Source organism: Rattus norvegicus, chromosome 9 (assembly GCF_021556685.1).
Source record: "Rattus norvegicus strain SHRSP/BbbUtx chromosome 9, alternate assembly SHRSP_T2T, whole genome shotgun sequence".
NCBI classification, from domain to species: domain Eukaryota; kingdom Metazoa; phylum Chordata; class Mammalia; order Rodentia; family Muridae; genus Rattus; species Rattus norvegicus.
Window position 1 is genome coordinate 112,477,354 of NC_141542.1, and position 112,647 is coordinate 112,590,000.

General features: G+C 38.4%; 2 pseudogenes across 1 annotated transcript; both read right to left on the minus strand.

The window, feature by feature from the left end:
- Window positions 1–3,766: 3,766 nt before the first annotated feature.
- Window positions 3,767–4,310, minus strand: Gapdh-ps40 (Glyceraldehyde-3-phosphate dehydrogenase, pseudogene 40; annotated as a pseudogene).
- Window positions 4,311–18,280: 13,970 nt separating this feature from the next.
- On the minus strand, window positions 18,281–108,196 carry Slco6c1l-ps1 (solute carrier organic anion transporter family member 6c1 like, pseudogene 1; annotated as a pseudogene). Its single transcript, XR_015628964.1, has 9 exons — window positions 108,123–108,196; window positions 104,184–104,302; window positions 100,449–100,558; window positions 88,526–88,670; window positions 82,814–83,008; window positions 78,391–78,550; window positions 69,099–69,183; window positions 64,697–64,791; window positions 18,281–18,370 (listed from the first exon to the last, which is right to left on the minus strand). The product of XR_015628964.1 is annotated as a solute carrier organic anion transporter family member 6c1 like, pseudogene 1, transcript variant X2 (transcript).
- Between the last annotated feature and the right edge of the window lie 4,451 nt (window positions 108,197–112,647).

Consider the following 112,647-nt stretch of genomic DNA (forward strand, 5'->3'; position numbering starts at 1 on the left):
TTCCTGCCTTCTACTCCTCCTGGGTGTATTTGCTTCTTTTTGTTCTAGAGCTTTTAGGTGTGCTGTCAAGCTGCTGACATATGCTCTTTCCTGTTTCTTTCTGCAGGCACTCAGCGCTATGAGTTTTCCTCTTAGCACAGCTTTCATTGTGTCCCATATGTTTGGGTATGTTGTACCTTCATTTTCATTAAATTCTAAAAAGTTTTTAATTTCTTTCTTTATTTCTACCTTGACCAGGTTATCATTGAGTAGAGCATTGTTCAATTTCCACGTATATGTGGGCATTCTTCCCTTATTGTTATTGAAGACCAGTTTTAGGCCGTGGTGGTCTGATAACACGCATGGGATTATTTCTATCTTTCTGTACCTTGAGGCCCGTTTTTTGACCAATTATATGGTCAATTTTGGAGAAAGTATCATGAGGAGCTGAGAAGAAGGTATATCCTTTTGCTTTAGGATAGAATGTTCTATACATATCTGTTAAGTCCATTTGGCTCATGATTTCTCTTAGTCTGTCTACGTCTCTGTTTAATATCTGTTATCATGATCTGTCCATTGATGAGAGTGGAGTGTTGAAATCTCCCACTATTATTGTGTGAGGTGCAATGTGTGTTTTGAGCTTTAGTAAGGTTTCATTTATGTATGTAGGTGCCCTTGTATTTGGGGCATAGATATTTAGGATTGAGAGTTCATCTTGGTGGATTTTTCCTTTGATGAATATGAAGTATCCTTCCTTATATTTTTTGATGAATTTTAGTTGAAAATTGATTTTATTTGATATTAGAATGGCTACTCCAGCTTGCTTCTTCTGACCATTTGCTTGGAAAGTTGTTTTCCAGCCTTTCACTCTGAAGTAGTGTCTGTCTTTGTCTCTGAGGTGTGTTTCGTGTAGGCAGCAGAATGCAGGGTCCTCAATGTGTATCCAGTTTGTTAATCTATGTCTTTTTATTGGGGAGTTGAGGCCATTGATGTTGAGAGATATTAAGGAATAGTGATTATTGCTTCCTGTTATATTCATATTTGGATTTGAGGTTTTGTTTGTGTGCTTTTCTTCTCTTTGTTTTGTTGCCAAGACGATTAGTTTCTTGCTTCTTCTAGGGTATAGCTTGCCTCCTTATGTTGGGCTTTACCATTTATTATCCTTTGTAGTGCTGGATTTGTAGAAAGATATTGTGTAAATTTGGTTTTGTCATGGAATATCTTGGTTTCTCCATCTATGTTAATGGAGAGTTTTGCAGGATACAGTAACCTGGGCTGGCATTTGTGTTCTCTTAGGGTCTGTATGACATCTGTCCAGGATCTTCTTGCTTTCATAGTTTCTGGCAAAAAGTCTGGTGTGATTCTGATAGGTCTACCTTTATATGTTACTTGACCTTTTTCCCTTACTGCTTTTAATATTCTTTATTTTGTGCATTTGGTGTTTTGACTATTATGTGACGGGAGGTGTTTCTTTTCTGGTCCAATCTATTTGGAGTTCTGTAGGCTTCTTGTATGCCTATGGGTATCTCTTTTTTTAGGTTAGGGAAGTTTTCTTCTATGATTTTGTTGAAGATGTTTACTGGTCCTTTGAGCTGGGAGTCTTCACTCTCTTCTATACCTATTATCCTTAGGTTTGATGTTCTCATTGAGTCCTGGATTTCCTGTATGTTTTGGACCAGTAGCTTTTTCCGCTTTACATTATCTTTGACAGTTGAGTCAATGATTTCTATGGAATCTTTTGCTCCTGAGATTCTCTCTTCCATCTCTTGTATTCTGTTGGTGAAGCTTGTATCTACAGCTCCTTGTCTCTTCTTTTGGTTTTCTATATCCAGGGTTGTTTCCATGTGTTCTTTCTTGATTGCTTCTATTTCCATTTTTAATTCCTTCAACTGTTTGATTGTGTTTTCCTGGAATTCTTTCAGGGATTTTTGTGTCTCCTCTCTATGGGCTTCTACTTGTTTATTTATGTTTTCCTGGAATTCTTTCAGGGATTTTTACAATTCTTCTCTGAAGGCTTCTACTTGTTTATTAATGTTTTCCTGTGTTTCTCTAAGGGAGTTCTTCATGTCTTTCTTGAAGTCCTCCAGCATCATGATCAAATATGATTTTGAAACTAGATCTTGCTTTTCTGGTGTGTTTGGATATTCCGTGTTTGGTTTGGTGGGAGAATTGGGCTCCGATGATGCCATGTAGTTTTGGTTTCTGTTACTTGGGTTCCTACGCTTGCCTCTCACCATCAGATTATCTCTAGTGTTACTTTGTTCTGCTATTTCTGACAGTGGCTAGACTGTCCTATAAGTCTGTGTGTCAGGAGTGCTGTAGACCTGTTTTCCTGTTTTCTTTCAGCCAGTTATGGGGACAGAGTGTTCTGCTTTCAGGCATGTAGTTTTTCCTATCTACAGGTCTTCAGCTGTTCCTGTGGGCCTGTGTCTTGAGTTCACCAGGCAGGTCACTTGAAGCAGAAAAGTTGGTCTTACCTGTGGTCCCGAGGCTCAAGTTTGCTCGTGGGGTGCTGCCTATGAGCTCTCGGTGGTGGCCGCTCCATTATTTAATTGAGTGTTTGGGTTGCTGTTGTCTAACTTTTTTACCTCTGTATATATTTTGGATAATAGCCCTCTGTCCAATGTAGGGTTATAGGTTTTGTCTTACTTACAGTATCCTTTGCCTTACAGAAGTGTCTCATTTTTCAAGAATCTTTATTTATCAATTTCTGATCTTAGTGTCTGAGCTATTTTGTCTTCTGGATTTTCAAATATATCTTTTACTGTGGCTTAGTAACTTGCATTCACATCACTGGCCTTATCATGTGTGTACACAATTATGGGAACAGTTAGATTTCAGATTGCTTCTTTCATTGTGTCTTTCGAGGAAAGAGTTGGTTTATTTTGTCAGTGAAGATAGACAAAAAGGCAGATGACATTCTGAATATTGTATATACCTACTCTAGGGTAATTTTAATTCATTTTGAGGAAGTAAGGTTCTTACTTCCTTTACAACCACTTCAATAAAACTGGATCTGTGGATTTGGTATATTTTACTTAATTTCTGTGTATTCCATCTCCAATACATTCAGATCATAAGGGAATTTAGTATCACTAAAGGACAGTGTTTCGGGACATGAGTCTATGGTAAGATAGCAACAAAGTCTGGAAAAATGAAGGAGAAGGCAAATTAAAATTAAGATTTATTCAGCTTCCAAAATTTGGAATTTCAAGCTTAAAACATGTAACACAAAGTATTGTGATAAATACAAGTTCTAACAGAATGACTATATATTTAATGATAAAGTTGATGATCCACAAGTAGAGGGAGTTTCAGAAAACTCAGATCATGACAAGCCTGCATTTTAAGAAAACAGTTTTTTAAATCTCTTTGGAAGACCTAGAGTATATTATGAAGGCAATTGTCTTTATTTGTCATAAACTGAAATAAAAAATTTGCACGGTAACTGAAACGACAAACTGAAAGAGGTGATTGACAATAATGGACTAACTCTCTGTGCCATTAAATGATTCATTGGTGCTTGGCCTGTTATCTTCTGTTTTTCTTTTCATATATCTGCTCTTCTTTCTGTGTCTTTTTTGGGTGGGTGCAGACAACTTTTTGATGGTATTCAAGAGAATTGGGAGCACTCCCCAGCCCCCTCCCATTATTATGGAGATCTAGAATAGAAACTGTGAGAGAGGTGCTCAGTGTTGGGGACCAAGTTGGGACAGGGACTCCTCAGTAACTAAGGGCCTCTCTCTTGTTCTCAGTGTCCTTGCTGGGGTTGGTGGTCCAGGGATTTTTACTCCTTGGACACCATGTAGGTCATGAGGTCCACCATCCTGTTGATGTAACCATATTCATTGTCATACCAGGAAATGAGCCTTTCAAAGCTGTCATTGAGAGCAATGTCAGCCCCGGAATCAAAGATAGAGGAGTGGGAGTTACTGTTGAAATCACAGGACACAACCTGGTCCTCAGTGTAGCCCAGGGTGCCCGTTAGTAGGCCTTCAGCACCTTCCTAACGCCATCATACTTGGCGGTTTCGGCAGACAGCATGTTAGATCCACGATGGATACATTAGCAATAGGAACAGAGAAGGCACTGCCAGTGAGCTTCCTGTTCAGCTCTGGGATGACCTTGCCCATAGCCTCGGCAGCACCAGTAGATGCAGGGATGATGTTCTAGGCAGCTGCAAGATCATCATGCCATAGCTTTCAAGAATGGCCAAGCATAGTCTTCTGTCTGTCAGTAATGGCATGGACCACGGTCATGAGTACTTCAACTACGCCAAAATTGTCATGGAAGACAGTGTGAATCTGGGAAGAAGAAAGAAACCAGGGCATACCTTTTATTTCTCTGTAATTTGAATGCATTTCTAAGAGAATGACATGATGGATTTTTGGGGGGCTACACTGAGAAGATACCAGAATTAATTTAATGGTCTAGAACATTTACAAGTAGGGCCGGAAAACAAATAAATAGGTTATTACATGGAATTACCATTTCAGAGAATTAATATTCTCTTTGTTTTTTATCATAGAGTGAGTTCTTGTAAGAGCATGTCATTACAAGTAGATCAAAACTGGGTCATACTACATTTAGGTCTCCTATTTCAAATGTTGTCTTTCTGTATTGGATGCACTCTCACCATGACACCCTTTACCATATTGTGCCATAGGCAACAGTACCAAAGAGAGCCACTTGTGGGTGAACTATTAACAGTCAAAACTGAGAGTATAAATCTCATTTGTTTTGAGATATTCAGCCTAAAGGATTTTGCACTAACAGTAAAAAAACAGACTAATAAAGCTCCTATTTCTCCCTTTTAAGTTCTTCTGAAACAGCTACACCTTCATCAATAGATTGAAGATCCCTGTCTTCTCTTGTTTTTAATTATCAGGAAGATAGTTTTCTCCCTTTCCTTTCAGAATATATAGAGGGTCAGTTCCCTACCTTGTTAGGTTCCTAAGTTCCTCATTCTTCTTGTTTAATATCTCAGTCTTTCCATCAACTTATTAAGTCAAATCCTGGCATTAGTCAATTTGTTAGTTTTCTCTTAATTTATATCATTCTATTAGAGCCTCATAGTGTATAACATGCATGCACACATATATATGCATGCCCAATTCTGTACTTTATCCTTCATCAAATCTTTTTTAATAAAGCACTCAGAGAAGAACTAAGATTGCCTTAGAATGGACTCATAATAGCAAGAAAACAGTGTGACTTGTACATATTTCTGACTGTGGAATATGAATCCCCCACATATACTCTATTATACTATAGCACCATTTCCAGAATCCCTTCAATAGAGTAGGGACTTGTAGGTGGAGTTGAAAGGTAACAGTCTTTGTGAATTATCAATAAAATTGATGGAGAGACAGACATTCTAATATCAAAGCCTCTGAACTATCTGACATGGCAGAAAAGGAGACAAGTTTTGTATACTAGTTTTGTAATTCCGTAGGTTTTTTTTTTTTATCTGTCACAGACACTGGAATCTATAACCATCATAGCAGAAGTCAGCTACCAAAAATATGTGACAGTAACATTGGAAAGGTTGCTCCTTCCCTAAAATGTTTCCTACACAAGCATGTTGACTTAAGTTCAGATTCCCAACACTCAGAGAATAGGCTGGGCGCAGGTGTTTGTCACCCTCGCACTCACTAGGAAAACAGAGAAAAGCAGATTCCTGGAACTTACTGGCCACGCAGTCCAAATGAATCAGCGAGCTCCAGGTTCACTGAGAAACATGTCTCAAGAAATAAGGTGTAAGATGACAGAAGAAGATACCTGATGTCAAAGAATACACACACATTCACAAGTGCATGTGTACTCACAGGAACACATTCACAAACACTATGTACATGTGAATACAGATATGCAATAATGAAATAAACTGAAAAATAAATCGTTAATGAGAAAGATTAAGCTCCAGTAAAATTTCTAATGTTTTCAGTAGCATTCTGCACTTATTTAAGTCAGGGATTTCCCAATCCATTTCTAATGGAGAAGACATAAATACAAGTAATCACGAAACTCAAAGACTAATTGAAATGGGTAAATGTGCTGTAAATGTAAATCAAAAGGTGCTTTGTAAGTTTGTACACAGAGGTCTTCCCTAGGCAAGAAATGGAAAATAGTCTCTATGAAATTACTTAAGAAGATTTTCATAAGAAGTAATAAATTTTAAGCCAAAGACTAGATGCAAGAAGAAGGAAATATGTACACCAAACTTTTACAATAAGAAAGAATGCAGTATTTTCACAGAATGTGGGGAGGAATGGGAGGCAGTTCAGGTAATACTTCCTAAACACATCTGTTTTTGTAGGTATCAAGGCTGTCATTCTGCCAAACAATGAAAATTTGACTACAAACAATTCAAGCATAGAAAACTTATTCCCGCCTTTTCTTAAAATGCTTAGACAAAATGATAATAATAATAATAATAATAATAATAATAATAATATGATGATGATGATGATGATGTTGAGGAGGAGGAGCAGGAGCAGGAGGAGGAGCAAGAGGAGGAGCAGGAGGAGGAGCAGGAAGAGGAGCAGGAGGTGAGTAAGTGGATTGGCATAGGCCCCAGAAAATATGTGAGAGAATTGATTGCAATCACTAGGACTTCATAACACAGAATATAAAGAAATTATACTATTTACTTAGGGCTCAGATTAGGGACTTCCAAATATCTTCATAATATTTTTATACGTTTTCTTAAAGGTTCTCTCAAAGGCATTTTTCTAGTGTTTCTTATAATCTGTTCTCGTAATTGTGCTAGGTTTAGGCTTTTCGAACATAGAGAAAATTTTATGTTTCTACTGAGAAAAAAATAAAAATAATAAAAGAACAAAATACTAGCTTGTAGTAACATTCTAAAAGTGTTACCAAACCATAGATAAGCTTGTATATTTAACAAGCTTACAGCGTGAAGCATACTGATCTAAAGCTCTTTTTAAGTAATCAGTTCTTCAGACAAGTGTATATGAGTAAATGAGATAAAATTCTGTTATTCAATTTTGTCATGTCAAGATATATTTATTTTCCTCTTTTATTAAAAATGCTCACATCCAACCACTGACCTAGGAATGGGGTCCCCATTGAAGGAGTTAGAGAAAGGATTGAAGGAGCTGAAAAAGTTTGCAACTACATAGGAACAACAATACCAACCAACCAGAGCTCCCAGGAACTAAACCACCATCTAAAGAGAACACACGGACAGACCCATGGCTCCAGCTGCATATATAGCAGAGGATAGTTTTGTTGGGCAGCAATGGGAGGAGAAGTCCTTGGTCCTGCAAAGGCCACCCCCCCATGTCCCCCAGTGCAGAGGAATGTCAGGGCAGGAGGACAGAAGGGGTGGGTGGTTTGGGGAAAACTCTTGTAGAAGGGGGAGGGAGGAATGGGATAGGGGTTTATGGACAGGAAACCAGGAAAGGGGATAACATTTGAAATGTAAATAAAACAATATTTAATAAAAATAGATTATATTCTAAAACAATCTTCTCTCTCTACTTCTCCAATTCCTCGCAACATCCCTTTTTCCAGATCCAGTCCCTTTTGGTCTCTTATTAGAAATGGGTATGCTTATAAGTGTTAACAACAGAATATAACAAAATAAAGCAAAATAAGTTAAAAATGATCAAAATAAGTTAAAAATAAAGAAATTAAGGACATTTTAGAATTTAATGAAAATGAAGACACAACATACCCAAACTTATGGGACACAATGAAAACAGTTCTAAAAGAAAACTCATAGATCTGAGTGCCTCCAAAAAGGAATTGGAGAGAACAGACACTAGCAGCTTGATAGCACACTTAAAAGCTCTAGAACAAAAAGAAGCAAGTACATCCAAGAGGAGTAAATGGCAGGAAACAACAACAACAACAACAACAACAACAACAACAGCAACAACACCTCAGGGCTGGAATCAGCCAAGTAGAAACAAAAAGAATTATACAAAGAATCAGCAAAACAGGAAGTGGTTCTTTGAGAAAATCAACAAGATAGATAAACCCTTAGCCAGACTAACCAAAGGGCACAGAGCATGTATCCAAATTAACAAAATCAGAAATGAAAAGGGAGACATAACAAAAGAATCTGAGGAAATTTAAAAAATCATCAGATACTACTACAAAAGACAATATTCAACAAATTGGAAAATCTGGAAGAAATGGACAATTTTCTAGACAGTTACTAGGTACCAAATTTAAATTAGGATCAGATAAGCCATCTAAACAACCCCATAATTCTTAAAGAAATAGAAATAGTTATTAAAAGTCTCCCAACCAAAATGAGCCCAGGACCAGATGGGTTTAGGGGGGAATTCCATCAGAACTTCAGAGAAGACCTAGTACCAATACTGTCCAAACTATCCCACAAAATAGAAACAGAAGGAACACTACCCAATTCTTGCTATGAAGCCACAATTACGCTTATACCTAAACCACACAAGAACCCAAGAAAGAGAACTTTAGGCCAAATTCTCTTATGAATATCGACACAAAAATACTCAATAAGATTCTCATAAACCGAATCCAAGAACACATCAAAATGATCATTTATCATGACCAAGTAGGCTTCATCCCAGGGATTCAGGGATGGTTCAAAATATCAAAGTAATCCACTAAATAAACAAAGTCAAAGAAAAAATTCACAAGACCATCTCATTAGATGCTGGAAACCTCATTTTAATAGTCTTGGAAAGATAAGGTTTTCAAGGCCCATACTTAAGCATAGTAAAAGCAGTATACAGCAAACCACTATACAACATCAAAATAAATGGAGAGATATTTGAAGCAATCCCACTAAAATCAGGGACTAGACAAGGCTGCCCACCCTCTCCCTACTTATTCAATATAGTACTTGAAGTCCTACCCAGAGCAAGCAGACAACAAAAGGAAATCAAAAGGATACAAATTGAAAAGGAAGATGTCAAAATATCACTATTTGGAGATGATATGATAGTATACTAAGGGACCACAAAAGTTCACCAGAGAACTACTAAGCCTGATAAACAGCTTTAGCAAAGTGACTGGGTATAAAATTAACTCAAACAAATCAGTAACCTTCCTCTACTCAAGGATAAACAGGCTGAGAAAGAAATTGGGGAAATGACACCCTTCACAAAATCACAAATAATATAGAATAACTTAGTGTGACTCTAATCAAGCAAGAGAAAGATCTTTATGACAAGAACTTCAAGTGTCTGAAGAAAGAAATTTAAGAGCTCAGAAGATGGAAAGATCTCCCATGTTCATGGATTGGCAGGATTAATATTGTAAAAATGGACATCTTGCCAAAAGTAATCTACAGATTCAATGCAATCCCCATCAAAAGTCCAACTCAGTTCCTCCTCATAGAGTTAGAAAGACCAATTTGCAAATTTATTTGGAAAAACAAAAAACCCAGGATAGCTAAAACTATCCTTAAAAATAAAAGAACTTCTCTGGGAATCATCATCCCTGACCTCAAGCTGTATTACAGAGCAATAGTGATAAACACTGTTTGGTATTGGTCCAGAGACAGACAGAGAGACCAGTGGAATAGAATTGAACACCCAGAAATGAACCTACACACCTATGGTCACTTGATCTTTGGCAAAGGAGCTAACACCATCCAGTGGAAAAAAGATAGCATTTTCAAGAAATGGTGCTGGTTCAACTGGTGGTCAGCCTGTGGAAGAATGCAAATCCACCCATTCTCATTGCCCTGTACAAAGGCCAAGTCCAAGTGGATCAAGGACCTCCACATAAAACAGATACACTCAACCTTATAGAAGAAATCATAGAGAAGAGCCTCAAACACATGGACACTGGGGAAGATAATCCTGAACAGAACACAAAGACTTAAGGTCTAAGACCAAGAATCAATAAATGGGACCTCATAAAATTGTAAAGCTTCTGAAAGGGAAAGGTCACTTTCATTAGGACAAAACAGCAACCAACTGATTTAGAAAAGATCTTTACCAATCCTACAACCAATAGAGGGCTAATATCTAACATATACAAAAAACTCAAAAAGTCGGGCTCCAGATAATCAAGTAACCATATTAAAAGTGGGGTAAAGAGCTAAATAAAAAATTCTCAACTGAGGAATATAGAATGGTGAGAAGTACCTAAAGAAATGTTCAACATCCTTAGTGATCACAGAAATGTAGATCAAAACAACCCTGAGGTTCCACCTCATACCAGTCAGAATGACTAAGATCAAAAAGTCCGGTGACAGCAGATGCTGGTGAGCATGCAGAGAAAGAGGAACTCTCCTCCATTTTTCGTGGGATTGTACACTGATACAACCACTCTGGAAATCAGTATGGAGATGCCTCAGAAAATTGGACATAGCACTTCCTGAGGGCTTAGCTATACCACTCTTGGGCATAGATCTAAATGATGCTCCAACATATAACAAGGACACATGCTTTACTATGTTCATATCAGTCTCATTTATAATAGCCAGAAGATGGAAAGAACCCAGATGTACTTCAACAGAGGAATGGATACAGAAAATGTAGTACATCTACACAATGGAGTACTATTCTGCTATTAAAAAACAATGACTTCATGAATTCATAGGTAAATGGACCAAACTAAAAAATATCCTGAGTAAGGTAATCTAATCACAAAAAAACCCCCACATATGGTATGCACTCAGTAATAAGTGGATATTAGCCCTAAATGTCGGATTATCCAAGATACAATCCACTGACCACATGAAGCTCAATAAGGACTACCAAAGTCGGGATGCCTCAGTCTTTCTTAGAAGGGGGAACAAAAATATTCATAAGCGGAGATATGGAGACAAAGTTTGGAGCAGACTGAAGGACTGGCCATTCAGAGCTTGCCTAACTGGGGGATCCAGTCTATATACATACAGCCACCAAACCCAGACAATATTGCTGATGTCAAGAAGTCCATGCTGACAAGAGCCTGGTATAGCTGTCTCCTGAGAGGCTCTGCAAGAGCTTGACAAATCCAGGGGTTGAATGCTTGCAGCCAAACATTGAACTGAGAACAGGGTCCGTGTTTAAGGAGTTGGAGAAAGAATTGAAGAAGCTTAAGGGGTTTGCAACCCCATAAGAACAATACCAACCAACCTGAGCTCCTAGGGACTAAACCACCATCCAAAGAGTATACATTGACAGACCTATGGCTCTATGTAGCAGAGGCTGGCCTTGTTGAACACCAAAAGGAGGAGAAGACCTTGGTCTTGCCAAGGCTGGACCCCCAGTGTAGGCAATGTCAGGGTGGGGAGGTGGGAAGGCGTGGGTGGTTGGGTGGGGGAAATGGGATAACATTAGAAATATAAATAAAAAATATCCAATAAAAAATGATCACATTGAAGTTGAATAAGACCATCCAACAGAAGGAAAGGAGTCCCACAGAAAAGTCCAAGAATCAGAGACCCACTTGTTCATACAATCAGGAGTCCCTTAGAATATTAAACTAAAACTCAGAGCATACACATAGAGCATCTGGTGCAGACCCATACAAGCCTCGTGCTTGTCTCTGTTGAGAACATATGAACTTTGTCTCAGTAGATTTGTGGGGGGGACTTATTTTCTTGGTGTCTTTTATCCCCTCTGACTCTTACACTTCTTGGACCTTTCTCTCCATGTTCAATGAATAGTGTGGGTGTTAACTTCAGCAGTGAGTTCTTGCTGCCAGTTGATGGAGAGAAACCTATTATTGTTTTGACTACAGCTGGGGATTTTTGGAGATTTCCCTGGAATTCTCTTGTCCAACAACTCAATTGGAATTAGCCAAGACCCTGTACTAGAAGCTTTATTTGATGACAAGATGGCCAGTTGGGGTTTGTCTCCTCTGTTGTTTGCTGACTTCATTAGGATGGTTAAGGTTTGTATCATTGGCACACTGTTTAAATTTCACTCATCCTCCGCATATAATTCTCTTTGAATTCACTTTTTAATAAAAATAAATTATATTTATTTATATTTAATATAAATTGTGTTCATTTATTTATTTTAGTTACTTATTACATAGTTGAGAAACTAATGTGCATGCACACACATACACATATCGGCAGTATGAAATATTTTTCCACATTAAGGCAGTTGACATGATGGTGATGCTGGTTTAAGAACTGAACAAAGCAGGTTGGGGATTTAGCTCAGTGGTAGAGAGCTTGCCTAGCAAGTGCAAGGCCCTGGGTTCGGTCCCCAGCTCCGAAAAAAAGAAAAAAAATAACTGAATAAAGCAAGGCATCCTGACTAAAATGAAAAATAATAAAAATTATAATCGAAGTCAAAGTCTTTGATTATGACATAATTCTTGCCCCATTAAACTCACAGATTTCAATAGGGCTCAACAGAAATAATTCGGATAAAATCCTTTGGAAATAATGCTGTGTGGCTTGAGAATATAACTCAGTGGCAGAGTGCTTGCCCAGTATTGATGTGGACCAAGATTTAATTTCCAGTAATGCAAAACCAACATAAAGTTGCATGATGTCCTTGTGAGCCTGCTGGTCTATATGGTCGGTAACTTTCAGGCAACAGGCACTTAATGATTACCAGATAATGATAGTAATTATAGGATCCTTGGTCAGTAGCACAAACCATTTCCATTTTCAGATGTTCAAACTGAACCACAGAAACAATAAACAGCTTTTATGAACTCTAAGTATTTGGTGCAAAATAATGCAAGATCAGGTAGTATAGTCACTCTTCACTAAAGTGGTCAGTTGCAATTAAAAATTAAGTCATCTAATTCTAGAGTCATCTTTGCATTTTATCTAACACCCAAACTCATTTTCTCTAGGTTTCACCTCTACTTCACCATGAATATAAAAACCAGTGAAGCCCTCACTTTGATATACTTAGAATTGACAATTTCTTGCTCAAAGTGACAGCTCAGGACATTTCAATTCTGTACTCTGAGAGTCCCATAGGATCTGACTTATCAAACATACAGGGTAGTCAGAAAATAATAACCCTGAATAGCTCTATTAATGGTGAGTAAAACCCAAGGACAAAAGCTTCTTCTTGCCCTTTCTCAGACGTACAGTTCCAAGATGAGACTGGGAACCTCAAAAGACTAGCAACCCATTCCCTGAAACAGTTGCTAACTCTGTAACTTCCCTTGCCATGTCTTCTTCTGCCTCCCATTTGACTTTCTATTGACTGCTGCTACTGCATATTACATGTAGCTGAACCCCCAAAGAGCTGCTCACAGAGCTCTCCTCTTCAGGTCAGCACATTAGAACATCTTGGATTGAGGTTTAGAGTAAGCAGAGAGATGATGTGGGGCTAGGTTTCAAATGCATGAAGAACTGAGTGTTATTCAAGAAGTAATAAAGGGAAAATCATCATTGAGATGGCTAATAGTGGTCACACTTATTCACTTCCCTGGTTCCTAAGCATCTTCATTGTTTCTTTAACTTTCTAAAGGGGTAGCTGTGGGGATGAATAATAATGCAGACATATTTCCATGTTTGGTAGGGTTTTCTTATTCCAGGATCCAAGGTTAAATAGTCTTGTAAGGATCATTAAGGTGAATTCTACTAACCCTATGTGTTGGCTCATTCTATGGCGACTTGACACAAGCTAGAATTATCTGAAGGAGAGAGTATCAATTGTCTTGAGGTTTCTATTGCTATGACCAAAAAGCAAGTTGGAGTAAGGGTTTATTTAGCTTACACTTCCACACTGCTGTTCATCATTGAAGGTAGTGAGGGCAGAAAATCAAAAGAGGCAGGAACCTGGAAACAACAGCTGATGCAGAAGCCAACAAGGAGTGATGCTTACTGACTTTCTCCCCCTGGTTAGCTCAGCCTACCTTTTTATAGATTCTAGGACTACCAGCCCAGGGATGGCATCACCAACAATAGGCTAGACCCTTCTCCCATTGATCACTGATTGATAAAATGATTTACAACTGGATCTAATGGAGAAATTTCCTCAACTGAGGCTCTTTTTTTTGTGATGACTGTAGCTTGTGTCAAACTGACACACAGAAACAGGCAGTACATAGCTGCAAGGCATTTTTATAATTAGTGATTTATGCAGGAAGGTTCGGCCCATGGAAGGTAGTGCCAGTGCTGGGCTGGAAGTCTAGGATTTCATAAGAAAGCAGACAGAGCAGGAAACAGCATACCTCCATGGCCTCTGTATCAGTTCCTGCCTCCAAATACCTGCTTTATTTGAGTTTCATCCTTGGATTCCTTCAATGATAAACATCAACATATAAGTATAAACAAAATAAACCCTTTCCTCACCAACTTGCTCTTGGTCATGATGTTTCATTGCAACAGTAGGAACCCTAATAAAACACTATCACTAAATGTGTCATTGTTATATCGTTAATTAGTACACATGTCTTACTTTCTTGCCATAGAGTTCTCCATTTGGAAAACTGAATGCTAAGATCAACTGAGCACACACATACATACATGTGTACACACACACACACACACACACACACACACACACACACACACACACACCTGAAGTGAGAAATTTATATACAATGCAAAATCTATATAAACTTCATGGACTTTTTTCTAATAGAGTATAGCTTTTCAAAAGTATAATAATATCATCATTTTTATTCAAGAAATACAAAACTTCATTTTTTAACTATACTAATGTGAATTAAAATTATAAAATTATTCTTTTGTTATTCTTACTATGCCAATGTGAATTGAAATTAAATAGTCATAACTAATCCCTTTGTATTTATTCATCAGACATTGTAAAAATCACTTTGAAACTTAAAAATAAATGTGTGTGTGTGTGTGTGTGTGTGTATGTGTGTGTGTGTGTGTGTAATCATTTATACATGTTAATGTCAAAGGACAGTTGGAAGATTTGGTTTACTCTGATGGGTTCCTAGATCAGGGTCACGCCATCAGTATTTTTAGGCGAGTGCCTTTATCCACTAAGACTTCTTGCTGGTTCAGAAGATGACTATCCATTGGGCCTTTACTAATTCTACAGTTTATATGCAGACCAAGGGAGAAAGTTGTCACATAGGCATCTAATTAACTAGGGTCATATAGCCATTTAGAAATCAAACTGTATGTGCCACAATAGTCCTAAGTCTTAGCTACACATATGTATATACTAGAGAATTAATTATGGTCCACATGGACAGTTATCTTCAGAGCCTGGAAACATTTTTTATTGCTGTTGTAATTTCATATAAATATATAAAAATCCAAATAAATAATGTGTTAATGTATCTAATAATATCCATTTTCACTGTTTTTGTGTTAAACCTTTTGTTCACAATCTTCTAAACAAACATCCAGGATATGAGTTTTAGAATATTTTAAGCTTTCTTGCATTAACCAACTCCTCATCAGTGTAATATTCAGTGTTTTGCTGGATTCTTTTCTTCTCCGTGAAGTCCTTGCACCAGGTTAAAATTTATGGTACAATAAAGCAAGAAAGGGAAGGAGAAAAACATGGTCCTCCATTGGTGCAGGGGAGCACCTTGAGCTTCCCGAAGCCTCGTCTGAGGGAAGATGAAAAGTGAATTGGTGACTTGATGCTGATTGAGGATTTCTAGTGAGAACACTCATCCTCCACCAGAGCCTCCTCCCTAGCTAAGTGCTCCCTGCTATACTCATACTAAGCACTGTAGAGCGATCTTATGTGAATTATGTCCCAGAAGGAAGGACAAAGGGCTGAGCAAAACTTCTGATTAACTGCACTGGGCTTGTTGTTCATATCTCCTGGGCCAGAGGAGCAACAGGCCAACAGGGGCTTCCCAACTCCTGCTTTCAAAACAAGATAATTAGAAATGTTTACACAATGGTCACTACATTATCTTAGATTATCGATGCATTGTACACTGAAACAAATTCTTGTCCTCGCTTTGCAAAACGTAGAACTTAAATATCATGTTTTCTCTGAAAAAGTCACAGAGTTTAGCATGCTTCATAGCTTATTTTTTGAAAGTGACAGAGAAAACAAACTCTTTTTATGGAATGACCCTGTTTCTCTTGAGGATAGAGAGGAAAATTAGTTCAGATTTTCCCAAGCTATCTTCGTTTGTTAGGTTATTTTTTTTAGTATTAAAATTTGTGCCCCATTAAAACAAATTTTGAAGAATTTGTTCAAGTCTATAGATTTTGTATTCCTTTTCCAAATTTAAATTCTGTACCACACAGGCCAATATAAGTTCCAGAAAACAGCTGGAAGGCACACAGACGAGAACTCACAGAAGCATACATTTGGCCTGTTTTAATGGGGTAAAAAGACAAAAAGCATTTTCTGGGGGAATACATACTAGAGTTAAGTGAGGAAAAAAAAAAGACAACCCAGAATAGCATTCAGGAAAGGCAAAATAAGAAAACATGCATGCGCGGGCGCGCGCGGGCACACACACACACACACACACACACACACACACACACACACACACACACACACACAGTAGCTCTACACCTCAACTGTCCTCCACAGTGAGGTTGTTGCAAGGAGAGTCTATTCAGACAGGAAGAACAGCAGTTACAAAGACAGGCAAACAGGAAGCTTATCATCTGTGCTTTTTGTAACAGTCTGAAACTGTGAACACTGACATTCAGACAGCTAAAGCTACATTCACAAATAGGGTCTGGGTCAACTAATTTCTTGAAAATAGTCTATGAATACAGTTAGGCAATGAGGAGGATGGGGAAGAAAATTGGGAAGAAAGGAAATAAGAGGAAGGATTGGGAGGAAAGAGGTAGGGGGAAGAGAGTATAGGAGGAGGAGACAGGAAGAAAGAAGAGGGCAGGGAGGAGGGTAGGGAAGATGAAGGGAGGGGAGGGGAGGGGAGGGGAGGGGAGGCATCATGAGTTGAGACAAGAGATACTGACCTGAGATTGCAATAATTTAATATTTGCCTAACTGGCCATTTTGTCAAAAATCCATCAGAGTAGAACTGGATGTATATTGATAAAATATTCAATTTTTTTTTTTTTACTGTAGGGTTTCATTTTCCTAGACAGGGTCTCACTATGTAGCTCTGGTAAATCTGGAACCCACTATGTACCCCAAGTTAGTCTTAAACACGTAAAGATCCACTTGTCTTTGCCTCCTTCAGGCTGGTATTAAAGGTGTGTCCCATAACCCAAGTTCTCAGGACATTGGATTACATTTACCATTACCACATAAACACTTGTAGACCATGATTAAACACTTGCGTTCATCAAGTGCTATCTGGTCAATATCATGATGCTTTCCAAATGTCATGAAGAAAAAAAGCTGGAAGTTATTTTAGGTTCTATAATATACTAGGTGAGTTTTACAGACACAAATGCATACAGTGTATTTGTTTTGTAAAGTACTTACATAGTTAATCTAATGAAATCCTCTTATTCATTATTTCTACCTCTTTATTGAAATCTCACAAATCCTGTTTTGTCTTCCCAGTTTCATTTAGCAATTGTCCTTGAAAGTCAAATGGGAAATGATTTCAGTCTTTTTATGGTCCAGGGTAAGGTCTTTTCTTGCAGCTTTTTTAAATCCCTTCGATATTATTTGACAATATTTATAATTTTTTTTAAAATTCTGTGTAATGAGGTTTGTCGATGCAATTCCCACTGGAGGGCATTTCTCCAGTGCTTTTGGTGGGCATATTGTTTTGATCCTTCATATTGTTTTTGCTTTTGCAAGGGAACTGGGTGTGTAGATTTACGCGTCTGGCATGATATCCTAGCCTATCTGTGTTGAATGAAAGTTTACTTCTATTTTTTGTTAATGTCAAGAGATAGTTCTTTTCAGGTGAGGTAGGAAGAATGAACATGCCAGTCTTTCAGACTGAGAGACTGGGGCAAGACTGGATTGATATAGAGGTCTTAAGGATCACGTGAGGTTCTTTGGATAAAGCCTAAGGTAGTTTCCTAGTGTGGATCCCTCCTGGGTCTAGACTTAGAAAGGCAACACCTAGGCAAGGGACACAACAGAATTTCTAAAAGGCACTCAACTGTGGCTCCTCATTGGGCTTAGGATGCTGTACACTGTATGAAAAATACACTGTATGCAAAATGTGTACAATATCATTTGGTCACTGGAGGGTAGAATAGTAGGAGCTAGTTCAGACTCACCAAGAATTCGCAGATGTCGTTCCTGCCTGGAACTAGCACATGGCCTGGGCTAACAGTTCAAAGGTGAGTGAGAGACCTGGATTAGACTAAGCAAGGGGCTTGGGGATACAATTTCTGATTGGTTCTGGGCCTAAAGAGTAGTAGAGGAATGGTGGTAGCAACAACTTAGGGGCCCAAGATCAAGGCTTAGCTTCAGCAAGAGAGTTCTGAAATGGGGCTCCAGGATAGGGCAGAAACTGGGAGTAGGGAACTGAACTAGATTCCCCAGGAGAGCTTGCAGATGTGGCGCCTGCTTGGGCTGTGTCTTGAAGAGACATTGTGGATGAACGTCAGGAGAGTTTGCACCTACAAAATGTTTTACAAGTAGGAGAAACATGTGATGGCTGCATTCAATGTTTAAACTTTTTGAGCATGTGCACTTTTAAATATGAGGCTCTTAAAAACAATAATGTGTAGTGGGATCTCTTTATTATTTTAAATTTCATAATAATTTATTTTTTTAAAGAAACCTGAATAAAATCACTACTCTTTTTTTCCAATTAATAAGATATAATTGCCCACCTAGATAAGATATAGTTTGCTCCGTACACATCCATCCCTTAAGAATAGTCATAACAACCTGTAAATGTGCAGAGAGAAATCTTAACATCCGCCTCCATGTTTTCTTGGCTGCTCTCTCTCCTCGGTAAAATCACTACTCTTTAATATGTAATTTGCCATTAATCTATAGCCCCCTCTTGCTCAATGAAAATGCCAGTCAATAGTGTCTGAAGAAATGTCCCCTTTGTAGATGCCTGCAGGCTTCATATTTTCATATATATATATATATATATATATATATATATATATATATATATATATATATATATATACTGGGAAACATGGTGCCCTCTGTTGGAACAAAAAGAAAGGCATATGAGGATAAAATCGGATAATTCTTTTCTAAAAAAAATATTCTTTCTTTTACAGATCCCTAGATTAGTGGAACAACCCTCAAAACAGATGTTCAAAGAATTGGCAAACTCTTAATTTTTAAAAATGTGTACAATATCATTTGGTCATATTTTTCCCTCCCCAAACTACTCCAGCTTCTCTCCACCTCCCTACTTCCCTTTATCTTATTAGTAACCAGAAGTCCTACTATTATTTGTACAGGGAAGTCACTTGTAGAGGTGGCAGCTGTGGCTGTTTTTTTTGGGGGGGGGGTATTTTATGTACTTACATTTCATATTATTCCCTTTCCCTCCCTCTCCCATACTCCTTCCCTCTACCCCTGCTCCTATGAGGATGCTGCCACTCCTACCACCTTTTCACTCCAATCTCAACACCCTGGCATTGCCCTATATTTGGGAAATGAGCCTTTACAGAACCAAGGGCAGCTGCTTGCTTTTTTATTTTATTTATTTTATTTTCATTTTTTAACAACCTGTTAACCCTCTTGGTTAGTGCTAAGCAAAGAAGGGAGAGAGTTAGACCTGCAGCCCTGAGGAATTTCTGTTCAGCCACTTAACTCTACCAGGTATCAGTTACTTCCCTATGAACTTCTGGAAAGCAACTTTTGTATTTCATATTGCCAGGATGTTGCAAGGGTGCGGTGATTTTCTTTGTGGGGAGAACTTTGTAACATATAAGTTCATTTTTAAAAACCCTTTGCTTTTAGAAAGAAAAATAGAACCTTGGCTAAGCTACACTCCAAACAGCAGAGAATATGGGTGTAACTACACAGGAAGAATGGGACTACAGTCCACCAGAAGCTGTTCAGTGATTGTAAGTAGCATCGTGCCAGAGATGTGCATATACAAATATTTACTATAGGATAAAGGCTTATGTTTAAAATATCCTGTAATTAGGGTAACCATGCTTCAAATACATAGAGGCCTTCTTACATTAATATAGTACAGAAAACATTTTCTTTTACAAGGTGCAGTTGCATCTTTTTATTTTTAACTATTTTAAAGCTTTAATCAAAGTTAGACTCAATGTTTTATTATGAAAATTGACATAGTATAGAAAAGAAGCAAACTATAAATTAAGAAGAAAGCGAAACATTCGTAATATGCTATGGATACTTCAAACACCATGTGCATAAACTAGACGAGAAACACTTCATCCCTTGAAGAGTCGTGGCCACAGTGGGAATAACATCATGATCTTGGCCGTTACTTGTCTTTAGGGACAGGTGCTGCTAGGAAACAGAAACATAAGGCTTCCCTACCATTTGGGGTGACCATTCTGAACAGAGAGTGAAAACAATTCCCAAGCGGCATCTTGTCTGAAACAAAAAAGTATGAACAGGCGGTCAGTAGTAAGCACACAGCCAGACCCCAAGAATGGCTCCCAGAAACATACACCGGTGATTTTTCTCTTCTGAGTCCAGCATTTATGTGAGAGATGTTCATATCCTGATCATCTTAGCTGTTTAATCGCATTGACAAATCACAAATCTGCCGCCTACTTTAAAACTCTTTTCCACTCTGTAGTTTGCTCAGAATATTTATTTATTTAAGAATATATTCTGGGTCCATACTGTAGAAGAGGTTTTCTTCAAGACCTTACATCTAGTTCTAGAAATTCTCTGCAAATTACAGACGATTTACTCTCAAATTCCACCTACTTTCCTACAGTCGGCACTAGTGGTGCGCATGTTGTGAAAATATGTAGGGACTTCTTGTACTAAGTTACTTGAAGATAATGAATCCTTAAGGTAGTTTTAAAAGCCTGCTGAAGAAAATATAACTCCTTTTCTTAGTTATTGGAGGTTTTCCTGTCTTTCCTCACTTGGAATGAAACATGAATTTCATCTGAAAAATAAGGTTGTATCAGTAATTAACTTAAGGAGTTTGGTAGATGGCACAGGTAATATAGTGCATGCCACACCAAGAAACATGCTTTGGTAAATACAACATAGACCAATCATCAAAGACCCTGTGGTCAGTGTCTGACGCTTATTTATATGCATCCATTCACATGTACTTCCACTGGTACAACCACATGTATGTATGCCCACACATATTGGAATATGCATACATACATACATACACAACACACACACACACACACACACACACACACACACACATCAAATTAACTTTGAGAATTACTTGACCTATAATCATACCACTCTATAGAATAAGATTTTACTGTCTTGTGCTTTTAACCTTTTGTTTTTATTTGTGTATATTCCTGCTGTCAGACACAAAACATAAGTGAACTTCTATAAGACAGGCACTGGAGTGTTTTGATTTTTGTATGTGCATGGCTCAGTTTTGTATCTGGCACATGGCTACATGGTAAAGTTGAGGGACTAAATGAGAATTTGAATAAAATTTCTGTGGTCAGAGAACTACAAATCATTTTCTTCCACATTCATTTTTATGTTGTTCTACTGGCAAAATATCCAAGAAGGACACAACTTTTAAAAAGGGAAATTTATATTGTTGGCTCCTAGTTTCAAAGGTTTCATGTTGGTGCCCTCGCCTCCACGGTACTGAGAACCGGATGTAAGTATGCAAAGTTTAAGAAAAAGACACATACTCGGGTCATTTGTGTTACGAGACCTTTACTGTGGTTCACAGAATATATGCCCCAAGTTCGCCAGGTGGAAAATTCCAGAAAGCACAGTGGAAAAACAGGCTTATGCCCTCAGGAACAAAAAAAAGAGGAAGGGAAAAAAAAAAAACAGGAACGGATTTAAGTGTTACAGGTGCACCATCCAGGTGTACCACCCAGGTGTACCACCCAGGTGTACCGCTCAGGGCAGACAGAAAGGTCAGGGTGTTCCTTTGTTAGGAACAAAAGGCTTCCACATGCCTCAGCAAGGCTCAGCAGGGGTCAAACACTGACAGGGCCTAGGCGGGTCCACAGTTTCAGTCTCTGGTTGGATGGCTCCATTGTTTTTAGGAATGGGCAAGAAGGAAAGTCATTCTGGTAGAACAGTGGGAACACCAGGTAGCTTTTTTCATGGTGAGCAAGAAGCAAAGAGATAGAAGAAAAGTAGGGGATATGATGATCCCTTGTAAATGCATGCCCTCAGTGATCTATGTTGCCTAACAAAGTTTCTACCAGTTCCTGCCATCACCTGGCACCCAAGTCTTTGATATATGTCCCAGAGGTCACATTTAAGATCTAAACCATCCATGGCTCCCAGAATTCCTATTAAAAGGAGAGGAAAGAAAAGAAATAAAACAAAATGAAAGGAAAAAACAAAAGGTAAAATAAGATCCCTTTGAGAATTCAGAGGCAGGGCTGTCCTGGCCGTGATGGAACTGTGGTTTAACTTTCTACTGTCCTTTGTGGAACACAAGTGTTTTTAATGATCAGCATCTGTGACTTCCCCATATTACAAAGTATTTTCTGTCTATTCTACCATCTAATAAAACGATGCCATTTAGAAAGATGCATCTTTCATCTCACTTAACTGTTCCTTTTTTTTCCTACCACAAAGTCATAAACTGCCATTTAGAAAGATTCAAAACTAAATAAAAATGCCTAGACAACTATAAGGTTAAAACTTTTCTGGTTGCATTGTTTAATTCAAATGAGGATTTCTCATTTTTCACACTAGAGGGAGCCATTTACTGAAACAAGTTTTAAGGAAATGGAGAAAGCACTAAACTGTTTTCTAAAATAGCTATATTGCTTTCTAGCTTCAACAGTAGCACAGAAATATTCAGGAGGCTTCATTCACTCCCAGATCGGAGCTTTGCTACCCTTTTCTTTAACTCACCCTAATAACCTGTGCATTACTGTAGATTTTGCACTCTCAAGAGAGAGAGAGAGAGAGAGAGAGAGAGAGGGAGAGGGAGAGGGAGAGGGAGAGGGAGAGAGAGAGAGACAGAGAGAGAGAGAGAGAGAGAGAGAGAGAGAGAGAGAGAGAGACAGAGAGACAGAGAGACAGAGAGACAGAGAGAGACAGAGAGACAGAGAGAAAGGGAGAAAGGCAGGGAGAAAGAGACAGAGAGAGATGAGGATATGTGCCTGTTTAAGTGGGTGAGTGCATTCATACATTCGGGTATACATTCACACATGCGTGTGGAGGTCAAAGGTCAAGGGGAGAATTTTGTTTTCTTTGAAAAACACCAAAACACTATGAGAATATGTTTGCATTTTAATTCCAGGTATGAGATATTGGGCTACATCAGATTGTCCACAGCAACTGTGATTGGTCTTGCGCTCCAGTGGAGGTATGTTTTTTTCAGTGGCAGATAGTTTCTGTAATTGTGTGACTTAGGGAGTTCTAGTTTTTAGACGGAATATAAACGCTAGGTCCCTGAGAGATGGAGTTGCTGCAGTTGGTGGGTTGTGTTTGGATGTTGGTGGATTGATGGTTGGTGATTTTGGTTGTGTATTGTTAAGTAGTCATGCACAAAGAAAGAAGGGGAAGAAGAAGAGGAGGAGGAGGAGGAAGAAGAAGAGGAAGAGGAGGAAGAGGAGAGAAGAAGGAGAAGGAGAAGGAGAAGGAGAAGGAGAAGAAGAAGAAGAAGAAGAAGAAGAAGAAGAAGAAGAAGAAGAAGAGGAGGAGGAGGAGGAGGAGGAGGAGGAGGAGGAGGAGGAGGAGGAGGAGGAGGAGGAGGAGGAGGAGGAGGAGAAACAAGAAGAAGAAGAAATAATTAGATACCCTGATGGAAAGATCAAACTTGCTTCAAAGAATGTGATGCCCTTAATCAGCTGGAAGTAATCTAATAGTAACATTGCCCCCATTCCCTCTATCCTTCTTTCTCTCTTATCTAGTGTTAGGAATTGCCAGGGTTGAAGAAATAAGGTAGAGAAGGATGGAAAATAAACACACACACACACACACACACACACACACACACACACACACACACACACACAGAGTAGCCAAAGTTCTACTACAGATGACTTTCTCCAATCACTTTTCACCTTGAGACAGAGTCTCTCACTAAACAAAATGATAACTAGCTAGCCTTGCTGGCCAATGCACTTGAGGAATATGCATGTCACTGTCTCACTCTCTGAACCCCCAACTCCACAACCACAGGTGCTAATAGAATTATAGGCTTAAGATATAGTTGCCATTTTTTCTTGGATTCTCAAGATACCAACTCAGGTCCCCATGCTCACACAGTATGCAGTTTTCCAAATGAGGCAACTTCCTAGACTTCCATTGTATGATTTCCCTTTCTTTAATAATGATGGCAAATGTATTTTTAATATGCATCTTACCTCATTTTATATTCCGTTTGTCAAACTACCCTTCCAAATATTTTGCTTATTATTTGTTTCTATTTTTATTAATTTAAATTTTTTTACTTATTCACTTTACATCCCATTCATTGACCCTCTCCCAGCCACCTACCTCCCACAATCCTTCCCCTATTCCTGCTCCCCTTCTTCTACTGGTGGGGTAGCAGCCTCCCTGGATATTCCCCTTACCCTATCATTTCAAGTTTCTTCAAGGCTAGGTGCTTCCAGGTCCACTGAGGCTAGACGAGGCAGCCTAGCAAGTAGAATATATTCCACTTACAGGGAACAGCTTTTGGGATGGCCCCTGGTCCAGTTGCTCACGACCCACATGAAGGACAAGCTGTATATATGCTACATATGAACCAGGGGCCTATGTCCTCTCCATGTATGTTCTTTGGTTGTTAGTTCAGGCTCTGGGAGTCCCAAGAATCCACATTAGTTGACTCTGTTGGTCTTCCTATGGACTTCTTCCCCATTTGGGGCCTGTAATTCTTCCTCATATTCTTCCACAAAGTCCCCAAACTTCATCCACTGTTTGCCTGTGGGTGTCTGTATCTGAGTCAGCTGCTATGTGGGGCCTCTCAGAAGACAACATGCTTCTGTCTGCACACATAACAGTATCACTAATAGCGTCATGGATTGGTGCTTGCCAATGGGCTGGGTCTCAAAGTGGGACTGTTACTGGTTGGCCATTCCCCTAGTCTTTTCCTGTGCCTGCCTGCATTTCTTGTTGATAGGAAATGAGTTGGGTTGAAATGTTTGTGGGTAGGTTGGTGCCTCTATCACTTCACTGGGGTTCCTGCCTGGCTACGACAAGTGGCCCCTTCAGGTTCCACATCCCCAGTGTAGTGAGTCACAGGGAAGATCACCCCCATTGGTTTTTGGGCACCTCCCTTATCCCAGGTTTCTGTCTTGTCCTGGAGATGCACACCCTCAACCCCACCAGCCACCTCATCATCCAGATCAGGTGCAGATTTCCATTCCTTTTCCTTGCCATCTAGCCATCTCTCTTGTCCTTTCCCACACTTGATCCTGAACCTCCAGTCCCTTCTCCATTTCTCCTCCAAGTTCCTTCCCTCCTTCTACCTCATATGACTATTTCATTTTCCCTTCTAAGTGAGAGTTAAGCTTCCTTTCTTGGGTCTTCCTGTTTGTTGAGCTTCCTCGGGTCTGTGTTTGTTAATGTCAAGCTATACACGTACGTTCTTTTTATTACTAGAACATACAAAAGTTCCATCTGTTAAACTTACTCAAGTTAAATAAAACATGTATACACAAAGATCAATATCGATATGTTTGTAATAATTTTACTTATATGCATCCAAACTGAGAACATCATGTCACCTGGAGAGCAGATAAACTCTTCTTCATGTGCAGCATGGAACAGGGAACAGCAGTGGAAATGAAAGAACTGCACTAAATGGTCTGAATTTGCAAAGTGCAATGCTGAGTGGGGAGATTAGACACAGAAGACAGCATGCTGTAACATGTTCATGACATTTGTGCAAAATAAAGACTTCGGAAGTTTAAACTTAGGGAGACAAGACTGACTGAAACAGGGCACAAATAAATTTTGGAGGAAGAGTAGAGTATTCTATGGCTAGTTTTTCATAGTTATGTGTGCATATTCTGAATAGATATCTGATAGCACTTCCTGTTATTTGGGAAACAGAAACATCAATTAAGAAAAGGCTTAGTGAAACTGCCTGTGATTAAGTCTGTAGACACTTATCTTCATGATGATTTAGAAGAGCCAAACTGTAAGGAGAGGGGAGTTTCAGCCTGGGCTGGGTGATTCTGGGTGCTGAAACAGGCTAGGAGGACCAAACTAATCTTCCGTGTCCTTTGCTTTAATTCATACCTCCATGACTGGAACCTGTAAGCCAAATAGAGCTCTTCCCTGTGGCTTTTGACTATGGTATTTTATCACATCATCACATAGTAAAATAAGACAGTAGACTTTCTGAGAAGAAATTAACCATATATCTCAAAGGGTAGATTTGGTTCAAGTTCATTGTTGAGTCATAGTTTCTTAAATAACTTCATATTGGATGTTTTAATCTTGAGCCAGTCCAATATACGGAAACTTTTTGTGTATTTCTTACTGTATTTTAAGGCTGTGCACTGACATGATATTCAAATGAAATTATTTGCATATGAAGGGCTCAATCACATGAATGTGTTAGGGATAATGTTTGCTTTCCTAATGAATACTTCAAATTAAGTCTATGAAATTACATAGTGCTTTGTACAAATCAACTATCCATACATCTTGTTATGTCATCATAGGATACTTTTCTTACTTTTTGGATCTTGGCTAAGATCAAGCAGAGCATAAATAGGTACCATATCTCTTTTGTATAAAGGTAAAGAGTATTATATTATCAAATAGTAAAATAAAATGATTGGTATTAGAAGAACATTCTGAGATATAACATATGCATAAACTTAGACATGCATATGTATAGGTTACATAATTCTTGTGAGATAAAAGTCAATTTCTCCTTGTGTGTTAGATAATGAATATAATATCTAGAGTGTATCGTGGTTTTCTTCTTTACTGAGATGTCTTTGGTGGTCATTATTCTCCTGGGATAAGTGCCTGAATCTATAGTCTTGCCAGTCCTTTCAGAAATAACTGAAAAAGTCAGCTTCTCTTGGAGGGAAGTCTCTCTTTGTCTCAAAGGACTCACAATGATGCTGTAGTTTGTAGTATTGTTGCTTGAGTTATGTCACTGAACTCTCTGGCATCAGGTTCTGCAAGACATGATGTGCTTAACAATGAGAAAAGGGGTAAGGTGTGATTGTCAAAAAAAAAAGGACAGAGCACAGAAACATAATTCTCCATCCTTCCTTTAGTGCCAATACTGAAATTACAGAAGGAAAATGTCTGATTTTTAAGCCAGCCATGTCCACAAGAGTTCTAGGATATCCAGTGCTATAGAAAGAAACCCTATCTCAAAGAAACAAAACAAAACAAAAACAAAAAAAGAGAAATAACCAACTGAAATAATTATCTTTATGGGTCCAGTAAACATGTTTTTCTGTGAAGGTGACTTTGCTCTGGCTACAATACTATTCATAGTTGTAACTGAATAAAGTATTAATTTCTGGAGTTTGCATGTTATTATCTGTTTAAAATTTAATATAAAATTTTTGATCATCATACTAAAACCCACACTAAGAAAATCCTTTTTGGAATGAAAAAAGCAATTTTACTTTTGCTTTTTTACTTTGAAATTTTATGTTCAAATTATCTGGAAAGAATTAGATATAAAACTTGTTTCAAACTCTGACCCCTTGTGGAGTCCAGCAGTCGGAGTGTTGGCTCTGAAGTTACGAGAGCAGGAGAGCTGATCTTGTGTCTGACTGTATGTGCCTGTCACCTCTCCTTCCTAGCTAAAGACATGTACCTCTGGAGTGAAGGCATTGGTAAGGGTGAGAGATCTGAGGACACGAGAGCCAGAGATCTGACTCTGTCCCTTGCTGACTGAGGGAGTAGGTGAGCCAGCTAGAGTAGTGATGGTGAGCTAGACTTTCTGGTGTAGGTGCAAGAGAGCTGACCGTCCGACAATCTCAGTTACCACCAAAGCCTAGATCCAGGGTTTAAAGTTGGATCATCCCAGCATCTATCCCATCTCTGATCTGTTACAGCAAGTGAAAGGGCTGGTACTACAGATCCAAAGACACACGATCTCCATAACACAGGGCAATAACAAGATATGTGAGGGGAGTCCCCATGAAATTCCAGTACAGATAGTGTAGCAGAAAACAGAAGCCTTGAAACAGACCAGTGACTCATTGCAAGAAATGTTTACAAGTAAAGATATATAGACAGAAGGGTATACTGAGTGGCGCACTGAGAAACACTACAGCTTCCATGACAAGATTTTTTTAAATCCTGTCTTTTATTTTATTTTATTTTATTTTGTGGGGGAGGTTGAAAGGGTGGGGAGCAGATATGAGGGGAGATGGGTAGGATTACAGTGCATGATGTGAAATTCACGAAGGATCAGTAAGAAATTCTTAAGTTTAATTTTCGGTGGATGACTTGTATATTGTTCCTTTTCATCTCCTTCCAGTGAGTTTCATAACCACAGAAACTATGTGTCATGTATTCACTGCTAGAGCTCTAGCATAAAAAGTAATGGCTACCATACAATCAATATCCAGCAAGTACTTGTTAATTTATGCATCATCTTGTTCGTGGTTTCTTTAATTAGAGAGAAAAAGAAGAGAATGCCATTAATAAACTCAGGACCTTTAACCTAATTTTATATCAAAATTTAACTCAAATTCTTTGAGTGGGTGGTGACTATATATATATATATATATATATATATATATATATAGAGAGAGAGAGAGAGAGAGAGAGAGAGAGAGAGAGAGAGAACTCACTGACCTCCAGGGTTGCTGATTCCTTTGTTGGGTATCTGACATTTTCTGTGTGCTTCTGTGGGACTGTAATGTCCCAAGGTCAATTGGAGGAAGGATAGAGACAGCTTCAACCCAGGGAATCTCAGACATGAGGACACGAGGAGTTGACTACCTCCCCTCTCTCTCATAGGAATTTCCTCCTCTGACAGTTATCAGGCTTCATTCCTTGTTTGAATATTAAATGTACCTGCACCCCCTGGGCCTGACAGCCCCTGACTATTCAGAGGTAGTATCTTCTAACACCCCTGCCCTAGCCACCTTCCGGTGGACATAAATACAACCCCCTTCCCCAGTACACTGAAGCAGTTCTTTGAAGCTGTTCTGGAGTGTGCCCTTTGCCTGTGCCCCATCACTGATCAAGACAGTGTCTGTAAGGAATACCTTCTGTACCTTATTGCTAGAAAAAAACATCCAAGTACTTTAAAAACGGTTACCTATAAATGGCAGGAGGAATTAAGGAAAAGTTCTTATTTGCACAGATTTGTGCAATAGTGATATAACTGTCAAAATAGATGATCAGAGTTGATAAGCCAATTTTTAAATTGTTTATTGGTTACTTTGTTTTATTATATTTCAAATGTTATTTCCCTTCCTGGTTTACCCTCTGAAAACCCCGCATTTCCCCTCCTACACCTGTCTCCATGAGAGTGCTCCCTCACCAACCCACCCATTCCTGCCCCACCACCCTAGCATTTCCCTACACTGGGGCAACAATTCTTCACAGGGCCACGGGCTTCTCCTCTCTTGATGCCAGACAAGGCCATCCTCTGCTACATATGCAGCTAGAGACGGGGTCCCTTCATGTGTGTTCTTCAGTTGATGGTTTCTTGGAAATAGTTCTACCTGAGGACCTAGCTATATGTCTGGCATTGTTGGCTTATGGGATCCATGGAAACCACCAAATAACTCAGGCCAAGACCAAGAATGTTGTTAGTTTTCCACAAACTGATGGTAAGGCCTTCCTGGTGAACACAACACTTACATAACTCACTGACTGAACTTGAGGAAGTTGTGCTGATACCTACGTAGAGCCTTCACGCCTACCAGCTAGTATTCATACATAAGGTACTGTAAGTTACTCTGCATGCTACAGAGGAAAACCGCAAGCACCAAATCTAGCTGCAAAACCTGTGATCTACAATAATGGTCTTTCTGAAAATATGTTGACTCAATAGTGACACAAATGTTGTTATAGTAACCAACACATATCTGCCTGGATTTAAGGCCACTCTATGTAATGGAACCCATGCCCAACATTTCGTAGTGGCCAAGACTAATGGCCACATATGTCATGGGCCCAGAGAGAAACCTAATACTAGCAAAATATACCCATAAAGTGACTCCTAGTGTAATTCATATATATACAATGGTCGTGGGCATATACCTACTCTTGGACATATACCTAAATGATGCTCCAACATACAATAAGAACACATGCTCACAGTAGCCTTATTTATAAGAGCCAGATGCTGTAGATAACCCAGATATCTCTCAACAGAGGAATGGATACAAAAAAGTGCAGGTACATTTATACAATGAAATACTACTCAGCCATGAAAAACAATGACTTCATGAAATTCACAGATAAATGGATAGAACTAGAAAATATCATCCTGAGTGAGGTAACACAGTCACAAAAGAACACACATGGTACATATGCACTGATAACTTTCTGTTAGGAAAAAAACTTGGAATACCCATGATACAACTTGCGGTCCACATGAAGGTCAATAAAAAGGAAGAGCAAAGTGTGGGTGTCTCAGTCCTACTTAGAAGAGGGAATAACATAATCATGGGAGGGACTTGTAAGACAGGAGGGAAAGAGAAAAAAAGGGGGGCAGGACTAGGTGCAGGAGGAGGAAGATAAGCTATACAGAGCATCAGGAAATTGTCCAGAGGTGTGAAGTAATAGGGCATTGGAAACTGGGGGTAGCCACCAGCAAGTCCCAGATGCCAGAAAAGCAAGAAACTCCCAGGACCCAACAGGAATGACAGCTGACATACCCAACCAAGGGGAGAGAGACCCTGTAGAGACCATAACCAGTGGATAGGCAGGGTTCCTGCTTGAGGGATGGGGCTACCCACTCTTCACAAAATTTTAACGCAGAATTGTTCCTGTCTAAATGAAATACAGGGACAAAGAGTAGATCAGAGGCTGAAGAAAAGGCCATCCAGAGACTGCCCCACCTTGGGATATGAGCCACCAAACCCCATACACTTGCTGATGCTAAGGAGTACTTGCTGACAAGAGCCTGATATGGATGTCTCCTAATGGATGTCTCCTAAGAGGCTCTCTCATAACCTTACAGATACAGATGTGGATCCTTGCAATCAACAATCAGACTGAGCATGGGGATCCCAATGGAGGAGTTTCAGGAAGGACTGAAGGAGCTGAAGGATTTGCAATCCCATAGGTAGAACAACAGTATCAACTAACCAGAGTTGCCAAATTTTTAAAAATATTTTTATGTAATATATTTTGGTCATATGTTTCACTCCTTCAACTTCTTCAGATCTTCTTCACTTTCCTACCTCCCTTTGTCTTATGGGTAAGCAGAACTCCTACAATGATTTAACCAAAGACTAGACTTATGAGGTTCAGGGTCCATTTTTATGATAATCCAGTAGAGGGCGCCAAGTTTCAGAGTTAAAAAAGAAAAGAAAAGAAAAAAAAAAAAAAAAAAGACAAAGAAAATGAAAATCTGCCAGCTTCAGTGGAGAATGAATGAAAACCAGGACAACTGAATGCTTGCTGCCAGAAGGGATTACTGGCTCTACCTACAGTCCCTAAGGTCTGCTACTAATAAGAACTGTCAAGCCAGCCAACACCAGAGACAACCAGGTAGCTAAATGTCAGTGCAAGAACACAACAAAAGCCAGGGCAATGTGGCACCATCAAAACCCAGCTCTCCTACTACAGTAAACTGTGGATATGCTAACACACTTGAAGAGCAAGACAATGACCTTAAATTTAATTTTTGAAGGTTATGGACGCCTTTAAAGATGAAATTAATAAATTCCTTAACTGAAAAAAGAAAAAACAAAAAACAAAACCAAAACCAAAAACACAATGAAAGTGAAAGAGTCCTTCAAAGAGGAAGAAAATAAAAAGAAATAGAGGAAAATACAATCGTGCTGGTGAAGGAAATGAATAAAACTCTCTTAGACTTTAAAATGTCAATATAATCAACAAAGAAAACACTAAATGGCAATAATCCTGGAGATGGAAAACCTAGGAAAGAGAACAGGAACTACAGATGCAAGCATCACAAACAGAATACAAGAGAAGGGAGAGAGACTCTCAGGCAAAGAAGAGATGAAAGAAAAATTGACAGATGGGTCAAAGAAAATGCCAAATCTACAAAGTTTCTAAGTCAAAATATCCAGAAATTTAGAACACTATGAATAGACCAAGCCTAAGACTAATAGGAATAGCAGAGAATGAAGCAATCCTTTTTAAAGGACCAGAAAATATTTTCAACAAAATCATAGAAGAAAACTTCCCTAACCTACAGAAAAAGATTGCTACAGACATACAAGAAGGTTACAGAGCACCACATAATTGGACTAGAAAAGAAAATCCTCCTGCTACATAAAATAAAAGCACCAAATATATAGAACAAAAAAGAATATATATATGATATATATCATATATATATATATAGGCTGACCTATCAGAAGTAAACCTGACTTCTCAGCAGAGACTCTAAAAGCCATACAGGCATGAACTGATGTCTTCTAAGGGACCACAGATAATCAGTCCAGCCCTCACTACTATACCTTGAAAGCAAAACTTCAATCACTGTAGATGGAGAAACCAAAATATACCTACCAGAAGAAAACCAAATTTAAGCAATACCTTTCTACTATCCAGCCATACAGAGGATACTAGAAGACAAATTGTAACAAAAGGAGGGTATCTAAACCCAAAGAAAACGCAAGAAATTAAACATCTCACAGCAATACCAAAAGAACACACACACACACACACACACACACACACACACACCTCACCACCACCACCACCACCACCACCACCATCAAATTACTGGTAATGAATATCTCCCAATGTCAGTGGACCCAGTTCACCAATGAAAAACCCAGACTAACAGACTGAATGCATAAAGAGATCCCGTCATTCTGGTGCATACATGAAATACATCTCAGCAACAAAGATAGATACTAACTCAGAGTAAAATGATGAAAAAAGGTTTTCCAAGCAAATGAACCCAAGAAACAAGCTGGAGTAGCCATTCTAATATTTAATAAAACAGACTTTCAGCCAAAAGAAATCAAAAGAGATGGGGAAGGCACTTCATACTCATCAAAGGAAAAACCCATGAAGATGTCATCTCAATTCTGAACATATATGTCCCCAATTCTAAACATCCATGTTCTGAATGCAAAGGCACCTACATTTGCAAATGAAACATTACTAAAGCTTAAATCGCACATCCGTCGACCCCCACACATCAATAGTGGGAGACTTCAAAACTCCTATCTCACCAATGGACAGATCACCGAAACAGAAACTAAACAGGAAAATAATGAAACTAACATGTTATGAATGAAAAGGACCTAATACATATCTGCAGAAACTTTTACCCAAACACAAAAGAATATATCTTGTTAAGAGTATCTCAGGAAACCTTCTACAAAATTGACCACGTTGTTACAAAGCAAGCGTCAACAGATACAAGAAGATTCAAATAACCTCTTGAATCTTATTAAACCACGATTGATTATAGCTGGACTTCAACAACAACAGAAACAACAAAATCAGAAATGAAAAGGAAGACATATATCAACAGATGCTGAGGAAATTAAAAGAAAAAAAAGATTCCTTAGATCTTACATGCAAAAGCTTGTACTTCACAAAATTGGAAAACCTAAATATACTGGATGATTTTCTAGACAGATTACACTTATCCAACTTAGATCAAGATCAGGAGAACTATGTAAGTCGTCCTATAACATCTGAGGAAAGGGAAGCAGTCACTAAATTAATTTCTCCTAACTAAAAGAATCCCAGGGTCAGATGGTTTTAGCACAGAAATATACCTAACTTTCAAAGAAGAGCTAATAACAATTCTCCCCAAACTAAAGAAGGAATATTGCCAAACTTATTCAATGAGGCCACAGTCACCATGATACTAACCCACACAAAGACTAATCAGAGAAAGAGAATTTCAGACATTCTCCCTTAGGAATATTGATGCAAAACTACTGAATAAAATACTCTAAACTGAATCAAAGAACATTTCAAAGACAGAATTCACCATGATCAAGTATGCTTCACTCTAGGGATATAGGCATAGTTCAATGCATGAACATCCATTATTGTAATCTACCATATAAACACATTGGAAGAAAAAAAATCATATGATTATCTCTTTAGTTGTTGAAAAAGCTGTTGAGAGAATCCAATACCCCAGTGTTGAATGTCTTTGAGTGAGCATGGATACAAGGCGCATGTGTAAACACTGTAAAGATAATATACAGCAAGTCAATAACCAACAGCAAATTAAATGTAGACGAACTTAAAGCAACTCCACTAAAATCAAGGATAAGGCAAGGGCGCCCGTTTTCTCACTATCTGTTCAGTATAATACTTTATTTCTAGCTAGAGCAGTAAGACAATTAATGGAGGTCAAGTATACACAAATTAGTAAAAGAACTCAAAATAATGCTATTTGCAGATGAAATCAAGGAAACAGCACTCCTCATAATAGCCACAAGTAATATAAAATACTTTGGTATACCGCTCAGCTAGCAAGTCAAACACCTGCATGACTAAAACTACAAGTCTGTGAAGAATGAAATTGAAGAAGATATCAGAAGTTAGAACGGTCTCCCTTCTTTATGAATAGATAAGATTAATGTAGTAAAAATGGCCATCTTACCAATAGCAATCTACATATTCAATGCAATTCCCAACAAAGCTCTAAGAAAACTCTTCTCTACTGAACTTGAAAGAATAATACGCAACATCATATAAGCAAAACAAAAAAACAAAAACAAACAAACAGACAGACAGAATACCTGAAACAATTGTGTACCTTAAAAGAACTTCTGGATATATCACAATCCCTAACATCAAGCTGTACTACAGAGAAATACTGATAAACTTGAATCATGACCTACTAGTGTTTATGAGACAATGGCAAATTTAATCCAATGTCTGGAGAACTTGAGTTATGAGGCACACCTTTAATAGCATGAAGGAGGCCGAGGCAGGCAGCAGAATGCAGGGTCCTCGTTGCGTATCCATTTTGTTAATCTATTTCTTTTTTTTTTTTATTAACTTGAGTATTTCTTATATACATTTCGAGTGTTATTCCCTTTCCCGGTATCCGGGCAAACATACCCCTCCCCCCTCCCCTTCCTTATGGGTGTTCCCCTCCCGACCCTCCCCCCATTGCCGCCCTCCCCCCACCAGTCTAGTTCACTGGGGGTTCAGTCTTAGCAGGACCCAGGGCTTCTCCTTCCACTGGTGCTCTTACTAGGATATTCATTGCTACCTATGAGGTCAGAGTCCAGGGTCAGTCCATGTATAGACTTTAGGTAGTGGCTTAGTCCCTGGAAGCTCTGGTTGCTTAGCATTGTTGTACATATGGGGTCTCGAGCCCCTTCAAGATCTTCCAGTTCTTTCTCTGATTCCTTCAACGGGGGTCCTATTCTCAGTTCAGTGGTTTGCTGCTGGCATTCGCCTCTGTATTTGCTGTATTCTGGCTGTGTCTCTCAGGAGCGATCTACATCCGGCTCCTGTCGGTCTGCACTTCTTTTCTTCATCCATCTTGTCTAATTGGGTTGCTGTATATGTATGGGCCACATGTGGGGCAGGCTCTGAATGGGTGTTCCTTCAGTCTCTGTTTTAATCTTTGCCTCTCCCTTCCCTGCCAAGGGTATTCTTTTTCCTCATTTAAAGAAGGAGTGAACCATTCACATTTTGATCATCTGTCTTGAGTTTCATTTGTTCTAGGCATCTAGGGTAATTCAAGCATTTGGGCTAATAGCCACTTATCAATGAGTGCATACCATGTATGTCTTTCTGTGATTGGGTTAGCTCACTCAGGATGATGTTTTCCAGTTCCAACCATTTGCCTACGAATTTCACAAAGTCGTTGTTTTTGATAGCTGAGTAATATTCCATTGTGTAGATGTACCACATTTTCTGTATCCATTCCTCTGTTGAAGGGCATCTGGGTTCTTTCCAGCTTCTGGCTATTATAAATAAGGCTGCAATGAACATAGTGGAACATGTGTCTTTTTTATATGTTGGGGCATCTTTTGGGTATATGCTCAAGAGAGGTATAGCTGGATCCTCAGGCAGTTCAATGTCCAATTTTCTGAGGATCCTCCAGACTGATTTCCAGAATGGTTGTACCAGTTTGCAATCCCACCAACAATGGAGGAGTGTTCCTCTTTCTCCACAGCCTCGCCAGCATCTGTTGTCCCCTGAGTTTTTGATCATAGCCATTCTCACTGGTGTGAGGTGAAATCTCAGGGTTGTTTTGATTTGCATTTCCCTTATGACTAAAGATGTTGAACATTTCTTTAGGTGTTTCTCAGCCATTCGGCATTCCTCAGCTGTGAATTCTTTGTTTAGCTCTGAACCCCATTTTTTAATAGGGTTATTTGTTTCCCTGCGGTCTAACTTCTTGTGTTCTTTGTATATTTTGGATATAAGGCCTCTATCTGTTGTAGGATTGGTAAAGATCTTTTCCCAATCTGTTGGTTGCCGTTTTGTCCTAACCACAGTGTACTTTGCCTTACAGAAGCTTTGCAGTTTTATGAGATCCCATTTGTTGATTCTTGATCTTAGAGCGTAAGACATTGGTGTTTTGTTTAGGAAATTTTTTCCAGTGCCCATGTGTTCCAGATGCTTCCGTAGTTTTTCTTCTATTAGTTTGAGTGTGTCTGGTTTGATGTGGAGGTCCTTGATCCACTTGGACTTAAGCTTTGTACAGGGTGATAAGCATGGATCGATCTGCATTCTTCTACATGTTGACCTCCAGTTGAACCAGCACCATTTGCTGAAAATGCTATCTTTTTTCCATTGGATGGCTTTGGCTCCTTTGTCAAAAATCAAGTGACCATAGGTGTGTGGGTTCATTTCTGGGTCTTCAATTCTATTCCATTGGTCTATCTGTCTGTCTCTGTACCAATACCATGCAGTTTTTATCAGTATTGCTCTGTAATACTGCTTGAGTTCAGGGATAGTGATTCCCCCTGAAGTCCTTTTATTGTTGAGGATAGTTTTAGCTATCCTGGGTTTTTTGTTATTCCAGATGAATTTGCAAATTGTTCTGTCTAACTCTTTGAAGAATTGGATTGGTATTTTGATGGGGATTGCATTGAATCTGTAGATTGCTTTTGGTAAAATGGCCATTTTTACTATATTAATCCTGCCAATCCATGAGCATGGGAGATCTTTCCATCTTCTGAGGTCTTCTTCAATTTCCTTCTTCAGTGTCTTGAAGTTCTTATTGTACAGATCTTTTACTTGCTTTGTTAAAATCACACCGAGGTACTTTATATTATTTGGGTCTATTATGAAGGGTGTCGTTTCCCTAATTTCTTTCTCGGCTTGTTCCTCTTTTGTATAGAGGAAGGCAACTGATTTATTTGAGTTAATTTTATACCCAGCCACTTTGCTGAAGTTGTCTTCAGCTTTAGTAGTTCTCTGTGGAACTTTTGGGATCACTTAAATATACTATCATATCATCTGCAAATAGTGATATTTTGACTTCTTCTTTTCCGATCTGTATCCCCTTGATCTCCTTTTGTTGTTTGATTGCTCTGGCTAGAACTTCAAGAACTATATTGAATAAGTAGGGAGAGAGTGGGCAGCCTTGTCTAGTCCCTGATTTTAGTGGGATTGCTTCAAGTTTCTCTCCATTTAGTTTAATGTTAGCAACTGGTTTGCTGTATATGGCTTTTACTATGTTCAGGTATGGGCCTTGAATTCCTATTCTTTCCAGGACTTTTATCATGAAGGGTTGTTGAATTTTGTCAAATGCTTTCTCAGCGTCTAATGAAATGATCATGTGGTTTTGTTCTTTCAGTTTGTTTATATAATGGATCACGTTGATGGTTTTCCATATATTAAACCATCCCTGCATGCCTGGGATGAAGCCTACTTGGTCATGGTGGATGATTGTTTTGATGTGCTCTTGGATTCGGTTTGCCAGAATTTTGTTGAGTATTTTTGCGTCGATATTCATAAGGGAAATTGGTCTGAAGTTCTCTTTCTTTGTTGGGTCTCTGTGTGGTTTAGGTATAAGAGTAATTGTCGCTTCGTAGAAGGTATTCGGTAGTGATCCATCTGTTTCAATTTTGTGGAATAGTTTGGATAATATTGGTATGAGGTCTTCTATGAAGGTTTGATAGAATTCTGCACTAAACCCGTCTGGACCTGGGCTCTTTTTGGTTGGGAGACCTTTAATGACTGCTTCTATTTCCTTAGGAGTTATGGGGTTGTTTATCTGGTTTATCTGTTCCTGATTTAACTTCGGTTCCTGGTATCTGTCTAGGAAATTATCCATTTCCTGAAGATTTTCAAGTTTTGTTGAATATAGGTTTTTATAGTAAGATCTGATGATTTTTTGAATTTCCTCTGAATCTGTAGTTATGTCTCCCTTTTCATTTCTGATTTTGTTAATTTGGACACACTCTCTGTGTCCTCTCGTTAGTCTGGCTAAGGGTTTATCTATCTTGTTGATTTTCTCAAAGAACCAACTTTTGGTTCTGTTGATTCTTTCTATGGTCCTTTTTGTTTCTACTTGGTTGATTTCAGCTCTGAGTTTGATTATTTCCTGCCTTCTACTCCTCCTGGGTGTATTTGCTTCTTTTTGTTCTAGAGCTTTTAGGTGTGCTGTCAAGCTGCTGACATATGCTCTTTCCTGTTTCTTTCTGCAGGCACCCAGCGCTATGAGTTTTCCTCTTAGCACAGCTTTCATTGTGTCCCATAAGTTTGGGTATGTTGTACCTTTATTTTCATTAAATTCTAAAAAGTTTTTAATTTCTTTCTTTATTTCTTCCTTGACCAGGTTATCATTGAGTAGAGCATTGTTCAATTTCCAAGTATATGTGGGCATTCTTCCTTGATTGTTATTGAAGACCAGTTTTAGGCCGTGGTGGTCCGATAGCACGCATGGGATTATTTCTATCTTTCTGTACCTGTTGAGGCCCGTTTTTTGACCAATTATATGGTCAATTTTGGAGAAAGTAGCATGAGGAGCTGAGAAGAAGGTATATCCTTTTGCTTTAGGATAGAATGTTCTATAAATATCCGTTAAGTCCATTTGGCTCATGACTTCTCTTAGTCTGTCTACATCTCTGTTTAATTTCTGTTTCCATGATCTGTCCATTGATGAGAGTGGTGTGTTGAAATCTCCCACTATTATTGTGTGAGGTGCAATGTGTGTCTTGACCTTTAGTAAGGTTTCTTTTACATATGTAGGTGCCCTTGTATTTGGGGCATAGAAATTAAGATTGAGAGTTCATTTTGATGGATTTTTCCTTTGATGAATATGAAGTGTCCTTCCTTATCTTTTTTGATGACTTTTAGTTGAAAATTGATTTTATTTGATATTAGAATGGTTACTCCAGCTTGCTTCTTCTGACCATTTGCTTGGAAAATTGTTTTCCAGGCTTTCACTCTGAGGTAATGTCTGTCTTTGTCTCTGAGGTGTGTTTCCTGTAGGCAGCAGAATGTAGGGTCCTCGTTGCGTATCCAGTTTGTTAATCTATGTCTTTTTATTGAGGAGTTGAGGCCATTGATGTTGAGAGATATTAAGGAATAGTGATTATTGCTTCCCGTTATATTCATATTTGGATGTGAGGTTATGTTTGTGTGCTTTTCTTCTCTTTGTTTTGTTGCCAAGATGATTAGTTTCTTGCTTCTTCTAGGGTATAGCTTGCCTCCTTATGTTGGGCTTTACCATTTATTATCCTTTGTAGTGCTGGATTTGTAGAAAGATATTGTGTAAATTTGGTTTTGTCATGGAATATCTTGGTTTCTCCATCTATGTTAATGGAGAGTTTTGCAGGATACAGTAACCTGGGCTGGCATTTGTGTTCTCTTAGGGTCTGTATGACATCAGTCCAGGATCTTCTGGCCTTCATAGTTTCTGGCGAGAAGTCTCGTGTGATTCTGATAGGTCTGCCTTTATATGTTACTTGACCTTTTTCCCTTACTGCTTTTAATATTCTTTCTTTATTTTGTGCATTTGGTGTTTTGACTATTATGTGACGGGATGTGTTTCTTTTCTGGTCCAATCTATTTGGAGTTCTGTAGGCTTCTTGTATGCCTATGGGTATCTCTTTTTTTAGGTTAGGGAAGTTTTCTTCTATGATTTTCTTGAAGATATTTACTGGTACTTTGAGCTGGGAGTCTTTACTCTCTTCTATACCTATTATCCTTAGGTTTGATGTTCTCATTGAGTCCTGGATTTCCTGTATGTTTTGGACCAGTAGCTTTTTCCGCTTTACATTATCTTTGACAGTTGAGTCAATGATTTCTATGGAATCTTCTGCTCCTGAGATTCTCTCTTCCATCTCTTGTATTCTGTTGGTGAAGCTTGTATCTACAGCTCTTCTTTTGGTTTTCTATATCCAGGGTTGTTTCCATGTGTTCTTTCTTGATTGCTTCTATTTCCATTTTTAATTCCTTCAACTGTTTGATTGTGTTTTCCTGGAATTCTTTAAGGGATTTTTGCGATTCCTCTCTGTAGGCTTCTACTTGTTCTCTAAGGGAGTTCTTCACATCTTTCTTGAAGTCCTCCAGCATCATGATCAAATATGATTTTGAAACTAGATCTTGCTTTTCTGGTGTGTTTGGATATTCTGTGTTTGCTTTGGTGGGAGAATTGGGCTCCGATGATGCCATGTAGTCTTGGTTTCTGTTGCTTGGGTTCCTGCACTTGCCTCTCGCCATCAGATTATCTCTAGTGTTACTTTGTTCTGCTATTTCTGACAGTGGCTAGACTGTCCTATAAGCCTGTGTGTCAGGAGTGCTGTAGACCTGTTTTCCTCTCTTTCAGTCAGTTATGGGGACAGAGTGTTCTGCTTTCGGGCGTGTAGTTTTTCCTCTCTACAGGTCTTCAGCTGTTCCTGTGGGCCTGTGTCTTGAGTTCACCAGGCAGCTTTCTTGCAGCAGAAAAGTTGGTCTTACCTGTGGTCCCGAGGCTCAAGTTCGCTCGTGGGGTGCTGCCCACGGGCTCTCTGCGGCGGCAGCAACCAGGAATACCTGTGCCGCCCCTTCCGGGAGCTTCAGTGCACCAGGGTTCCAGATGGCCTTTGGTGTTTTCCTCTGGCGTCCGAGATGTATGTGCAGAGAGCAGTCTCTTCTGGTTTCCCAGGCTTGTCTGCCTCTCTGAAGGTTTAGCTCTCCCTCCCACGAGATTTGGGTGCAGAGAACTGTTTATCCGGTCTGTTTCCTTCAGGTTCCGGAGGTGTCTCAGGCAGGGGTCCTGCCGCTCCTGGGCCCTCCCCCACGGGAGCCCAGAGGCCTTATACAGTTTCCTCTTGGGCCAGGGATGTGTGCAGGGGTGGGTAGTGTTGGTGGTCTCTTCCTCTCTGCAGCCTCAGGAGTGCCCACCTGACCAGGCGGTGAGGCCTCTTTCCCAAGGGGTCTGGGAGCAGAGAGCTGCTGCTGGCTGTGATCCGCGGGCGTGGGACCTCAGGCAAACACAGGACGTGCCCGGTCCTAGATGAACTCTGCCTCTGTGTGTCCCGATCTCACCAGGCAGCTCTCTTGCAGCAGACAAGTTGGTCTTACCTGTGGCTCCTCCAGTTTGCTCACGGGGTGCTGCCCACGGGCTCTCTGCAGCGGCAGCAACCAGGAAGCTCTTTCTTTCTTTCTTTCTTTCTTTCTTTTTTTTTTTTTTTCCGGAGCTGGGGACCGAACCCAGGGCCTTGCGCTTCCTAGGTAAGCGCTCTACCACTGAGCTAAATCCCCAGCCCCTCTTTCTTTCTTTCTTTCTTTCTTTCTTTCTTTCTTTCTTTCTTTCTTTCTTTTTTCCTTCCTTCCTTCCTTTCTTTTCTTCTTCTTTTTCTTCCTTCCTTCCTTCCTTTCTTTTCTTCTTCTTCTTCTTCCTCTTCTTCTTCTTCCTCTTCTTCTTCTTCCTCTTCTTCTTCCTCTTCTTCTTCCTCTTCTTCTTCTTCCTCTTCTTCTTCTTCCTCTTCTTCTTCTTCTTCTTCCTCCTCCTCCTCCTCCTCCTCCTCCTCCTTCATCCCTCCATCCCTCCCTCCCTCTCCCAGCCCCCCTGTCTGGCTGTGGGATCCTGTATTTGTTCCCATATACTGCATGATAAGCTTCTCTAAGGTTGGCTAATCGAAGCACTTATTTATGAATATAGAAGGATGTTATTAGAAGGCATTTCATGCATTGGTTGCTTTATCAAAACAGTAGTATGAAGTTTTACTCTGTTTCCATGGCCTTTGGTACCTCAGGTTGTTGCCCACTCAAGCAATGTTGGGTATGGCTTCCATTCTCATGAAGTGCTCTCATGGCCAACATCAACATAAATGGAGCAAACTCAAAGTTATTTTAGTATCAGGAACACTACAAGGTTGTCTATTCCCTCTGTACCTCCTCAATAGACCTTAAAATCTTGGTTAGAGCAAGAAGGTAACTGAAAGAAATTACAGGAATACAAATTAGAAAGGAAGAAGTACCTTTATTCACAGGACATTTGATAGTATATGTAAGTGAGCCTAAAAATTAGATCAGGAATCTCATATAGCTATGTAAACACTTTGAGCAAAGTAGCTGGATATAAACTGAATTCATAAAGTTACCAGACCTCCAGTGTACAACTGACAAATAGACTGAGAAAAAAAATCAGGGAAATCACACTATTCATGATAGCTTCAATACTGTAAAATATCTTGGTGGAACTCTAACCAAATAAGTAGAAGTGTTTCATAATAAAAAATTTGGACATTGAATAAAAGAATTCAAGATATCAGAAAATAGAAAGATAACTCATGATCATGGATTAAATTAGAATTAAATAGAATTAATACAGTAAAAATGGTACTCTAGCAAAAGCAATCTACAGATTTAATTCAATCCAAATTAAATTCCAAAACAATTATTTTCAGATCTTAAATATCATAGGGAAACACCAAAGACCCAGGATAGTGAAAACAAACAGGAAAAGAACTGCTGGAGGTATTCTCATCACCAATATCAAGTGGTACTAAAAATGATAGTAAAAAAATAGCATCATGTTGGCACAAAAAAGTAACATTGATCAAAAGAATTGCAATGAAGACTCCGACATATAGCTACACATCTCTGGACACGTAATTTTTGATTAACAAGAGCAACAACAACAAAATCAACAACAAGGCAGAAATGCACACTAGGAAAAAAGACAGCATTTTCAACAAACGATGCTTACCAAACTGGACATGTGCCTGTAAAACAATCAGTATATTTATGCATATCACCACGCCCTTACTCAACAAATATAAAATATTTCCATAAAAATAAGATATACTAAACCTGATAAATTAGTAGTGGGAAATAGCCTTGGACTCATTGGCACAGAAATAGACTTTTTGCAGAGAAGTCTTTAGCAGAATCTAAAATCAAATCATGATTTTATGGATGGGACGGACCTCATGAAGCTTCTGTAATGTAAAGCATACCATCTTTAGGATGAAGGGCCAGCCTACAGAATGAAAGATATTTTTACAGACAACACATCTGATAGAGGGATAATATCCAAAATATTGACCCAATATCCTGGGTCATCAGGAAAATTGAAATCAAAACTACTTTGACATATCTGACACGAGTCTAAATGGCTAGGTTCAATAAAACAAATAATAGCTTGTGCCTGAGAGAATGCACAGCAAGGGAAACCATTATCCATTGCTGGTGGAAGGATAACACTGTAAAGCCATTAGGGAAGTCAGTGTGATATTTCACCAAGAAAATGAGATTTGTTCTACCCCAAGATCCAGCTATACTATGCTACTCTTAGCTTTATACGGAAAGGATGCTTCATTGTACCACAGAGACACTCACTTAACCATACTCATTCTCCATTCATAATAGCCAGAAACTACAAACCACCTAGAAGGCTCTCAACAAAAGACTAGATTAAAAATTTGTGAACCTCGCTGACCCCGGCCCACAGCTCCCTGCTCCCAAACCCTGTGGGAGAGAGAGCTCACAGCCCGGACAGGTGGGCACTCCTGAGACTGCAGAGCAGGAGAGACCACCACTACTGCCCACCCCCGCCCACATCCCTGGCCCAAGAGGAAACTGTATAGGGCCTCTGGGAACCGGAGGATCGGGGCACTCAAATGGCAGGTCCCCTGAGGTCCCGAAACCACTCGAACCTGAAGGGACCCAGTCAAAAACTCCCTACACCCAAATCCTGTGGGAGGGAGAGTTAAACCTTCAGAGGGGCAGACACGCCTGGGAAGCCAGAAGAGACTACACTCTGCCCACATTTCTGACTCCAGAGGAAAACACCTAACGCCATCTGGGACCCCGGTGCACGGGGGGCCCCCAGGAAAAGGCGGCACAGGCCCTCCTGGTTGCCGCCCTCATGGAGAACTCAGAAGCAGCCCTCCACAAGCAACTACAGCCGAGGGACCACAGGTAAGACCAACTTTTCTGCTCCAAGAGACCTGCCTGGTGGACTCTGGACACAGGCCCACAGGAACAGCTGAAGACCAGTAGAGAGGAAAGACTACATGCCCGAAAGCAGAACACTCTGTTCCCATAACTGGCTGAAAGAAAACAGGAAAACAGGTCTACAGCACTCCTGACATGCAGGCATATAGGACGGTCTAACCACTGACAGAAATAGTAGAAAAAGGTAACACCAGAGACAACCTGATGGCGAGAGGCAAGCACAGGAACCCAAGCAACAGAAGCCAAGACTACATGGCATCTAATGCATTAGAAGTACCCTAAAATACAAATATTTATGAATGTACTCTAAAAAAATTCACTAAATACTCTAATAAATTACTCAATAATGAGGGGGAGTGTTCCACAACTGGACATCACCACAAAATGAAGACTCCTGTACTGAGATGGAGTTACGTCTAATTGAATTATTGGTCAAAGGTGTTCTGTGGGGATTAGAAACAACCCAGACATTTGCTAAGGCTATAGACTGTTCTCTGCAAACTCAAAGCAGGTCACAATGGGAGAAGTCAAGCTGATGCCATTAGAGAGTTCTTCACAACTATTTGCTGGAAAGGTACTCTGAAGAAAGGTAAATAGAACCCTAACCACAAACCCCTTGATCTGCATTGGTGTGTTGCCTGCAAGATACAATGCTAGGTCAATGGTGGCAGAAGGCCCTAGGATAAAACATATTAGTGTTGTACATAAACACACACACACACACACACACACACACTTCATACACAAGCACGTAAGTGTGATGGCTTGAATATTTCTCCTAGAGAAGTGGCATTATTTGGAGATGTGGCCTTGTTGGAGTGGGTGTGACCTTGTTGGAGGAAGTGTGTCACTATAGGCTTGGGCTTTATGATCCTTGTCTTAGCTGGAAGGACTGGAAGCCAGTCTACAGCTGTCTGCCTTTGGATGAGCTCTGTCTGTGCGGAGGCTGCCATGCTTCCTGCTTTGATGACAATGGACTGAACTGCTGAACCTGCAAGCCAGCCCCAATTAACTGTTATACAGTATAAGTTTGCCTGACTCTTCACAGCAGCAAGACCCTAACTAAGACAACAAAGAACAATGAAATGATTCCTAATGACGTTCTGCTATAGTCATAGATTATCGTCTTTCTTAGCCATCAACAGAGAAGCTTCCACCTACAGTTGATGTGAGCAAGTACAGGGCTCATAGCCAGACATTGTGCAGAGAGTAAAAGACTTTGTAACAATCAACCTCAAATGAGATGTGTCCATCAAATTCCTACTCTTGGGGCACAGGGTTCTGCAAGGAAGAAGAAAGAAAAAGGTATAAAAATAAAATAATACTAATTAAAATTTAAATAAAACAGAAGCAGAAAAATAGACCTACTAAAAAATATACTTCAGAGGTAAACAGCTAAAACAACAAAAACACCTATGTAACTCTGTAACCAGAGCTTTAACATGAATTTCCAATATCTTAGTAAGTCAGCAGAGATAAGACTTCATAAATATTTTATTTATTTATACTTCGAAGATGGAGCTTAGGGAAAGAATTCACTTGACTAGATTTGATGATTTTGCATTGTATTCTCTAATCTGCAACTAAAATTGGCCTGTCACAAGAATAAGACAAAAAAAAAAGGAAAGAACAAATGTCATTCAAAATATAAAATATCCAAAGATACCAAATCCATGACAAGAATTCAAAACTTTTCATCTGTATTTGAACCTACAAATGTATAATTACCCTATTTTTAAATCTGTGTGTCTGTGTGCTTGTGCTGTGATGAGTATTTATACATTTGTGTGTGCATGTCCGTGTATGTGAGTTAGAAACAATCATGTATGTGCATGTGATATCAAAGGTAATGTCAGATGTTGCTTCTTGCCTTCCTCTTTGGTTGAGACAGGATCTCTTGTTGTGACTATTGCTTGTGCCTGGATTCTATGCATTCTCTTGTCTCCACCTAGGATCTCTTAATATAACTAGTAAGAGTACAGAGGTATGGTGTCACATCAGGCTTTAAAAGATTCTAGTGATCTGAAGATAGGCCCACATGCTCTAGTGGCAGGATACAAACTTCACATTGGCCTATTTTTTAAAGAATCTCATTTGTTTGTTAAACCTCTTATCCTAAATTGTGATATTTTTCTGGTGTTAATTTTAACATAGTAAATGTTTATAGATAGTTAAAATATTTTATTTAATATTAAATATTAATATTAAACACAAATACAAATAGTTAATATTAACACAAATAGTTAATATTAAAACATTATGTATGCCAATATTACATATTTAGATTTTAATTTTTTTATATCATGACTACAGTTTCTCCTCCCTCTTCTCCGCTCAGTTCTTCCTCCCATCACTCTTCTTTTCCCCTCTATCCATTATCTCCCTTTCTCTTCAGGAAAGGGCTGCTATTTATCCATAGATACCAACCAATTATATCAAGTTTCAGTAAGACTAGATACCTCCTATCTTGTTGAGACTGGGAGAGGCAGGATGAGCAAAGGGTCCCAAAAGCAGTCCAAAGACTCAGAGACCACCCATGACTGTAGTATTAGAGGAGACACACAAGAACACCAAACCACACAACTGTCAAATGCACGCTTGGGGCCAGGTCAGTCCTGTGCAGGCTTCCTTGTTGATTCAGTCTTTGTGAGCCCCAATGGGCCCCAGATTTTTGCATCTCTGAGTTTTCTTGTGTTGTCCTTAATTCCTTTGGCTCCTACAATCCTTCTGTACCCTCTCCCACAGGATTCCATAGCTCTTCCTAAAGTTTGGCTGTGGTTCCCTGCATCTGTTTCCATCAGTTACTGGGTGAATCCTCTCTGATGACAGTTGGGCTAGGTATCAATCTATGAGTATAGAGGAATGAGTATATATATATATATATATATATATATATATATATATATATATATATATATATATATATATCATTTTCTATCCTAGGTCTCAGGGTTATCCAGCCTCTGGGTCTTGGTCCTCCAGGCAGTGGCAAAGGTGGTCTCTCTCATGATATGAGTCTCAAACTGAATGCCTCATTGGTTGGCCATTCCCATAATTGCTGCACTAATTTTAGCCTAGCAGATCTGCCTCAACACCCAGCTGGTTATATATTCAAAGGATGTTTCACCTTAAGACAAGGACACTTCCTCAACCATGTTAACTGGTGCTTTATTCATAATAGATAACCAGAAAATGGGTTATTTGAAAGGCAGTGAAATTTGTTTTAAGGAAAATAGTTGCTGGGTTTTTATTTACAGTGTTTATTTCTTCCTTATAATTGTCTTGAGTTAATTTGTGAACCAGAACTTATATTTTGCTGTAGCAGAAAGCTAATTTAAGTCTCCATCCTGCAACTCAACTCATACATTTTTAATCATAATTTTTGTTTTTCTTCAAGAGTGAGAAAGAGGGGGAAATGTAGATTAAATGTGTCCTAAACACAGTAATACACATTATATTATATTCAAAGAGAATCTGAATATTATTTATACATTGTCTAGCTATATATAAACATATACAGTTAAATTATATTTAGATTTAGGACTATTTTGATAATTATAATATAAAAATTTGAAACATATTTTTACTAAACTCTACCTTATACACATAAAATAGTATTATAAAATCCTGTTCTAGGGATGACAAATGGTTTAGTGAGTAAGGGTGCTTGGCCACAGAGCTGACAACTTGAGCTCAAAGCCCACAGTCCACAAGCTGGTATGAGAAAACTGACTCCTGAGAATTGTTCATGATGACCTGTGCCAACAATACACACTATCCCCTCAATAAAATTAAAAATATGTTAATCCATAAAACTATCAGAAATCACTGTCCATAATAAAAAAATCAAAAGAAGCTAATCCAAAAAAACATGATGAGAAATGTTTAAAAAGAGTATTTTTTATTATGAAAATAAAGATCCACATTGATACTTTATAGGTAATTTCTCTTCTGAAATTATAGTACAGCCATAAATATAAGGACTGCTGTCCTTAGGGCATGGACCCTCACCAGTTCTTCAATCCTACAGCCTTAAACCAAAACAGTCAGTCAGTTTTCCCATAAAACTAGCTTAGGGTTTTTATATTGCATGTTTAATTGAAGGAGTGTGACTACGATGGCTGTTTCCTGCCCTCACTTCCTACTGTGTGCCACTCACTTCCTACTGTGTGCCACTCACTTCCTACTGTGTGCCATGGGAATGAGTGGAGCCACCTCCCAACCAAGTCCACATTAAGGTTATTACTTCTTCCAGGAGGAAACAGCACAGAAAACTTGGTTGTGTTCTTGCTTTAGAAAATCATTCTATCTAGTACTTGGAAAAATAAAAAATGTATAATAATATATGAAAAATTGAAAGTTCTTTAGAAATTGTTTTCATTTGAGAAATATCCCACACATTAACATGTATTCTCTATTTAAGTGCAAAATTTCTCCTCCCAAAATACTTGTGACTAAATATAATCTGAAGAATAAAGAAAAAGCAGGCAATTGATTCAGGTTATCATGCATTGCTATTAAAATTTGAGTGAATTAAAATGAAATATTTGCTGACATTAGACTTTGTGTCTTCTAAAATAAAAAGCGGCAAAAATTGTGCAGTGGATATTTTCTAATCTTTGTATCAAATCATCAATGAATATAATTTTGACTCTAAAAAGCTAAAATAATGTATTTTAGAAATTTAATTTAATTTAAATTTCCTATAATCTATAATGAACTATCTAAATGAATTTATAGAGATTTTGAGAAACAAACATCAATACAATAAATACAAAGTACCAAAAATAGACCTTAGGTGCTGGAAAGATAACTCAGCAGGTAAAGGCTCTAAGCCACCAAGATCAATGATTTTAATTTAATTGTTCTTTCCAATTCACATACATGCCATGGCAAACACATGCGTATTTTTACACACACACGCATCCACCCCCCCCCCCACACACACACACATTCAGGTAAATACAATGTGAATGAAAATAATTTTAAAAAACAGACTGAGTCCCATGCTCAAGTGTATGGCCTAATACTCATGCATACATAGTCAACACTAATTACATGTTTGTAACATATGTACACACACACACACACACACATACACACACACACACATTCACCACAGGAAATGTTGAGAAGGGTACATGTTGAGAGAACATGAGAGGAGTTAGAGGAGATGAAAGGTAGATATGATAATATTTTACTTTATACAAGTATGAAATCCATAAGAATTAAGTAGAATACTTTAGAAAGATCCTAATGAACAGAGTTAATCCTCTATGGCGTAAGTATTCCTTACAAGGTAATACTCCAGAATTAAACTCTGTATGTTTTCACATTTCCATTTCAAATTACTCTTTCAAGTCTTATCTTCCTTTGAAAAGTATTAAAGGTGCTCTCTGTTCCCCATGATCCAATTTCCCAGCTGTATCTCCAGCAGGGCAGCAAAAGGCCTGTGTCAACTTTTCCAGCATCATGGGGCCATCCTCTGTGGATCGCACAGAACTTCCACTTGTATACTCACCACCCAATCCCTGCTCATTGCTCTTTTCTAGATTCCAGCTCCAGGAGGCACCCTCTGCTAACACAGAGGCAACTCCTATGAGACAATGAAGTAGACTACCCACAGATCTTCTCCTTTCCCTCACTCCCTCAGATCCAATCCCCCAGTTTCATCCTTAGACCTGCAGCAGAACACTTGTGACAGTTTTTCCTGCCATTGATCATCTATCTCCTGTGTATCCCACAGATCTCCCCTTCAAACCACCCTCCTCCACAAGATCCTTTCTTTCAGCTTCCAACACAGGCATACACTTACTAAGCACAGGGACACTCTTGCTGGGGCAACAAGTGGGCAATATTTCTCCTTCTACTCTTTCAGATTCAGATCCAGTTCCCAGTCTCATCCCCAGAACCATAACAGAAAAGCTGATGAAGCCCCACTTTTCTATCTGATCTCATCCCCAACAGGTCACAGATTCTCTCTTTCAACTCTCCTTCCCCAACTCACCCCAGTACCTCTAATGCTAGATGGAACTCCCTGTTAACTTATCCTCTGGTTAGGCCAGGGAAGCAGGTGAGCAAAATTAAGACTTTCATCACTCTCTCCTTTACTTGAAACCTTATTCCCCATGCTCATCCCCACTCTCTGCAACTGAATGCCTGCCACAGTCTTCCTACCCATTCTGCAAACATTACCTTTAGATCCCACACACCTTGTCCTCTTAAGCCCTCTTTCTCCATTTGTTGCTTTTTCCCAGTGCCCAACTCCAGCTAGTTCTTTTCTTTCCTAACCCACAGACCACTCCTGCTAGTAAATCTGAGAGGCTGTCAGTAGGTCTGTTTTCTTTATCTTCTGCTAGACCCCATCCACCTGTCTCATATCCAGAGCTGCAATAGAAGTTGTGGTGTAATATCTCTTCACTGCCTTTCCCTACTCCAAAAAGACAAAATAAACATAACTTGGTTGAACACTGAACATTCCTCCCACCTGAGTGAATATCCTTAGATGCCTGCCTTATCCTCATTTTTAAGTGTCAGCTTTCAATATACAGAAACATTTTTGAACCTCCAGTGGCTATAACTGTTAGGTTCAAAGATAATATCCTATGAGGTAACATATAGTTATCACACGCTATGAGAATCCAGAGCTGAAAAGTAAACCAAGGAACAATGATTGATGAAAAGAAACCTAGAAATCAGCAACTATACATATATTTATCCAAATACTACATGTTTGTATGTCAGCATGAGAACATATACAATAATTGCCAGAGAAATAGATCTTTACTAGAGACCATCTATCTTATCATAGAAGGACCTGAATATCTGAATACAGCTGGAACATAATGAAAAAACCTTAAAACAGCCTTGCAGATATGATAGAACTTCTTACAAAGGGAGGAATTAAGACCTTTTAAAAAGCTAAGGAAAATATATATAAATAATGGAATAAAATAAATAAACCTGTTCAAGACCAGGAACTAGAAATAGAATCAGTAAAAGAAAAAGTCAATCAAATTCAGAAGAAACTACAGACTCAATCTTTGCTAACATAATAAAAGACATGAAAGAGAGACAGACTCTCAGGTGTCTTCCAAGCACCTAGAAGAAGGATCTCAAAGCCCAGCCCCAAAGTGACACACTTCCCTCAATAAGGCCACACATCATAATAGTGACACTTACTGGGCCAAGCACATTCAAGCTACCATATCCATATTTGTCACCATGCCCACAACCAACTCCAAATGTATGAAAATCCTTAACATTGAACCATACACAGTGAACCTGATACAAGAGGGAAAGAAGTCGGGAATTTTCTTGAACTTGATGGCACAAGTAAAGACTTCCTAAACAGCATGGGCACTAAGATCAGCAGCTAATAAATAGGACCTCATGAAACTGAAATCTTCTGTAAAGAAAAGAACACCAACAATGGAACGAAGCAGCAGTCTACATAATGGGAAAAGGATTTTACCAACTTTGCATGCAATATGTGGCTTGATGTCTGCATGAAGGTGAGGACAGGCACAGGATAAGGCAAGGCCTGTGATTGGGCAGTGAAAAAGAGAGGTGGGGGAAGAGTTTTTGAAAGGCAGGAGAGATAGGAGAAGAGGAAAGGAAGAAGAGATGGAGAAGGAGGAGGATAAACACAGGCAGCTATAAATGTCTTATAAGGGATGAATTATTACAGGACAATTTGTCTTTTCTAGGTAGGCAGTTTATATCAATTTCAGTTGGCTCGAGTTTATTGCGTAGACATTTTCTGGAGTGAAAATTTAATGAAATAAATTTGATTGATAAAGTACAAGCTTTAGGAGTTTTGATTTTACTGGGTTGCTGGGAATAAGAACAGAGTCTGCAGCAAGAGAGGTGTGAGATAGGCAGCCACTGCAAGGGGCTAGCCATGGTGGTGGAGAGACCACCAGGGACAAAGAGTAGCAGGAGGTAGCATGGCCTGCGGCCTGGTGCCTAGTGCCCCACATCATAGTTTTATTATTTACCACTACAGCAGTAGACAAATACTATTCAAAACATATGAAGAACTCAAGGAACTAATTATGAAAAAAAATGATCCTATGAGGTATAGATATAAACAAAGGAAACTCTAATGGCTGGAAAACAAAGATATGTTCACCATCCTCAGCCATCAGAGAAATGAAAATCAAAATGACTTGGACATTTTACACCTGTCAGATGGCTAAGATCAATAACACAAGTGACAGGTCATGTTGGCAATAATGTGGAATAAGGTAAACACTCCTCCATTGCTGGTGGGGGTGTAAACCTGTCCAGTCATTATGGATGCCAATATAGCAGTTCCTCAGAAACTTGGGAATCGATCTACCTTAAGAACCAGCTAAGCCACCTTGAGCATAGACCCAAAAGATGTTTCGTCCTATCACAAGGACACAGGCTGAGCCAAGTTCATTACCGTTTTATTCACAATAGCCAGAAACTTGGAACAACTTCAGATATTTCTCAACTGAAAAAATTGATAAAGAAAATTTGTTAACGTTATACAATAGAGTATTACTCAGCTGTTAAAAAAATGGCATCATGGGTGCTGGAGAGATGGCTCAGTGGGTAAGTGAACTCACTGCTCTTCTGAATGTCTTGAGTTCAATTTCCAAAACCTATATGGCAACTCACAACTAACTGATGCTGTCCTCTTGTGTGCAGATGTACATGCAGACAATGTATGCCTATACATAAAATGCATAGTTACCTCCTTGCAAATGGCATCATGAAATTTGTAGGCAAATGGACAGAATGAAATGGAATCTTTCTGGTGAAATTACCCATATATATATACATATATATGTATATATATATAATATATATATAATATATATATATGCAGAAACTTGAGAGAATATGTGATGTTTGGAAAAAGGATAAATATAACTGAATAGACAGTGAATGAAGCTGTGTGGTATTGATTCTCTTGCTTCTCTTTGCTGGTCTTTCTTGTGCTTTGCTGGCGCAGGTCTTCACTGATGACACAGTGTGGTATTGGTTTGCCTTGCCACTCTTTGCTGAGCATTGTTTGTCATGACATCATACAAAGAAAAACACCAGTGACCTTCTGGTTTTATCATTACAGCTTCTTGCAGCTTCTGAAGACTTGGGCCAAATGGGAGAGCCTCACAGCTTCTTCTGGATCAATATGCCATTATTGACTTGTGAATGGTGTTTGTGAGTGGACTGAGCTACGACTGTTGATTCGTGTGAACTGAACGGCTGATACCCTGACAGTGCAGACTGGATTTGCTCCATGAAGCTCTTTCTAAACAAGTCCACATCCTCCTTTGCTCTATTAACCTTTCCTTTCTACTACTTCTGGGTGGTGGACTAGAAGGGAGGTTAAAGCATTTAAGTAAATGTATTAAAGTAGGTTTTGGAAAATATAAACCCACACCTATGAGGGCTCTTTTCATTCACATCACCCCAGAGGTTAGTATAGAGGAAGGTGCTAGGAGTAGGGCAAGGGGGACAGATAGATCTCCCTGGGAGGGCAATATAGAATAGATTTAGTCAGTGGACTGGTGGATGATGAGGATGTAAAAGTTAGGATCAGGTGGGAACAAATGGGCAGACAGGGTTAAGGGATGGAACAAAGGGAAAATAGCTAGAATCATGGGCATTTGAGCGATAGTATGGAAATTTAGGACAGTAGAAACTTCCTAGAATCTAGGAAGACAAAGCAAATCATATTTCCAAGTAATAGGGGAGGCAGAGTCTCAATTTACCATCTCTTGTCTCAAAGGAGACTCCAGTAACAGGAATGCATTCTATTATATTGAGGCGTTGACCAAGGGGGATCTTTGGAAATCCCCAACAACCCCAGACTATTGGATTTCTTTCCACAAGCTAACAGAGGGGCCACATTGCCAAGGACCACACCCACACAACACATTGAACCTAAACAAGTCCAGTTGCTGCTTTCCCGGGGCCTTCGCGTCTCTATTCTAATGTCTTTGGTGTGGGAAGCTACTTTGTAGGCTGCCAAGAGGAAATGTAAACATTAAACCAAGCACAAAAAACTTTGACCTACAAACTTTCCTGTCTGCAAGACATGGAGTGAGGCAGTGCTGTGAGAGTGACCAACCGATGTCTGGTTTGACTTAAGACCCATTCTGTGAGACAGAACTCATAATCGACAGTGCTTGAGTGGCCAAGGAGCAGAGAAGATAGGCTGGAAATCAAGGATAAAATCAAGCACTGCTTGTTAAAAATCATTATAAATAAAATGAGTCCTAATGATATTCTGCTCTACTTATAGATAAGTACCCAATTCAGTCATTTTCAGAGACACTTCCTCCTTCAGAGTAGGGGAACAGGTGTGGAAACCCATCAATAAACATTACTCAGAGAGAGGGGAAAAGAGGGAGAGGGAGAGGGGGAGAGAGAGTATCTATGTCAGTCCTTGAAACACACAGGTCTAAATAGGATGTCTTCAATAAATTCCTCTCAGAACTTCAAGAAAGAGAAGGCATAAAGAATAATAGAGAGAGAGAATGGAGGACAATGGGCCTCTAGATAAATTGAAAACTTCTTGTGAATTCATGGAGAATGAACTAGCAAGCACAGGGCTTACGTGGGTTTCCACCAGGTCCTCTGCATATATTGTATCTTTCTGTTTATTATTTTTATAGGATTCCTGAGTGTGAGAATGAGCGGGTCTGTGATTCTTGTGCCTGCATTTTTTCCTGCTGTCGTGTTCCCTTGTCCAGCATTGATGCTGGGGTTTTTCTCTTATTATGTTCTATTTTGACATATTTGCTTGTTATCTGCTAGAAGCCTGTTCTTTTCTAGTAAAAGACAGGAATGGTGCACATCTGGAGGTGAAGAAATATAAGAGGGACCAGGAAGGGTAGAAGGAACGGAAAGTAATCAGGATATATTAATGAGAAAATAATCTATTTCCAAGAAAAGGGAAAATGATCTACACTATTTTTTAAGAGTTTCCATAAGGGAATGTTTCATAATAACTTCAGCAATGTTAACACAGATTATATTATACTCAAAATAAAAATTTTCAGAATATATGAAACGTACCTTTAAATGCAAATATTTACTATTATTATTTATTAAATTATAAATATGATATTCCATTGACAAAGGGACATCAGGCAGTTCTTACCCAATGAGGAATCAGTTAAAAATTAAGCTTGTTCTTTTTTCTGATTTCACATCCTTTACATGTTCGACCACGTTTTCAATGTTTCCCACTACTAGATAATTATATTTGTGAATGGCATACAAATTAAGAAAGCTTGTGGATAATTGTAAGCTAACCCCTGAAGTTAAAACACAAATAATATTCTGAGTATAACTATATCATATTTAACAAAAGTTTTTAAATGAAAAAAATGGCATTTACCCAAAGAAAAGATATAGTTTACTTTTGAAGGTGTTAATACTTCATTTATAAAATGTAATTAATTTTACAATCCTATGTAAAGCTATGGATTTAAAAAGCTTACAAAATAGTTCATATTTATCAGTCTCCAAAAATTAATAATAATGAAATCATGAACTATGCTAATTTGCAGGTACATGAATAAATTATATTTAAAAGTTTAACTATCAATTAGAACTGAAATTTGCTTAAAGCTTTACATAGCTAAATTGAAACATTTTCCCGAATAGAACACTAATGGCTTATGCTCTAAGATCAAAAATCAACAAATAGAACCTCATAAAATTGCAAACCATCTATAAGGCAAAGGATGCTATCATGGGGACAAAATGACAACCAACAGATTGGGAAAAGATCCTTACCAATCCTATATCTGATTTAGGGCTAATATCTAATCAGTACAAAGAACTAAAGAATTAGAAACTCATGAAACAAATAACCCTATTAAGAAATGGGGTACAGAACTAAACAAAGGTTTTTCAATTGAGGAATGTGGAATGGCCAAGAAGCACCTAAAGAAAGTCTCAATATCCTTAGTCATCAGGGAAATGCAAATCAAAACAACCTTGAGATTCCACCTCACTCCAGTCAGAATAGCTAAAATCAAAAACTCAGGTGACAGAAGATGCTGGCTAGGACTTTGGGAAAGAGGAACACTCTTCCATTGTTGGTGGGATTGTAGGTTGGTACAACCACTGTAGAAATAAGTTCGTCAGTTCCTCAGAAAATTGAAAATTGTTCTACCTGAGGACCAAGCTATGCAACTCCTGGGCATATACCCAAATGATGTTCCAGTGTATAACAAAGACACATGCTCCTCTATGTTCTTAGGTGTCTTATTTATAATAGCCAGAAGCTGGAAAGAACCCAGATAGCCTTCAATAGAGGAGTCGATAAAGAAATTGAGTACTACTCAGCTATTAAAAACAATGACTTCATGAAATTCTTAGGCAAATGGACAGGACTAGAAAATATCATCCTGATTGATGTAACCCAGTCATAAAAGAACACACATGATATGCACTCACTGATAAGTGGGTATTAGCCTAAAAGCTCTGAATACCAAGATACATTTCACAGACCATATGAATTTTAAGAAGGGAGACAAAAATATGGATGCTTCAGTCTTCTTAGAAGGGGAACAAAATACTTGTGGGAGGTACAGTGTGGGAGAGACTTGGTAGGAAGAGAGGAGGTGAAGGGGAAAAAATAAAATATGGAGATTCAACTATTTTCAGAAAAATTGCAACTGGAATAATAAAATGCATAATATCTTTCTGTTTTATCTGTATTGTCAAAAAGACAATGTTTTCTTCTTTAGTGGGGGCAGAATACTATCTCCCACGTAATATCATATCATTATCTATTTATCAGGTGGTTAAACAACTGACCATTCTTTGTGACATTTCTAGATGGTGACCAAGAACTCCTATAGCTTTTCTTCACTATTTCATATTCTGTTGGCTTTGTGTTTCCTTGACTGGAAAATTTGAAATGATATGCTTTCTGACTCACTAGCTCTATTTTTTTTTGTGCACATGTGGGCGATCCACTGAAGTTATAATTTACTACTTCAGCCTTTGTGTTGTTAGCTTTGAATTTCTGATTTATTATTATATTTCTGAATTTTTTTACTTCTTCTGAATTCAAATTCTGTTTTCTGTTTGCATTCTCTTGTTTATATCTGCATAGTAGACATGCCTCAGTGGATATACATGCTCCAAAGTGTATGTGTGTGCGTGTGTGTGTGTGTGTGTGTGTGTGTGTGTGTGTATATATATATCACTAACTGCACTCATTAACACAAGCTTGCACACATATGTTCCTTTCTTGTTCAACATGCTACTATCAATTAAATTAAAACACATATACTATATGTGTTTTATGCACAAATATTTTTATCAAATGTAAGCATTCATCTTGTGCGAGATCGATCATTCTTGAACTTTTAGATAAAATATTTGATTTAACATGATTTTCTTCTTTCTTCTTTGTACTTTCTTAGTAGATATGTTCTCAGTGTTGATCTTAGTAACTTGATTCATTATATTTTTCATGAAGTGTTTATGTTTATTTACATTTTATCTAAATGAAGCGTTTAGTAATAACTCTCCACCATATTTGGACATCACTTCTCTCATATTTTTGAGAGATCTTCAGTATCCAAAATTGGTATAATGTATGTCTTGTCTTACCAAAAATGGGGAAATTTTCAAGTTTAGTCTTCAGAGAGAAAATAGTGTTTGGATGATATTATTTACAACTTGTCTTAGATTTTATTGCTAGGAAGAGACACCATTACCATAGCATATCTTATGCAGGAAATCATTTCGCTGGGGTTATCTTACATTTTCAGAAGTTTAGCCCATAATCCTAAGGATAGAAATATTGTATCACACAAGCAGAGACGGTGGTGGGGATGGAACTGAGCATTGTACATCATGATCCCTAGCAGTAAAAGGAGACTCTGTACCACACAGGGCATAACTTGAGCATAGAAGAAATCCAAGCCTGCCTCCACAATGGCAAACTTCCTCCAGTGAGGCCACACCTATCCCAACAAAGCCACACTTCTTACTATTGTCACTTTCTCTCTGGGAGTCCATGCATGAAAACACTCACACATTTCTGGTGTTAGCTTCCTTCATTAGTTATGGAGGAGGATTGCATAACCTCCTTCTTCTATTCTTGATTGTAAAGCCGGAATGACATGTCCAAAGCTGAGAAGTTCTTCTAATTGTTGGGGCTGGAACCTAGCCCCCTTACTCAATTACATCTTCGCCAGCTTTCTCCTTTTTGATGGTTTTCTTCATGACCTAAACTCAACTGTTATATAATCCCATCTATAGGTCAGGCAGACCCGACCTCAGAAATCTGTCTCTGGGTGCAGGGATTAAAGCCATGTAACACCATGTTTGCATCCAAACTGTTCTTAATTCCTTTTCACAAGAAGGAGGTTTACATGGATGGTATCCTGCCCTGATGTCACGAATCCCTTTATTCCATTTAATATCTTTAATATGTTTATCTGCTTGAACATGGGATTTAGCTCCATTACATTTCCTGGTGTCCATATTCTCCTTGCACCATTCATTGTGTCTTTTTCCTCGCTCCTTTTCATCAAATCATTCTTCATAAGAGTGAACCACAGGACAGTCTACCCTAGGCTGTTTTGAGATTTCATTTGCCAATTCAATTAATCTATTCCTCTTCACATTAGCCTCAGGCAGACTCTTCAGAGAAGAGCAGAAGAGGACACATTCGTCACCAAAAAGCACCAGAATGATCTCTAAGCGACATACTAAAATTCTTCTCCTGTGAAACCTCTAGAGCACACCATGCACAATTAAAATTACCCTCAGGCCCACTGTCATCCATGCTTCTACTCGTGTGGCCTATTATCAGCACTTAAGTCATTCCATTGCTTTCTTAACCCAAAGTTCAAAATTCCTCTATACAAAACCACAATGAAGCCTATCACAACATATTGTAATCCTTAATACCAACTTTTGTCTTAGGATTTTAATACTGTGACACCATGGCCACCAAAACTCTAATAAAAGAAAACATTTAATTGGGACTCTTTTACAGTATCAGAGGTGATGGAAGAAAGCATGGTGGCATATGAGCAAACATGATGATGGGGAAGGAATTGAGAGCCCTACATCTCGATCGGCAAGAAGTGGAAGACTATGTGCTACACTGGTCACAGCATAAGTATGGGAGACCTCACTGCTACCTTCACAGTAACACACAATAGGTCCACGTCTACTCCAACAATGCCATTCCTCCTAATAATGTCATTCCCTGTGGGCCAAGCATTCAAACGCTTGTGTCTAGGGGAGATGCCTATTCAAAGCACCACAAAACTATAATAGTTTTTTATTCAAATTTATTAAATATTTAATACTGTAAACCTGAAAAAACTCATAAGAAAAAAAACCCATTTGGCTATATAAAGATACAGGCAAAGTTAGCTAACAAACTGAAATTGTACTAACGATTTCCTTTTTTGAAAGTATAACGTAGACCTCTATAGTGGACTTAAAACAATATACAAGTATTACATAAATTCTGTAGTACAAGTTTGTGAAATATTTCCTACAAAATCATATAAGCCTTTAATTATCTAAGTACTCATAGATAACTGTTGCTTTGGTGGAAACTATTGCAAATTCTAAAAGCAACTTTATTTAAATTTATATAATTTGCATCACTTACATAGTCCCATAAATATACGGACCAGCTTTGACTTGTTAAAGATCCAACATCGCTCTATGCCTCCACATTCATTAATGTACCAGTAAATACATGATGCAATCTCTAATACTGTGAAAATTATTGGTACAGGGATGAAACCTATAAAGTAGTTAATGATTATAAGTTTTTCATAAAAACAGGATTAGAAGAATTTCTTCTACACACACACACACACACACACACACACAGACACAGACACAGACAAATGATCTTCTAAACACATTATTTAAAATTTTGTAATACCCTTGTATCAATTGGGTCAATAACTGTGGCAACCAATATCTTGATGCCTGCATGTAAACCAAATTAGTATTTGGAAGTGATTTTAGAATTCTGTCAATGTTGTTATTTACAATATCCTAAAGTAGTTATTGGAGCTGCATGGAATATTTAGCAGACACATTTAGAACAAAAGAACTAACTATGAGACTTTTTTGACTCCCACTACTTTTAAAAACACATAACTGCAAGGTTTTTAATGACCAAAAATGACTTTATACTGTTTTCTGACTGTATTCTGTGGTTTATGTCCCTACTGAATTCTTTGCTTATCCGCAGGGAATATATTTCAAGATTCTCCAGTGGATGTGTGAATTGGTATCTGGCACCAAACAGTGTACAAATACACAAGCATGCGCATGCGCATGTACACACACACACACACACACACACACACACACACACACCATTTTGGTTCAATGTACTGCTATCAATTAAACTGACAATTATTTCCTGTTAATATCTTTTATTTTAATCTAGCTTAAAAGCTAATGAGATTTCATAAGTCTTCCATTCTTAGTTGCAATTAACTCATCCCCTATTTTTCCTTCCTTCCTCTCGTTCCCACCCTCTGTGGTTTCATATTACATGAGTTTTATCATTCCCTTTTCTATAGGTTTCCTCATACTGCAAGCTCACTGTTGCCCATGTAACTTCTTCATGAAGACTTCATTTCTCTGAGGCTCCCCTGATCCTTCTTTCTGTTGCTCTATAATTTCACTCCCTGACTAATCCCTTCTGCTCTCCCTCTCTCTACCTCTCTCTCTGCTCTACCTTCATATCACCTGTATTACATCCCTCCTCCCAAATGCATCCCAGCAAGCAATGGGCCACCTCCAGTTTTGTCTGCTTCGGATGAAACCTACAAATGATCTGAAGCTAAGATCCGCATATGAAAAGGAACATTCAGAATTATATGTTTCAACATGGGTGATGTCACTCCATGCAATTTCTTTTTGGTTATGTCCATTTGCCTGCAAATCTCAATATATTTTGTTTAACTGGACGGCTTTTATTTCACCTAAATTTTCTCTGCATTTAGTTGGCTAGCAAATTTTCAGAGCAATCTCATGTTCATTTTTCTATCATTTTACATTTTTATTTACTCTGAAGTTTGAATATAGATCCAAATTTACACATGAAAGGGGAACAATTTGGTACATTGAATATAGCTGAAAACACAAACCAGTGAATCTCCAAATTGTATAGGTCATACCCAGGCTCAGTGAATTCCAATTGGCAGGTACACTTCTGACATCAAATAGCAATGATATTATCTATGAGTGACACGTGCTAGCTTTATGAATCTAAATGTATGTTATACTTAATTTATACCAAAATATTTAGCTGGTTGACAAAAGTTCAATTTGGCCTATGAACACCTTGTATATATATATATTCATTTACTCATTATTTAACATAACTAAAATCTCAGAATTATGGGTCAAATCTGTCTGAGCCACCTTTTCCAGAAACAACTCAGCCTTCTCAAGCTCTCACATTCACCTTACTCATCTGCCAGGTATGGTATTGCTTAGAGTCCATTTCAACGTTGTTAATTCCACTCTGCATTTTCCTGGTCTGCTGGTTTTGGCAGGTTCTGCACTCCATAAATTATTTCAGTACGTCTACACTTCACATTCTGGCTTTTGATTGGGTTCTAACTAAATGGCACTGTGAATGAAGGAGACAGCTTAAGTCTACTCTTTACCTTCAGGCTTCCCCATGGTTAGTTGGGGTGGCTGAGTTCCACAGGTTGTCTTTCCTACAAGGGCTCTTCCCTGAAGTGCACAGTGACTGCATTCCACACCATGCAGTGGTATTCCTTATATCCAGCCTACATTTGGTTGGAACTTTATTCAATTTTATTTACTTGAATCACCCTAATTTCTGGGTTCCCCTCATTCTGGTACTTTTATTATATTCACAATTCCAAATTAAAATAAATGAAAAAATTGACTTTATATCATTTAAAAGAGGATACACTCACTCCCACTGATGCAATCAAGTCTAATTGAGCAAGCCACACACAGAAAGACATCATTAATGGTAGAAGAGGCTTGTTGGAAAGAATATAAGCTCAGCTGGGACAAAAGAAATGGTAAGAAAAAACCCTACAAATTGCTATATATTTATGAACAAAGGTATTGAAAAATAAAAAGAAGATATCTATATTTATTTTTCCACAATAGAATTCTATACAAATCTTAAATTTTATTTAAATTTATTCACTCTTACCAGTGCCAACCCTGCAAATCCTTTCCCCGTAATCACCTCCCATTCTCCTAAGAGCAAGTTCTGTTTGGTATCAATCCACTCTGGGATATCCAGCTGAGGTAGGCCTAAATGCATCCATTCCTACTGAGGTCCAAATAAGTTGTCAGGGGAAGGTGATCCAATGGCAGGCAACTGTGTCAGAGACAGCCTCTGCTCTAACTGTTAGGGGACACAGCCGAAAACCAAGCTGCACATCTGCTGCAAATGTGTAGGTGGCCGAGGTCCACTGCCTGACCTTTGGTTAACTGGTTCAGTCTCTGGGAGTCCCCATGGGCCCAAGTTAGTTGACTCTTTAGGTCTTCTTGTGATGTTCTTGGCCTGGTCAGCTTGAGCGTTTCTGACTCTGACCTTCCCACCTTACTTCTTACCATGTAGGTTTTGAAGGAAAAAAAAATGATGCAGAGCTGTATTTTAAATCAGCACTTTGTAATGTCCTCTTACTATTTATTTTCTTGTATTAACTCTTTAAAAAGTATCAAAAATGCCTCATAATATTCAGCATTACTATCCCTAATTAATACTTTCATAATTCTCACCTTTATTTTTCAAAATTTTAAATATAAAATGAAAGCATACTTAAAAGAGCAAAACAAGATGCAGCAACCTTAGCACAGAAACCTTCATGCATCTACATACACCGGGCTTCATGCATCTACATACACCAGGCTTCATGCAACTACATACACTGGGCTTCATTTACTGGCGTTTATCTCCTGCTCTCTTCTCTCTTCTACCTTTCTCCAAATCTACTGAAGATTATCCCCTTAATTTCCTTTTAATGCTTCTAATATTTATCTATGTAAATTCACACAATTAAAACCACACGTCTCTGAATTTACCCCCTTCTTTACAGATTGCAAACTATGTTCATTGATGTGTAGTTAGCAATATATATGTATTTAAATTTTTTCCTTTTAATTTTTCTTCCATTAAAAAATTACTATTTGTATAATGACCATGTCTCAATATGTAGCCCAAGCTGGCCTAAAAATGACTATATAGAACAGGTTGGCTTTGAAAATAGCCTGTTTCTGTCTCTCATGGGGGCTGTTTATTGGGTCACAGTATCAGGCCCTGCAGTTGCTTTCCTTTATATTATGTCTGCCAATTGTAACAAACCAACTACTTCTGAGTACATGGTGTGCTTACTTTCTATTCTATTCCAACGGACTCTATCTGCTTTCCTTCGTACCCTATAAGAATTTTTATCTAGGTTCATGACTTAAAAGAAATGAATTGCACACATGAGATATGTCCAGGGCTTGCCTTCAGTTGAGAGTTTTGGCATTTCGGTTCCTTTTAAAAACACAGAAATAGTGTAAGAATATGTTTCTTATTTAGTCACAGGTATGTGGATATGGAGCTGATTGACAGCCGGTATGGTTTATGTCCTGCTTTTGCAGGGGCTTTCTTTTGCCAGCTGCAGAGAGTTTGGGCTCTTGGATGATGTTTGAAATTCCGGGGACATTAATTTAGAGGGTAATAAATGCTAGGGCCCGAGAGTTTGGTGGGTGGATGGTTGGTGGGTGGATGGTTGGTGTTTGGTGGGTGGATGGTTGGTGTTGGGTGGGTGGATGGTTGGTGTTTGGTGGGTGGATGGTTGGTGTTTGGTGGGTGGATGGTTGGTGTTTGGTGGGTGGATGGTTGGTGTTGGGTGGGTGGATGGTTGGTGTTGGGTGGGTGGATGGTTGGTGTTTGGTGGGTGGATAGTTGGTGTTTGGTGGTCCGTAGTTGGTGATTGGTTGTTGTTTGCTGATGGTTATAGCCTGTTAAGAAATCATGCTCAAAGAAGAAAGAAGCAGGAAATAAATATCCTGGTGGCTAAGAACAAACTTTTCCTAGGAACTCGATGGCCATAATCAGTAGGAATTAGACAGCAATCATATTGCCCCCGCTCTCCTCTATCCTCTTTTCTCTCCTGTCTAGTGTGAGGGGATTGAAATGGTAGAATAAAAGGTGTGAGAAGAGCGAAAGAAAGAACACCAAGTAGGAAAAGAATTGGACCTTGTTCCAAATTCACAGAATTCGCTCAAACTACTGAGCTGTCACTCCATTGATTTTCCAGCAAATGCTGTAATTTCAGTCTTCTTTCTAGTCAAATAATCCCCCAATATGTGAAACTTACCTCCGTTATCCATTTTGGGGTGTTGTTACCACTGCTCAGTGACCATAGAGTGCGCACTGTCAGTATTCTGTGCTGTGATTCCTCAGATATGTACCCTGCAGTGTTATAAATGAGTCCTGTAGTAATTCTCTTTATCCTTAATCCTTAGGACCATCCACACTCATTTCCACAGTGCATATACAATGTTTTTTTTTCCATCAACTTAAGGGACATCTTTCCCACATCCTCACAAGACTTGTTTTTCTTAAACATAGCTATTCTCCTGGAACAACACAGAATCTGAATGGGCTTCTGGTTTGCATTTACCTTATGATCAAAGATGCTTGACGCTTTCATGGTTTTATTGGATAGCTCTACTTTATATTTATTGGATATTTATATTTTTGTAAAAATGTCTATATGTTACATTTCCCCATTTGCTAACTGAGCTACATTTTTCTGACTTCTTCATATATTTTGACTATCACTCTAGTGACATATGTATAACTGAAAATCATTTTCTCCCATTTTGTTGAATGCCTCCTCCTTCTGTTATCATCTATTTTACTGTTTGTAATTTTGTTACTATGATGAAATCTTCCTTGTTACCTATTACACCTAGTTGTTGAGCTGTTGGATCCCTTCTCAGAAAGATATTGACTATGTTTATATCCTAGGATACTTCAAAAATGTTTTATTTTCTACATTACAATGTCAATATTGGTTAACTGTCATATATAAAGCTCTCTGATTTGTTCCACATTTTTCTTTTGGTGTTTTTGAACCAGTTTCGTTCCTTTTCATATTGATGTCCAGTTTTTCCCATCGGCATATGTTGAAAAGGCTGTATTCAATGGAAACAAATGTTTCTGCAACATATATTTGGAATACATTGCTGAAATCAGAGCGCTGATGTGTGGGTTTGTTCTGTGCTCTGTATCTTCTGCCATTCTCTACTATTTGGCTTTTATGCTCCTAACACAATATGTTTGCTATTATGGTTTGGTTTCATAGTTTGAAGGTGTGTATAGTTCCAACGTTTGCTTTTGTGTTCATCTATGTTTGGCTATTCAGAATGTTTTACACTTATATATGAATTTAGGATTTTCCCGTTGTCTTCTGAAGAATTTCTCTGAAATACATACAGATTTCATAAATTCAATACCCCTAATGACTGTCATATGGTCATATCCCCAGTATCAATTCTTCTGATCTGTAAAGATGAAATATCTTCAAATATCTTCAAATTTCTTCTCTTCAATAGTTCTCATTGTAGAGGGATTGCACCATTTAGTTTAGGTATATACTTGGGTGTATCACTAATTATGAGGCTACTCTGGATGAGATAGTATCCTTGATACATCTCTCACTAGCACTCTATGCAAATCACTACTTTTTAAATATCCACTTGTATATTATTATCTTGCTATTAGTATTTAGGTGGAATACTGAGGGTCACTTGCTTATTTATTTATTTTGAGTCTCGGTTTTGCTGTGGTGCCCTGGGCTTAAACTCATGATCATCCTGCCTGAATGTTCGAGGTCATGGGAAGATAGTCAGGCATGTGCATAGGCTAAGGTCATTTTGAAATTATGATACTTCTTTTTTTGCTTATATCCTTTTTATTTCTTTTTCATGTTTTGGAATTGTGGCTGAGATTGCAGGCCTTACATTAAAAAATGACAGCGAGAATAAGTATTCTTGTTTCACTCTGAGTTGTACAGAAAAGCATGTAACTGCTTCAGTCAGCTCAATGTTGGCTATTGGGATAAGGGTTAACTGCCTCTAGCTCTAGTTTCTCCAGGGCTTTTTGCATAAAAGATATTGAATTTTGTCACAAAAATTTTCTTCATCTAATGGACAATCATAAGTTTATCTTTGACTTGTTCTTATACTGTGTTTATATATTCATATATAAAGTTTTCCTTGTATTAATGAAATCGACTTGAAATGGACTATTAGGTGTTTGTTTGTTTGTTTCTTTCATTTGTTTTGAGGGAAATTTTCATTGTTTATCACTAGTCCATCTTGATTCTTTCATATATTCCTGGCTAATTTTCATAGGTAATATGTAACTTGAAATTTATCAATTTCTTCTGTATTCTTCCCTTGGACTATGAATATTCAGTGTCCTCCAAGTGATACTCTGTGTTTTGGTATCTATTTCCTAATATTTAATTTTTATCTCTTAGGCATTTATTCTTTCTCATGATTTTGTTACTTTGATTAAAAGGTCGTCAATATTGTCTAGATTTTTAAATCAACATGTTTCATTGATCTTTCACATCTAACATTTGTGTCTAACATCTTCTGACACATCATTTTGGGCCATTTTCAAGCTTCAAAACCAAAAGATTCTCTTCTCAATTGATATGGTAAACTACACTTAGTGGTTCTGTGTGATAATAAACATCATGAAACTCCTACTTTAAAAAACCTACCACTGGCATCAACGGTATTTTGTCATTTCATGAAATATAATGCTTTCAAAGACTATGCATACATTTACTGAATATTTATTTTCTATAACATTCTGACATTTGTTACATTAGGGACATCCTGGGCATTTTCCTGTCTTCTGTAACATCAGTTCCTGAGAGACTTAGCCTTGGCTGCTTAGAGTCTGTCCTGATCCCACAACGTTCATATCAAAGTAGGGTCCTGATACTCTGAGCAGAATTTTATGCAGGAAAGTCATGAAGTCTGTAAATTCTGACGTGTTCTTCTCATTTCTTCCTGTTTTCTTCTGATCACGAATCACTGGGTAACCCAGACTGGCTTCGAACTCATGCTGTCCCAGCTTTAGTACTCAGCGTTACAATCAACACAGTTATGCCGCATTTGTTTGTTATTCCTTATAAACCTCATTGTCAACACAGTAGCTGAAACTCCAGGATAGCTCCAATTTTTACAGACACAATTTCAAATTTGCCTTGTTTGTTTACCTCATAATCTACAAAAATGTGGAGTGGGAGGTGTACTAGGTTGTATTCATTTTACTCAGACATAGCAGCGAGTGTCTTTAGTAACAGACATTTCACCAAGTAACGTATGAGTTCTGTCTCATTTTTCTTCCTTGAATTTTGAATAATTCATAGAATTATTCTTTATTTGCACAAATGGGAAATCTGAATATGATCCTTGATTTCTCTAAATTCCATCAAAGTTATAACTCTCACCCTTTTAACACAAATACTTCTCAAACATGTTCTATTAAACTACCTCTAAATGTCATTATTTCACCCTCACTTTGTTTTCTCCACTTTCTACTTTAAATTCAATTTTTCCCACTATCTCCAAATGCAGATGCGTGTCTGACTGCAACCCAAGCTCTGGACAGGCTGGGGCTTAAAGATCACATGGTTAAGGGCAATTTGAATTATACAGGAGCATGATAGCCACCAAAACCAACACAAAACCAAGCACTTCAACTACAACAACACAGAAGAAAAACAAAACACCCATCTCATTGTTTTCTACATGTTTTGTGGATAAATTCATTATGCACATGGTGCTTTATTACCAAACCCTCTCCTGTTTTCCCTACCCTCCAGTTCCTTCTCATTTCATCTCCTGCTTTATTTCCACCAGAACTATATAATTGCTAGGATATTCCACAATTTCTGTACCTATGTTCACTCCACAACTAAGTGAGAACATGCCAGAAGGATCCTCTTATTTTCCAGCCTTCACAAGATAGTAAGGGCACAAACACTCTTGTTAGCCACTTGGCAGAATAAGTTTGTTATGTTTCTAGTGTAAAAAACAAGTTGAGGTGTCCTAAGCATATTCTGGATGAACACATGAATGGCAAATATTGGTTCATTTCAGAATGACAATTTGAAACTGTAAAAGTTACTGTGTATCTTTGTAAAGGACACTTACGCTTTCTTATGGTCCAGTTGTTAATATAAAATTATAGTTAAGTACCTATATCAATGAGTCAAATTTATACTCACATCAATGATAAAATTTAAAATTTTTCTTGTTTGTGTATTCATCATGTACATTCTACAAGGTAAATATAATCAAAGGTTTCTTTTAAATTTATGTTGTTAATGGTACATAGATACCTACATTTGCTATATGGAGAACAATACATGCAATTCTAAAACTGTGCATATTTTTAAAATAAAATAAGTCTAACTGTAGCATTTATACATTATACAAAAACAAATAAAAGGAAAAATCATGCATATACCTAAATTTTAGCGATTTAATTATTTTCTCTTTATATTTCTACTATAAAATCCAGTAGTTGTTTTGCTGTAACAACCTGAAATATTTCTAAATTTATCATTTTATGTATTAATTATTTAATAATTATAAAAATTACATACTTACTGAAGGATAACCAAGAAAACACAGTTGCAGAAAAGTAAAAAGCAAAAAATAAAGGTAATGTAAGACATTTGGTATTACTTGATCCAGAAATAGCATCAATAAATTGACCATCGGCATCTGGAGTGGTCAACCCTTCTTTAATGCAAGAACAATTGTAGTATGTCTATGAATATTGAAAATAAAAACCATATTTCAGAAAGCTACAGGAGACAATAGCCTTATTATTATAAAACTAAAGACTAAGGTAATATCCAAACAGAGATTTCCTGGGGAGTTTTTTTTGCCTTTACAATTTTCTATTTAGTGATATTAAAATATAACCATCTCTCCTTTCCAGCCCTCAAAGCCTTCCATGTGTCCATATTTCAAATATATAGCCTGTTTCTCATTGATTTATGGATTATTACACACACACACACACACACACACACACACACGGTCTGCTCTGTGTAGAGAAGTCAATTTCTTTTAATCACTGCATTCCATTAAGAAAATTTCATTTCACTACACAGACTGGAACTGACAGCAATCTGTCTGCTTCTGCTTCCAGAGTACTGGAATTAAGGCATATGCCATCATAGCCAGCTTAGAATTCATCATTTTAATGAACATTCTCATGCTGAACCTGCCATACATTATTTATAAATGGAAAATGACATGGAAAATCTGAGGTATTTTCCCTGTTAGTGAACTGCTTTGCATATAGTTATTTGTGGGTACATGATTGCACATAAGAAAGAATTCTATAAATTTTAAAATTATTTACTCATATTAATTTTATTATTTTTGGAAATCAATGTAAAAAAGGGCAGTTGCACCTAATGGAATTAATGTGATTAAATCTTGTGTGAGATTTGAAATCTGGACAATAGCTCAACTATGAAAGGCTGTGTAATTGTGTTAATTCTTTGTTTTGGGTACAATCATAAGTAAACCCAGTTGATTTTTTTACTGAGCAGAGTAGAAATACTGTTTCAGAAATCAAAGTGTTTTAGAGCATACAAAACAGCAGCTACAATCTTAGCACTGGAGAGGCAGAAACACACACATACACACACACACACACACACACACACACACACACACACACACAAGCATGCCCATATATGCTAAAAGAAACCTATAACCCCTAGTGAAATAGAGCAGTCTCTAAGAGTATCCAGACAAAAAAACCCAAAAAACAAAAAAACAAAGAAACAAAACAACTGTCAGAAGCCATAATAGGATAAGCTAATAACTAGCAGGTGATCTTCCTGAGGTGTCTTGATTCAGATTTTTGTATAATCTGTGACAGGTTCACTCTTATTTGGCAAGGCTGTAGGAGAATGCATTTTAGGAAAGATTCCTGTTATCAATATGCTTTTCCTGTCATTATTAAGCATATACAATAATAACTTGGTATTCATCCACCCCTTTGGAGCGCATATCTGCAGCTCTATGAAGATGTACTGTCTAGTAGTGATGCTATATAGACAAAAAGGTCACTTCTTAAGTCTTAATGATGACCTTATAAGAATTCTTAAAATTATATTAGTGATTATTAAGATCTTTTATTATGGGACTGCTATTAGGTCCTTTTCTGATAGTCAAAACTGCAATGAAAACTCTTACAGTCTCCCAAGTGTTATCAGTTAATTGCTCTTAGTAACCAGATTTTCTCTTACTCTGAGTACATTCTAAGAGATTGCAAAACAATTAACCAAATGTCATAAAAACGGAACTAATGATTTATTTATTTTTATTGGATTTTTTAATTTACATTTCAAATGTTATTCCCTTTCCTGGTTTCCTTCTTCTATAATGGTGTTCCCCTCCCCATAACTAATGACTTATTATAGGTACTAGGACAAAAGATAAAACAAAGACCGTGTTTAATCTATACAAAAATTCACTAATAACTTAGTTATGGTTTTAAACCTTCAGGGAACCTGTGGAGCTGTGATAGGTGATAGATGTTTAGCCAGATAATTAGTCATAACGAATATGCATGTAAATATTAGATGATGAGAAAACATTTAACAAAATTCAACACCTCTTCATTTTAACAGTTTTGGAAAGATCAGGAATTCAAGGCCCATGAGCAAATATATTAAAAGCCATATACAGCAAACCAGTAGCCAACTTTAAACTAAATGGAGAGAAAATTTCACTAAAATCAGGGACTAGACAAGGCTGCCCACTCTCTCACTACTTATTCAATATAGTATTCAAGTCCTAATCAGAGCAATCAGACAACAACAGCAGTTCAAAGGGATACAAACTGCCAAGGAAGAAGTCAAAATATCACCATCTGTGGATGAGATGATTGTATATTTAAGTGACCCCAATTGTTCCACCAGAGAACTACTAAGCCTGAAATCTTCAGCAAAGTGGCTGGGTATAAAATTAACTCAAACAAATCGGTAGCCTTTCTCTATTCAAAGGATAAACAGTCTTAGAAAGAAATTAGGGAAATGACACCCTCACAATAGTCCCAAATAATATAAAATACCTCAGTGGGACTCTTACCAAGGAAGTGAAAGTTCTGTATTGCAAGAACATCAAGTCTCTGAAGAAAGAAATTGAAGAAAATCTCAGAAGGTGGAAAGATCTCCCATACTCATGGATTGGCGGGATTAATATTGTAAATATGCCATCTTGCCAAAAGCAATCTATAGATTCAATGCAATCCCCATCAAATTCCAACTCAATAAACCATGGATAGTGAAATCTGTCCTCAACAATAAAAGACCTTCTAGGGAAATCACCATTCCTGACCTCAAGCAGTATTACATGGCAATGTTGATAAAAAAAAACTATATGGTATTGGTACAGAGACAGGCGGGTAGATCAATGGAATAGAATTGAAGACCCAGAAATGAACCCACGTATCTATAGTCACTTGATCTTTGACAAAAGAGCTAAAACCATCCAGTGGAAAAAATATAGCTCTTTCAACAAATGGCTCTGGCTCAACTGGCCGTCAGCATATAGAAGAATGTGAATTGACACATTCTTATCACCCTATACAAAGCTTAATTCCAAATGGATCAAGGACCTCCACATCAAACCAGATACACTCAAACTAGTAGAAGAAAAATTGGGGAAGAGTCTCTAACACATGAGTGCTGGGAAAAATTTCCTGAAAAGAACACCAATGGTTTATGCTCTAAGATAAAGAATTGATAAATGGGACCCCCTACAATTCCAAACCTTCTGTAAGACAAAGGACACTGTCATTAGGACAAAACAGCAACCAACAGATTGGGAAAATATCTTTATCAATCCTACATTTGATAGAGGAATACTATCCAGTATATACAAAGAACTCAAGAAGTTAAACTCCAGAGAATATCAAATGGCTGAGAAGTATCTAATAAATATCAACATCCTTCTTCATCAGGGAAAGGAATATCAAAACAACACCGAGATTCCACCTCACACCAGTCAGAAAAGCTAAGATCAAAAACATGTGACAGCAGATGCTCGTGAGGACGGGAGAAAGAGGAACATTCCTCCAGTTTTTGTGGATTTGCATTCTGGTACAAACACTCTGGAAATCAGTCTGGCAGGTCCTCAGAAAATTAAACATAGTCTCACCTGAGGACCGAGCTATACTACTTCTGGGCATATACCCAAAAGATGCCCCCACAAGGACACATTCTGCACTATGTTCATAGGAACCTTAAAGGGGAAGTCCTTGGCCCTGCCAAGGTTGGACCCCCAGGGCAGGGGAATGTGGAGGGGGCAGTAAGGGGGATGGATGAGGGGAACACCTGTATGACAGTGGGGGAGGAGATGGGGATTTAATGGAAAAAATACATAAAAAAGTAGACTGAAACTGAAATAAAGTTGTCTATAGCATCAATAAATAAATAAATAAAAATAACAGTAGCCAGAAGTTGGAAAAAAACCAGGTGTCCTTCAACAGAGGAATGGATACAGAAAATGTGATACATTCATACAATGGAGTACTAATCAGTTATTAAAAACAACAATTTCATGAAATTCATAGGCAATTGGATTGAACTAAAAAATATCATCTTGACTGAGATAACCTAATCACAGATAAAAACCACACATGGTATGCACTCACTGTTAAGTGGATTAGACAACATATACTCAGATTATCCATGATACAATCCACAGGCTACATGAAGCTCTAGAAGAAGAACTACCAAAGTGTGGATGCTTCAGTCCTTCTTAGAATGGGGAACAAAAATATTCATAGGAGGGAATATGGAGGCAAAGTTTGGAGCAGAGACTGAAGGAAAGGCTATCCAGAGCCTGCGACACCTGTGGATCCAGCCCTTACATACAGTAACCAAATCTAGACAATATTGCTGAGGCCAAGAAGTGCATGCTGACAGGAGCCTGATATAGCTCTCTCCTGAGAGGCTCTGCCAGAGCATGACACATACAGAGTTGAATGTTCACAGTCACCCGTTGAACTGAGAACAGGGTCTCCATTGGAGTAGAGAAAGGATTGAAGGAGCTGAAGGGGTTTGCAACCCCATAAGAACAACAGTAACAACAACCAGATCTCCCAGGGACTAAACCACCATACAAAGAATACACATGGACTGACTCATGGCTCCAGCTGCATGTGTAGCAGAGGATGACTTCATTGGACACCCAAAGGAGGAGAAGCCCTTGGTCCTGCCAACGCTGGACTCCCCTAGTGTAGGGGAATGTCAGGGTGGGGAGACAGGAAGTGGTGGGTGGTTGGGTGGGATAAAAGGGAGATAACATTTGAAATGTAAATTAAAATGTCAAATAAAAATAATTATCATTATATGTCTGCCTGTTTTCTAAAGGTAGATAAGAAAATTTTAGATGTTTAATTAGATGATGAGGTGGAGAGGATCTAGCAGGGCAAACAAACATATTTATTTTCATTTAAAATTATTAAAAAATTAAAATGTACACATGCCTAAAAATATTTAAAATATATAACAAATAGAGGTTGAGAGATGGCTCATTCAGTACAGTATTTGCTGCAGTAGGACCTGAGTTTAAACACTGAACCCCTATAGCAAAAGTACATGTGTACCCCAATTCTCGCTCACTTACATTATGTTTGTGTGACCTGTCACGTCTTCTCCTATAGGATTATGTTACCAATTGAAATGCAAAAGAAAAACAAATGTTCATTTATTAACTCTTACCTGCTGGCCTAGCCTAGGCAGATTTATGCTTTACCATAGAGTATCACCCCTGACAGAAAGTTATCTTTAACTTTTCCCACTTGGCATATATAAACGCTTTTGATGAGATGAGCTAACTCTTGCACTGAGAATGAGAAAGAGGTCTTTGTTGTGCTAGGGAAGCTACTGACATAAGTTCTCAGCTGTGTTATCTTATATCCAAGTTATAGCCACTAAGAAAAAGAACTATTCAAAGGGTCAAGAACATAAGGAAAACTACAAGGGTTTTCAACATATAAATAAGTAAACAAAGAATTTTAAAAGAAATATAAGATATAGTCTTGAAAAGATCCAATTACTAATATGAAGAAAAGACTTTTTCTTATTTTAGGGAAGCTACTGCTTCTCCTTTGTTTTGTCAAAATGATTTCATTGTTTTAGTTCTTTTCTGTTTGAAGTTAACACTGATTAATACATTCTTTTCTTGCTTTCATATCGATTCATCAATTTGCTTTAGGGCTATTATTTGCAATATGTCTTATTGTCTTTTTATATACCTTCTAGCACTTATATCCTTCACTGCAAATACTTGATTTCTTCCATTTTTATGAACTGTGTGTGAGTATGTTGTGGAATCGTTTTATGTTTGATATGCATATGATATTATGAACTAGTTGAGCCTTGTAGAAATATAAAATAAGAATTCCCGAGACAGATGTCCCTGAGCATAATTTCCCACAAAGGAGATTGGCTCCATATTAACATTCTGAGCAGTATCCACATGAACAGCTGGCCCTAACGGTGTAGGGTCAGTGGAGCTATCTTTGAGGCAAGAGATAAGGAGAGAGAGCTAGCCACTCATCTGCTGTGAGGTGCCCTGAGCATGGGTAAGAGGCTTTCTCTCCTGACCCATTGCCACCTGCAGTGTGAGAAGAGTTAGTCTCCAGGTCATAAGAGCAGGTTAGCTATCCCTAGCCTTCATCAGATGTAGTTCTTTGGATCACAGGCCCAGCCTGACTGAAAGGACACAGTGAAGCTTGCACTGATGGCAAAGGCAGTGGTGAGCCAGACCCAAGGATATTGGAGAGGGAGAACTGGCCCAGGGCCTCACTGGCTGAAGCACTTTCAAGAGTAAGTCCCTACCTTGACGGAATTACACAATGGTGTTGACTCTGGAGGCATGCGTGTGGGCGAGCCATCTCTGAAGACATGATTGTAAAAGAGCTGACCCTGCCTCCTGTGAGTGTTAGCATTGAGTAGTCTAGTTGTAGAAGAATTGGAGAGCTGGCCCTGGTGGTGTGGGTAAGGGAGAGCTGACAGGCTGACCAAATCCAGGATTTTCTGTTGGCCTGGCCCCAACTCTTCATCAGCTGTGAACTGTTGAACCCCGTGAAAGGACCAGTCCTGCTGAACCAAAGCTGCAGGGTTTGCACAATACAGGGCACCAACAATAGCAGGGAGGCATCCCAGTGAGGATCCCATACTGATGGTGTGGTAGAAGCTAGAGACCTTGGTCCAGATCAGTGCCTCATTGCAAAAAACATTTGCAGTGAGGACAAACTGAGAGGTTTACTGCAGGACGCACTGTGACAAACGACAGCTTTCACCATGAGGTGTTTTCCATGCTTTGTTTGGTTTATTTATGTATTTGTTTGTATGTTTTATACTTCTTTTGGGGTGGCGGTTGAAAGGGTAAAGGGCAAATGCAACGGGAAAGGAAGATGGGTGGGACTGGGCTATGTAATGAGAAACTCATAAAGAATCAATAAAAAGTCTAAAAACAACAACAACTAATTATCCCATCCTTCTACCTGGCCTCACCTCTTAAGGAGCCTGTCACCTTCTTTGTCATATTCTGAACCAATATTCTGACACATAAACTTTGGAAGGACACATCCAAACTATCACACTTATGGAATTACTAAGTTAGACACGGTAAGTGATTAATAGCAATAGTAGTGTTTTTTAATTACATACAGATTTCCTCTCTACTTTAGAGATGTAAATCCTATTTTAACATATAACATTTTAGAGGAATGATTTTTATAAATGTCATAAATATGTTCCATACTAATGCTTGTTAAAAAATCTACTCAGCTATCAAAAACAACGACTTTATGAAATTCATAGGCAAATGGTTGGAACTGGAAAATATCATCCTGAGTGAGGTAACCCAATCACAGAAAGACATACATGGTATGCACTCACTGATAAGTGGCTATTAGCCCAAATGCTTGAATTACCCTAGATCCCTAGAACAAACGAAACTCAAGAGGGATGATCAAAATGTGAATGCTTCACTCCTTCTTTAAAAGGGGAACAAGAATACCCTTGGGAGGGGATAGGGAGGCAAAGTTTAGAACAGAGACTGAAGGAACACCCATTCAGAGCCTGCCCCACATGTGGCCCATACATATACAGCCATCAAACTAGATAAAATGGATGAAGCAAAGAAGTGCAGGCCGACAGGAGCTGGATGTAGATCTCTCCTGAGAGACACAGCCAGAATACAGCAAATACAGAGGCGAATGCTAGCAGCAAACCACTGAACTGACAACGGGACTCCCATTGAAGGAATCAGAGAAAGAACTGGAAAGCTTGAAGGGGTTCGTGACCCCATATGAACAACAATGCCAAGCAACCAGAGCTTCCAGGGACTAAGCCACTACCTAAAGACTATACATGGACTGACCCTGGACTCTGACCCCATAGGTAGCAATGAATAACCTTGTAAGGGCACCAGTGGAAGGGGAAGCCCTTGTTCCTGCCAAGACTGAATCGCAAGTGAACGGGATTGTTGGGGGTAGGGCGGTAATGGGGGGAGGATGGGGAGGGGAGCACACATATAGAAGGGGAGGGGAGGGGGGGAGGGGATGTTAGCCTGGAAACCAGGAAAGGGAATAACAATTGGAATGTAAATAAGAAATACCCAATTTAATAAAGATGGGGAAAAAATCGTGTTAGGATAGAAAAACAAAGATGCTGCTAAACACGTTGACATAATGTCTAAGATTCAGTCAATATACTATGTCTTCATCCCTTTTCATTACAAAAAAAAAAATACCCAAAAACAAAAACAGGAGACAGAGGAAAAGAGACACGAGTCTTTTAGTTCCTAGATCCATTATATTTTCTAGTTAAAAGGTAAAAATAAATAAATAAATAAATAAACAAACAAACAAAAAAGAAACATAATTAGTAGCTATGAACATTCACCCAGGGGCTGGGGTGATGATTCAGCCTGTGAGGTGCCAAGAATGATGGCCTGTTTTTGATGAGTGGTGCCCACATTAAAAGCCTGGAATATTGGTATGCTTGTAAACTCACTGCTGCAAATACTGAATGTGTGGTCCCCTGGGGATTTGGGGGTCAGGTGCTCTAGCCTACTTGGGAACGCTTGGAGCCCCTGAAAGAGTGTCTCAAAACTCAAGGTAGACTTACCCTGAAGAATGACATCAGGCATTGTCCTCTGACCAGTACTTCATCTCCCTAATTTCTAACTAAATTTATTTTCCATTTAGAAGAATCAAATGCTATTATGCCTGCATAGCTGTGCTTCACATATGCACACACACACACACACACACACACACACACACACACACACACACACATGCATATATACAAAATAAAAAAGAGAACCCTACAAATTTAAGTAAATAGTAGAGTAGGCAATTACTCTCTACGACAGAGCAAGGACTAAAAAGAAGAAATCAGTCATAGGTAGCAGCAGCAGTCTATGAGATATGTAATGAGAGATTATTAAATAAGTCAAATTTCTAGAATGTCATGTATATTTTCTGGAAGGCTTACATATATGATACAGTCTGGTGCACCATCAAAGGAATGAGGACTGGGGTTTTAGCTCAGTGGTAGAGCACTGGTTTAAAGGCCCCCAATTAGTCATATCTATATCTGATTTACTGTGGAGGAATAATAGAGAAATATCTGGAAACACATAGAGTAAACATTTTGAATCTCAGCAGAAGGCACATTGAAGGAAAAAGAAGAGAACTCAGGACAGCACTGGGAAACCCTTCAGTGTGTGAAATATTGTGCTCAAAGTTCAGTGAGTGCCACTGAAAGGAAATTCAGTAAACAAAAACTTGGTTTCTTTCCACGTTGTTAAAATATAAAGTAGGGAAAATATAAACACAAAACTTTAGAGAGCTAAGAATAAAATCTAGTAACTATCTACAAATTGGGCTTGTTACTCGAGAGGAAGAAGGATGAGAAAAATCTACCTTTTCCTTTTCTGTGTTTAGTTCTTTAGCAGCATTGCATCCTGCAAAGCAGGGAGAGAAATATTCTGTGTCATCTCTTCCACACACAGAAGAATAAACAGAAGTCGTACAACTACATCTTTCATTGCATGAAGATGTGAGGCTTCCAATTTTACCTAACCTGTGAAGTTGAAGTTAAATACAATTATTACCACCATTAAAATTGTTAACATATACATCAAGGTATTCGCAAGATTCCTATATATATGCTTATTGAAATAATTATTTCATAGATTTATGAGATATAAAAACATGATAAAATGGCACATTTAAGAATGTATGACCTGATAGTCCTGGAGAGACAGCTTAGTTCTTAAGAGAACTTCCTGCTCTTTTAGAAGAGCAAGCTTCTCAACTCCAGGAACTCTCTAATCCGGGGAGTCCGGTGCCCTCTTCTGATCTCTCCAGGCACCAGTCATGCATGCAGCACATAACCATACATGGAGGTGAATACTCAAACTCGTAAACTCAAAATAAATAAATCTTAGCCTCAGTGTGAGAAGATGGTAGGGACTTTGCCCATGGTGGGGAGGGTATCTGAGGTGCCCACAATCTCTCAGAAGACAAGGGAAGTGGGATATGGGGAGGGAACCTGTGAAAGAGGGGCTTGGAGAAGGGGCAGCACTTTGGATGTCAATAATAAGTATTTTAAAATGTATCACTTGAATTATTTTTTATGCTGTAATAATATTTCCACCAGTCTTTTAACAAATGAAATCATAACTCCTGAAATAGCCTGACACCCCCACTTCAAAGATTTATCTTATCACTTTTCTGCTTACCTAATATTTACTTACACATAATTTCTTATTATTTCTCTTTTCCTGTTCATCTGTGGGGATTTTATAAAAACCTATATTTTCTTTCCTTGTTTTTACAAGTGATCTTTGTTCTTATATACAAATATGTTTTCATGGTCCTTGTGTATTAGACATACAATATTTAAAATGTTTGAGAGTTTTTAATGTAATTATTTTAGAAATATTTTATGTGTGTTGTGGTTTTGCTAGAATGTATGTGTACCCTGTGAGTGCAGCACCCATGGAAGCAAAAGAAAGTCATTGGGTCTATTTGGATTAGAGTTAATAGAGTTATGATCCTCCAAGTGGGTACTGGGCACCAGACCTGGTCCTCTGGTTGGAGAAGAAGTGCCATCAAACACTGAACCACTTCTCCAGCTACCGTTTAAACTTTTCACAAAACTATCAGTTTTTTTACGTGGTTTATTGTGAAGAGTACAAAGGTTATGATGACCACAGATCACCAGGGAAACCAGAAATTTTAAGCACACAGATTTTTCTCTCTGTGTAATTTGTCCTTCCATCCAGGAATCTGCAAATTGGCAGTTATTTCTAACCTGATGATCTGTGTTATCTGTTGGAGCAGGCCATATTAAGCTCTCTCTGCCAGGACTGAAAGTAATCTAAATGGTCCTTACATTTCCTGTACAGCCATCAACTCCCCAAATTTTGCAGAACCAGAACCAGTGGTGATTAGAAACCAATATAATCACTATACTATATGTATGACCATGACTACTCTAGATCTTTCCTTATTCGTGAAGCTAGTATGGGTAGCCTATCTCTATAACCCATTCTCTTGGAATAAATGACAGGGATCCAGAGTCAAGTTTCAATGTAATTATGCTTCTTGGTGCACTTGGGATTGTATTACTCCAGGAAACCTATCCCTATATTATACTGTGTTTGAATATGCTGACATTAAATGACTTGGCATCACAGTCCCTCGAGATTGATCCATGTTGTCAAAGTCAGTCTGAACCATGCTTTCAATCTCACCTCTTGGCAGTTTATTTTTCTCCCTACTGTGACACCTATAAGGGCTCGATCAATTGGTCCAAAACATGGAGCACAGAGCAATCTGTTCATGTAAAAAAAGTTTTCATTAAATGGATATTAGGCTTTTAGGATACTTGAGCCTCTCATAGAAAAGGGATCTTGGAGATCCAGAAAAAAAAATACTCACTGCTATAGTGAATACGAAGATAGCTCATGAGAAGAGAAAAAAAAATCCTGTCTACTGTCTTTGCAGAAAGAAAGAAAGAAAGAAAGAAAGAAAGAAAGAAAGAAAGAAAGAAAGAAAGAAAGAAAGAAAGGAAGGAAGGAAGAAAGAAAGGTAGGGGAGAGAGAGAGAGAGAGAGGGAGGGAGGGAGGGAGGGAGGGAGGGAGAAAGAGAGAGAGAGAGAGAGAGAGAGAGAGAATTTCCTCCAGATACATTTTGGAAAGACAGGTAGAATGGAATCCAGAGCTGTTAAGCTTCCAGGCCAGTCACACAGTTTCCCTTTGGGGCTCACCCTTCTCATTATCTGACCAGAGCTCTCCTGCTGCCTGCCTCCTGTCAGCCCTTCCTGTCAGAGCCCATTAGTGCTGAGCAGCAACACCTGAGTTCCAAGCGATGGCAGGTAGAGCTCCAGCACCTGCAACATAAGCTTAGGTTTTTGTTTTTGTTTGTTTGCTTGTTTTTCTCTCAAAGCAGGAATAATTCAAAGGCCCTCTTATGAGAATTGTCCCCTCATACCAGGAATAAATCAATATCAGTGTCTTTGTGAGGAAAATTATCGAAAGAGCCCAAGTTCTAGTACAGGAACGATGCAACTAGGACACGAAGCACTTCAGCTGGTGCTGATTAAATTTCCTAGGGCAGTGGACATTCAGTATACAGAGAACACTCTCCTCTCCTGCTCCCCAAATCAATGCTTAAATGAGGACTTAGCTTTTGAGGTAGAGTAACTAAAGGAACAACAATTGGATATTATCTTAAGTATTTGAACCTGCTCTCTAAGTTGCTTTCTGGGGACAACTAAATTTTGAACAAAAGCTAACACCTAAAACAGGGCAGCAAGATTGAGGCTTCTACATTAGCTGATCTCATGCATAAATTAACATATGAAGGACAGAGAGGCACTGAGAACAGAAACTGACCTACCTTGAGAGAAAGAATATAGAAGATCTGTGAATGTACAAACGATATAATGAATGTGACACTTGGCGTTACGTACTGGAGGATGGAGTTCAGGAAGCAGAAGTTGGAAGGCATGACACATGAAGAGTTTGGAAACAAAAATTAAAAAAAAGACAAAAAGCGGCATCAGACTCCCCAAAGGTTGGTCCAAGTTGACAAGGCCAACCTAAGATGCGATTTCATGCTCACCTCTTTGTGGTTTCATTTCTCTAATTCCATGACACCGGCAGGGGTGCCCTCAGCTCATGGTTGCTAGTCTGCTAGCAGTATGTCGCAGCTTCAACTCCTAACCACACTTCATTGTAACGGTATGGTTTCACTAATCTGTGCATTTTGATATGAAACAGCTTCCCAGGGACTAATGGCAGTGAATTCATTGCTATTTTCCTTGTGTGTATAATTATTATATGGCGAAATTCTGTCTCGAATGATATGTCCAGTTTTGTCATATGATTTGTTTTCTTATTACTAATAAAATCACTGCTGAGAGTTTTAAATGAACCACTATTAAGTGTTTTATGTGACCAGAAACAAGCCTCTTGTACATATTGTTTTCCCATGTCTTTTTACAATTTGTGGCTGATTTTTAAAATGAGTCCTTGAAAGCCAGACAGGGTGGTGCACAACTTTTATCGTAGGAAGGATATTATTAGAGGAAGAGGCAGGCGGAGCTCTCTGTGTTCGAAACCAGGCTGCTGTACATAGCCAATTCAAGGACAACCAGGTATTCATACCAGGTGAGACCCTGTCTGGAAAACCCAGAAAAGAAAAGATGTTGTTAAAGAGGCAGATTGAAATTTTCAAGTCAATTTTCTTCCTGGATTACTAGTGTTCTGTCATGTAAAAGAAATCCTTATCAAATTCAAGATCAAAACGGTTTTATTCATATTTTTAGAATACATTGTGCAATATTGTATTTATTCACCAAAGAGAACATACTTAATGCTTATAATTCAGCAGTCCAGTTTCTTATACTGTGTACAGGAAATCTTTGTTATGTCTCATTTTCCCTGTACTCTTTCAGCTAGAAGAAAACATTTTTATAAATTTTTGCATCAAAAATCAATTGATCATACCTTTCAGGTTTGTAACACATTATGTATCCACAAGAATCAATATAAATTTAATAATAAATTTAAAGAATTTCAGTTTCTGTAGTAATTTCTTTTTTTTTACACAATTTATAGCACACCCACAGATCTCTTACATAACTGGAGAACTATGTAAAACTAGATGTAGTTCTTGTGTTTTATTTTTAGTTGGATATGTACATTTCCCAGGAAAATCTTTGTAAGGAATGTAATTCTCTTCCCAGGTTATATAACTATATAGTTACTGAATATTGGTCTGAAAAATATCTCTTCACTTATGATTTAAAATGTAGTATAAAACTTATATTTACCCATCATAATCTTCATTGATTCCAGCAAATTTTGATGTTTCACACTCCACAAAAAATTTAATAGGAAAAGCACACTTGATACAATAGATGTCAGCAGTATAAATTTCAATTTGTTCTTACAAGAAATTTCCAATTTGTCAACAATTAAACCTCCAAGAAAACGGCCAATTATAACTCCTGGAACGATAATAAATCCTGAGGGAAAAAATATTATGATGTTAAAGGTTATCTGTTGAGAGTATAGAAAATGTACACACAAATATCATCCTTTCTATTCAAGTACAGATTTTCAACCAAACCAACAAATAAAAACACATAAAAGATGTGATATTTGAATACATCTGGACTGTATAATATATATAACCCCATGCATGGGGATGGAGACATAGTTCCACTGGATCCTGGGAATGATAGTAATGTTTAACACTTACACATTGAGTAACTAATGTAACCCAGGAGCATAGTCCATTCCACTTAAAGTTAGGAGATGTCTTACTGAGAGATATTACTGAGCCATTTCAATATATGTCCGACTTCAAGGTGCTTACTTGAAATAATAGACTTTTTCAAATGTCCTGTAAACAAGAATTGGATAAACCAACTCACTGAGATCTCTCATATATGGTCAATATGCACATTTTTACAAAACTTTGAGTACCCATGGTGATGCATGTTTTTTTCTATTGAGGCACAAGTATTCAGAAAGAGGGGAATCACAAGAAGAATATGAGCTGGGACAGGAGCAAAAAGGGGAAGAATAGAAAACTAACTTTAACGTAGTCAACTTACGCACCAATACAATCCAATAAGCTTCAAATGTAGGTCACTGTGTATAAAGGTAATGGAAAGACAACAAACACCAATAACGACACAGACACAAGAATAAATCATGCGATAATAAATACATGCAAATGAAATGCTTCATAAAAATGGAACAAGTGAAGAAAAGGGAGGAAATAAAGGTGATTTTTGAGAAAAATAAATGAACAAAATGTGGATAATATAACGAAACACACAACTGATAAAATAAAAATACAAGTTCACGTCCAAGGTGGTGCTAAAGGGACACTCAGGAATAGCTTTTTCTTTCCCGAACTCGAAACAAAATACTAGCGATAGAACTTGTCAGGGAAGTAAGAATCAGTGAGAACTGGAGTTTGCCCACATAGGAAATTAAACCTAGCGTGTCCCAGGTAGTAGGGAGAATGACAAAGCCAGGTGAGTAAGAAGGGTTTACTGTACCACAGACACTGTCTACATATTCATTGTACAGTGACACTTCCTAAGTGATGGTAAACCTAGAGCAGCGTATATTCCTCCTATGCTCATGTGGCCAGACAGGCTCACAGCTCTAGTATCAGTACTGACGTGCAGGGCGTTGCATACTTAACAATCTGGAGAGCATACACCCCAGTACAGTCACAGTGTTTGTCACATGTTAGACACAGCCTGGTTCTGCTCCCATTAGCTTCTTGACAACTGAGAAGAATTAGAATCATCTGAAAATGCATTCTCCTATTTTCACCCTAGTCATTGCAAATTTTATCTCTAGAGACCAAGAGAGATCTTAGCAAGAAAATCCGTTTTCACTTATGTTTTATTCTATTTAAATTTTAAGGCTGAATTTTCATTTCTTTTTATTTTTCTTACATTTATCTTCATTTAACTGAGTTTGCACTCTTCCCTTTTTTTTCTTTTCATGGCTTCCCTCTGTATTCTTTCTAAATCTATTTTTATCTTTTTAACATTTCTTTTTCTCTTTTTTTAAATGCTGGGAGTTTTCATATGTCCTGGGCAAGTTTCTTCATTAAGTGACATCTAGCCTTTCAATTAATTAGCTTTTCTATTTATCTATTTTTATTATTTTAAAAACCATTTCTACCTTTCTCTCCTCCATTGCACACACAAGAACTGAGGATCAACCCCAGGGTCCAGTATAAAATGAAATCGTGTGACCCTGAGCTATATTTACTGAAGAATTAATTTAGTTCAAATCACAACACAGTCCCGCTTGGACCTAGTGGGACTTTTACTTATTGAAATGGGGGGGGGGCGTATAATCCCACCTATTCACCAGTAGGAATGGGAAGGGGGTGGCTAAAGTTATGTTTCCGGGGCAAGTATTAACACAGTAGCAGTAGAGAGGAAAACAGAACACATCTCTCTCTATTTTCTACTGTATTCAAGGCTGCCTCAGGGCAGACTGCATTTGACTGGTAAGTCTGGTGATAACGTGTCAGTGTCATACAGTAAAAGCTATGATTCTAGTTGTCAATCATCATGATAATATACCTTCAGTCATTCCATGGACCTTTCAGCATACACGCAGTAACCTATATAAGATCTTTAGAGGTCCACAATTCTTAATAGTGTTCAATAGTCACTCCAGTAGGAGTCCCTGTTGGGCGTGCATACCACAACTTAGGATGCCTCTGCATCTCCTTGTTTGTCCAAATCTTTCAAGATTTGCAGAAATGATGATATACTCTTGATCTTGACATGCTAATCTCTATTGAAAAACCATGGTCACAAATAAAAACCCTATAAAGATATTGAATTAGAGAGTATTTTGACAATAAATACAACCTTATGCAAGGTGCTTGTTATTCTAAGTCCCACTTGCAGAAGAGTTCAACATAACATGAAGACTACCATAAAAAAGTAAATAGTTGTTCATGTGAACTCCTGTGGAAACCTCAAAATAAAATAAGATATGAAAAGCAGCAACATATAACACATGAACTGTGTGAGTGCATCATAGCTAGCCTTTCTAGTGCTGTGCAGAGACACCAAGACCATGACAACATCTTTTATAAGAAAATATTTAACCTGGGGTGGCTTAAAGTTTCAGAAGTTTAGTCCATTAATATCTTGGAAGGAACAAGGATGCATGAAAGCAGACAAGTTACTCAGCAGGCACTGAGATTTCTACATCTAGACCAGCAAGCGGCAGAAGTAAAAGTGACTAAGCCTATCTTGGTCTTATAAGACCTCAAAGCCCATGTCAGTGACTTACTCCCTTCCACAAGGCCACACCTACCCAATAAGGCCACAGCCCCTTATAGTACCACTTTCTATGGGCCAAGTATTCAAAGACATGGGGCCTGTGGGGCCATACCTATGCAAACAGCTACAGAGTGGATTGATGGAGAAAACTAAAAATAAGGGGAAACAACTCAATAAAGGTCTGAGAGTAAAGTATACAGAGCAGCCCCTCTTCTTTAGGCTCAGGCATCATTATTGAAGAGGAAGCAGAAGGAATAAGAGTCATCACAAAGAAACAGTGTCTTCTGAATATTCTAAGGCTGGGGCTCATATGGATGCACAATAGCTGTACAGAATTCACAAAACCTGTACAAGCCCAAATAAGAGAAATTCTAGCACAGAAATAGACGTTGGGCAACAAATTCATGCCTGAGCCATAGAGCTATTAGGAACTGTTAACTCTTTGGAGTAGAAGAGTGCATTTTCTTTTTCTTAAAATTCTACCTTAATGTGTCACCAGTTTTGTTTTAAGAGTTTACCTTGAGGTACCACCAGGCAGGTGGTCCTTGAACCACACACCTTTGTAACTGCTGGTTTAATGGACCCAGTCCTCTGAATAATCAAAAAATTTCTTCTAGGAGACAATGCAATGACAAAATGCAATACTGACTTACTATTGGATGCTTGACAAAGCCAATGCTTTGGTACAGAAGCCTGAAAACTCTGCAGACTGATAGTCTCATTTGGGGGTGGACAGAGGTCTTATTGCTGTGGATATCAAAATTGGCTCCCAGTCCATCCTTAGAAGCTAAGGGAGAGCATGTAATTGTTAATACATCCCTTACTTTGTGGCTGATACATCAAAGGACATGAAAAGACCAATATATGGGGGACACTGGATGGGGAAAAAGAAAACCTACTTATTAAATCTAATTTTATAATTTTTAAAATCTCTGCATAATAATGAATTAAAACTCCATGTACATAGACAGTGACATCTCTCTAGAAGTTAAGAAAAAAAGATATTTACCAATCCTACAATAGAGGGCTAATATCCAATATATGCAAAGAACTCAAGGCGTTAGACTCCAAAGAATCAAATAACCCTATTAAAAATGGGGTACAGAGCTAAACAACGAATTCTCAACTGAGGAATACTGAATGACTGAGAAGCACCTTAAGATGTTCAATATCTTAATTAATCATCAGGGAACTACAAATCAAAACAACCCTGAGATTCCACCTCACACCAGTCAGAATGGCTAAGATCAAAAACTCAGGTGACAGTAGATGCTGGCGAGGATGTGGAGAAAGAGGAACACTGCTCCATTGTTGGTGGGACTGCAAGCTGATACAACCACTCAGGAAATCAGTCTGGCGGTTCCTCAGAAAATTGGATATAGTACTGCCTAAGGATCCAGCTATACTATTTCTGGGCATATACCCAAAAGATGCTCCAACAAATAACAAGGACACATGCTCCACTATGTTCATAGCAGCCTTATTTATAATAACCAGAAGCTAGAAAAAACCCGGATGTCCTGTCACAAAGAAATGAATACAGAAAATGTACATTTACACAAGGGATGCTTCAGTCCTTCTTAGAAGTAGAGCCAAAATATTCATAGGAGGAAATACAGAGACAAAGTGTGGATCATAGACTGAAGGAAAGGCCATCCAGAGACTGTCCCACTTGTGGATCCAGCCCATATCCATATAGCCACCAAATCCGGACAATATTGCTGATGCCAAGAAGTGCGTGCTGACAGAGCCTAATATAGCTGTCTCCTGAGAGGCTCTGCCAGAGCATGACAAATACAGAGGCAGATGCTCACAGTCAACCATAGAATTGAGAACAAGATCCCATTGGAGGAGTTAGAGAAAGGACTGAAGGAGCTGAAGGGGTTTGCAACCCCATAAGAACAACAATACCAACAAACCAGAGCTCCCAGGGACTACACCACCATCCAAAGAGTACACACGGACAGACCCATGGCTTCCACTACATCCTCCCGCAGCAGATGACCTTGTTAGGCGCCAATGGGATGAGAAGTCCTTGGTCCTGCCAAGGTTCAATGCCCCACTGTAGAGGAAGTCAGGGTGCAGAGGCAGGAAGGAGTTGGGGGGCACCCTCACAGAAGCAAGGGAAGGGGGAATGGGATAGGGGGTTTATGGATGGGAAACCAGGAAAGGGAATAACATTGGAAATGTAAATTAAAAAATGCCCAATAAAATAAAAAAAGAGAAAAAAATACCACCACTTATTTACAATGTATTAAGATTAAATCAAGGTGAATGTGAAACATACAGTTTCTGGTGAAAGAAATAGAAAAAATAAGTAGGAAATGTGACTATTTTAGTAAAACATTGAGTACAGACACACAAGACGAAAGGTAGAGAAGAGCTTAAAAGAAGGATATGTTGTGGCTTGAGAAGAGTTGTTTCTTAAAGGGGAGGAGAAAGGAAAAATGGGCAGGTATGTAGATGGGGAGGCAGGAAGATAAAGATCATTGTGAAACTTTATGTGTTTAAAACATATATGTGGTGTTGGAGTGTTCCTATTTTTATAATTTTAGCAAAGTAGCACTCATACACTGCACTCTCTCTTCTACTTACATGACACGTGTATGTATATCTATATCTATATCTATATCTATATCTATATCTATATCACTTAAAATGCACATTTTGAAAATTGTAAAATCAATATAAGAGGAAGAATCATACCTGTGAGCCTAGTGGCAAGTTTCGACTTTATTAAATATTGACTTTGTAAATATTTGGGCAAAAAGTATGAAGATGACTTAAGTGTCATGGACTCTGTCACTTTGCAAATTGCCTCTGTCAGCACCAGTGGGTTCCTCAACAAACACTGAAAGAGAACAGATCATATCACGATGATTTTATCTCATCACATAAAGAGCTGTCTTACTATAGCTTAAACCTAAGGTATCTAAATATGAAAATAAAACTATAATTTTCTAATAGACACATTCCATAGGAGACTTGTAGTTTGGTTTCTCTCTATAGCAAATGTAGCTTTTATCTATGCATCTGGTCTCAGTGCCTTACTAGGCACTCTCATATTTTGCATTTATATATCTCAGCTGCTGAGTACTACCTAATTTTGCATCATGTGATATTACTGCATTTATTGGTTCCTATAGGCTTAACTCTCCAATGTTATAAACATATAATACATTATAATAAGAGCTTTATGTATGATTTCCTGTGGTATAGTAGTTTTAGAATTGAGTATCTTTGGAAGGGGTTTTTGATATGGGGTGCATGAATAATTTATTTTACGTTTTGCTCCAGATTTTCTTCAGTTTGTATCTTTATATAATAATACCTCTCTATCAGAGAATCCAGTTAGCTAATAAAGAATCCTATACTCTAAGATTCATCAGAACAATATTTATGGTTTGGCAGGCCCTTGCAGAGGGGAAAATCCCATCTTTAAGACACTGAGCAAGGGAAAGTTACAATTGAGTATTCTAATGCCTAGTTATTAATACAGCTAATATGAAAGCAAAGAAGTCTTTAGATAATTCCACCCCTCAGACTGTGAGCACCTTAGTCACCCCATGTACAACTCAGTAGGATAACCCTCATCTAAATTTTGCACTGATAATTAAAACAGTTTTAGTTCAGGCTACTAAGTTTTGTCATGGAGCAGTAGCATAGACTGGCATAGATCACGTAATTAGAAATGCCTGACAACCTTTGCTTGCATTGGTATACTTGCAGAGAAAGAAATCATGAAAGCACTCACAACCAACCTAGCTATAAGGAAAATGCCTGGAAATAAGTTTAACCTTGAAAATGATGCAGCTCTATGGTGATAATTGTAAAATGCTATTAAAGAAATGGAAGTAGATACATGCAAAAAGAAAATATCCCACACGATAACAACAGAATTAATACCAGGAAACAAAAATATTGATCTATATATTCAATGCAAACTTAACTAAAACACTAGTGATCATATTTTAGAACTACTAAAAATGTATTGAAATTTATAAGGTAGAAAACTGATGCCAATAACTTGAATTAATTTGTAACACAACAGAACTAGAAGGGTCAGGACAATTGATATGGGCACAACTATAGAGCCACAGTAGACAAAGAAGCATGACCCAAACAAAACTCACAGGGCACAGGAAGCCAAAGATAGAACTTTGTTGGTTCGGTCATTTGTAGCCTGGTGACTTTTGATAAATGATCAACAAGTACACATTGAAGAAGAAACAGTGTCCTCCGTGAATGAATGTTCACTTTCAGAAAACTGTAAATCCACTCGTCTTTCCTTCTGTAGAAAATGTCAGCTCACAGATGAATAAATTGTAAACCCAAGACCATAAACTCTGTCAGGTAACATGGAAGGTAGAGGCTACACTATATCAGCATCAGCAATGGTAATGTTTTTGTCTACGACTGCTAGAGAAATCACTGTAGATGGTCTCAAGTTAAATAAAAGATGATGATACAGCACAAGATCATCTGTCAGCTGAAAACCTGTCAGTCAATGTAATAGATCGAGACGTAACTCAATGCAACCATAGCCACTTTATTTTGACAAGGAAACCCCAAAACACAGATTGGAGAAGATAGTATCTTTAACAAATATTGCTGGAAAAACTGGACATCTATAAAGATTAAGAATCAAATTTGAACCTTCTCTTTCACCCTGCACAAAAATCAGGTACAGATGGATCAAAGGCCAACTCCGGTATTATACCTGAATCTCTGAAAGGACTAGTGGTAAAAATAAGGAGTACGTTTAAAGATAGAGACAGGTATTTTTTTTTGTTTGTGTCTGGGCCACCTATTTATTTATTTATTTATTTATTTATTTATTATTTTACTAATTTAAACAGATACAATTTTATTTAAAATAAATACTGTTCTATTTACAATGTTATGTATTTAGCAATTTTTAAAATTTTATTTTTCTTGGATATTTTATGTATTTACATTTCAAATGGTATCCCCTTTCCCCCCTCTCCCATACTCCCTCCCTGGGCCACCCAATTACACTCCAAGCTCTGCTCTGTCACTGCAAGCTTTGTATCTTCTTACAATTCCTTAATCAAAGAAAATCACTCAGCTAAATACAGGATTAACTGGACCATGTTATCAGGTTACTAATGGCTAAGCTAATTTTCCTTTATGGATAACTTTCTATTGTAACTTTCTGGAATTTTGTAATTACCAGAAGTAAATGGTCATTTTAAAAGTGAAGCACAGTAAAACATTAATAGTTAAATTTTAGTTTTAATTATTGGGAGGAGAATGATATTATTTTAAATAATGCCTGGCCTCCAGTTTTAATGAGGCATGAAGTAAGGATTTCGGGAATATTCTCTGAAAGTTCTCTCAATTCAGCCTGTGTTGCTGCAGGTGCTGGAGAATGCCACATTCATCTTCCAAATTATCCTGTTTCACATGGGACATTCTATTGAAGAGCCACTCATTTTCTTCTCTACTCACACAATTTCTGACACTTGGTAGTCGACACTTTGGTATAGTAAGGCATACAAACAATAAATGTATTAATTTGTCATTCCTGGGCAATCATGATCTTTTTTATTTAATTTATTTAATACTTAATAATAATTCTTTGGTTTCCGGGCAAACATCCCCCTCCCCCCTCCCCTTCCTTATGGGTGTTCCCCTCCCAACCCTCCCCCCATTGCCGCCCTCCCCCCAACAGTCTAGTTCACTGGGGGTTCAGTCTTAGCAGGACCCAAGGCTTCCCCTTCCACTGGTGATCTTACTAGGATATTCATTGCTACCTATGAGGTCAGAGTCCAGGGTCAGTCCATGTATAGTCTTTAGGTAGTAGCTTAGTCCCTGGAAGCTCTGGTTGCTTGGCATTGTTGTACCTATGGGGTCACGAGCCCCTTCAAGCTCTTCCAGATCTTTCTCTGATTCCTTCAACGGGGGTCCTATTCTCAGTTCAGTGGTTTGCTGCTGGCATTCGCCTCTGTATTTGCTGTATTCTGCCTGTGTCTCTCAGGAGCGATCTACATCTGGCTCCTGTCGGTCTGCACTTCTTTGCTTCATCCATCTTGTCTAATTGGGTGGCTGTATATGTATGGGCCACATGTGGGGCAGGCTCTGAATGGGTGTTCCTTCAGTCTCTGTTTTAATCTTTGCCTCTCTATTCCGTGCCAAGGGTATTCTTGTTCCCCTTTTAGAGAAGGAGTGAAGCATTCACATTTTGATCATCCATCTTGAGTTTCATTTGTTCTAGGCATCTAGGGTAATTCAAGCATTTGGGCTAATAGCCACTTATCAGTGAGTGCATACCATGTATGTCTTTCTGTGATTGGGTTAGCTCACTCAGGATGATATTTTCCAATTCCAACCATTTGCCTATGAATTTCATAAAGTCGTTGTTTTTGATAGCTGAGTAATATTCCATTGTGTAGATGTACCACATTTTCTGTATCCATTCCTCTGTTGAAGGGCATCTGGGTTCTTTCCAGCTTCTGGCTATTATAAATAAGGCTGCGATGAACATAGTGGAGCATGTGTCTTTTTTATATGTTGGGGCATCTTTTGGGTATATGCCCAAGAGAGGTATAGCTGGATCCTCAGGCAGTTCAATGTCCAATTTTCTGAGGAACCTCCAGACTGATATCCAGAATGGTTGTACCAGTCTGCAATCCCACCAACAATGGAGGAGTGTTCCTCTTTCTCTGCATCCTTGCCAGCATCTGCTGTCACCTGAGTTTTTGATCTTAGCCATTCTCACTGGTGTGAGGTGAAAAAAGAGACAGGTATTTTAAATTATGATTTCAGTGACTTGAGAAATAACGTGAATATCGGTGATGTGGATTCTTAAAAGATCAAAATGCTTTTATGAAAAGGTACCATTATTAAAAATTAAAAGCCTACTAAATGGAAAAAAAATTCTTCTCTGCTGTATATGTGACAGCTGGTCAGAATATACAAAGAACAAAATAAACCTAAAAAAGCAAACAATCCCATTAACAAATGGTCTAGGGAGCTCAAATGAGATTTACCTAAAGTGAAAGCTTTCACCCACCCTCATCACCAGCACTATAGTGACCTTTCTTCACTGTCTCACTACAAACCTACATGTTCCTCAGTAGAAATATGCCTAAGGGATATGTAACAACATTTACACAATGATGTATTATGTATGCATCTGTTAAAAAATGACATCATGAAATTAGCAAACAAATGGAAAGAAGTAGAAAAATATCATCCTGGGTGAGGTAACCCAGACTCAGAAAGATAAATATAGCTATGAATTGCTTATATGCAGAGATTAATTATTAAGTAATTGATAGATAAACTATACTCCTTATATACAGAGATGTTGTGTGTCGCGCCCACCTCGTCCGGCAAGGAAGACGCAACACGGTTGGATTCTTCTCAACAGCCTTTACTGCAGGACACCTTCTTTGTTGATACAGGGAGGCAGCAGCAGCCAGCCCTAAGTGTTACAGCTCCAAGTGTTACAGCTCCAAGTGTTACAGCTTTAAGTGTTACCGCGCTGAGCGGCTTTGCAGTTCGGCTTATATACACAACAATATGCTAATCTTCTTTCAGGGATTGGTGGGGCACGAGTCACCCCACTGCCATCCCAGCTACTTGTCCTCCAGAGATTGGCGCAGCATGAACTCCCATTTAGCATAGTACCGCCCCAGCCAGAGTGACGTCAGGTGCAAAACCCCATACATGCTCAGTACTGTTGTTAGGAGGGCGCCAGATTCACCTCATTATCATACAGCTGCCGCGCCGCTCCCTACATCTCCCCCTTTTTTGTTCAATAAAATGACTGGTCTAGATCTGGGTGTCACGTCAATCTTGTCATTACTCCTGTCTTAGGTCATTCCTGACGATGACTCGGCCTTACCCGTCGTTGGGTCACCCTATCGCCACCAGGCCCCGTGTCTTAGGTTGGTCCGAGCTCGAGGAAAGTTGCCCGTCCCTGGATACAATGACCCCACATGACTGTGACAAAAATGATCTAGGGCGAACTCTTAATCTTTCAAAGAGGCCAGCCATATATTGGGAGAAGCACCATTGTCAATGGTGGTCATAGCCTGGTAAACAACCGCTTTGTGTCTGGCATGTTCCCTTTTTAAATGGCCAGTAAGTCAGAGACATACTCCGCATCCCAGGAGGACAATATCTCCCCAGGCAAACATGTCCGCCCACTCCTTAAAAAAGGAGAAAGCATTGGTAACCCATGAGGTAAAGTCTTCAATTGTGATGGGGTCCAGCCTAGTGCTGTTGAGGACAGCAATCTGCATCAGCAATTGTCTGGATAGTTGCTCTGTTTTCATGGACCAGTTTCCTTTCAGATAATTTGAGATTTCTTTGCTCTGTTGAGAATGCTGAGAAAAGTTGGCTTGCAAAGGAGTAATGCATAAACCTCTTAGGGAGGAAACGCAAGACAGCTGTGTCATATGATACAGTGCTTCAATTTGTTCTTGAACTAAATCTATCCTTTGATTGGCTAATAGAAGGCCAGATGCCAAATGAGTATTAAATTCTTCTTGTATCTCTAGCGCCATTGCAGTTCTTTCTACAATCTGATTGACAGTCTCAGCCGTTTGTATTTGATTGGTCATAGCGATTGCAGCTGTGGTAGCTGCGGCAGCAGACAGCACGATGGCTGAAATTATGGCTGCCATAATTCCAAAATCTCTTTTGGTTCTCAGCAAATTAAGAATAGGGGAACTATCTGGGTTTGCCTCTACTGGGATTGGCACAAAGGAGGGAATCTTGACCATCACTGCGGTGTCATTGTTGCCATCCCAGCATTCAGCTAAATAGCAGACTACATCAGAGTTATTACAATTTAAAACACCATTGCTGACATTAGTGCTTATCAGAAAGAAAAAAGGTGATCTAACACATACTGAAGTACTAGTGGCAGTATTATGTTCCAAGAGGTTATTATATTGAATATTGGTCAACCTGGTATCATTTTTTTGTGGTAGCTGAAACATTATACAGCGTGAAGTTCTCACCCATCAACCTAGCAAAGGGGGTCAGGGATGTATATGTCCCTTGCTCATTGGACAGCACCCATTGAAACCAAGGCCAGAGATTATGCTTGCCAGTCTTATTCTCCCCCCAATCATACTGTACATGGTCAAGAGGAGGGGAAAATTCAAATCCCGGTAGGAATTGTTTTGTTCTATGGAATGGACTCTGACATGGGGTAAAATTAGGTGGAAACTCTTGATGCGGGGGGCGAGCGGGTAAGACTCTACGACGGGTAGAGCTATTCTGTGCATAGTTACCTTGCCCTGGGCGTGATGGAACACTACAATTATGCATCACAATTAGTGTTGTAATGTTCAGATCAGCAGAACTATCGACTGACGTGTCCTCGCTGGGTGAAGAGACTCCCTGGGCAATTTGACTCAAAGCAGTCAGGATGATCCCGGTGCTCATTGCACTGTCACTTATAGGATTCAACCAATTAGCTAATGTGGCTCTACGTAACCAAATACAGGGCAGGGAAGAGTCTTTAATGGTAAAACATAAGGTATGCAACAGAGAAACGTTAGTGGCGGCATACCGTTGGGGCATTTCTCCAGTTGGCACTATACAAGGAACATCACGCAAACAGGAGGTAGAGAAAAAGGTTGGCAAAACAGTAGAATTGCTATGAACTGGCATGGGTACTGGCCAGGATCTGGCAATAGCCCACAGGGTGATCGAATTAACCTGTATTATCATTCCCAGTAGCAATAGCAGGGTTCGTAGTCTCATCTTCAGGAAGAGCAGAAGGCAATTTTCGAGTCAAGCACTCAGGTACCCAAATTGGATTTTCTTGATTCTGCGGAAAAACACAAACAGCTCCCCTAGATCTCGAGATCACGGCCACGCCATTTATCGGTTAAGACATCCTTCCACTTTACTTCTACATTAGTTATAGGTGTAGTAGCAGCATGGCGATCCGCAGCAGAGCGGCCATGAGCATCCAAAACTAAGAAATTTAGAGTAAAAAGAGCTAAAGAAAGTTGTTCTTTTGGTGTTCAGCTGCTGGCAATTCCCTCTTTTTGTTTTTTTATCAGCTCTTTTAAGGTACGATGTACTCTTTCCACAATTCCTTGACCTTGGGGATTGTATGGCAATCCTGTAGTATGTTTGACCTGCATTGTCTGGCAAAATGCCTGAAAAGACTTTGCAGTGTAGGCAGGCCCGTTGTCCGTCTTGAGACTATCAGGCTTTCCCCAGGCTGCCCATGCCTCTAAGCAATGGCTAATGGCATTACGAGCCTTTTCACCAGTCATCAGAGTAGCATGTATAATACCAGAACATGTATCAACAGAAACATGAGCATATTTTAAATTTCCAAATTGTGATATGTGTGTGACATCCATCTGCCAAAGTTTTAGCGGGATCAGACCATGAGGGCTAATCCCTACATGAGGAGGGTGGTGAAATTGAACACCATTTTGGCAACGTAACACCACATCACGAGCTGCAGCTCTAGAGAATTTAAATTTTTGTTGAAGAGTAAAGGCAGGTACATGAAACTTTTGATGAAATTCTCTAGCGAGGTCAAACGGAGCAGCATGAAAAATAAACTCTCTACGAGTACTAGCATCCACCAGGGCGTTATTACTAGTCATGGGACCAGGCAAATTAGTATGAGCTCGAATATGTTGTATGAAAAATTTATTTTTTCTGGCCCAAATCAAATTTTGTAATTCTAAAAGAATTTGACATACAGTACTAGTCAACCGAATTGGCCCTGCAATTTCAAGTGAGCGCACCTCATTAACCACATAAGCAGAGTCAGAAATTAAATTAAAAGAATCATGAAATCTTTTGAAAACTTCCAATACAATTTTACATTCTGTAATTTGGGGGGTACCTGGACTATATTGAATTAATACTGGTTCTTGAGAATCAACCATATAGGCACCTACACCTGTTTTGGAGCCATCTGTATAAATATCTAACGCTCCAGACAAAGGCTCTGAGGCAGTGATCTTAGGAAAGATCACTGGATGTTCAGTAAAAAATTGTAGCAACGGATCCTTAGGATAATGATTGTCAAACTCTCCATCGAAACTACAGCGCAATACGGCCCAATCATCTATCAATGCACACAATGTTTCTACCTGAGCAGTTGTATATGGTATAATAATTTTCTTTGGTGAAATACCAAAATGCTGAATGCAAGATTTAACGCCTAATACAGCAAGCTGTGCAACAGCAGAAGGGTAATATTCAAGGGTTTTATTAGGAGAAATATGGGGATAAATCCAAAGAAGTGGACCTTGTTGCCATAATACTCCTGTAGGTTGACAAAAAGTTCTCAGTATACACAAAAGCAGATCTTCCTCTTCCTTGTACCTTTTTAGTATTGCCTTTTCTAGTCTTTCTTCTACTTTCCTCAAGGATAATCGTGCTTCCTTGGTTAAAACACGGGGTGAAGTAAGCTGAGAATCCCCTTTCAGGATCTCATAAAGTGGTTGTAAATCTACATTGGGCATTTTAATATAGGGTCGAATCCAATTTATGCTTCCTAGTAATTTTTGAAAGTCATTTAATGTTTTTAAATGGTCTTTTTGTAATTCAATTTTTTGAGGAGAAATACTATGAGGAGTGATTTTTGTTCCTAAATATTCTCCCATTTGGCCCATTTGAACCTTTTCAGGTGCTATGAACAATTGATTGTTTTTAAGCACCTTAACCACTTTTGTATAGGCCGCTTCTAGGGCGGCTAGTATAAACATTTAGCCAGCCCCCTGGGGAGCTTGTCCAGCCAACTTAGGCTTCTAGCTACAGATGCTGGCCCTAAAAGTCAATTGGAACTTTTTATTTATTTGTTCCTTTCTTGAAAGGAGTTAAAGCTACATCAATGGGTGAATCAACCAGCATTTAAAGTTTTAACCATTTTTTTTTCTTTTAAACATGAAACACAAAACATTCAAGCAACAAGAAGCAAAACCCAGACATAAATTGACATCCACAGCTTGGTGCACCACGGACAAACAATAGACACAGAGGAAAAGAACTAGATGGTGTTCCACCAAAGGGACCCAGACATCCTACCTAAAGAACCCAGAACCAGAAATAAGCACTTCTCCAATAGGAGCCAGCAAGGAGGCAAGACGTCTCCCACCTCCTTCTGTTCCCAGGAGAGCTCCAAAAAGTTTAAGCTCATTTCCTTCTTCTGCCAAAGCATCTGTGGAGAGTTCGGGAGGACTGTTTTTCTCAACCCCATTTTCTGTCTTGTCTAGGGTGTAAACTGTCTCTAGTCAGGGTCCAAAGACTAAAAGCATCTATGAGAATCAACTTTGTTTCTCTAGATTTTAACATAACTCTAAAAGAACACATACACAAAAACATTTTACCATTATTACCTTGTCCCCTTTTGACCACTACCACTACCCCAAATCTTTATCTTTGCACATGCTTTCAATTTCTGTGATCCTTCTGAATTCCGCTTACTGGGGCCTTTAAAATCTGTATCCACCACCTGAGTTCCCATTCGAGGGGTCAATATGAGTCTGGTGGTGGAACTGAGGTCGAGTTCTGTGCTTCCTTTTGTTGCTCAGCGGGAGGCCCCAGACCCGATGGTTCTGCCTTTAGTTTCACTTTCTCTAAGCTGTCAGTGATGCTTTCTAGATTGTCTGACATTTCTAAGGTCAAGGCTTTTAAAGAAGAATATATCTTATTTGTTTCCTGGTCCTGATTATCCTCTTTTTTTTATCTCTGCCTTCTCTCTGTTCCTTTTATCTCCTTTTCTTTTCTTTTCTTTCTTTGGGACCTTTTCTCCCTCTGACATACTTTCTTGATGCTCTGCAAGGACCCTCTGACCTGTCCTAACTGCTCTAACGGCTTCCCACACAAAGAAAAAAATAAACAAAATTACAAGCCTTACCCACAAAGGATCCATTGGAAACAACATTGCTGCAGACTGCAGACCTTTTAGCCTCTAAACCAAGGCTTCCATTGTCTCTGCTCACCTCCAGAGAACTTTATCGTCCCTTACCGGGAACTTTTCCGACGACGCTCGTCCTGAAGCTAAAGAGTTCTGAGATCCACAAGGATGTCCTCGTCCCCCGTACAGGCCACCACTTTGTCGCGCCCACCTCGTCCGGCAAGGAAGACGCAACACGGTTGGATTCTTCTCAACAGCCTTTACTGCAGGACACCTTCTATGTTGATACAGGGAGGCGGCAGCAGCCAGCCCTAAGTGTTACAGCTCCAAGTGTTACAGCTCCAAGTGTTACAGCTTTAAGTGTTACCACGCTGAGCGGCTTTGCAGCTCGGCTTATATACACAACAGTATGCTAATCTTCTTTCAGGGATTGGTGGGGCACGAGTCACCCCACTGCCATCCCAGCTACTTGTCCTCCAGAGATTGGCGCAGCATGAACTCCCATGTAGCATAGTACCGCCCCAGCCAGAGTGACTTCAGGTGCAAAACCCCACACATGCTCAGTACTGTTGTTAGGAGGGCGCCAGATTCACCTCATTATCATACAGCTGCCGCGCCGCTCCCTACAGTTGTGTATAGAGGAAGGGACTATGGGTGATAGAAATAGCTAATAAATTCTTTAAAATCAATAGGGGCCTTGTCTGTAGTGAAGGTTATTTCTCTTGCTTTAGTGTTCCTTAATGGCTTGTAGCTCTTTCTATAGTTGAGACAAAGGGGGTTAGGATACATGGAGAGAAAAAGAGTAAAGAATGATAAAGAGGAAAAAGCCATATTATATTTTAATTTGAAAATAAAAATTCTGTTAAAATGAATAGGTTGGTTTTATTAGAACAATGAGCAATGAAACAACAAATACCTTCAGGAAAGAAAAAAATAATGTAGAAGATAGAGATATAATTCTAATGTGAATTAGGAAAATTCAGTTGACATTATTTTGAAGACTTTTGAAAGTTTTATTCACAGTGTTCATTCTCTAAAAATCAATGAAATGTATCTGTGAAAATTACAACCATGCGATTTGTTATGCCAGAAAGAATGTTAAAAGAAGAAAAAATATTCAGAGTAGGAATAGATTATTATAAGGGGCTACCTATGCATACCTATGATATCTGATACAATGGTAGTCCTTTTTATCATACACAGAAACAAAGGTTCTTGTTTTAAATATTGTGATTTTATTCGTGTGTGTGAATGGGGGTAATATGTGTTGACACATAAAGTTCTTCCAATTCATGTAATTTTGTTAAATGTCCTAGTTATTTCTTAAGAGTGATGGCTCTCTGACTCAGGCAGAAAACCAGTAGCCCATGACCTTGCAGGTACCTTTTTTAAAAATTTGAACATTTTATTCATTTGCATTTCAAATGTTATCCTTTTTCCCAGTTTCCCCTCCAGAAATCCCCTATCCCATTTCCCCTCCCCCTGGAAAAAAAAGAGAGAGAGTAAACACAAAATCAAACCAATTAAAAATAAATAAAAATAATAGTTGGGTATCATCGTCTCTAGCACTAGAAGTATCTTTAGCAATATCAAATAAAGGGGATATTTCTTTCCATTATAATGAAAATGTCTAATTTAACTAAGAGACACTAAACTTTCACCTGAATTTAAATCATTTTGTCATAGTCTTAAATCTATTAAAATTACATGGGTCAACTTAAATACTTTGTTAACAAAAATATTTTACTTTACCCAAATAGCATGAAGAAAATCCTTCACATGAGGTCCAATTTCCTTATCTTTCAGTCTCCTGTCAATGGTGGGAGGTTCCTTTCTTTTCGCAAATCTTAACTTGTGTGCACCTATAAGTCACAAGGAAAATAATCTTTCCTTATCTGCCAGTCAATATGATAATATACTTAAGTAACCCTAAAAATTTCTCCAGAAAACTACTACAATTGATAAGCAACTTGAGCAAAGTGGCTGGATATAAAATTCACTCAAAGAAGTCAATAGTCTTCCTCTACTCAAAGGATAAACAGGCTGAGAAAGAAATTAGGGAAATGACACACTTCACAATAGCCACAAATAATAGAAAATACCTTGGTGTGACTCTATCCAAGCAAGTGAGAGATCTGTATGAGAAGAACTTCAAGTCTCTGGAGAAAGAAATTGAAGATCTCAGAAGATGGAAAGACCTCCCATGCTCATGGAATGGCAGGATTAATATAGGAAAAATGGCCGTGTTGCTAAAAGCAAACTACAGATTTGATGCAATCCCCATCAAAATTCTAATTCAATTCTTCACAAAACTAGTAAGAGCAACCAGCAAATTCATTTGGAAAAGCAAAAACCCAAGACAGTGAAAACTATTCTCAACAATAAAAGAACTTCTGGGACAATCACCATCCCTGATCTCAAGCAGTATTACAGAGCAATCATGATTAAAAACTGCATGGTACTGGTGCAGAGACAGACAGATAGATAAATGAAATAGAATGACCCAGAAATGAACTCACACACCTATGGTCACTTGATCTTTGACAAAGAAGCTAAAACCATCCAGTGGGGGAAAAAAGCATTTTCAACAAGTGGTGCTGGTTCAACTGGAGGTCAGCATGTAGAAGAATGTAAATTGACCCATTCTTATCTCCTTGTACAAAACTCAAGTCCAAGTGGATCAAAGACCTCCACATAAAACCAAATACACTGAAACTAATGGAAGAGAAAGTGGGGAAGAGCCTCAAACACACATGCACAGGGGAAAATTTCCAGAACAGAACACGAGTGGCTTATGCTCTAAGATCAAGATTCGACAAACTGAACCTCATAAAATAACAACGCTTTTGTCAGGCAAAGGACACTGTCAATAGGATAAAATGGCAACCAGAAGATCAGAAAAAGTTCTTTACCTATCCTATATCTGATAGACGGCTAATATCCAATATATACATAGAACTCCAAAGTTGGACTCTGAAGAATCAAATAACCCTATTAAAAATGGGGTACAGAACTAAACAAAGAATTCTTAGTTGAGGAATACTGAATGACTGAAAAGCACCTAAAGAAATGTTCAAGATCCTTAGTCATCAGGGAAATGCAAATCAAAACAACCCTGAGATTACACTTCAAATCAGTCAGAATGACAAAGATCAAAAACACGAGTGACAACAGATGCTAGCAAGGATGCGGAGAAAGAGGAAGACTCCTGCACTGTTGGTGGGATCACAAGCTTGTACAACCATTCTAGAAATCAGTCTGGAGGTTCCTCAGAAAATTGGATATACTACCACCTGAGGACCCAGCTATACCATTTCTGAGCATATACCCAAAAGATGCTCCAATATATAACAAGGACACATGTTCTACTATGTTCATATCAGCCTCATTTATAATAGCCAGAAGCTGGAAAGAACCTAGATGTGCTTCAACAGAGGATGGATACAGAAAATGTGATACATTTACACAATAGAGTACTGCTCAACTATTAAAAACAATGACTAGATGAAATTCTTAGGCAAATTAGTGGAACTAAAAAATATCATCTTGAGTGAGGTAACCCAGTCACAAAAGAACACGCATGGTATGTACTCACTGATAAGTGGATATTGGCCCAAAAGCTTGGAATGCTTAGGGAAAAAATTCACAGATCATGTGAAGCTGAAGAAGACCAAAGTGTGGATGCTTCATTTTTTCTTGGAAGGTGCAACAAAATACTCACAGGAGTGAATTCAGGAGCAAAGAGTGGAGCAGGGACTGGAGAAAAGGTCATCCCACCTGGGGATATATCTCATATGCAGTCACCAAACCTAGGCACTATTACTGATGCCAAGAAGTGTTTGCTGACAGGACCAGATATAGGTGTCTCCTGAGAGGCTCTGCCATAGCCCTTCTGATACAGATGAAAATGCTTGCAGGTAACCCCTGGAAAGAAAAAGGGGTCTCCAATGGAGGAGTTAGAGAAAAGCCTGAAGGAGCCAAAGAGATTTGCAGCCTCACAGGAAGAACAACAATATCAACCAACCAGGCCCCACCAGAGCTCCCAGGGACTAAGCCAGCAACCAATGAGTCCACATGGAGGGACGCATGACTTCAGCTACATATGTAGCAGAGGATGGCCTTGTCTGGCATCAATAGCAAGAAAAGCCCTGGGTTCTGTGAAGGCTCATTTCCACACGTAGGGGAATGCCAGGGTGTCGAGGTGTCAGTGGGTGAGTTGGAGTGGGAGCACCCTCATAGAAGCAGAGGGAGGGGTGGTATGGGAGAGGGGAGAAAGGGGAAAAAAAGAAAATATACTACATGGATTTGTACACATTATAATAATCCCATCTTGTCATGGAATGGCAAGTGAGTTATGATAAACACACTAACACCAATGTATGTTTTAGAAATCAAATTCTTCAACAACTGTTATACTTTGCAAAACATAGTTATTTGAAAATGAAAATTTCTTACATTTGACCATAATGTACGTTTCTCAACTGCTGAAAGTGTGGTATCTATGGCTGAATTAATTTATAATTTAATGTAGAATTGAAAAGCCATATTCAATAAAAAAACATTTGATGCCACAGCTCAAAAATGGCACCTCCCAGAACAACTTTTATGCATCACAAAGCATTTTCTGGTAATAAATTCCACTGTTAACTTAGATCTTCTAGGCAGGTTTTAAACCATGTTGTGAGTAGTAAAGTAAGAGAAATGAAGGTTTCACTTTTCTTGGATAATATCTCATTGGCACTTTCTTAATGACAGCTATGCTAGGTGGTGAGAGATTGAATATCAAACTGTTTCAATTAGCATTTCTCTGATTGCTAGAGCTGTTAAACACTTATTTTAAACATTTTAGGGTAGCATATGAAGTGGTTGACTTCATGACTGTATTTTCATGTGTATATGTCGTCATACTCTCTTCTTATTTGTTCCCTTTCCCTATTGCTCTCCCACATGTCATGACCACCCAATCCTGTTCATTCCTTTCCCTGTCTCAAGTTCTGCTCATGTATTATCTGTATTTCATTGCTGTCTATCCAGCTTCTCTTATGCTGTCTTCAGACTGTTACTTCATTACTTCTCTAGTTGTCACACCCACAGAGAGACAGAGAAAGACAGAGACAGAGACAGAGGCAGAGACAGAGACAGAGGCAGAGACAGAAAGAGTGACAGAGAGATTCATTCTTCAAGTTTAGTTACACTAGAGAATCTGACTAACAGTCAAGGATAAATAGATTTCAGTGTCCTTCATTTTTAAAAGACACCTATGCACTTTCAAGAAAAAGAGGATTATTAAAAAGAAACAAGGAGCAACACAAATATATACTAAATGACCTTCTTATATATACTATTTGGATGTGATATTGCTTGATGTGGTAAAAACAGCAAGCTTATGATGCTATTTCTATGTAATAGAGCCATACCTATTGCTCTATACCTATGGGAACTGAGGGTAAAAGTTACTGTAACTAATTGTATTCTTTTTATACTCACCAGGTAAACTAGTTGGAAAGCAGAACAGTGGCAAAGATGTACAAAACGAGATTGCACCAACAAACAAAAAATATTTCCCCCAACGACGCTGCTGCTGTCGAAAGCCGTTAAGAGTTTTACTTTAATGGAGAAAGATAAAACATTTCAATTAGGAGCACTTACAGAACAAATCATAATTTGTTGGGAGGGCGGGAGAGTTTTCTGTTAATTCGCATTCGTTTGTAATCTGTCACTATTAGTTTGGGGGCTTTGCTGACAAAAGCTGGTTGTTAGTATTCAATGTTACTGTTTTGTTTTTCCTCCCATCAGAGTCTCACTTCCCCACTTCCCTTTTCAGTTACATGACTCAGGTAGCAGACAGAGTCTTGCTTGTTCCTCTTTAAATTTTCTCCATTTTAATCTGTGCCTCTGCAGAACCAAGTCTTGCTTCTTTTTCTGGCTCCTTTAAATCTTGCACCTCTGTAGCAAGAAACCTTGCACTTTAGGTTGCATGACTTTTCTTGTTTGTGGCATCTGACCCTTGAAGTCACATGACATCTGAAATCCCTTCCTTCAGGCCCCTTATGCTAAGTGTACTTGCTACTTCTGGGGTTTTTCCAATTTTCCTGTAGGAGTCGTTTGCATTTTTCTTAAGGTTTCTTTTGCTTTTCATAAAGCTTAGTAGGTGTTAAGGTGTAGAGGGCACATGAAAGACCCTGTGCTGGGTTTTGCTGAGTTTCTAGGCTACCATCATCTCTTCTCTTTATTCAATGCTGAGCCCAATAGTATAATTTTCAAAATTACCAAGGGATTTTTACTTATTTGTTTGTTTGTTTGTTTGAATCATTTAGGAAAAAGATCTAGAGCAATCAAGGAATATTCTATTATTAATATTTTCAGGTCCACATCCATGGAAAAATCTTTGCTGGGAGATAGAGAGATGCCAAGCAGAGATTATGAGAACTGGATGTGCTTGCAGGGAACAGGGCTTTGACTTCAGTATCCACGTCATGGCTACCAATCATCTGTAAGTGCGGTTTCAAAGGGCTCAATACTGCAGGCATTTCACATGCACCGTACAGACATGACTAAAAAAATAGGTAAATAGATCTGACCACACTTTAATTTTAAGACTAAACCACTACCCAAAGACTATACATGGACAGAACTGGGGCTCCAACTTCATATGTAGCAGTGAATATCCTTGTTGGGGCACCAGTAGAAGGAGTAGCCCTTGGTCCTGCCAAAGTTGGGCCCCCGATGTAGGGGATTGTTGGGTGGGGGTTGTAATGGGGGTGAATGGGGAAGGGAACACCCATATGGAAGGGGAGGTGGAGGGGTTAGGGGGCTGATGAACAGAAAGTCAGGAAAGGGAATAACATTTGAAATGTAAATAAGAAATAACCAATTTAATAAAAATGGAAGAAAAAAATCTAAAAAAAAAATTTTAAGACTACAACTGTGTACCTTTACCATGTGCTAGGACATATTTGTGTCAGAGACCAAGTTACATGAACAAATTGTTTTGCTAAGAATATATTTATAATGATTAATTTATGGACGGAATACTTGCAAATTTTTAATTTTATTTTAACTGAGGTCATTTTTGATGAAAACTTTTGTTCACTGTAACACTGAGGTGTTAATATAGTAGCCATTTATTAAAGAGTGATTTTCTGGGGGCTGGAGAGATGGCTTAGCGGTTAAGAGCACCCGACTGCTCTTCCAGAGGTCATGAGTTCAATTCCCAGCAACCACATGGTGGCTCACAACCATCTGTAAAAAGATCTGATGCCCTCTTCTGGTGTATCTGAGGACAGCTACAGTGTACTTATATATATAATAAAATAAAATAAATCTTTAAAAAAAAGAGTGATTTTCTTTATGAAGTGTTTATGAAATTTTATTTTTTTCAATTTTTCACACATGGGGATGTCTATGAGTATGAAATAGAAGGAGATCAGAGTATAAGTTGCAGGAGTTTGTCCTTTCTATCATGTGGTACCTGACTTCCAAAGAAAGTTCTTTAAGGTTGGTGGCCAGAACCTCTATACAATAAGACATCCTGCTGGCCTTGTTCTACCTGTTTTAATATCATTATCATCTGCTTTTCAGAAATTCTAATCAAGATGTTTAATTCTCTGAGTTTGTATTAATTTTTACTATTTAAAAGCTAGACAGAACTCTAGATTCAAGTATGTCAAGATTCTACTGTTAATGTAATGTAGGTTTTCAGCAATGAATATATAAATAAATGTAACATTCTCAATAAAATATTTGCAAACTTTACATATATGTTTAAAAGATCCTTCTCCCTGATCAAGTAGGCTTAATTCCAGAGATGCAGATATAAGTCCATATATTTGATTCAATAAATATAGTTAACCACATAAACAGACTGAATGACAAAACCACACGGTCATTACAATACATATAGAAAAGGAATTTGACAAATGCAGTATCTCTTTATAATAAAAGTCTTAGATAATTCTAGAAATATAAGGGACACACCTCAATATAATACAGGTGATTTACATCAAGGTCACATCCAACATCAACCTAAATGGAAAGAAACTCAAAGCATTTCTACTAAAATTAGGTACAAGAACAAATGATTCTTTCCACACTTACTCATTTTAGTACTTGAAGTCTAACCTATGGCAGTAAGACAACTGAAGAAGATCAAGGAGATAGAAATGCAAAAGGAAGATTTCGAATTATCTTAATTTTCAGAATCTATGTTTTATGAATAAAAGACCCTAAAGATTCCACCAGCAAACCCCTACAGCCAATAAGCACTTTCAGCAAAGTAACAGAACACAAAATCAACACAGAAAATTAAGTGCCCTTCCTATATCCAAATTATACACAGGTTTAAAAGATCAGTTAAACAACACATTTCACAACAGCATCAAAAAATATCTTGAGTGAAAAACTTGTGTAATCACCCATCTCTATGGATCAGAAGAATTAATATAGTGAAAATGGAGATCATAACAAAAGCAAACTACAGATCCAACAGAAACCCATCAAAATCTCAACACTATTCTTATTTTTGCAAATAAAAACAAATGAATGTGCACACATGCAGAGAGAGAGAGAGAGAGAGAGAGAGAGAGAGAGAGAGAGAGAGAGAGAGAGAATCCTGAATAATGGAATAATTGCTGAATACCATAATCTCAAATTCTGTTATTAGTATAAACTGCATGGTCTTGGTATAAAAGCAGACACATTGATCAGTGGTATCAACCTGAAGACCCAGACATAACTCTACATGTATGGACACTGAATTTTTTTTACTAATAAACCAAAAATAAACACTGGAGAAAAGTTTATCTTCAAAAATGGTGGCGTTAAAAGTGGTAGCTGCAAGCATAAGAATGGAAATAGGTCCATAGCTGTCTCTTGGCATAAAAGTCAACCCTAAGTGGATCATTGGCCTCCATATAAAACCAGACATTCTGATCCTCAGAGAGGAGAAAGTGAGAGATAGGTTGAACTCACTGACACAAGAGGGAACTTGCTGGCAGGACTACCATAGGAAAGGCACAAAGACCAAGATTTAATTCATTGGGATCTCAAGAAGCTGAAAAGTAAGGCAAAGTGAGCAGCGTATCATGCAAGCAAGGCAGCAGCCAAAGGGATGGTTAAAGAGTTTTAGCAATTATACGTCCCATAAAATGTTAGTAGCTACATTACATGAAGAACCAAACTACTAAAGATCTTTACCAATGATATGGCCGATACAACAATATATAAAGGTTAATGAACTTCTAAGTAATGGTCTTGATCATATTTCAAACAGTAAAAATACATATGCACACGATAGATGTACTTATATTTATATACCCAGAGTTACGTACATTTTCTAAGGTAGTATTTCTGAGCTATTGAGTATATCTATTCAACAAGTATTCTATACAACATAAACCAAATTGAAAAGCAAATAGTATGACTTACACTGCATTTGAAGTTTCATCCTTAGGCTTAAGAACTTGGACTCCTAGTAAAAATCCTAGAATGTATCCCCCCATTTTTGCAGCTTCCCCGATACCTTGAAAATGAACACAGCACCAAACAGCTTGAAAATCAAAATAAAGGTAAACTCTCTGTGATGTACATAATTTTTCATGCTATTCTCTGTTACTTAACAGAGGGAAAATGGGTAGGAACAAAGAGGAAGAACTGGGAATGGGGGAATGGGCATAAAAGAGGGGGAAAGATATTCTTGAAACTATTTCTGGAGTTTATTCTAACAAGTTTCAAATTAATAAAACAGGAGCCTGGTGGGAAATTTATACAAGAGTTGATGATAGTCTTAGAGTTGATACGAGTCCTGAGCCACAATCATTGCTTCTTTGGGAACAGTGACTCTGTCCTGTTAGGACTCTATGTTGTTTGAGACAGACCTGTTCTTATCTCAAAGGTTTACACTTTACTCAGTCTTTACTGATTGTCACTGTTAATCACACCTGAGACAATCTCAGAGAACCACCTAGACTACTGACTAAGAGTACAACTGGGTGACATACTTTCTTATATAATCAAATATTAGATACTCATACAATTTAATTACGAATGTAATTGTCTCTTATTTCATGTATACATTAAATGTAACATAAACTACATTGTTTGGGGGGGTGAATCAATGCCTATTTAATGTAGGACACAGTTTACATAAGACATTGTAAATGGAAGAGATGACAGTGTGTTCCATTATCTCCTTCTCCCCCACTCTTCCCATCCTTCTTTTCCTTTCTTCTTCCTCCATATCCATTCCCCACTCTCTCAGGGAAAGAGAGACAGAGACAAAGAGAAAATTTTCCCACTTAAAACATCCACAGACTTTCTATTTCTCTCAATATTTTCAGTGGCATTTAGATGGTTTGTCTAGTGTTCAAAAATCTCACAATCAGATGTATCAATGTAAAATTAAAGTTATGCAAACATGTCATCACTCCTTAGAACAATGTCATCACAGAGTCAACAGTACCTACCTATCCATTAACCCACACAGAAATCTGATAATTATTCAAAATAGGGAATACATATTAAGAAAAACTTGCCTAAATACAAGCCAGCTGAGTATGTGGGAAGATGGTCAAAAATAAAGGTTGCACCAAGAATATAAATTGGCATCCCTGCAATTCCATGTATTTTCAGTCCAGCACAACTATCCGCTGACTTATGTCTTTCTTCTACGCACAACTCTTTTGAAAGATAAGAAACGTATTTTATTGAATTGAGTTCAAAGTGAAATGTACAATTAATTTTCAGTTGTTACCATCACCACTCTTATCTCTTTATATTGAGTGTAGCCATACAATTAATTCATGGTTAGATTCATAATAGAAATAGCACAATAAAGGAAAATGTTTGGGAATATTGGAAGTGATACACATATTGTGAAACTGTATTGAGTGATAAATATTTCTTTGGGTATTGTGTGGTCCTCTACTTATTCAATTTTGAAATCTTTTGAATCACAGGTTATTTCTTAATTTTCTTAGTCACATGGTTATGGGGTTTGTGTCTTTATATTTGTTTGTAGATTGGCAGAACTAAACTGGTGATACTAAACCATATCTACTGCAACCACCATAATTGAAATTTAAGACATGCTCTTAAATGTTATTGTAGAAACACTAATAAAGTGAATGTTACAAACTTTTACACCAATGAAAAGGTATGTAACATAGTTTCTTTGGAGCAATATGTAACTCGGTCAAAAATGGGAAGATTCCCTAAAATTGTGATTTAATGAACCCTACTTCTCCATTTTAAAATACATACTATGAGACTGACCAGCAGACCCCAGAGATCTCTCAGACACTGGACCATCAACCAGGCAGCATACACCAGCTGATATGAGGCCCCCACCACTTATATAGCAGAGAACTGCTGGGTCTGGGTTCAATCAGAGAAGATGAACTTAACCCTCAAGAGACAGTCGTTCCCAGGGAGTGGTAAGGTCTGGTGGGGAAGATTGAGGGGTGGGGATAATCTTGTGGAGACGGGGGAAGTGGTATGGGATGTGGAACAGTTAGAGAATTAGACCAGGAGGGGGATAAATCTGGAGTGTAAAAAAAAAGATTAAATAAAATTAAAAACAAAACAAAAAAATACATACTGTGTTCAATGGATTTTATGACATTTTTATACATTCATATGATGAATTCCTATAGATTATGTATCTTTAATATTTTTGTCTGCCTCACAGCCCTACTAACTGGATTCTACTTCACAACAGTTTCCCTCTTCTCCATTCATGTTTTTATTTTTAATGACTTAAAGAGTTGTTTACTGGATGACAGGTGAAGGATTATTTATAGGAGCATGGGCACTTTGCCAGGGACTCTACTATTGATCTCTCAGTCTCTCTCTCTCTCTCTCTCTCTCTCTCTCTCTCTCTCTCTCTCTCTCTCTCTGTCTCTCCGTCTCTCTCCAACATCTGTCTCTAGGACTGCATGGTGACTTGCAAGCTAATTTTCCTTCCATGTCACTGTGTTCAAAGACGCTATCTTGGGTAACTGGTGAGCAGACACTCACAGCTTCTGTAACTACAATGAAGGCTACAATGGCCTCCTCATGCCTATGTTCAATGCTTCACAGCACTTCTCACACCCTCCACCCCGTCAAGCTCTTTCATTATTCCTCCTCTTCTTCTGAAATGATCTGTAGTCCTGAGAGAAACCATTTATGGCTGAGCACTTAATGCTCATTCTTTAATTTTCATTGTTAATCGTTTTACTTTTTACATTTCAAATGATATCCATCTTCTCAGTTACCCCTCCACCAACACCCCTCTCTTTTTTCTGTAACCCTCCCTCCCCTTTGTCTCTATGAGGGTCTTCCTCCACCCATTAAGGACAATATCAACCAACTGGACCACCCACAGAATCCATGGACTAAGTCACCAACCAAAGAGTTTACATGGAGGGAGCCAGGACTCCAGATACAAATGTAGCAGAGGATGGCCTTATCTTTTTTAGTTCTTTTTGTTCTAATCTGTCTGGCTAATGTTTTTTAGTATGTGATCAAAATAATCCTTTAAAGTCCTGTTTGAATACTGTTATTTTTTTTAGTAATTATCTTTGACACTTATTTATCTATTTTATCTTTTGCAACATGCAACCTCTCAGTAAAATCACAATCTTGGTCAAATATCACTTTTTCATGGTCTCTAGCTTTACTTTTACAGCTGATGAAAACATGTGGCATTTAAAATCCAATTTGACTCCATGGCATATAGACTCAAGAAAGTCCTTCAGGGTCGTGACAGTCATAAAACGTAAGTTACCTCCTGAGTTCATTCACTTCTGTCTTGTTCTAGAATATTGAACTTGTCTACCTACTCCTAAGGATCACATTTCTCAGCTTTCCACTGAATAACAATTTTTAATCTTAAATATAAAAAAGAATTCTCCATGAAGGAAATGGAACATTATAAGTAACATAACAGTAGCATTTATAGAAACCCTCAAAAGAAAAACTATCAAGAAGTAGGATATGTTCAGTACCACAAGTACTCATTAAAGGTCAAATTTAACAACACACAAGGTTTAACTACAGTAAATAGCATGAGCTATATTAGTGACTTGACAGAAATAATTGTTATAATATTGTAGGTAAAACTACATTGATGTTGGCTGTAGAAATGTGTAGAAAATCAAGAATCAGGAAATTTTCTTTCCTGCTTAATGAAATGTATGAAAATGTACTCATGTATGAAAACATTTCAACAGGTGATTTAAAGAGTGAGAAGGACTTATTGCTGGAGAGAGGTCTTCAGCAATCCAGAGATTGGGTGTTCTTCCAGAGGACCTGGATTCTGTTTCAAGCAGCTAAAATGGCAGGTCAAACCCATCTGTGTCATCAGTTCAGGTGAATCAGACAACCTTTCTTGCTTTGGCAGGCGTCAGCAAGCACAGGGTGTGCACATATACATACATACAAAACACTCAAAGAGATAAAAGAATTATTAAATATTTTATGGAATTTAACCCCCCCCCATCTTTCCCAATTAAAATTCACTAATTATAAACAAATAGCAGTAATAAATTTGAGAGTGAGTAATTGTGGACTTAAAACGGTTGGGAGGGAGATAATGACACACTAGGGTTTGAGAAGATGAGATGGTGGGGGGGGGAGTTGGAAGACTGAAAAGGAAACTTGATAGTCATGTAATTTTATTTTAATTAAAAACAATGGGGGCTGGGGATTTAGCTCAGTGGTAGAGCGCTTACCTAGGAAGACCAAGGCCCTGGGTTCGGTCCCCAGCCCCGAAAAAAAAAAAGAACCAAAAAAAAAAAAAAAAAAAACAATGAAGATGCATTCAAATTTTTTTAAAATGCCATCAGAATAATTTGACTGTGCTTAATCCAAGCAGTAGAAGGAGATGAAGGATGGATGGGATTGGCTGCGCGCAGAAGGACCACTAGAGGGCAGCTCCTTCATCTTGACTGAGGGAGAAATGAAGAGTACT